At 36.6% G+C, this 112512-nt stretch overlaps 2 protein-coding genes across 2 annotated transcripts; one reads left to right on the forward strand and one right to left on the reverse strand.

Moving 5' to 3' along the window:
- Positions 1–4473: 4473 nt before the first annotated feature.
- On the reverse strand, positions 4474–59026 carry LOC131162343 (putative methyltransferase At1g22800, mitochondrial). The gene is made up of 11 exons (XM_058118709.1): positions 58693–59026; positions 48493–48573; positions 40814–40892; positions 34285–34426; positions 34129–34198; positions 21627–21691; positions 21429–21507; positions 11077–11164; positions 10486–10550; positions 10290–10379; positions 4474–5086 (listed from the first exon to the last, which is right to left on the reverse strand). The coding sequence occupies exons 1-11, from the start codon at positions 58852–58854 to the stop codon at positions 4973–4975; spliced, it is 1035 nt and encodes a 344-aa protein (XP_057974692.1). The 5' UTR covers positions 58855–59026; the 3' UTR covers positions 4474–4972.
- A 36881-nt stretch (positions 59027–95907) lies between these two features.
- Positions 95908–102384, forward strand: LOC131161773 (GDSL esterase/lipase At1g71691). Its single transcript, XM_058117736.1, has 5 exons — positions 95908–96281; positions 98468–98589; positions 99538–99777; positions 100959–101208; positions 101836–102384. Exons 1-5 carry the CDS (start codon positions 95981–95983, stop codon positions 102069–102071), a joined length of 1149 nt encoding a protein of 382 aa, XP_057973719.1. The 5' UTR covers positions 95908–95980; the 3' UTR covers positions 102072–102384.
- Positions 102385–112512: the final 10128 nt, after the last annotated feature.

Raw genomic sequence — 112512 nt, forward strand, 5'->3', positions numbered from 1 at the left:
GGAGGAGAGGTTCACGACTCAATGAGCTACAATCTAAAAGATGGAGATTGGATTTGGAGCTCGAGAGTTGGGATTTTTTCCCATGAACAGTAACCGCGAATTTGGTATATTCTCTCCGATTCTCTTTGAATTTGCCAAGATTGTTGATATCTTGATGAGAGATATTTATATCCTCTAGTTACAATTAGCGAAGACTTTGTGTACCGATTATTTGATTGATAGTGGAAATTTTAACTGGATTAGGTCTCTTGGTTTTTCTTCCTCACATTGGGGAAGTTTTCCACGTAAAAAATTGATTGTGTTCTTGTGGTTTGGTATGATTGATTATTTTTCTTATTATTTACAGCATGTATAAAAGTAGAGATACACTATATTTACTTGCATATAGGGAGAAGAATTATTCTGCTGTGGTTGTTTATTGATATCTCTCCTAGCAAAGTGGTATCAGAGCCCGGTTACAGATTGTCAAGTTGGCAGTTTGAGTTATGGAAGCAAATACTAGTAGAATGATTAATTGCAATGGTTTAAATTATCACATACGGAAAGGAAAAATAGAGGATCTTCTTTATGTGAAAGATAATACCTACCGGTATTTAGTGCTAAAAAACCAGAAAAAAGTCTGATGTGGAATGGACTTTGTTACATTGACAGGTGTGTGTGTGTGTGTGTGTGTGTGTGTGTGTGTGTGTGTGTGTGTGTGTGTGTCAAGCAATGGGTAGATGATAATGTTTTGAACCATATTAGTGGAGAAACAAATGCATGTTCTCTATGGAATAAGCTTGAACAGTTATATGCTAGAAAGACTAGAAATAATAAGTTGTTTCTGATTAAACAAATGATGGCTTTGAGGTACCAAGACGACTCCTTTATCTGATCACCTGAATACATTCCAAGAAATTATTAATCAGTTGGCTGGAATGGGTATTAAGTTTGATGATGAGATACAAGGGTTATGGTTGCTTGGTTCATTACCAGACTCGTGGGAGACGCTCAGAACTTCATTGTCTGACTCCGCTCCAGAAGGTGTAATCACAATGGATATGGCCAAGAGTTGCTTGCTAAATGAAGAGATGAGATAAAAACACAGGGGTCCTCTTCACAGTCAGAGATCTTGGTTACAGAAAAGAGGGGAAGAAGTAAGAGCAGAGGTCCGAAGAACAGAAATAACGACAAAAGCAAGTCCAACAAGTTTGTAAATGTTGAGTGTCATCATTGCGGGAAAAAGAGACACATCAAGAAATATTGCAGGCAATTGAAGAGAGAAAACAAGGATGAGAAAGGGAAGGGAACGAAGAATGGAAATGACAAAGATGGTGATGATAGAGTTGCTACTATTACTCTTGCAGAATTCCTCATTGTTTATGATGATGATGAGATGATAAATGTTGCATATCATGAGACCAGTTGGGTGATTGACAGTGATGCCTCCATTCATGCTTCATCTCAGAAGAATCTCTTTACATCCTATAGATATGGTGACTTTGGAACAGTAAAGATGGGAAATGATGGCTTGGTTAAAGTAATTGGAATTGGGGATGTGTATCTGAAGACAAATAATGGCACAAGTTTAGTTCTTAGAGATGTGAAACATATTCCTGACGTTCGTTTGAATTTGATTTCTGCAGGTAAACTTGATGACGAAGGGTACTGCAACACTTTTAGCGATGACCAGTGGAAGCTAACTAGGGGTGCTATAGTTGTGGCTCGTGGCATGAAGCACTTTACATTATACATTCTGCAAGCAAAGATCTCGAACAACATAGTTAATGTGATGGAGGATAATGGTACAACAGAGTTGTGGCACAAAAGACTGGCTCATATGAGTGAGAAAGGATTAGCTCTATTAGGGAAGAAAAGTCTACTATGTGGACTAAAAAGTGCACTTCTGAAAAGGTGTACTCATTGTTTGTTAGAGAAGCAGAGCAGAGTTTCCTTCAAGAATTCTCCTCATTCGAGAAAGTCAGAGATACTGGATTTAGTATATTCGAATGTGTGTGACCCTATGAAGACGAGAACACTTGGTGGCTCCAAATACTTTGTGACCTCCATAGATGATCATTCAAGGAAGTTGTGGGCATATATCTTGAAGTCAAAAGATGAGTTCAAGAAATTTCAAGCCCTAGTTGAGAGACAAACTGGGAAGAAACTGAGGTGCATCCAGACTAACAACGGTGGAGAGTATTCTGGTCCATTTGATGAGTATTGCAGACAGCAGGGTATTCGGCATCAAAAGACTCCTCTGAAAACTCCTCAATTGAATGGCATTGCAGAAAGGACGAACAGAACACTACTTGAGAAAGTGAGATGTTTGCTTTCACAAGCCCGGTTGCCAAAATCCTTTTGGGGGGAGGCATTGAGCACTGTTGTTCATGTGTTGAATCTTACACCCTGTGTTCCTCTACAGTTTGATGTGCCAGACCGAGTTTGGACAGGTAAGGATGTTTCCTATAATCATCTGTGTGTTTTTGGATGCAAAGCATTTTTGCATATTCCAAAAGATGAAAGGTCCAAACTTGATGAGAAAACGCGACAGTGTATATTCTTTGGCTATGGTCAAGATGAGTTTGGATACAAGCTTTATGATCCAGTTGAAAAGAAAATTATAAGAAACATAGATGTTGTGTTTGTAGAAGATCAAACGATTTAGGATATTGAGAAGGTAGAGAAATCTATGTCTCAACAGGGTGATAGTTTGATTTATGTGGATCCAGTTCTTTTGAAGAATTTTTCATCTCAAGTTGAGAATGATGTTCAGGATGACCACCAGGGTAGAGGTGATATGGATGTTCCCTTAGAGGTTTAGGGAGATGTTGAGACTAATGAGTAGTTGACAGTGTCAGAGATTCCATCCAGGAGGTCAGCTAGAGACGACATCCTTCCACTCAGTATTTAGTAGAACAATCTGTGTTATTGACTGACGGGGGAGAGCCCCAGTGTTTTGCAGAAGCCATGGAAGATGAACACAAAACAGAGTGGGTTGAGGCCATGCAAGATGAGTGTATGATAACTACACCTTTGAATTAGTGATGTTGCCTAAAGGAAAAAGAGCTTTGGAGAACAAGTGGATTTACAAGAAGAAGCCAAATGAGTTCTCTTCACTACCATGGTACAAAGTTAGATTGGTTGTTAAAGGTCTTAGTTAGAGAAAAAGTATTGATTTTGATGAGATCTTCTCTCCAATTGTAAAGACGTCATCGATCCGTACAATACTCGATTTAGCAGCTAGTTAATTGGGTTTAATTGGCTACACAGATGCAGATATGGTTGGAGATGTGGACACTCGTAAGTCTATTTCGAGCTATTTGATAATTTTTGCAGGTAGGGCTATAACTTGGCAATTGAGACTTCAGAAGTGCATTGCTCTTTTTACGACAGAGGTAGAGTTCATTGCAGTAACGGAAGCGACTAAAGAGTTGTTATGGACAAAGAAGTTCTTAAGAGAACTTGGTTTCGAGCAGCAGAGGTATGTGTTGTTTTGTGATAGCCAGAGTGCTATTCATCTTGCTAAGAATTCCAATTTCCATGCTAGATCGAAACACATTGATGATCATAGATGCATTGAACGATAAGTTAGTGGAACTCGAGAAGGTTCACACTAATGATAATGGATCTGATACGTTGACAAAAACACTACTAAGGGAGAAGTTTGAAGTTTGTTGTTCGATCGTCGAGATGGCAATTTACTCCACATTGTCAGAAAGGAGGAAATTTGTTGGATTATTTCCTTCCATGTGGAGGAAAGCCCAAGTGGGCTTTATTAAAGGCCCAAAGTCCAGCCCTTTTAGTGTGAAAACCTAAAGAAAGTTATAAAAAGAGATGGGAAAAGAGAAGGGCTATCACTTTTCAAAAGAAAGAAAGAAAAACGTGATTTTTCTCATGCTACACAGATTTCATCAAGATTCTGATCCCGCTCCGTCTGTGGTCTAGTCGAGCTGAAATTTGGAGTAGAGGTTCATGACTCAAGGAACTACAATCTGAATGGTGGAGATCGAATTTGGAGCTTGGGAGTTGAGATTTTTGCCCGTGGACAGTAACCGCGAATTTGATATATTCTCTCCAATTCTATTTGTATTTGTCAAGATTATTGATATCTTAATGAGAGATATTTATATTCTCTAATTATGATTAGAAAAGACTTTGTGTACCCATCATTTGATTGATAGTAGAGATTTTAACTGCATTAGGTCCCATAATTTTTCTTCCTCACACTAAGAAAATTTTCCACGTAAAAAATTGATTGTGTTCTTGTAACTTGATGTGATTGATTATTTTTCTTATTATTTCCAACACAAATAAAAATAGAGATACATTATATTTACTTGCATATAGGGAGAAGAATTATTTCGTTGTGGTTATTTATTAATATCTCTCCCAATATATGTCTTTAAATTGTACATCAAATATCTAACCGGAAATTTGAAGAACTTCATTGCAAGTCTGCAACGCTCAGTGGAGCTTACAAGTCAAAAAAACTGGGGCTCAAAAATAAATTATTAAATAAAGCTTCTTTTTTCACAACTTCATTCCCTGCAACTGTCACCCTACAAATTTCATTCCCGCCACAAGTTCCTCTCGGTACTTGTATCCATAATCAAATGGAAACGCTGCCGCATCAACTGGAATAAGGATGGTTCCTATTTGCATCATTGGTAGGGTATTCTTTTGGTACAATTGAATACAATACAGAAATAAAAAATCATCTTTTCTACTACTGACACCAAATTAGTTTTATCTATGATAAAAATAAAATACCCAAAGCATATTTCAATTAATTGAACACAAAAAGTCTAGCAGGCTTTTCTCCATGTTCTCCTATCTCCTTCGTGTGGTTGGAGACGCACAATTCATGTCTGCCTTGATATCTCATGACGTGTGAACACGTGCAGGCCCACACACACACACACGTGTGTGAGTGTTAGGGAGAGAGAGAGAGAGAGAGAGAGAGAGAGAGAGAGAGAGAGAGGTAGAGTTATTAGCCACCACTGCCAAATTCTTTCTTCAAGTCCTGGAAGGATACAGTGGCAGATCCTCTCCTTTTGGCCTTTTGCTGAGAAGGGTGTTCTCTCCATCCTGTCATGTAGATGACCTGCGAAAACCGGGGTAGTGTAGAAGATGATGAACACAACTGAAACAATTTTAAGAACAAAGGCTACAGCAATATTCTCTAGATTTCTGGCATACTGACACCATGTCATGTAGAACTACAAAAGCATGAAATTAGTACTCATCAGCAAGACAATTACAAAATGTCATTCATCCATCTACAGAAAAATTCATTGATGCTAGGCAATCATAACAAGTAGAGATTTTGAAACATGGATCACAAGCTGTATACAGTCCCCGAAAATAAAGAGGTAAAAAAAAAAATTTTAATTTCCAATTTTTTTCTGTTACATCCATCCTCTTAAGGACGTAAACAAATCTCAAATGAAAAATATGTAAAATAAAACCACTGTATCGTATCCAATTCAACTAAGATGAAACAAGGAACTCCTAGCTGCTCAAATAAACCCACTTAAGGCCATTTATGTCATATCTATTTTAACAAAGTGAAACAAGGACTCATGGCTGCATTGGAAGTAAATCTAGATCTCATCAACTTCATTTTCAACAAGCGACAATTATGACATGAATGATACATACAAAATGTCAAACCATCAGTGAACATGGTCCAGACCATAGTTACCAGAAAACGCTAACACCCTAGCAACCCAAGTATGGTACAAATGATTCAAAACAAGGTACATTTTCCTTCCGGAAGACTAAATCTAATAATCCAAAGTTTTAATTCAATATTTTTCACATAACATATTTTATTATTATTTAAAGTGGATAACTATTGTATTAAAATTTCATTTTCAGTCATTATTAATCTATTTAACAAAATAAAATGTCTTTTAGAGTGTAAACACTCAAGCATCCTTCCTAAAATATACAAGTGAGCATATTTATCACCAATATATCTATAAAATACTTCTCTAGAGTTCCACGTTCTAGAACATATGCCATTTTATGATCCTATTCCCCTTCCATGAACGAGAAGGTTCCACATTCTAGGTAACATTGGTCCAAACCCTTCATCTGAATGTTCAATATTGCAGTATTACCAGATGTTACTATTTATGTATAACATTATATACACAACAGGAAGAGGAGCCTTGGCACATCAGTAAAGTTGTTGCCATGTGACCCCGAGGCCATAAGTTTGAGGCTTGGAAACAGCCCCCTGCTAAGGCTACAGACCCATCAAGGTTCGCTCTTTCCCCAAATCCTGCATATGAAGGAGCCTTGTGCACCAGGTTACCCTTTTTATTACATATGCAATAGGCGCTCTGTAGGTTATCCTGTAATTAGAAATTTATTTAGCTATATTATATTTTCTCTTCAACATGGTAATACAGGAACAACCCAAAACCTAAAACCTAAAGGCTCTCTCTCCACCCAACCGCCACCGACCAAAACTCTACACCCCATAACCTCATGATTCTCCTACATCCCACGAGTGCATCTGAAGCCTGGACTAGCCAGAATCTTTGCTGGACCTGCCAGAGTTTTCACTAATGTCAGAGTCAACTTGGTTGGACCATCTCCATCCTGCTTTTCAAAAAAGAAACACCCTACTTTGATCTTGAATGCTTTGATTCACTCCCTAAGTCATGCTAACAAGTCAGTTCTCATGTTATCATGTCTAGATTGAGATTCATTATTTTTGCTTGCTCACATTTGGTTTCGGTAAGACCTAGGTTAGTAAGTCTCTGCACTTATGACTATTTGTTGGTAATACTTGGTCTTTTAGTGTCATTGTTGGTCGATTGTTGATATTCTCTCTGTCAAGTCCATGAATCCCAACAGTTACTGCCCTTATATAGCAAAAATTGCAACAGAGGAGTTCAATGATAATAAGTATTTGCGATCCACAGCTGTCAAGATTCATTTGATGTGTCCAGGTAAGTTTGAACATCTAATTCTGTCAGGAACTAGTGCTGACAAAAGTAAGAAGATATAGATGCCATTGAGCCTCAGGTTGCTGGGATATCTATGCACTATTTGATACTTGTAATGAGATATAGGATTATGTCAAACTCCTATACTCTAGTAATCAAACATGCATGTATGATCTTTCAAAGTTTACAAAGGTAACACACATTCATGAGTTGAATGTTGTGCAACCTGTAACTTCTAATGTGTGTGTGTGAGATTTAGAAACAAAGGGAGCAAATAATGTTTCTTAGAGTTTTGGCTAGTCTAATGCCTGTTTATATTGCTTCCCACAAATTTTCATTGATTATTACATCAATTAGACGTTGAGAATCTTTCTCATATGCAAACTAGGAGTTTCCATGCAGCAACTGCAAGATCCGTTGCTCAGGGGGAAGCTAGAACTGGTATTTCATAATAAAAAAAAAAAAAGTCATTATATAGCTTGAAACAATCTCATGCACGGGTTGGGTGATTTAACGAAGTAGTGATTGATTTTGGTTCTCAGCTATTAGAAGGGATTGTTTTGTATTCTATTGCCATACTAATGCTATCACAGGTGATGAATTTGGACCTTTAAAGTACTTAGGAATTTAGGAAGCTAGTTCTCATTCAGAAACTATTCCTATCACAACGAAACTATGTTCCTGATCTTTTCAATGAAATAGGCTGATTAAGATGCAAACCAATGTGGATCCTACCAATAAATTAATGTTGCTAGAGACTTGTTGGAAAGTAGTGTTGTCTTATAGTCACTCGGGGCAATATTTCTTTGGCAGACTCTCCTCAAACTAGTAGCTGGAATGTTGTTATCTAATTTTTGAGATATCTCAAAGGTGCATGTGGTAGAGATGTTCCATACTAGGATCATAGTTACACTCTCATTCAAGATGTGCAGAAGCAGACTGGGCATTTTGTCCTATTTACAGAAGATCTACAATTTGTTGATGTGTGTGTGCTTATTGTTTGCAGGTACTTGGTGTCTTGGAAGATTAAGAAGCAAACTGTAGACTGTAGTTGCAATACAAGTGCAAAATAAAAGTATTGGACATGACTCATACCACCTGTGAATTGATTGGTAAAAGAATATGTTGGAGAAAGTAGGATTTCAACATTCCAAAGCTACGGTGATGTTATGTGATAATCATGGGCCTGTTCACATTTCTTTAGGTCCAGTTTCTTTGAGAGGAATATCCACAGTGAAGTTGATGGTCATTCTCTCAAAGATTTTACAACTCGTCAAGACCGCCACGCAAAACTAGAATATCAATTATATGATTTGTTTACCAAGTCTAACAGAATATCAAGTTTAAATTCATTTGCAGCAGAGCAGGAGTATGTCCTATACATGCCCTAGCGGGAAGTCTTCTAAGGTGTATTACCATCCTCATGTATATGAGATTAAAAACAGTGGGAGGCTGCCCAACTACTTTGTAGGTTCTCCATTTTCTTGTTTTGTTTGGATAGAAGAGGAAGCTTTATTGAACTAGAAAGGAGAAACTGGATACAATGAAGGAGAACAACAAACTCATGAAAATAAAGAAAAATAAAAAACAAAATCAATTTAATAAAGCCCCTCAATTTCAGTGGACATATAGAAAACAGCATCCTTGAAACATTCCAATGTTTTAAAAGGCGAAGGTGAAAGGTGAGGCATTTTAACCCTTAAGAGGCAAGGCATAGGCCTTAAGGCTTTGGGGCATAAGCCTTTTGAGAATTTGTGTTTTAAGATAAAAATATGTTAAATAAATTATATATTTTTAAAAAATAAATAAAATATTAAGAAAATCACAAATATAATGTAAAAAGGAAAAACTAGATATACTTTGCAAACTACTTGATGTCCATTCAAAAATTGCTAATTGAAAACAGGACATAAACCATGACAAGATACCATTACAAAGTTTAAACTATTTTCATGATTTGAGATACAACTCTCAGTTATTTTAGAAAAGTTGAGATACAAGATCTTTAGAAATCAACTCACGTTATGACATTCCCTTTATACAAACAAGTAGTTAAAATTTCCTAACCAATTCTAACTTGAGAATTACACACACAAAATGCATAAACCTCAACTAAAAAGGTGCAAAAGGCGTGCCTTTTGTAAAAATGCATAAGCCTTAGCATGTAATGTGTTAGCCTTTTCGGAATTTGGTATTTTAGATTGAGCCTCAAGGCAAGCCTCAATTGGGCCTTTTAAAACACTGAAACATACAGCATCTTTTCATCATCGCCTTTCACAAAACCAGTAAAAAATATAGATAAGAGCCCCTTCACCAACTTTGGACAGACCCACACAAAAAAAAAATCCAATAAGAGCACTACACAAATCCCAAGCAGAAGAGCAATGCAGAAACAAACGAGACACATCCTGAGAACTATTCCCAAACATGAGACACGTACAGCAGACAAGGCTTTAGAAGGCCTCCTACTGTCTATTATCACTAGCCAAAAAAAAATGAATTTATCTTAGAAGGAACTTCAGTCACCCATATACCCCGATAGAGAGGAAAATAGAATCAACCTTAATAAGGCAAGAAAAAAAAAGATTGCAGGTTCTCCAAGTATCCAAAATTTCTTTTCTTCTGTTTTCAACACATCTTCTAATTGATTCTCTAGCTCCTTATAGCTTAAAATTCAACATATAAAGAAGACAAATATCAGGATAGCAACTTAACAGGGTTATTAAAAAAATAATAATAATAAAAAAGGAGAAAAAGAAGGCAGATTGGAAACGGAACAAAAGCTATGTCCAATCCAACCAAGAGAAAAAGCCCCTACCCAACGTCAGTTGATTATATCAATGCATTGAAACTCAATGAAGAAGACCATGGCAGGGTGCAAAAAAGATCCTCCACAAAGTAGATGAAATGACCATATAAACTCCTTAAGAGTAGATTGAGAAGACCAACAAATAACCATCAAGAGGAAAAAAAACAATAATATGGTCATTTCAATATACTTTGCAGATATTTATGGATCATCCAGCAAAAATGGAAGTAGATTCCAGCCAATCTCCCCAGCTGTGTCAAAAACCAAATTTCAATTCATGAATGGGTGATATTATAAATATTGAGATCCATCCAAGGAAACATCTTAGGGTATACATCATCACATTATCCACTATAGCTTCAGATCTCCAAATGGTATGATCCTAAATTTTTTGGCAGATTATCCAGCATTGTGCAGTATTTTTAATCTTCTTTCATCTCTCGGTAGAAATGAATGAACAGAAATGCATACATAAGATGTTCTTTTAATTCTTTCGACCTTATTTTGTCCCATATTGCAATCATTTTCTGTATCACCTGAAATGTTGCCGGGATGGTGCCATCTTCTGCCGCATACATTGAATCATAAACAGCTGCAGTTGCCAAAGCAGTTTCTCTTTTCAAGATCTGATTACATTGATAAACATACCAAATTTTAGAACCAGCATTAATTTTGAATTTTGTATAATAGGTAAATATTTAGCAATAACACATAATTCATAAAGTTTCTTACATTGTTCCTTTCAAGAAGAGCATTTGTTTCACCCATTGCACGCAGATGCTCTATCAGTTCCATAGCTATATCAAATTTGGGGAGGGCGATGGGACGGGGAAATAATACAGAAATGTAAGTGTGCATATTAACAATGCAGGTCTTAGATATTGATTGAAATCAAGGGTTAAATGTATTTGAGCATTGAGAAAAAATAAGTAAACTAATAAATAAAATCCTAAATATAGCATCAACCAACATCTACAATAAATTCCAAAAGTGGAAAATAACAATAAATAAGATTGCTGATAATCCTTCTGGTGCTTTCAATTAGGAAAATGGAACAAGTGATGTTTACAATCTTTGAACATACTAAGCAACCAAAACCCTGTCTAATTTGGACAAAGATGATCACGTGCAGCTTGGAAGCAGAAATGTCATGGTCTTTAACTTACAAGATTTGGGAAATTAAAATAATTGAGACTTCAATCCACCCATAAATATTAGATATAACCTCAGTAGAAGGGGAGGGGGAATCACAATTTAAAACAGGATATCTAATGCACCATTGGTACAACTGTAAGTCCACAGTTGTAAGGTGGAAATGCTCACCACTTTTATATCTAACAGTGTACTCATCAACATCTACACCTGGAATTGTGAAGCCTGCCCGAATCAAAAGATTCCCTGCATCCCGCACCTGAATAAAAACAAATATATAACTCAATAAAACTCATACATGATTAAATTATCTCAACAGCAAGCAAAAAGAAGCAAATACAGAGTATAAACCTATTGAAAATTGAAATACTAATCACATTGTTCAACAAAGAAAAACATTGAAGACTGTTCATATGCAAAATCAGACACAGCCCCTGCAGCAGCCCCAGTGACATGCTATATATATATATAGTGCAGATGTGTGCAAGGGGAGATAATCAAATGACTAATATAGAAGAGCAATCTTCCCATTACTCTATACCAGTGTTTTAAAAGGGGAACGCATAGTTTTACCCTCCGCGAGGCGAGGCGTAAGCATTTTGGGATTGTATTTTTTTAAATAATTAATAAATAAAAAAAATTATATATAGCATAAAAATGAGAAAAATGTTAGAAAAATGGAGAAAAAAATAAAAATATGATTCTTAAGTATTAAAAATAAGCCATAAGTTTTCAAACAGAGGGCAAAAAGCCAAATTACAAATTTCTCCAGCTGTTAAGGGGCTGTTTGGGAGACGACTTAACTCCAGCCTTAAACCCAACTATTATGAGAAAATGGGAATAATTTTTAATATTCATTTAGTCAACTTTGGTTGATTGTAAAAAAAATATCCCGTCGGACAGAGAGAGAGAGAGAGAGAGCAGAGGCTTCATCGAGGCGTAAGAGAGAGCAGAAGCTTTGTCGCAAGAGAGCAGAGGCTTCGTCGCAAGAGAGCAGAGGCTTCGTCGAGAGAGAGCAGAGGCTTCGTCAAGGCGTAAGAGAGAGCAGAGGCTTCGAGAGAGAGCAGACGCTTCATCGAGCTTCGTCGAGGCTACGAGAGAGAGCAGTGGCTTTGCCGAGCTTCGTCAAGGCTTCAAAGAGAGGGCAGAGGCTTCGCCAGGCTTCACCGACAGAGCAGAGGAGAAGAAGCTTCGTGGGAGAGAGAGGAAAGATAGGGTTTCGGTGTGTTTTGGGTTTGGACTTATAAAATTGTGTTTTAACCCAGGATACCGAAAGGCGCACGCATTTTATATGAGGCGTGAAAAGGTGCTGTTTTTTGGCTGAGGTGGGCGCTTTGTTGGCTGCGGCATACGCATTCGTGGAGTTTCGCCTTTGCACATACGCCTTGGTGCGTTTTTCTCCAAAAACGCCTGAGGCGCGCCCTGAAAACACCTTTCAAAACACTGCTCTATACAACTACTCAAATTCATACCCAAGCTAATACATTTAATTTAAGCCACAGCTACCAAGCCAACAGAATATATCCCATGCACTTAAGAATGAATTAAAAAAAAAGAATGAGAGCTTGTGGAGAGAGCCCTTCATGAGAGGAGAAATTAATAAAACGTCAAAAATCAATGTATAGCCACTTCATGAGCTCACATTTTTTTTTTCTTTCTAATATAAGAAAAGATTTATTAAGAGAAGAGAATGAATACACAAGATGGAGGAGAGGAAGTCCACCAAGAAAAACAAAATGCGAATATTGAATTAAAGATTTTGTACTTCCAAAAACCTCCAAATGATCGGTCAACAAAAATTATTTTTCCCAAAAAAATAAACTAACCCAGCAGTTAAATAACCCATGAAGGGTCAGCATGGGTGTTTTTTCCTATTCCAGCAATTTTATCTGCATGTGAAGTTGCCACAAAATAATGATGGCACCGTCCTGTGATAGCTGCTGCATGTGAAACAAGATCATACTTCGCTCTCCTCTCTCATGTGAACTGCCTTTACACACAATTTTTAATTTATTGAACTCAGAATGCATTATTGCCTTATATTCATAGAAAGGAGTAAAAAGAAAACCTAAATTGATCTATTTACCCAGATTAACTCATTAACAGATCTAGTTATGGGACGAAATTTAATTTTCCATCTGGAAAATAATAATTTTATGGTCAGATTTTTTCATAGAAATCTCACTCTTCCAGTCTTCCAACAGCAACCAGCAGCAAATTCCCCTGGAAGCCCATCTAGATAACTGCTGCCCCACAAAGGTTGCTCTCTTTGCATGGGAGTCGACTCCTAGAGAGTTTCTTACCATTGACAACCTCTAAAAAAGGGGTCTGCCTCTTGTGAATAGGTACTACATATGTTTGGAAAATGCTGGATCAGTGGAGCATATCCACTTTCACTGCTCCTTTCCACCTCATCATAGTAATTGGAAAGCCAAAGTCACCTCTAAGAGAAAGGCTTTTAATTGATTGGTAGTTTTCAATAGAGTTAACACACGATGCAGCTCAGAGGGCCTTTGAAGGCAATATCTCCAGGTGTATGTACATTATGTTTTGATAGCTTAGAATCTGCATCTCATGTTTTATTTCTTTATTTATTTATTGGCATTGCTCACTCGTCAAGTATTTTGAATAAGTTGTTTGGTTAAATAAAGAGAATTGGGTTTGCCCAGGGTCAACATAGGATTTTTTTACTATTACCATAAGTTCTTTGGTGGGTCTTAGAAAAGAAGGGGGTTTGCAATAGATATACTGAATCATTAAAGATATGTATGATAGAGTAGGGACTAGTGTTAGGACTGTAGGAGCAAAATCTAGATATTTTCCAATCACAATAGATATATATCATGGTTCTACTTTGAGTCCTTATCTTTTTACTTTAGTGATTGATGAACTTACTAGGAATATTCAAAATGAGGTCCCTTGGTGTATGTTGTTTGCAGATGATATTGTGTTGATTGATGATTGTACGAGCGGAGTGGAATCTAAGCTAACTTTGGAGAGCCACATTAGAGTCTAATGGGTTTAGAATAAGTAGAAATAAATAAATAAATAAATAAATATATATAAACAGTAATTTGAGTAGTAGTGGAGAGAAGATTAAATTTGATAACCAAAAGATTAATAGCAATAATAGATTTAGATATCTTAGATCAATTATGCAAGTGAAAGAGGAAATTGAAGATGTACTACGTAGAATTAAAACAAGCTGGGTAAAATGGAGGAGTGCATCCGGTGTACTGTGTGATCGTAGAATACCCTTAAAATTAAAATAAAAGTTTTTTAAGATGGCCATAAGGTTGGTTATGCTTTATGGTTTAGAATGTTGGGCAACTAAGAAACAACATGTACAAAAAGTAAAAGTTGCTGAAATGCAAATGTTAAGGTGGATGAGTGGTACAACATTAAAAGATAAGTAAAAAAATGAGTATATATGCAATAATTTAGACATAGCACCAGTCGAATACAAGATAAAGGTGGGGCAGCTTAGATGACTTGAGCATTTGAAACGCAGGCCTAGTAGAGCACCTGTGAGGAGGAGTGAGTTAGTTATTGTTTCTGACAGAAAAAGGTGTAGGGGTAGGCCTAAAATAACTTGGAATGAGGTGTGAGGAAGGATTTAAGAGCCCTTAATCTAATAGAAGAAAACACTCTCGATTGGGTGAATTGACAGAAAAAGATTCATGTAGTCAACCCCATCTAGTGGGACTTAAGGCTTCTTGTTGTTGCTGTCGTCGTTGTTGTTGTAGTATTATTATGGGTTAAGGAAAGGTGAAGAAAATTAGGTTTTGTGGAGTTGTAAGTTTTTGTAGTCTTGTGGGGAATTTGGTTGGAGTGTAGTGCACATTCTACAAGGAAGAAGATCATGTGTTCTTTGCTATGGAAAAGGATTCATTATGACGCTCTGTTTTGGTCTTTTGCAGCAAGCTATTGCTATGGGGTGTGTTTTTCAGGTTTACAGTGGTGTTATTTTAAATATAGTTTCTTATTTTTGTTTTCTTCTTCTCAAAGGAGATAAGAAGGCGGAGATATTTTGGTTTCGTGTAGTGAGTTTTTCTAGTCCAGTGGGAAATTTGGTTGGGGCATAATGCACATACTGTTACAAAGAAGGTCATGAGTTCTTTGCCATAGAAAAGGATTCAGTATTAGGCTTCACTTTGGTATTTTGCAGCTGGATATTTCTAAATAGTGTTTTTCAGAATTACAGTGGTGTTATTTTGATTGTACTTTATTCTTTTTTTTTTGTTTTCCTTTTTCTCATAGGAGGATGTCTATTCTCCTTTTTGTACACTCTTTCTTCCTCAATGAAATGTCCTCTTTTATCAAAAAAAATAAACTGGAAAGATGACATAGGCAGAGAAGTTAATAGGTGATTAAAGTAGAAATCACAAACCCTATGAGTTTAAGCAGAAACTCACATACAACGCTATCAAACACTAACAGCCACAATGATTTTAGTTAAAATTGCAAACCCTGTCAAGAACACTAGCAGCCATGTCAGATTAGGGCTTACGCAGATAACCATTTGACACAGCACCAATATCCAACAACTTATTCTCAATTCAAGTCTAATAAACAAATGCATAGGGGCTTTTTTATAGGCTTATAACACTTTAGGGCTCTTTTATAGTCTTGCAAAGCTTAGAAGATAAGAAAACTAATTTATGAAATTTAAAACAAAAATAATAATTTCCCATAATAATACCCTAATCTTAATTTATAAAAAATATCAAAAATCTTGAAGATATGATCCCAATAAAAATGCCATAGATTAAAAAAAAAATGAAAAAACAATTAAAGGTCTACTTTGAGTTTTTTTTTTTTTTTGGTTATGGATGAAGTCACGAGGCATCTGGTTCCATGGTGTAAGCTATACTGATGATATTATCTTGATTGATGAAAGTAGAGATAGAATAGACTAAGTTGGAATTATGAAGAAAAATTTTAATTTTATGGTCAAGAAATTTCTACTAGCAGATTTATCATGCAAGTTCATGGAGAAATTGACAATGATGTAATACATAGTATTAAGCACACTGGGACAAATGAATAAGTTCTTTAGGCATCCTGCATGATCGTAGAATAGCTTTAAAATTAAAAAGCAAAGCTCTACAAAACAGAAATAAGACCAGCTAGGCTATATGGATCAAAATGTTCAGAAACTAAGAAAGAACATATCCAAAAAAAAATAGTAGAAATGAGATTCCTAAGATGAATCCAATCAAAAACTTCAAAAGATAAAGTAATAAATAAACAAATCTGTGATAGGCTATGGATAGCACCTGTAAACGATAAGATGCGGGAAGGGCAGTTAAGATAGTTTCAGCACTTGCAACGTAGACCAAATAACACTCTAGTTTAGTTGTTGTTAGAAGCAACATGTGGGAGATGCATAGGCCTAAAATAACTTCCAAAATGGTAAGGATTTGACAGCATTCTTACTTCTTGATAAAATTCATACAATAGGACCCACCAAGTGGGACTTAACACTAAAAACTTAAGTGTTTATTGCTATTTCGTTTTTTTTTTTTTTTTTTTTTTTTTTTACAAATAAAGAATTATATTAAAGAAAGAGAGGAGGAACACAATTGAGTAAAACAGGAAAAAAGAAAAAACAAGGACAGCAAGATATCCTCCCTTTACAATGAAAAAGAAGCTAAATAAGAATAAAATACAGAAGTTAGAAACACAGCAATTCAAGACAACAGAGCCATCCAACTCCACTGCGCCTTCCAAAGAAACATGCTGGGTGAATCTGTAAGATTACCACATTATTTATTTTGGGCCAACAATGTATACTGAGCCTTTAACACTCCCTTGTTCGTGCAGCCCAATTGCATGTGGAGAGGGAAACAAACAATAGCTAACACCCATTATAGGGAGTAAGATAATTTTAACAAACAAGAAATGCAGGCAATGAGACTATAACCTAGGACCTCCCAAAAATCATGGCTAACTAAAAGCTTAAGCTATTAGGTTGTGGGCCAACAATGTATATTGATCCTTAACAGAATCAAACACCAAAGAGATGCTGAGAAAACCACTCTGCTCCAAAGCATCTTACAGGAAGTAGCAAAACCTTTAAAAATTCTGGCATTACTTTCCATCCAGATACACCAAATAATAGTCAGAACAATACATTTCCATAGAACTTTCCACTCCTTTCTCTTACCAAAACCTCCAAACACAGTAGTACAAAAATGATCCAAGGAAGCCATGCAAACCCATTTTTTTCAAAATATCCCAAACAAATTACTTTAAAGTCCCCAGTCGGAAGGAACAATGTAGAAACAAGTAAGAGCAGGTTTTCACATTGCTGTTGCAGAGAACACAAATATTGGGAGATCAGGCCTTGCTGGGCCTTCATATCTGAACTGGATCATTAGTATTGATTCTTCCAGGAAGGGAACTCCAGGAAAAGGCCTTGATCTTTGAATGGACTTTAGCTTAAACAATATTCTTGAAAATGAAATAATACCAAGGAAAATCTTACCCCATACCTCCTTAATCTTGCAAAGCCTAACCACATTACCTAATCACCCATCTCTTTGCCCTTAACCCCCCCCCCCCACCCCCACCCCCAACAAAAGATGCAAATTTTTGCAATTCCTTTTGAACTTTCTTCCTTTTTCTCATTGGTTATAGTGGATAAGCCAACCTTCAATTTTTGCCCTAGAGGATTAACTAAATTACACCCCAGTTTATCTAACTACTCCTTCAGGTCTCAGTTGTCCCTCCATCCCAAGTGGCTCTAAAGTTGAGGGTTTTGCTTCAGAACCTAAAATTCTTTGGCAGAAGGCATTCTTTTCAAGAATTTTTCACAGGCAAGGGCAAAATACCTTTAAGAAACTCATTACAAGTACATGGAAATCTATGCTTGAGAGGAGAAGCCAAATGAGATCCAGAATTACCCGAAAGGATACCCATAGCTGCAGTTCTTTCCATCTCAAGGCCACCTGGATGTGTATGATTCCAAGAAAAATCTATGCCCTGAAAATCAGAAGAAGAAACAATAAGGTCACCTACACCCTCTTGTGGATCTATTTGCTCTGATTTCCTCATTCCACTATCAGCTGGACAATCCACTCCACATCCTCCGTAAAGATCAAGAATCCTCCAAACCTATCAAAGGGGATGGTTGCAGGCATTTATCCAACTCACAGATCTCTTTCTATAGGAGTCATCCAATTCTCCAGGTCATGATCAGAAATGTTGTCACCCTGCTTCAGATACATTTCTGCTAGTTTCGCTTCTCTGGAGCTAGAGGGAGCCTGCAGAATCATTTCATTTTGTACCCCTACGTCAATGTTTCAGGAGTTTCTTCAGAGCATATCAAGTTCACTATCTTCAGGCTTCAAACCTCATCATTCTCTATAATTACTCCCTTCCCCTTCTCGGCAGACCTAGAATTAAGGCCTCCATCCTCTCCTGAGTTGGCACTTCTTGAATGAATCTTGTGTCAAGTCTCTTCTGTTGTGTTCAGAATATCTAGTTCTCCATCAGCTGTGTTTGGTGAAATACCCACCAGCTGCCCAATTTCCCCCCTGTGCATGTGGAAAGATCTGCTAGGTTCTTTACTCTCTCAGCAGTGTGTGTTTTGTTTCCTTCAGAACCAGCTTCTGATGGGCTTTTGCAAGAAGTGGGTAACGTGTCCTTGTCATTCAAAGCTGGCCGAGCTGAAGCAGACTTTAACAGCCCATTTCAACCTTTAAGAGACTGAAGGCCCAAGGAAAAAGTGATTGCATCTAGCCTGGATGAAATCCTTTGCTGTTTTCCCATTATCACAATGTGCCCCATCCATAAAAGGCCCAGTGTTTTTCAATTTGAAATTATTCTCAGATCTTCCACAGTTCCCAAAACGAAAAAGTAAATATTTCTTCTTTCCAAGAGAGATTTGATCAGTCGTCAAGCTTCCACTTTTAGGGCACATAGAATCCCAAAGATTTTGGACTTTCACTCAGCCATAAAAAGCAGAATCATTCACCGAAAAGTTCTGACTGATGTTGGATACAAGCCAAGAAGAAGCTTTTGATTTCCACTGACTCTCTCTTACTTCAATCCTTAGGATGGTTGCCGACCCACACTCCCCACATCACATCGTTATGCCATAAGCATCCTTTCTGCTCTCGTCATCTGCAGTAGACAATTCCTTCACTGTCAGAACGAATTTCTACCATCCATAAACCTCAGCACCTTCTGAAAGTTGAATGATTTGGCTTCTACCATCTTCTCTGAATTTTTCCATGCACAGAAAGCGACCATATTTGTTTTCTGAGTTTAACCTGCACAAAATTTCCCACCACCCACAAGAGCAGAGCCCCAGAACCCTTACAAGTCCACAAGGCCCCAATCAAAATGATACCAATCCATCCCACAACCATTGAATTTCTTGAGCATACAAAATAAGCAGACAATCTCTCTCCAAAAAATTCCAAAATCTGAAAAGCCCTATTGTCCTGAATGTCAAAATTGATAACTTTTCATTCAACACAAACAGAGTAGCGATCTCATAAAGTAGCATAGACAAGTTTTAACGTTATGTGTTGCAAAAATGGAGAAGAAAATAGGGGTTTCTTGGAGATTGTTCAATTGATGGAGTTAGGTTTTGAAATATTTGTTGCAAGGTTTTGGTTATGTCGGACTGTTGTGGTCAAAGGAATTCTATTTGTGGGAAAGGGCAGAGGGTACAAAGTCAAGTATGGAATGGATATCTATGGAAGCAATTGTTGTTTTAGATGCGAGTTTTACCAGAATCATAGTTGCAGAGGGGGTGGGTTTGAAGGGGCTCTGGTGAAAAAAATCAGCAAGGGCCATGGCTACTCATGGGGGGTCCTGGAAGCAAACAATCCTGTTGCTATTTCATTTTAAGGGGACCATAGTTTCCAAATAAAAAATTCAAAAGAAAAGGACAGCGATAGGGGCATGAGATTGAAGAAAAAAATGCATAGAAAATTCCCAAAAGCATCTAAAAACCCAAACTCGTTCCATCCCTACCTAGAGGATTAAAAAAAAAAAAACAAGAAGAAGAAGGCATTTCATCAAAATCATATTAGTGGTCTCCTTCTCATTCCGATTCCATGTGAAAGAAAAAGCATGAGGAAAATAGGGGGAAACGCTCAAACCAAAAGAGATCCCTAATCAATGATTCTGTCAAAACCACTCTCCCAACTCTCTCTACATCACATGGCATCTCTCTCTCATTTTTTTTTTGGGGGGGGGGGGGGTTGGGGTGGGATTGGGGGGGAGATGGGGGAGTGGTTAAAATAAGAGATCCAATAAACAAATTTCTAGGGACTTGCGTTGATAACATTTCCTCCATCTCTAACATCCCTCTAATTCTATTAAAGCCCAGATAGCCTGATACCAAAGGAAATCAAATTCAAAAGGGGACTGCCATACCCAACCCTCCCTCTCTGCAAGGCTTGCAAACCACATCCCAACTCACAAGGTCTTTTCTATTATCCCCTACCCAAACACCAAAAAAATCCCAAACTAACCTCTCATTCTTATGAGCCACTTTCACTGGAATCCTAAACATGGACAATGGGGGAGTGAGTGGTTGGAATAAGAGATCTGATAAACAAATTTCTAGGGGCTTGCATTGATAACATTTCCTCCATCTCTAACATCCCTCTAATTCTATTAAAGCCCAGATAGCCTGATACCAAAGGAAATCAAATTCAAAAGGGGATTGCCATACCCAACCCTCCCTCTCTGCTAGGCTTGCAAACCACATCCCAACTCACAAGGTCTTTTCTATTATCCCCTACCCAAACACCAAAAAAATCCCAAACTAACTTCTCATTCTTACGAGCCACTTTCACTGGAATCCTAAACATGGACAAACGATATGAGTGAGGATTTCCTTTTTATGATAATTTATCTAACTCTATAATGTTTATACTTCATACATATTGTTTCCGCAGTCTGCAGTGGAAGTGAAATTATGGATCATACTTAGTATTTAAATTTAAATTTAGTTTTTTTTTAATTATTGGAGAATGTACTAAACTTGATGGGCTTCAAAGTTGAATTTAAATTTAATTTTAGCAACAAGGTTAAAATTTATGATCAAGTAATTAACACTTGTTAGCTACAAGGGTCTTCAGTGCTTGCAATTTCCATTTTCATTCCACCTTATAAAGCAGATAGCCAAAGGTGCAAGGCACACTACTGTAATATAGCTGCACGTAGAACAAGTGCATCAAAAGTTAAAAAACACGTTCAGTTTTAACTTCCAAACCAACAAATTACTGTGAGCAAGTTGAAGCCAATGGAATTTATGAAAATACTTTGAGCAAGTTATTTTAAATTCTACTTCAGTTTGAACTTTAACGATTCTAGAAAACAATCAATTCAAACAAATTATATTATGAACATGAATTTCATGTGCATATGAACTTGATACAAACAAATTTACATGGATCCTGCAAAAAGCCCATCGGTTAAGAATAATATTATGCCTAACATTTCAAGCTAAGACATAATCAAAAAAAGCAAAGGGGTGCTTGCAGAAAAATATATACCTGTGCCAAAGGTGAAACTCGTGGACTAATACCTCCTTCACGCTCCATTTGTGCGACGGTACATGCTAGTCTAAGCTCCCTGGTTACAATTTCAAGACAAAAGCAAAATCTAATTCATAAACCTGAGCTAGCTTTGAACATCTACAAAGGGAGTAGAAGATAAAAAAAAAACAAAACGAATACTGAGAATTAAACAACTTTAATGTTTCTCCACCAAGAATAGCTGCTAAAAATAGGCCATCAGGCTTCAATGCCAGTTTACACTGCCACAATACAAGAAGCACGAACATTTATTTCAGAAATCACTGGGTAGAAAAAGAAAAGAAAAGAAAAAAATGATAGAAGAAAAGAGGGTATACAGGAGGAGGATAAGAAGTCCTCTAAAATGGTAAATGAAAAATTTACACAAGTATAAAAATGCATAAGTATTCAAGCAAATGAACAATATTATGATGGCTTGATCAGCAGTCAAGGTAGATTTTCCAAAGAGAGACCAAATTGCAATAGGGGAAGGAGAAGGGGAGTTCAGACATATCATCTGTGCAGCAGTCAGCAGTATCAAGTTCGGACATTTAGCCTATGCAGGAGTCAGGTACTATACCCAATGGAGTTCATGAATTTCATCTGTTGGGTCTTGAGGAGTTGGGTGCAAATAGAATCCAAACCACTAATCCTACTATTTTAACTGCTGGATCTGGGTCTTTAGTAGAAGCAATCATGGGAGTTTTAAGGTCCTCGGTAACCAGTTTCGAAATTAGGAAGCTTGTACAAAACATAGTCAGTGGAAAAGGGGGATCTCTCTGCCAATTTACAGTGGAGCCCCCCTGTGCTAAGGTGCATCAACCAAAATGTGTTTATCTGTATCACTCAAGCTGGTGCATTTGATCAGCAAACCAACCCTTGAACAATGGAGAATCGAGCTTATGTTTCTGATTTGATGAATTTTTCTACTTCGTCCTCACTGATGTGACCTTGTGGCCCTGTTTGGAAGTTGGAAAACATTGCAGAAAGGGGAAAAAAAAAACATGAAGGAACCACTTTTTTCACGTTTGGTTATCAAGGAAAGAAAGAAGAAAAACAAAATATACAATAAATCAATACATACGATTCAATAATATTTGATTTTTCTTAAATTTTTAGTAATACTAGAACAATTTTCATCTTTTAATAGTATTTGATATAGAGGGAAACTACAATGGAAAATGAATTTCTTTCCTATTTTCTTTCTTCCTTTCCCTTTCCCAAACAAGATCCTTGACCCAAATGGAGCCTTAAGGTCAAGAGAAAGGTTTTAAATTTGATCATTTGGAGAACAGTCCAAACGCATATCAGAATTTGTGGGTATCCGTCTTTTATATTAAACAATGAAGAGGCTCAGTGGGTGTAACACCACTTAACAGTTTTATGGTATGGTGGGCCTTGTGGATTAGATAAGGGGCACAGGGGTTTGCTTTTGAGTAAGGAGAGAGGGTTCCTTCATCTCAAGCTTTTTGAAAAATTTCGATGTAGGTTTGTGAGTTTGGAAAGGAACAGAGAAGTGTGTAGTAACTCAGTGTGTTTCCCAGAAGGGGCCAAGGTGGGTGGATATGGATGCTTTTCTGCCACTTGGAGAAGATTTTTTATGGTTAAGAGATGCAGAAGACTGGAGAGGGTGATCTTATGCTCTGCAACTATGGATTGATAAACCTTCAAAGAATCAAACGAAGGAGATTTCATGAGGTGTCGAAAAGATCTAAAGATTTCTATGCTGATGTTCTTCATAAAGATCCAGTGAAGAAGCTTTCCTACAACAGCAAAATGGTTCAGAATAGCCGGGAGTTTGGTGCTAAGTATCAGGGAAGGGGTCCGTTGGATTCACAATTTGGTGTGGAGAGCAAGGGTTCTGTTGGGATTGTGAATTTTAAAAGGGGAAAAGACACTGGTCTTCCCTGAAGTGTGGTTAAAAGGCACATAACTTCCCAAACTTCCTTAATTTGTTCTTGTAAAACCTATAGGGCTACAGAAAATTAATCTATATTACTCACTCTACATTATACTATCTTCTACTCAACTATTTTGCTCGATGAGAATATTTAATTGTATTTCATAGCTAAATCAACATCATTTAAAATGTAATTACTTTTTAGCCTGCTAAGAAGAGAATGCATAAGATATTATTAGTTTTACTATGTTTAAAATCATTCGTCATTGGCTTTGAGTCAAACTTTTCTTTCCTTTTCTCTTGTCATTTATTTTGATTTTGAGAATATATTTTTATTTTTTATTATGACTTTTAAAAGTTCAAAGATTATAACTGAAGAGGAAAAAAAAAAAGTCAACACTTCCATTGAAATGTAAGAAAGTAACACTTACAATAAAATTATGGATAGACACTCTAGAATTTGGATGTTTTAAGCTAAGTAGAAATAAAATAGAATGCATGAAGTGTGATTTTTAAAAAATATATATCATGACGAGTAGATTTCAATACCTTGGAGGCTTGGATCAACTGCGCAAGCTGAAGGACACAGAAGAATATGTAATACATACGGTTTAAGCAGGTTGGATAAAATGGGAAATGCTTCAAGGGTGTTATAAGATATAATTCTAAAAGATAAAAAAGGAATGAACACTTTCACAGTAACTAATAAGTTATGCTTAAAACAAGTAGATTATAAATATAACAGGAGGGTGGTTAAGATGGTTTCCACTTGCAACTTAGCCCAAATAACACACAACTACTGCACAAGCGACAAAGAGTGAGGAAGCTAGTTATTGCAAGCAGGCTACTAGACAGGGGTGGTCCAACTAGAGGGAATTCAGGCTCAACTTACATATACTAATCATGGGCACGCATTATGCGCGTGCTCCATTGCTTTTGGTTGGCAATGGCAATTTACAGCGAGATGCTCTCTCTCTTAAAATTCATATGGATACCACATATCACCACGTGATGGCCAACAAATGCCCAAAGAAGGTGTTCTGATATTGTTAGCCGCTTAAGGATGAAAACATAGAGATACAAGTGGCAGGAAATGGAAATAGAAATAGAAATAGAAAACGAAATACCAATGACATAATTTTCCAGACATAAATCTGTACCCATTATGTAGCAAGCATCAACTCATAAAGCATAAGATGCAATTTAAAACTAATTTCAAGATAACAGAAGATTTTCCAGATCATCATATACCAAAAGTAGCTAGAGAGAGAGAGAGAGAGAGAGAGAGAGAGAGAGAGAGAGAGAGAGAGAGAGAGAGAAATTGCCGATGGAGAAAAAAGTGGAAGCAGACAGTATAAGAGAAGTGGGTGGCTAAGCAGGAGAAGGGACCTCAATTTGAAACATTTACTCTTGTAACCATTTCTTCTTTTTTTTATTATTTTAATTTTTTCAAAAATTATACATATATTTCTATGTTTCATTTGAATATCTGAGTGAATATTTTGATAGAAAGAAGGGCTTTTTTGGGCATATGAGAGCCAAGATATGCAAGTTGAAAACTGCAATGGGTTCCTTTAATTAAATAGCATAGATAAATATAAGAAAGAATTTTTCATTCAAAAAAAAAAAAATTAGACCAAAATACCAGCTTTGGAGAATAAGAAATCCTCCAACAATCAACTAAAAGCAATTACAATAGTGCTTCTGTCCAATCCCTTCAGAGGTCAAGCAACGAAATCCCCCAAGAATATACCCAAAGAATGAGATCAGAAATAAGTGAGGAAAACAACTCTATCCCATAACAAGTGAGAATTAGTTTTGGCATTGATAATCCTCACATTTCTCTCACCCCAAATAATAGCATGCATAGCATGAGTCCATAAACACATCCCTTTTACTCTTCCCAAAACCCCAAAATAACACCAACAAGAAATTCATCCACATTATGCAATACTACCCATGTTTAACTATAAATAAAGAAAAGGGTAGACCAAAGTCGTCTTGCAACCAACAATGTAGAAAGAGATGTGCCCCGACAACAACAACAAAACCAAGCCTTAGTCCCACTAAGTGAGGTCGGCTATATGAATCTTTTTCCGCCAATTCATGCGATCATGGACCATTTCTTTTGATAGATTCAAGGATATTAAATCCTTACTCACTATCTCCTCCCAAGTTATTTTAGGTCTACCCCTACCCCTTCTACTGCCCCCCATAGTAACTAAGTCACTCTTCCTCACGGGTGCACTATGTGGCCTACGTTACAAGTGTCCATACCATCTGAGTCGCCCTTGACCATGATCTTAAATTTCCACGAAATTGTCGAAATTTCCCTCGAAATTTCCAGTTTTCGTCACCCTCGAAATCGAAATGGCAATCAATTTCCGTCTTGTATAATTTTCGTCGAAATTTCAACGAATCATCTTAAATTTATCAAAATCTCTAAAGTTTGGCAAAACTAGTCAAAATTTGAACTATGCAATGACATTTTCTTAGATTTCAAATAAGAGATTTAGGAGTGAAGTGAAATTTCTCTCTTAATTTATTTTATTTATTTTGACCAAAACAAAAGATTATTGCAAGTGCTTTTGAAATTATAAGAAAAAATAAACTTACAACAACATTTTATTTAACCATTCATGTCTAAATTATCATTATTTATATAATAAATAATATTTAAATGATTAATGAATTTCATTTTTATTAACTAATTCACTAAATATGTTTAATGTACATTATATTACAAATATGTTTGATGCACACATTATATTACAACTTCTTCACCTCATACACAGCATAGATGTATTTACTTGTAATATATTAGTCCTAAAACTTACATTATTATGTCTATTAATAATTTCTAAAGCTTCATAAAATAACTTCATGCTTTACTATTGATTTCCATTATTTTTTCAAATCGAATTTGACATCGAAACCAAAATTCCTGTCAAAATTGAAATTTAAGACCTTGGCCCCAACAATGTAGAAAGATACGCTCATTAGTCTCATTGAGCTCAAGGCACATCATGCAAATATCTAGGCTAATAGCCTTTTAGAGTATCCTAACCTGTAAGTTGTCACTCATATGAATCCTATTAAGACTTAAGGGTCAAAGTCAAAATGAAAGCCCTGATATAAAATGAGACCTTAGCCTTCCAAACGACATCATTCAAAGGGAACGAACAAAGGGTTGAATGCCTCGATAAATCGTGGATAAAAGACTTTCTAGGAAAGGACCCTAAATAATCCAATAGTGAAACCCGAATCACTCGGAACAAAAGAACCACAAAAAATTAATAAGCTCATCAGTCACTAAACCCCTAAAAGTGGAAATCCAAGAAAGATAATCCCTCTTTGAAGAATAAAAATATGTATGAATGGATGATAACCAAGAAAGGCAAGGCACCAAACCTCCAATGAAGCTATTCCAACAAAGATCCTCCCAAAACCAAATCTTATTGCCATTACCCACTTTGAACTGTGTGAGAGGAAAGAATAAATGAGTATTGCACAACCTAGGAAACAAACTTCGAAGGGCTTGCAAAAGTAACATCAACACTTCCTCCAATATCACACCCATTATAATGAACTCCACACTCTTCTTTTCTTTTTTGTTTTTTTATAGCAAAAGAAGAAATTCATTGATGGGTTAAGAATAAGACATCTCCTTAACAAAATCCAGGATAATCCAAATAAAAACAAAGAAGAAAATCAAAACAGCAAAGAGAACAAGAAAAAAAAAAATGAAAACCAGTATGCACTACCAATTAAACAAAAAAAATGCCAATTGTGCGGAATATCCAAAAAGCTCACCCCCTTAAAGTCTCCATGATGCACACACCAAAGAGAAGCAAAACAATAAGGCAACCCTATCATTCAAGAGCCTCCAAAAGTGAAAATGCCAAGAGGGTAAAGGACCACCCGGATCAACAATAAATGAGGAAACAAAATGATTCTATCCGGAGCTCAAATGAAAGAGGCGTAGAAAAGGGGAGGAGAAAACAACATTCCCCAACCAAAGATCTTTCCAATAGTGAATATTATAACCCCTAGCCAACAAGAATCTAATATGGAGAATAAAAAGGACATGAATCTAAGAGATAGCTTTCCATGAACTTCCTAAAGAAAACTAGATCCCAAATTAGTATCCCACCTATTCTCTTCTAGTCCAAACTTCCTTTCAACAACCCTATGCCACAAGGAAAAATCCTCTAGTGGGAACCACTAAAGCCATTTGGCCAAGAGAAACGTGTTTTTAGACATCAAATTTCCAAGACCCAAACCACCCACTCATTTAGACCTACACCACCTCCCACCTCACAAAATGATCCTTAAAGCCTCCAAACCCCAACCACAAGAAATATCTCATTATTCTCTCAATATTACTTGCAACCACCATAGGAAATTTAGAAATAGTCAGAAAATACAACGGAATACAAGAAAGACAAGCCTGAATGAGAGTAATTCTAATCCCAAGAGGAAAATTAAAAAGCACCCTTCCACCCATGTAAATGCTAGGACGCTCTCCATGACTGGATCCCAAAAACTAAAAGAACTAGGATTAGCCCCAAAAGGAACCCCTAAATAGGACAAAGGCCAGTCCATGCAACACGCCCTCTCTAAAGACAATTCCCTAACAAGCTCAACAAGCACATTAATAGTCATTACACCACTCTAGCTCAAATTGATCTTGCCGCAATACCACTCTTCCCCGAATTGATCTAAAGCCCAAAACAATTTCAAAAACTTGGGGAAGACCAAAAATATTCAAAAAATAAGGGATCATAGGCCTTCTCTAAGAAAAAAGATAATATTGTCAACAAACTAAAGGTGCAAAACCAACACCTCCTCACTCCGCACTCCCAACCTTTCACTAATACTCTATCCACAACCCTATCAACCATTCTACTCAAAACATCAACCACTAAGATGAACAAAAACAGGGAAAGAGGATCACCTACTCTAATCCCTCTCATAGCCCTAACCCAAAAACTAGGCTCACGATTCACTAAAACCAAATTATTCATATTAGACATACAACCTCTCATCCATCTACCCATCTTTCTCCAAACCCCTTCCTTATAAAAATCTTATCGAATAAGTTCCAACTCACTCTACCATTGGTTTCTCAAAATCCAGCGAAAAATGAGTGCCCTCTTCTTTCTTCTTTGAATATCCTCAACAACTTCATTAGCAATCAAAATGACGTCCACAATCTGTCTCCCCCACAAACACACTTTGAGTCTTGAAAGTACCAAAAAAAAAAACTCAAAGAAATAAATACTATTAAATATCAAAGCAAAATATTCCTTGATTCTCGCAACTTCGGAAAAGCTAACTCCCTTAAAGCATCCAAAGCCAACGCACCATAAAGAGGCCAAGTATTAAATCTTCTCCAAAACCAGCTGCCAATTAAATTTTTTCCCTTAAAAAGTCAAAGCATTACTCTCCTAACATAATCCCCAAAACATTGCAAAATACCGCATTTCAAAATAATAGCCCTATCCTTCCTTCTTCCAAGACCCTCAAAAGAAATAACCAACTTTCCTTCCACCGATGCTGAGCAAACCCAAGTTTCTCCCGTATTATAATTTATTCCAGCTGTTCCAAGCAAAATCACAGTGTAAGAGCAACTTAGATGTCGTTTCAAAATTTGAATAACAACGCACACAAACATCCTGAGATAGGGGCTTCAAAGGCACCCTGGTCTGCAACAGATTATTAGTATCAATTCTATTAGGCACAATCAACTAAATGAAAGCCATATTCATTTGGGGAAGTTTGGCCCTCCAAATAGATAAATACAGAGGAAAACAATAATCGGAACGGGTTAAAAACTCCAAAAAAATAAATAAGATTAACAAGATTACACCTCTGAATGACCCAAAGCCTGAGACCTAGTATCCTTGGGTGAAGGAAGTTGAAAATTGTTCAATAACAAGAAGGAGGAGGAAAGTTCCATCAACTCTCTATCATTTAGAGATCTTTTAAAATGAAAATTCCAACAATCCAAAGGGCCAACTGAATCATACCACAAAGGAAGAAATCATACTATCCTGTCATGAGCTCAATCGAAAGAGACAAAAAAAACATGTGGATAGAACATCATTCCCTAACCACAAATATTTCCAAAAATGAATCCGAGAACCCCTCCTCACCACAAAATTAATGTGAGGAGTGAATAAGGGATAAATTTGAGAAATAGATCTCCATGGACTCTCTAATGAACATCGCAAACTAACATTGGTATCCTATGCATTCTCACCCATAGATTACTTCTAATCACTTTATGCCAAAGAGAATGATCTTCTAAGGGAAAATGCCATAACCATTTAGCTAGGAGAACAACGTTTTTAGACACCAAATTTCCAAGACCCAACCCTCCCTCCATTTTAGACTTGGAGACCTCTTAGCACCTTACTAAATGATCCTGGAAACCCCCTACTCATGACCATCAGAAATCTCTCATTATTTTCGCAATCTTATTTGTAGTCCCCACTAGAATCATAAAAATAGACAAATAATATAATGGAATACTAGATAAATAGGTCTGAATAAAGGTAATTTCACTGCCAAGATAAAAGAATACCCCCTTCCAACCATCACGCATGTTTGCACTCTTTCCATTACCAGGTTCAAAAACTCCACCCCCCCCCCCCCACCCAAAAGGGACCCCTAAACAAGTTGAAGGTCAACCAAAAAGACAACACCCACCTCAAAAGACTGCACCCTAACTTGCTCCAGAAGCACATTAATATTTTCCAAACCACTTTTCCCCAAATTTATTCTAAGCATCGACACTCCCTCAAAGACATAGAGGATACCAAAATACATCTAAAAGAAGGGCTACGATCATCTAGAAAGAAAATAGTATCATCCTCAAGCCAAAGATTAGAAACCACCACTCCCTCTCTCCCCACTTCCAAACCTTTCACCAACCCCCTATCCACCATTCTACAAAACACAACACATCAGCTACAAGGACAAACAGGAAGAGGGAAAGTGGATTCCCTAGTCTAATGCCTCTCGAAGCCCTAAATCAAGACTTAAGGTTCCCTAGTCACAACAGCTGAGAACTACACATTCGATAAGCACTCCAATAACCACCAGCACCAACGCTCATCAAAACCCTTTCTCACAAAAAAAAAAAAAATCTCCAAACAACTCCAACTGATTCATCACAAGCATTATCAAAACTCCAATTTGAAAATGAAACCCCTTTTTTCCACCTACGAATATCCTCTACTACCTTATTAGCCACCAAAAATAGCATCCACTATTTTTCTACCCTCACAAGAGCACTGGAGCTGCAGATATAGTCTTATCAAGCACTGCACTCAACCTATTAGCTAGAACTTTGGTGATAATCTTATAAAAAGTAAAGAGTCAGACTAGACTAATAGATCTAAAGTCCTCTATCCTATCAGACCTAGATTCCCTAGGCACAAGTGTAATAAACGTGGAGCTAATGCTTTTACTCAGAATCCCGTTCTCAAAATATTCAGCAAAGACTTTAAGCAAGTCATCCTTAATAGTATCCCAATAGTCTTGAAAGAAAGCAATATTAGAACCATATTGACTCGCACACCATACTCAATATGTTAGGTAATACTTTATTGAGGATTCTATAAACACTAGATACTAGATTAATAGGTCTAGAGTTAAATATCTTGATAGACCTAATTTTCTTCACCACCAAAGGTATAAAGGTGGAATTAGTACTATTGCTTAAAATCCCATTCCAAAAAAATTCATTAAAAACCTTCAGCAAATCATCCTTAACCAACACCCAAAAATTTGAAAGAATGCAAGTTAAACCCACCCAAACCCTAGAGCTTTATCCTTCTCCATCCAAAAGACGGTAGCCCTCACTTCCTCTTCCTCAAAAGTTCTTTCCAACCAAGCTATCTTATTACTAGACAAAGGATCCCACTCTAAACCTTCCACCATCGGTCTTCTAACTCCACACTTCTTATAACCTTAGGGTGTGTTTATTTCATAGGCTACGGTTTTGTAGGATTTCACTAGTTGTAATATTGGACTGGATTGAATAGGCTAATTACCCGATTCCATGTCTCATATGACAGTTATGAGGGATGGGATTGGACATCAGCTGAATTTTCAATTTTTCACTTTTATGTTTTTTATGTCTATTAGCTCCCCTATCCTAAGCTAGCTGGTGGGGCAGCCAAAACTAGCCCCATCTGAAGGGGCTTAAAGGCCTCCTCCCGTACAAAACATAGGCTAAGAGAGCTCAACAAAGCCTAGCCCACAAAACAAACACACCCTTATGACCCAAAAGAACAAGTATGGCCTCTCCCCACCCCTCCAATCTCCTACCCACTTTCTTAACAGGGGTAAGATTACACCCTAAAGGAAGGCTTAAATAATACAAAGGCCAAGCCAAATAAATAAAAGTAGCTAAAGCCATTAACCCCACCTCGTCACCCTGATCCATGTTAATACCTACCTATCACAGGCCGAACACTTCACACCTTGTGAAGGGCCATGCAATACTATAGCACTCTTGCTTAAGAAGTCTATAGCATTCTTGCTTAAGAAGTCAGCCAAAGATTAACATGGTTTACCACAAGAATACATTCATAGCAATTGAATGAAAAGTGAAAACAGCAAGCAAATCATGAAAGCAAATGGCAAGAGAGCAGTAAACACTGAAGCAACATAATTCATTAACAACACCACCGTAAGCAACTTGTGTTTAGCAAGGGAGGCAAGCAGGCAAAAAACGTTTAACAAATGCTAGTGAGTTTTACAAAACTAATGAGCACTCATCTTCCTTTAAAAAGCTTTATATGCTATTTTACATTTGGCACTAGGAAAATCAAATTGTCAAAGGAGTCATACTCCCACTTAAACTAAGGCTTACACATACTCAAAGCATAAAGCCTATACAACTATACTACTATTTACATGATGGTAACCCATCCCATGCAAATCTTCCACTAAAATCCAGCTGATTTGTTCATCTCCAAGGCCTTTCCATTTCACTAAAAGCCCGTGCCACTTCTTCCTTGATGATGTGAACTCTTAGTCTACAAGGATGACTTCAACTTCTCTTCTACCAGGTTGCGCTGTCTTCAGTGGTGCTCTAGTTGGCTGAGTTTTGCTTGGATTTTAGTGTCAGCATTGAATGGCTTGAGGTAGCTGATGTGAAACACATAATGCATTTTCATCCAAACCAGAGGATCAACCTTGTAAGAGTCCTTCACGACTTTAGTCAAGATGGGGGATGGTCCTTTATTTTTGCAAAGTAGTCTCCTATCTCGACCCCATAGTGACCTAATCTGTTCATGATGGAGCTTGACAAGCACCAAGCCACCCACGTTGCAACACTCTTCACCCTTTATCTGCCCATTTCTTCATCCACTTGAAAGCTTTCTGCAGGTAAGCTTGGGCGATCTCTACACTATAACTGTCTTTTATAAAGAAGCCTTGGCCAAAGTCACCATATCCCCTAAAACCTTTTGAATGCTCTTTCACAAAACCTTTGTTAAAATATCATAAAGACTAAGACCAATAGTTGCTAATTTGAATGTAAAATTTTTTTTACCATTACATCAAAATAAACAATTTTGTAGGCTTCTACTAGCCTATAAGAAAACTTTTTCATACAGAAAAAATAAAATTAAAATGATGTAAACAAATTTAACAAAGTCAATCTATAAATATATGTATGTGTGTGTGTGTATACCTCAATGGAAACAAATGTTATGAATAATGTTGGATGTTTACAGTGATATATAATAAGGATGTTTATGTTGATATGTTTATTAAATTTTAATTAGTCTTTATTCTTGTTAAATTACTATCTAGTCCAATGGTTATTAAACATTGCAAAACGTTTACATACTCTTTTCTCTAATGATTAGTTGAAAATCATTGCTCTCTAATTATTTTCCCAAATGATTATTATAAAATCATTTTTTATAGAAAAAGAAATTCAATAATGAGTGAAAGAAAGAAGTGCAAGCTGCAGAGAAAAAGATATCCTCCGAATATCAGCTAAAAGTAATTACAAAAGTGCAGCTCTCCATACTATCAAATAAAAAAATAAAAAAAATAAAAAGGATGCAGCTCTCCAATCCCTATGGAACAGACAAAGAATTCCCCCAACAAAATTCCCCGAAGCATGTACAACTCCATCCCATAAATAGAAAATCATTACTCTCTAGTCTCTAACAAATGCCCAAACAAATCATATAATACTCAGGTATCCCATCCATTGCACAAGTCACTACTAGTACATCAAAATTCCCCAGGCTGTCCTACATGAAAGCTTACATGTTCAGACCTTCCAAAGCAAGACATCTTGAGATACAGCCTCCAAAGAAGAACATTATTCATCAATGCTCACTCCTAATATAAACTTGTGTCTTCTGTAAGAGCATATCAATTAATAAGCAAGGCTCCCATGCCACATCAGGGTTGGCCGGTTGGGCGAAGCCTAAGATCACGATTCAAACCTAAAACCTAGCCACAGTTTATTAGTGTAGTATTCTTTACCATTGGGCCGAGGCTCACCTTCTACTACGAACATGTAAAAATGTGTTGGCTTGATGATCCGACAGTTAGCATATATGTAGCAATATTTTCCATTGTTTTAGCTTTATTTTCTTAATCCCTAATGCACTAATTTTGTGTCATGCTGCATGCTAATGAAAACCTATTTTTATTGGGATCCATTAATAGAAAAAAAAAAAAATCTGGGAAACTAATGTCAATAAATTAAAATCATGCCAGCAAGGAAAAGTTACATACCTGTATCATGGCTCCAGGAAGATCATTTGTCCAATGGAGTCCCAAGCAACTGATTACCAAATCTAGAGAGCTTTGCATTTACAAATAGAAGCTATTAAAACATAAAGAACTTAAAGACACTTTCATATTACTCAAAAATATAAATTACATAAATACCTTTCTTTTACAGGCAAAAATTCTTCATCACCAACCACATATGATGTTTCAACGTTTTCATTCATTGTATTTTGCTCAGTGTATTTACACAACTTCACCATGTCATATGAGGTATCCATCATAATGAGCTTTTCAATGCCACCTAATAGTTGAGAATACCCTTTTCATTATGGTACATGACAACTAGACATAGGTTTTTTCATCAGATGGATCAATGAGTACAATAAAATTAGAAGAAAATGCTTCAATACATAGAGGAACAGTTCTCACAAATACCATACACTTGTGAAATAAAAATACAGTGTTTGTTCAGAATCATGTAAATGATCAATTATAACCTGTCAAATTTAAAATTAATAATGCTCCCTCTTCCAATAACAAAAGACATACAAGCATTCATAGAGTATTGGGAAGATGCAAGGCAGTGTGCCTTCTTTTATAAGTCATGAGCTTCAACCATCAGATAAGACACTTTATTTGCAGTGGTAGCTGTACAATGCCCTGAAAAGAGGCTGCCTCGCCTATTACCCCCAAAAAAATCCCACCTCCATCCCAACCCAAATCAAACAAATAAACAAAAAATAATAATAACAATAACATAAAAAAACAAATAAACAAATAAACAAATAAAATAAATAAAAACAAGCACACCTATCTTAACTTCCACAATTGCACATTTGTACTTAAGATTACACTTTATTTACATCAACATGCCACAGCACAATGAATATACCAAAATGCCAACTAGAAGTAACAGAGTTTCAGAACAGTCTACATGGTTTGATGCATGACACAACTCCCATAGAAATATTTTCTTTTCTTTTTTTATAATAAAAGAAGAAGTCATTAATAGAATAAGAATTTACATCTAGGAGAATAAGACATCTCCTCAACAAAGTCTGGAAAATCCAGAAAAACACAAAGGAACATCCTACAGACTAAAGAACAAAAGAGAAAAAAATAAAAAACCATCCTGAACTAGCACTCCGACACATAACTCCAATCACATTGAATATCAGAAAAGCTCAGCCACTTAAAAATCTCGTCCTACAGACCAAAGAGAAGCCAAATAATGTATCTTTTCCCAAACCAACACCTGAACGGACTTCTTTCCTAGAAAAATGCACTCGTTACGCTCCAATCACAATCCCCAAAAAACTGCGGAAAAAAAAAAAAAAATACATTTCCTAAGCACTGCCCTTTCCTTTTTCCTACCAAATCCAGCAAAAGTCACTGCCAAAAAATCCTCCACTGTCTCATAACTCACCCAACATTCGACTCAAATACCAAATAGCTTATCCCAAACACTCCAAGCATTGTCACAATGAATGAACAGATGCGATGATGATTTCGAATTATTAAACCAGAGAACACATATGTCTAGAGGTATAGCCTTCAAAGGTCTTCTAACCAGCAACAATTTATTGGTATTAATTCTATCAAGCACAACCAACCAGATTAAAGCCTCAATTTTAAAGGGGACCTTGGCCTTCCAAATGGAACTATAGAGCGGAAAAGAAAATTTTGACCTACTCAAAAAATCACAAAAAGATTCACACGAATAAACCTCCCAATGATCCAGAGACCTAGACCGCCTATCCTCTAAAGAAAAAAATACAATTATTTAACAAGACTAGCAAAGAGGATAACTCTTCCATCTCCTTATCATTTAACGATCTGCGGAAGTGGAAATCCCAAGGCAAAGGATCACCCAAATCAACAACAAAAGAAGAAATAGACTCATCCTGCCCTGAGCTTAGGTGAAAGAGCATGGAAAAGAGGTGGACAAAACTACATTCCCCAGCCAAGGATCTTTCCAAAACCAGATATTACTACCTCTACTCACCAGGAATTTAATATAAGAAATGAAGAAGGAATAACTCTAAGATATAGCTTTCCACGGACTCTCCAAAGAACATCTAAATCTCAAATTAGTATCCCACCCATTCTCATATAATCCATACTTATTTTAACGACCAAATGCCACAGGTGTTAGATTACCACTTTACCTAAAAGCTTAAGTTGTTAGGTTGCGGCCAACAATGTATATCAAGCTTTAACACTGTCCCACACGTGCAACCCAATAGCATATGGAGAGATAAACACACGATAAATAGCACCTATGATAGGGAACACAATAATTTTTTTAAATACCAAAAAATAAACACGGGCAACAAGACTAGAACCCAGAACCTCCTGGTAACCAGCTCTGATACCATGTTAGACTACCACTTTACCTAAAATCTAACATGGTATCAAAGTCGATGGTCAGTAACTCCAGGTGAGCGACATTATAGAAAAAGTCGATGTGTGAAGCTAATTCACCTGGCGTACTAATAATTGGAGGACCAAGTTTGCAACCGAAACCAATAAGGATCATCTAGGCTTGGAAGACGAATCTAAACAGGGTCAAGAAATGAGATGTAGGATTGATTCGGAGGCACTTGGAATGCAATCCGAGGCACGTAAGGCATGGTGGTAAGGCCCACTTGAGCATCTATTGGAGAATTAGGCTTACTCCCATAAGGGAGACGGATTCCGCTCAAGGGAGAACAATTGGAACTCACAAGTGAAGGGCAGATTGTTGAGAATTCCACTTATGAGTTTGTCCCACATTGAAAAATTTGAGTGGATGATGGATGCTTATATACATGGTTGGGCCCTAGACCCAAAAGGCTTAAACTTTTGGGCAAAGTTGGTGCTTACCTATGTGTATCAAAACTACTCATGGACTCCTCCGGTGCTAACAAGTGGTATCAGAGCTCTGGTTAACAAGAGGTCCTGGGTTCTAGTCTTGTCACCCACTTTTATTCCATGGTATTATTTATCATTTGCTTATCTCTCCATGTGCTGTCGGGCTGCACATGTGCGTGAGTGTTAAAGTTTGATATACATTGTTGGCCCACAACCTAACAGCTTAAGCTTTTAGGTTAAGTGGTAATCTAACAATAGGGAGGAATTCTCTAGAAAAAAACTGCCAAAGCCTTGTAGCCAAAAGGGCTATGTTTTTAGACACCGAATTTCCAATACCGAAACCACCCTCCTATTTAGACCTACCCACCACTCCCCAACTAACCAAATGATCCCTACTACCCCCTACGCCCACTGGAAACTTAAGCAAAAGCTCATTGAAACAACTCAAGTGAAGTATTAACATCAACTTGTTGATCCATTCACTAAAGCTTTAGGGGTGCTTGGGTTAAATTGAATTTTAACAATCTAGGATCATATGATATACATGTACTCAACCTTGAGGAGGAGTTTATTAGTCATTTGTTATTTAGCTTTATTACCTATGTTAGTTACTGCCAAACCCACCTAGTGGGACTTGAGGCTTGGTTTTGTTGTTGTTGTACCTATGTTAGTTACTAAGAGATACTGAGGGTATCATAGTCATTATGTACTTGGCATACATTATAAATAGAGGGAGAGACCTATTGTGGTGATTAGGTGATGTAGGACAAGAAGCAAAACCATGGGTAGACCCTTGTTGGAAACTATCAGAAGAACTGGATAAGGATTACAGGATTTAGTCAGTAGTTTTTTTTTTTTTTATAATAAAATAAGAATTTCATTGATAGATTAAGAATATACAGCCAAGAGAATAAGACATCTACTTAGCAAAGTCTGGAAAAATTCAAATAAAAAGAATAAAAAAAAACATAGAAAACTAAAAAAAGCAAATAAACCAGCGGGAACTAACAATCCACGCCAATCATTACGAATATCAGAAAAGATCAACCGATTAAAATTCTCCTGCCCCACACACCAAAAAGAAGCCAAATAGTGTATATTTTCTCAAACCAGAAAATGCGATGACTTCTTCCCTAAAAAAATATATGAATTATGCTCCATCCACAACCCCCAAAATACCGCAAAGGAAGCACATTTCCAGAGCATTGTCCTTTCCTTTTTCCTGCCAAAACCAACAAAAAGAAACTGCCAAAAAGTCCTCCACTGCCTCTGAACTCACTGAGCATTCCCCTAGAATACCAAACAATCTATTCCACACCCTCCAAGCATAACCACAATGTATGAACAGATGTGATGTAGACTCTGAACAATTAAAACACAGAACATAAATGTCTACAAATAGAGCCTTCAAAGGTCTCCTGACCTGCATTATGTTATTAGAGTATTAATTCTATCAAGGGCAACCAACCAAATAAAATCCTTGATTTTAAAAGGGACTTTGCCATCCAAATGGATCTATAAAGAGGAAAAATCAATTAGATCTAGTCAAAAAATCACAAAAAGATTTGCAAGAATAAACCCCCGAATGATCCAAAGACCAAGACTGACAATCCTCCTCTAAAGAAAATGATAGTCATTCAAAAGGACTAGCAAAGACGATAGCTCAACCATCTCTCTATCGTTCAACGATCTACGAAAATGAAAATATGAAGAAGGCAAAGGATCACCTGGATCAAAAACAAAAGATGAAATGGAACCGTCCTACCCTGAGCTCAAGTGAAAGAGGCATGGAAAAGAGGTGGACAAAACTACATTCCCCAACCAAGGATCTTTCCAAAAGCGGATATTGCTACTCTTTCCCACTATAAATTTAATATGGGGAATGAAGAGAGGGTAACTCTACAAGATAGCTTTACACAGACTCTCCGAAGAACATCTAAATCTCAAATTAGTATCCCACCCATTCTTGTCTCATCCATACTTTTAACAACTTTGCCAGAAGGAAGAATTCTCTAGCGGGAACTGCCAATGCCATTTAGCTAGAATAACTATGTTTCTGGACACTAAGTTTCCAATACTCAAATCAACTACCCACCACCTCCCAACTTACTAAATGATCCCTAAAGCCTCCTACCCCCGACCACAAGAAGTCCCTCATTATCTTCTCAATCTTGCTAGCAACCCCCACCAAAGTCTTAAAAGTAAAATGAAAGTATAAAGGGATACTAGAAAGACAAGCCTGGATGAGTATAATTCTACTACCAAGAGAAAAAAGAGCACCTTTCCACCCATTCAGTCTCTTAGACACCCTTTCCAAAACAATTAATAGTTTATTCTGTGTTTAGCTTTACTATATAGGATTATGTGCATTTGAGGGCTTGTCCATAGTATTTGTGCATTTTAGGTGTGTGTTTGTAACTTCACATGTCTATAGGGGCACATGTATAATTTCTTGCATTATAGGTTTTCTTATAAATACAACGTGAAAGTCATGTGAGAGGTGGCTTTTATGATGAATTTGAATTGAAGTGAATGTGTGACTTCCCCTGTTGTATCTCCTTTTTCTTATTCCCTCCTTTTCCCCTCTCCTCTCATCTCTCCCCCAAATTATGTGTCGGCTGTAATTCTAGGATGATTTCATGCATCATTAGGTCTTCCAATTTATAAAATATCCTTAATGTTAAGACACTTGAAAAGTGACAAACACATGCCCATAGTTGCCTAGGTGACAACCCCCGATAGCATCCCCAATCAATAGGATCCAAAACGCCAAAAGTGGCTACCCATATTTGTTAACCATCATCAAATCAAAAATCATACAAAAAATATTCAAAAATATTATGATTTGATGATGGTTAACAAATATGGGTAACCACTTTTGGTGATTTGGATCCTAACCCCCATTGATTTGAAAGTGGACTATGATAAGCTATAAATTAAACATAAGCTAATCATAGGTGCCTTCAAAAGTGGAGTATGATTTGAAAGGGGAGGAAATAAAGGGATTTCTATTGCTGAAATGCCTCCAGCAGCACATTGATGGAAACCGCAGGGGGGGGGGGGGGAGAGAGAGAGAGAGAGAGAGAATCCACCACTTTTCGTTTACCAGCAGCAGGAAGAAGGAGAGAGAGAGAGAGAATCCACCACTTTTCGTTTACCAGCAGCAGGAAGAAGGAAAGCCAATGGACTTCCGGTTTACATTCACTTATCCTTGGAAGTTGTATATTAGAACAGCTGGTCATTATGAATTTTAACTTTTCTATATTGACTTGTTTATTTAAAGAGTTCAAAAACTTTGTTCGCTTAGTAGCATAATACTACTTTTTTAAAAATAATAAATTTATTTACATTAAAAGAGTCCAAAAACCATAATCACGTATGCAGCAATCCTACCTACAAAAACTTCAATCCTAGAAGGTCTATTAAGCACATAAAAATGTAATCACTTATCCAAGCATTCTTATCCACCAAAGACACCAATCCTTCAAGGCCAATTAAAGCACATAATTACACTAGAAGCCCAACCCTAACTCTACAAGCAGCATCTTCCCTGAAAAACACATAATGAAATATCAAGGCATGAAAAAAACCAAATGGACCCTAAAATTCCTTTGACTAAAAAACAATTTAAAATTATTACCATGACAGAATCATTGTTCTTCCTCGAGCTGCATTCGACATATTTCACATATTTTACACAATAATCAGAAATTAAAACACATTCAATGCATGCAGACAGGTATGCACAAATGTACACAATTACACACTACAAGACCCTGCCCATGAGTAAATTGCATTGCTGAGAGGAAATGAAATATTAAATTAAATAGCTCACCACGCCCAGGTAACAAACGCCTAATCGCTTCCAAAGAACCTCCAAGACATAATGCAGTGGGAAAAGTTTTTTTGCAATCCTACAAAAGGCAAATAAATGGCTAAGATAACTTGATAAAATGGAACAAATCAAAAACAAAGGACCTTCAAATTTTTTGAGCAAACATTCATTTGAAGATCATTTAGCAGAAGTGGAACCTCAGAATCTCTGAGTTTCATCATCCTTCATAACATTCACACATGTTTGATTCCAGGAGACAGGAAATATTCATTTCACATTGACCAGAAAAAGACAAAGGAACAAACTACACGAGCATGAAAGCCTACCATGGTCTTAAATTTCCACAAAATTGTCAAAAATTTTCCGCCAAAATTTCTGGTTTTCTTCACCCTCAAAATTGAAATGGCAGTCAATTTCTGTCTTGCATAATTTCCGTCGAAATCTCAATGAATCATCCAAAATTTTTTGAAATCTCGAAATTTTTGCGGAACTTGTCGAAATTTTAACTATGCAATGAAATTTCCTCGGAAATCAAATGAGAGACTCAAGGGTGAAGTTAAATTTCTCTCTTAATTTATTTTATTTATTTTTCTCGAAACAAAAGATTATTACAAGTTCTTTTGAAATTATATGAAAAAATAAACTTCAAGCAACATTTTATTTAACCATTCATGTCTAAATTATCATTGTTTGTATAACAAATAATATTTAAATAATTTATGAATTTCCTTCCCTTCCCCAGACCCCGCATACGTGGGAGCTTTGTGCACCGGGCTGCCCTTTTTTTTTATTTGTATTAACTGAATATGTTTAATGCACATTATCTTACAAATAAGTTAGATACACATACTATATTACAACTTTCCACCTCATGCACAACATATATGTTTTTAACTTCTAATATATTAGTCCTAAAACTTACATTATTATGTTTGTTAACCATTTCCAAAGTTTCCCAAAGAATTACATGCTTTACTATTGATTTGCATTATTTTTTTAAATTGAAATCGAAATTGACATCAAAATCGGAACTTCCGTCAAAATTTCCGTACATTTGGAGCTTCGAAATTTGAGTCAAAATCGAAATTTAAGACCTTGTGCATACCCATGCATGCACACAAGAAATTAAAGAGATTTTTATTATATAAGCCAAACACAAGATGAAGAAACCAAGACTGAAAATTTTTCATCCTTCAGCAATTTCTTCTTTTACGAAAAAAAAAAATTACAACATAAGCATGAATATTTTTCAAGTACACAAGATCAAATGTATAGATCAAAAAAGGAACAATATATGACCATCTTTCAAATGGCTTCTGTTTGTACTATACTCTTGAAAGTGGGAGCATTTGGTCTGTGGCATCAAACATATTCCCACGTAACGACATTCCCTAGAATCTAATTTTTGGAAATGGGATGCTTGCCTATTGGGAATATTTTTGTCCTGTTCGCATTGCACAATTCTCAGGAATGTACAAAAGATTTCCAAGTCAATGTTTGGTTAAACATGAAAATCCCAACACACATTTTAAGAAGATGGCTATTATAACCTTGACACATGTATAACCAATATATGAAAAATAATTATACTTTCAACCCAAAAAAGTACTAAGAATATGTACTTAATTAAATCCATGCTTTAAATTGTTCATGATCATAAATTTAAAAAAATTCAAGATTTAAATAATCAACTAACCAAAATAATTAAGGGCATTAGGGTGTACGAATATTAACCTTTTTTTATCATAACACAATAACAATAATATTACTTTTATTTTATTAACAATTTACTATTTTAAATACAATAAATAGAGTGTGATAATACTATATTATAGGTCATTGTGGCCAACCCGCCAAAATGGTGACTAGTGAGGGCAGTTTGGTCCAAGAAGTAGGATTTCCATGGAATGGGGATTACCATGAAAATTACCTATGAGGGTGGATATGGGATGCTCAAGTTTTCTGAATCCTTATATTCCCAAGAATGAGAACGTTCCCACCACATCAAATTCACATGCTCAAATAGACAGGGCCATAGGCATCACATTCCCAGGAATCTTGAAAGATGTCACAAACCAAACACTCCCTAAAAGTTTCTCCAAGTGTCTTTCGGTATTAGTAACTGTTTAGTTCTTGAAATTACGTCTTCAAATTGGGGTTCAAATTCCTCTTCATGGTTCTCTCTAGTGAAATCTCCTATTATCTCTTGAGAGAGTGTGCCATGGATTTGTTAGACTGCACAAAGAAAGATGAGCAAATGCTTGATCGAAAGAAAGACCTTCAATCCAAGGTTGGACAAAGGAAGATCCCCTATATGTTTGTTTTCAAACAAAATCAATCACACAACAAGTGAATGATGTTTTTTAAAGATGTTGCCAAATGGTTCTCTGATGGCTTATTGAGCTTCTATTAGTTGGGAAGGAGTTTTAGAAGTGTTCAAATTCATGATGTGTAGTAATGGATATTAGATTTATCCAACAATGGCAGGGAAGTTTTTGGAGTGGAACTAGGTTGGAAAGAGAAAGATTTCTCGGTATTCATCCCAGTGGATTGAAGGGAGATAGGAGACAAGACTTTGTGAATGGGTTTTGTGAGGTGGCAACAAAAGGGCTTAAAGAGGGATTTTCTTAATTAGGGTTGGCGGTTTAAATTTTTTTTTTTAGATTCTTTAAAGATGTTGTCAAATGGTTCTTTGATGGCTTATTGAGTTTCAGTCAATGTGAAGGAGTTCTAGAAGCGTTTGAATTGGTATTGTGCAGTATTTGACATCAGACCTGTCCAACAATTGCAGTGGAAGTTTTTGGAGTGGGATGAGGTTGGAAAGGGAACATATTCTTGATGTTCATCTAGTGGATTAAAGGGTGGAAGGTGACAAGGCTTTGTTAATGGGTTTTGTGAGATGGTGAGGGAAGGGCTCCAAGAGGGATTTTCTTAATTAAGGTTAGCTAGTTTTCCTTTTTCTTTTTTGGGGGCTTTTAAATTTTTTTAGATTCTTCTTTTTTTTTTTTTTCTTCATTCTCCCGTTTTCTTTTGGTTTTTTTCCTTAGAGGATCTCTTGTCCTCTCTTAGGATGAAATTCTCTCTTTTCTCTATCTTAATATGCTTCTTTTTCTATCAAAATAAAATTATATGACCATCTTTCACAAGTACAAACAATCGCTAGCTAGGTAAACCAGAATGCTGTCACTTTTGAATGCTATAAGCTTATAAATTCCAGTTCATTCACAATGATGCAGCACATTGTGAATGTATTCCATGGTGTCAACTATCATGTAGTTGCGAAGATGAAAATTTTCACATTTAATCCTCCACCCTGCCCACACCTAGGCCTTCACCCCCCCCCCCCCCACAAAAAAAAAATAAAATAAAAATGTAAAAGACTAGAACTTACGGCAAAAAAAGACACCGCACATGTAAAGAGAATGAGATCCAAAGTTTGCCAGTTTATGGTAATAGAATGGAAATTATTCAACCTCATGGTACTTGATCGATAACTACTTACCAATCTAAAGACTGCTCAAAACATAGGATGGAAGGAGGTCAACATGCCACTCAAGGAGAAGAAATTACAAAAACAAGAGAATAATATTGTCTTGTTCGGAATAAGGATTTGCTCCAACAAGATAGAAGAAATAGAATATTCGTAGATATCTCTTGACAAATGATTATATAAATAGATTATGGCAATATAATGGCAATATTATCGCAATAGATCATTTGGTTAGTTGGGAGGTTGTATGCATGGTCCTAAATTTCCCCAAAATTGTCAAAATTTCGATCAAAATTTCTGGTTTCAGTCACCCTCAAAATCAAAATGGCAATCAATTTATGTCTTGCATATTTTCCGTTGAAATCTTGACGAATCATCCAAAACCTCAAAATTTTAGCGAAACTTGTCGAAATTTCAACTATGCAATGAAATTTCCTCAGAATTCAAATGAGAGACTTAGGAGTGAAGTGAAATTTCTCTCTTAATTTGTTTTATTTATTTTTTATCAAAATGAAAGATTATTACAAGTGCTTTTAAAATATATGAAAACATAAACTTACAGCAACATTTTATTTAACCATTTATGTATAATAAATAATATTTAAATGATTTATGAGTTTCATTTGTATTAACTGAATGTGTTTAATGCACATTATCTTACAAATATGTTTGATACACATACTATATTACAACATCTCCACCTTATACACAACATAGATGTATTTAACGTCTGATATATTAGTCCTAAAACTTACATTATCATGTTTGTTAACCGTTTCTAAACTTTCACAAAGAATGTCATGCTTGATTTCCGTTATTTTTTCAAATTGAAATCGAAATTGACATCAAAATCGGAATTTCCATCAAAATTTTCGTACTTTTGGAGCTAAGAAAGTTGAGTAGAAATCAAAATTTAAGACCTTGGTTTTATGTAGGTTTGAAAATTAGAGGCGTTTTGGGTCATGGTAAGTTGGTGTCTAAGAACATTGCTTTAATGGATGAATCATAGTGGCTATTTCCCTAAGAGGAGTCTTTTCCTTAGCATAAAGTTATTAAGAGTAAATTTGGCTTGCAGGATAATCGGTGGGATGCTAATTTGGGTTTGAGGTGTTCTTGTTATAGTCCTCAAAAGGGTATTTCACAAGTACATCCTCTTTTACTCCCTATACAAATTTTATTGTGGAAATGGATGTTGTATTCATTTTTGAGGAGACATTTAAGTGGGGGGTTCTTCTCTTTGTTCATCTTTTCCCAGTTTGTTTAGAATGTCCTCCATGCACAATAAATCAATTTCTTCTTCCTTTATTTCTAATGGGATAGGTTTCTATTGGGATTTCAATTTTCATAGGGCTCCTTATTAAGTTTTTTGGATTGTAGGCTCCTTTCCCAAAGGAGAGATTATTGTTCTTGGATTATTGATTCCTCTAAGGAGTATTCTTCTTTTTTTTTTTTTTTTTTTTTGAGCATTTAACCAATAAAAACTTGTCTTTTAACTTTATAGATCCATTTGGAAGGTTCCCCTCTGAGATTAAGGATTTTATATGGGTCGGTCGTTCTTAATTGAGTTGAAACTAGCAATCAGTTGCAGAGTAGAAAGCCTTTTAAGGCTTTATCTCTGGATCTTTGTTCTCTTTGTTTTCAAAATTCAGAATCTTCTTGTCACCTTTTCCTTCATTGCTCCTTTTCTTGGAGGGCGTTGAACAATCTTTTTGGTTTGTTTGGAGAGAATTGTTTGCCCAGAGTTGCTGGAAGGGGAAAGGATGCTTCAGCCTTGTGAAGGAGTGCAACTTTTGCAGTTTTGTGAGGGATTCAGTTGGAACAGATTGCTCATATTTTTACGGGGAAGAGAATTTCTTCAGTTATGCTCTCAGATAGGATTCTGTATTTGGCTTCCTTGTGGCTTTTTGCAACTAGGTATTCAAAGGGTTTTTGTTTTCTGATTTACAGCATGATTAGTTGGCTGTGCTGTATTGATTTATTTTGGTTTCATTTTTCTTTCTTCTTGCATCTTTTAAGAAGAATTTCTTATGCTCCTTGTTGTACTTCTCTTTAAAAAATCTTCTTTTTTGTTTAAAGAAAATGTCTTAGGAACGGAAGGGGAAACAAAAACAGGTAAGATAGGGTGAGGACCAATTCACAAAAAAAATAAAATAAATAAATAAATAAATAAAACACTATGCAACTACAGTGAGCATGAGGTCCCTAAAAAGATGTCACTCAATGAAGACATGCAATAAAACTAATTCACCAGATACATCCAAAGGAACATAACCTCCGGTCTACAGTTACCTGATCCCAACAACCAGTACTAACACACAAGGAAGACAGAAATAACTGATCTTCAAGGCATAGTTGTTAAAGGTGCAAGGTGCACTAAGGACCATAGAGCATATGGAGCCTAAGCACAAAAGTCTAAGAAGTAGAAGAAAAAAGAGACAGGAGGAAAACAAAAGTCTGAGCAGATTCTAAAATAAGAAGAAGAAAGAAAGACAGAAGAAAGAATGAAAGAAAGAAAGAAAAGAAGAAAGAAAGAAAGCAAGTTGACAAGGGTAAAGAGAAGTGAAACCCTAAGCTAAGGGAAAAAAGCAGATAAAGAATAAGAGAAGTCAGTTATTGAGACTGAAAAGAGAGGGAGGGAGGGAGAAAAAGCTCAGCTTTCAGAAGTGAAGCAAAAAAAAAAAATTAAAGAAAAAAAACAGAGTTTCACCTTGGTCATAAAAGATGAAGAAAAAGAGAAGCATTGAGACCAAAAAGAAAGAGTTCAACCACATCATGAAAGAGAGAAGATAAGAGGAAAACAGAGGTGAGGTAGAATAAAGATCATGAGTGAAGCAAAAGACAGAATCCAATTGGTTGAAAAAGAAGAACCATATCATGAGGCAGCAGGGAACAAGAAAAACCAACCAAAATTATATGAGCCACGCAGTATCTTCAGGCATGCATCTCACTGCACCTCTTTAAAATCACCTCACCTCAGGTGACTTGAGGTGCTAGCCTCTGCGCCTCATGCCTAGCAACCATGCTTTTAATAAATCTTCTTTTTTCCTATAAAATTAAAAATAATAATAATCAATTTGGAGGAGCATATAATTTTTATCAACAGTGCAATGACTAGTTGATATATTGGCTTGTATATGATAATGCTCATACAATTCTTGACTTTTTTTTTTGCACTCTTTATTAGGGTTAGGGTGTATTTGGTTCAGTTTTGCCCAATGAAAATTGAACCAACCATTTGGTTTTCAAAAGTAAAGAACTGTTACTGAACCAAAACCGATGGTGTTTTTTTAATACGGTTTAGCAGTTAACCAGTTCAGTTTGGTTTCAAAACTGCATTTCAAAACTTTGGATCATGGGAATGAAATTAAAGCCTCCTAGTCTTGGCAAAATACCAAGGCAAGCCAATTAGAAGGCACACATATCAAAGTTTAAATCTAACACAGCCCAATACATTTTACAATGTTAGGGCCCACAGAAAGGCAGGCCCAAGGAGCAAGTGGGCTGAAGACGAATCAATGGTTAGGGGGCAATGAGCTTTTATAGCTTGATGGGAGGCTGGCATTCTCACATTTTTCCAATGTGGGATAGGATTCTCCCCATTGTAGCCCTGTAGCTCCCAATAACAACCGCATAAGCTGGTATAAAGTAAATAAAGAACAAGTCCCACATCAGAAGAGAATGGTGGAGTTGTGTCCCCCTTCTCCTATATAAATTCCATTTGCATTAAAGTGAAGGAATCGCTTAGCTAGCCCAACCAAATATTTGTATATAATTATGTATAAATTTAAATAGCTTTTTAATTAAAAAAAAAATACTGCATAAATGTTTATATATACCAATGACAAATAATTTTTCAGGAAATTTTTATTTTTGATTTATAAAAATATAATTAGTTTTTTCGATTCATTTTATTCAAAAATGGAAACCAAGACCGAAACCAAAAACTGATTTTATAAGAAATTAAAACTGTAACCAAATCAGAAAAATCGAAAACCTGAACCAAAGCTTAATGTGGTATGGTTTCAGTAGTGTTTTTGGTTTTCGGTAAATTTTGTACACTTCTAATTAGGGCGATTCTTTAGACACTGTTCTGTATATGGTTGGCAACCCCTTGCTGCCCTTTAATGATTTATGAATTTTCCTTTGCCAATAAAAAAATCTGGATATTAAGAGATTTTTTACTACAAACCTCCAAACGATCCAATAGATTCTCAGCAACAGTATCAACAAAACAATCCTTCGAATGCATTAACCATGCAGCTCGGTCACGCTGCCAAGGAAGAGAAACAAAACATTAGAATAGAGAAGAAAGAAAAACTCAAAAAGCAAAAATACTAAACAAGAAAATAGAATGACTGATGAAAAGATAAGTTGAAGGGGCCTAAACACAAGATATATCTCCCCACCCCTAAATATTGAACTTAACATAAATCCTAAGCCTAACACATATACTCATTCCATTAGATTCTGTAGAAGTGTAGATACCCTAATTTACCATTTTACCAACATTATAAATTTTTTTGTCCCAGTTTTGGAGCTATATACATATAATTATTATGGAACTGATGATTATGTCACATTTGCACCCTGTAGGAAGCCAGCCTCACTGCATTTGCACTGGATTGGTCATGGGAATAGACAGCTGGATCCATCTACCAGCCGCAGTCCTGAGTTGTTTTAAGAAGCTTAGATTTAGTGGGCTCAAATCAAAGTTTGTTAAGGAAGGCTGGCCCCTTAAAACCTCAAGTGTCTGCCTCATTTTCCCTCCTGCCTCCAAACCTTTGCCTGCCTGCCATCATCCAATCAGGCCTACATCACCCCTTCTGTCATTGGCTGAACTTCCATCATGCAGCATCCTCTCAATTGATCGTGAGCACACACACTGCAAAAGTTGTATAAACCCCATTCTCTCATCAACATTGGGAAACAAAAGTCCCATATAAAATCAAGGTGTTTGTTGATTTGGAGGCCTGTAACTGAATCAACACCAATATCTGCTACAGAGTAGAGGAGCCTTAATAGAGTTAATACACACCCTCCCCATCCAATAAACCCCCAACTTCCTCTTTCCTATCCAGCACATCCAAATTGCCCAAGAGCTTTTTTCTGTCTCACTTCTCCTTTCCCCTTTTCTTCTTTCTTCCATGACCTGGTTGAACTCTTTTCTTTTTGGTCCCAATGCTTCTCTATTCTTTCTTCTTCTCCTCCATCTCCTTTTACAGCCAGGTCAGACTCCCTCCCTCACCTCTACCCAAGTGCTTCAATTCTCTTTACCCTTCTCATATTCCTTACTTCTTTCTGCCTTCCTTTCTTCTAGAATCCACTCAGACCTCTCTTTTCCACTTCTCTCTTTTTCCTTCTACTTCTTTCTTAGCATTTTTGAATTTGAGTATTGTTACTAACATATTTACATATTGAGAATCCATTATATATAAGGCATTTTGCTCACAACTTTAATAAATGTGTGCTCGAATGAAGCACAAGGTAAGTTGCGCTTAAGCTCCAAGTGCTCTATGGGCCTTAATGGACTATTTTGCGCCTCTAACAACTATGCCTTGAAGATCAAATATCATCTGTGTCTTCATTGTGCGTTAGTCCTGGCTGTCGAGATCAGGTAACTATAGACTGGAGGGTACATGTTTCTTTGGATGCCTATGGAGAAATATTTTCATCCCAGGACTTCATTGAGTTTATTTCTCATATGGAGAAATATTTTCATCCCAGGACTTCATTGAGTTTATTTCTCATCTTTTCAGATGCCTCGTGCTCAATGTATTTGCCTATAATTTCATTTTTTTCTGGATATGTCTTCACCTCTTCTTACCTGTCCTTTTCTCTTTTTCTTTTTTCTACTTTTGTTTCTAAGACATTTTATTCTTGTAAAGTTTAAATTTGACATAATGATTGCAATAATAATATATTTATACAATCATTGTCAGGAGACATCCATGGATATTCTGTTTCTTTTTGCTACCTCCATATTCTCTTGTTTTTGTATTTCTCCTTTCTCAATAGTTCTCCTGTCTAAGAATGGGATGTAGAATAATTTCCATTCTATTGAAAGCATGGCTTCCATAGGACAGTTATATTGTTCAACACTGAGAAATTGTTTTGGATATCATTCTCTTCCCATTTATGGTGTCTTTTTTCTTTAGATTAGCATGCCTTAAGTACCATTCTTCCCTCTTTCTTTGGGTTTTTTTTTGGGGGGGCAGGATATTTTGGTTGGAGAATTAAATGTGAACTTTTTTACCATGGAATACTTTCATAATGTCCCACATCATTGTTAATGAATGGGAATTTATCAGCATATAGCATTCAAAGGTAACAACATTCCCATTAACCTGGACCTTTTTTTAATCTACACAATTGATCTCATGTATCTGAAAATACTTATCATGCTTATGTTCTTACTTTTTTTTGTAAAAGAAAAAATTATGAAAAGATGAAAGATTTACAAAATCTTGTGATGTAAGACAGTAAGCAGGTATTTGGATGGATCATTTTTACACAATATGGAGACCAATTTCAAAGAATAGGTCTTAAACCCAAATATGTCTAGTTAATCAGTAGTTTATTGCATTAGTTTGCTTCTAGTAGGCTTTTGTGTATTTTAGGGTTTTGTTTGTAAATTCATGTATCTTTAGAGGTATATCTGTAATTTACTGTATTTTAGGCTTTCTTATAGTGTGTGAAAGCCATATAAAAGGTGGTTATTGCTGATTTGGAAATTGAAGTGACTGTGTGTTTTCCCCCTTCTTGTGTCTCCTTTCCTTCCTCCTCTTCCTTCTTCCTTTCTTCTGCGTCTTTTTCCCCTCACCTATCCTCTATTTCTACCAAAATTCTCTCATTGATGTAATTCTTTGAAGCTGTTCTGCATCATTTGGTATCAGAGCAGGTTCCATTAAACCACACATTCTACTGCTGAAATTTCCTTCATTTCATATAACCCCTTCAACCCAACTCCATTTCTATCCACTTGTACCATCTATTTTCTCTTTCTCCACAATTCCTATATCTCTATATTCATTGTTGCTGTTACAGTATTGGGCAAATTGGAAGACGTAATAAAAATGTAGGTCTCTCCCTCTATTTAAATATATGCCAAGCACATAACAATGACTATAAAACCCTCTCACACTACTGGTACAGCAATAACAAAGAGCAATAAATGCCAAATGACTAAAGTAAGCAGTATCACTCCCCTCCCCTGCCTCAGCCTGAAGCATACACATCATATGCTCCTAGCTGGTTACAAATGTATTTAACTCGAGCACACCCCAAGGCTTCAGTGAATAAATCTGCAAGTTGGACTGCAGGCCTCACATGAGCCATGTAATGAGCTTCTGCACAAGTCTCCTTTGTACAGAATGACAACCAACTTACAATGCGTTTTGTCCACTCATAGAAGACTAGGTTGGAGGCAATATGAATAGCATCTTGGCTATAAAAAATCAACTAGGCTAAGAATATGGAAAACCAAGTTCTTTCAATTCTTTAACCAAACAAGTTCACATGTGGATTGGGCCATGGCTCAATACTCTAACTCAGAACTAAATGGGGCCACTATATTGCGCTTTTTTTTTATATAGTAAAATACCAATTTCATTAATAGATTAAGAATATACAGCCAGCAGAATAAGACATCTCCTAAACATAGTCTGAAAAATCCAGATAAAAAACACAAAGAAACAGCCTGAAAACTAAAAAACAAGAGAGGAAAAAAAAACAAAAACTAACAATTCAACACATAATGTCAATCACGCTGAATATCAGAAAAGGTTACCCCCCTTAAAATTACCCTGCCTCACACAGCAAAGAGAAGCCAAATAATGTACTTTTTCCCAAAACAGCAGATGTGACGACTTCGTCACTAGAAAAATACGTGCATTACACTCCATCCACAACCCCCAAAAGACTGCAAAGAAAGCACATTTCCAGAGTGCTGCCCTTTCCTTTTTCCTGCCAAAACCAACAAAAGAAACTGCCAAAAAGTCCTCCACAGCCTCTGAACTCACCCAACATTCGCCTCAAATACCAAAATAGCTTATTTCATACCCTCCACCATAGGTTATTTCTTACACTTCTAGGATGGCAACTTACCACCAACAAAACTTAAATAAAGGCCACAACCATTACGTAACGCCGTTACGTAATGGTTTTTTGGGTCACCGATACCGTTACACACCGCGAAATCGGTGGGAAGAAAAATCACGGCCTTAGCAGCCATTACAGACTGCAACCGTTACGTAAAGGCCGCTACGGCCGTTATGTAACCACTACAAGACTGCTACACCAAAAAAAATTATTTTATTTTTTACCTTTTCTTCTCACTTTTTCTCTCTCTTTCATATATCATTCTCAATATACCAAGTGGCAAGAGGGGGAAAAGATTATGATGAGGATGACAATGATACAAAATTTATTATTTCTTTAAATACTCGCAATAGATGCATTAATTAACAATTTCAAAATACTAACTTGTTAGGAAAATATATTTTTTTGATAATATTAGTAATGTGATATTTATGTTCTTTACTTTTCAACTTCAACCTTCTTTCTTTTCTGGCAATTTTATATTTATATTATTCATATGTCTTATGTGTCTAATAGATTAATGGAGTGTATAATGTATTTTGTTTTATTAATTAATTTAGCACACATAAGAAATTTATCAAAGATAAGAACAATGAGAAGTATAAATACGCGCGCATACACACACACACACGCACATAATTTTCTATCAATGGTGGTTTAAAACAAATGCAAACTTGTTGCCCTTACCAAATAACTTAATTACTCGAACTAAAGGATCCAAAATACACTAAAACTCTTTCTAAGAATGACTAAAAGCTTAAAACATGCAAGTACACTAATATGCACAAGGTTGTGCGTGCTTCAAAAAAATTCACAACCGTTACACCCGCTTCCCGTTATGTAACATCCGCTACTCCCGCTTCCCGTTACACCTGTTACCGTTACGTTATGCTACCCGCCACCGCAATTTAAAACCATGATATAAGTACCCAGCTGTGGATCTTTTGTCGAAAGGTGGCACAACCCAATCTGCACCCGTATATCCGTAAATATAAGTGTGACCCAAATCCTGATATAGGATATCTCTCCCAAGTGTACACATATCTCAAGATATGAATGACTACATCCCATGAATCTTCTTGAAGAATCAAGAGACTGAATCACAACACTTGTTGCAAAACATATAACTAGTCGAGTAACTACAAGATAGTTCAATTTTCCAAATTCCAACAAGTCTCCAGTATAGCCCAGGGTCAGCCAACAAATCACCCACACCTGGCACAATTTTCCAACAAGTCTCCAGCATTGTCTATGGCCAGCCAACAAATCATCCACATCTAGCATAAAGTTACTATAAGAATCCATGGGTGTATTAGCAAGTTTGAATCCCAACAACCAAGTCTCATCTTAAAGGTCAAGGACATACTTCCCTTGGGACAAAACAGTCCCAGACAAGATCAGGGTACATCTATACCCAAAAAGTATTTCAATGGTTCTAAATCTTGGTTTGAAAAAAGCGCTAGATAACTAGATCATCATCACCAATAATCACAATATCACCCACATACTCAACAAGCAAAGTGTTGTCAGAGGTAGATAAAACACAAAATGGTCTACCACATACCACTAAACGCCAAACTCAAATACTATACCACAAAATCAACCAAACCATGTTCTATGAGGCTGCTTTAGACAACACAATGATTCTTGTGTCAACACACTGATCTTGAATCCCCCTAGGCAACAAGTTTTCTTCCATATAAACTTCCTCCTATAGATTACCATATCTAAATAATCCAGAGGCTAGTGAAAAACGGTGGCTAAGGAGATGAACTAAGTGAAGTTCGGCAACAGGGAGAATGTGCTTTGAATAATCCAAATCACTAATATATCCAAACCATAAACTTTAGCATATCCCTTAGCAACATGGTGAGCCTTCAAAGCAAAAGAAAGTGACAAAATAAGTGGATTTATTGTCCTTATTCCTTCGATGGTAGTAGTGGACCCATCAACAAGGGTGAAAGAAGGTAAGCTTTATGAATACTGGAGGATGGGGGAAAAAAAATTAGTTATACGATTCATATTGTTAGTTGCGGCTGAATCTATAACCTGAGGACTAATGCAAGAATTATTGGATGACAAGCAAGCTGTAAGGTTACCTTTCTGACCAAGAGATGCAATGGGAGAGAAGCTTGCTAGGATGCTCAATTTCTTCTAAAATAGATGCAATATGCTGCTCCCCACTTGTTGAGCCCAAAGACAATGGAATTTGTGGTGGCTGCATTGCAACACATGGCTGTTTACCTTGAAGATCCCAATAGTTCTCAATCCACCAGCCAATTGGGCCTTTACCACGTCCATCCATCCCCCCACAAGCACTTGAACCACCCCATAAACTTCTGAAATTACTTGGTGGAATACCAGAATCATCTTGTGCAACAAAAGTAGTATTCTTGGAGCTAGAGGTTGAAATGTGAGAAGAAGAGGCTAAGGAATGTGTGTCAGATGAAGCATGAAGGATGTGAGAATAAACATTAACAAAGGGTGGAAAGTCTACACTACCAAGGATATGGGCCTGAACTACCTCAAACTCAAGTTTTAAACCCACTAGGACCTGAAGGACTACAATTTGCTCCTTTGCTTTTTCATCTCAGGGACATAATAGTGCTAAGTTCCTCGTGGATAAGCTTCATCTCTACAAAGTACCATATAGCACTCCTGTCTGCCCTTGTAACTAAAAGTACTCCAAGATAAACAATTTACACATGCAATGTTACTCGAATATAAGAGCTTGAAATAATCCCAAATCTCCTTGCGTACACGGTACATCCAGATGCATGCACATCCATGAAACGGACACATTTGGCACTCACACGAAGCTTCCAACAAAACCAACAACCATTTCTAGTGTGTCGCACATTAAATACTAAAAAAGGTGGGATTTTTTAACAAAATGCATCAATAAAAACTCTATAATACGTTTTACAAAGGGATACGAATGATAAGAATAGTTGAGGCCAAAACCTAGCTGAATGGAGACTCACAAGCCAATGTGTGGAGTTGGTACTGCTAAGCATCGACAAGCACATGCGAGCATGTAAGGCATGCTTCCACAATGAGAATTAGGAATGAGCAGATTGGTAGTGTCAGTCACTATGAGGTTGGTTTTGCAAACACTATAAGGATTCTTAGGGTTTCTTAGGGTTCTGAGCTAGTAGTGGCATCTAGAATTTTTCCAGCAAACTCAATGTTTTCCAGTGACTACTGTTCAGGTCTTCGGTGGTATGGACAACCCTCCTACAATGCAAACATGCAATAGTGCTATGATGTTTATGGTTTGGTTCAGCAGTCACTACAGCACTTACAAGTATAGATTGGACCATGCTCTGATATCATGCTAAAGTATAGAGCAAATTGGAAGACCTAACCACATGATAGGTCTCTCCCTCTATTTATAATATATGCCAAGTACACAATGATGACCATAATAAACCTTACCAATGCTTGATGACACAACAAAAACACATAGTAATAATGCTAAATGAGTAAACTAGTAAATAAAAGTTACATATCAAAAATTACAGTATCACTATTGCACAGTTAGAGGTGTAAGTGAGTCAAGCGTACTCGCGAGCTACTCAAACTCGACTTGTTTCAGCTCTACTCAAGTTTGAGCTACTCGAGTATTTTAACGAGTTGAGTTCAAGCTCAATAATAGTATTCAAGTCAAGTTTTGAGTCTAATCGAGCTTTTTAATTTTAAGATTTTTATATTATATACGTCAAATAATATATAACTCATAAATACATTAAATATTATATGTACATTATATTTATTTATACATGTATTTAATATTAATTTATAATCGAGTCAAACTTGAGTTTTATGAACCTGTAGTCGAGTCAAGTTCGAGTTTAACAATTATAAAATTGATCAAGTTCAAGTCGAGTTTCCAGCTTAACATTTTCGAGTCGAGTCAAGTTCGATTATTTTGTGGTATCGACTCGACTAGACTCAACTCGAATACACCCCTATGCACAGTTCAGAGCCAATAACATCTAGAAGTACAACCACTGCCCTCAAATTTCAAGCACCACTTTCCAAGTGTTGACTTGTAACATCACCGTTACCATTCAAAACAGACTTTTGGAAGGCCCTTGCCCAAATTTTTGTTGCCGGTTGACAAGCCAAGTGGCCCCATGTGTAAAAGAAGCATTCCCCACTTGTCAACCCTTCAGAATTCCTAAATTCCATGCATTATTTCTTCGCACCACCATCACCACTGGACTTACACCCCTCAATCTATCACCAGCCAAAGTTTCATTGGAGGACAATCACCAATGACACACATCCCCACATGATGGTAGCGCACAAAAGGAAAACTATCAAAAACTCTTGCAACTTCCAGACTCATGAATTAGTGGTTCCAGCAATGAGATTTCACTTTTTTCCCCTAATATTTTGATCTGCAGCATGAATTTATGATTTCGGACATGATATTTTGCGAGTTAGTGTGATATTTTTATACTATGAAAATCTACAAGTTGTCACTATCAGTATCAAGAATCAGATTTCATTGCTGCATTCTGCAAGTTTTCTAAGTGACATTATTTAGTTCCTACATGATACTCAAGATTGAAGGTGAATTAAAGAAAGTTCTTGAGAAATCGAGAGTAAGGTTAGTGGTTTTGACTTACTAACCTCCGCCCATTTTACTAAATGGGCCCTACCACCACCCATACCAGACCACAAAAAATCTCTCATAATTCTCTCAAGCTTGCTCACAACTCCTACTAGAATTCTAAAACAAATTAAAAAAAAAAAAAATACAAAGAGATACTAGAGAGACAAGCTTGGATAAGCATTATTGAACTTTCGAATGAGAAAAGAGCACCCTTCCAACCATCTAATCTCTTCAAAATCCTCTCCACTACTGGATTCCAAAAATCTGCCCCTCTATGATTCCCACCCAATGGAAACCCTAAATAAGTTAGGAGTCATTCCAATAAACCACACCCCATGACTGCTGCCCAAACTCCAATCCTCTCATCAGGGACATTTAGGGCTGCTACTCTCTCTCTCTCACACACACACACGGGTGCACACGCACTGACTCAAAAATTTTAATTTTAATATACTGATTCTTAATATCTTTTCTCATTATAATTTAGGCAAATTTTAATATTCTGAACTTAAATTCAAATTCAAATGCATAGGTTCTTAAGATATTTAAACAATGAATTTTAATAAAATACATGCATATCAAATTCATGACCTTTGAATATCACCCAAACAATATATTTGCAAATGCGTGTATTTGAAATTCAAGAATCTGAAATACATGTATTTGGCATTCAATAATTTGAAATACATGACATACACATGTTAAATTCAAATTCATGTTCCCAAACACAATCTGCCAATCCAAGAGGAAATACCAAGTCAAGAACTTCTCCTTGGTTCTGACCAAACATTTAGAAAATACCAAATCAAAAACTTCTCATTGGTTCAATAACCAAACATCATAGTATTTGCAACTGCTAAAAAAAACACAAAAAGATAGCGAAAATTCATGTCTTGCCAGAACAACTAAGGATGACACTATATCCCTAATTATGAAACTTTTCATGCAAACTTATAGTTTTCTCATTGAATAACACATTTATACTATTCCTATATGCCAATCGAATCCAGGTATTTGCGCAAGAACTCCAGGAATTGGACTCGCGCCTCCTTAATTTCTTAATCTGAAACATTGGGCATAGGGAGAAGTCACGCATGTGAACTATTCATGTAAGATAAGAGAATATTTTTTAAATTAATCCAACAGACATGAAATGCACCACTCTCAACTTGAATCCAATTAAACAAGAATGTTTATGCCACCGAAAAAAAAATCTATCCTTTGGCTCTGAATCAACCTCTCTAAACAAGAAAGAGCCTCTTTATTAACAACAACCTTTCTGCCAATTTCTCACTCTCATTCAACCAAAAGTGCCAAATTTAAAACTCTAAAAACTTATTCATACATCCGTTCCCATACTTGCAATCTATAGTGTCCCCTGAAGAAAGAACAAAGTCAATGGGAAACTGCAAATATTGCAACTAGAAATCCCTATTTACAGACCTTGTCACAATGCCTAATTCTAATCCGTTCCAAACGAATATCAATCCAAAATTTCCAATCTCTGTTTTAACATTCTACTGGCTCAGTAACTAAAAACCGAGGCTTTCTACCTTTCTGAAGGTCATGTTTTACCTTTACTAGCTGTCTGAACTATTAGAAATCCATGAGAGAGCAGTGTGAAAATCAAAGCCAACAAACAGAAGAAGAAAGATCGAGGGAACAAACTTGTTTGCGTTTGAGGTGGCGATCGAAGACCATGACCCTCGAGCTCTGAAGCCCATCGCTGTCGTCCGTGCAGAAGCGCTCAGAGAAGATGAATCGAGAGAGTAGAGGTCTTCTTCCGCTTCTACAAAATGATAAACCCCTGCCGAAACTGTTTGCCGCCATTTGCTTTCAGGAGGCCCCGTTGTAACTCCTACGGGGTTTGGGGTTTTCCCGTCCGACCATGACAGGGTTTCAACTTTCGAACATTGTTACGCCTGGACAGTACCGAGAACAGGCGACGGATACAGAGTCCACCACCAGTCAACAAGCAGGAGTTTTTTCCCCAAATGATATTATTTTAATTTACTAGCAATTTTCTAGATTAGTTTAAAATTTTATTTTGGCTTGATTATTTATTGCTAGCAGTAGTTTATTTGAGGTTAGTGTAACTTGGTTAATTTAACGTATTATGTGAAATTTTTTTTTTTTATTACTTCAGGTTTCCAAGGATCACCTGTCATCAAACCTAACCAAGACTAATTCTAAGTCTACACCAGTCGAGCCCACAGCCATCACATAGGAGATTAATCCGAATATGCAACACAAGTGATAGGAATCGAACCTAGGGTTATACCATCAAGATGGCCCTTCCCGACCCTACCCCAAGACACCTCTTGCGCCACAATCCACGGAAAACAGTAAGACGCTTCAACCGCTGGCTCCTCGAGGGCATCAACTAGAATCGGCCCTCCCAAGCATGCCCTTGCCACTTGATCATATGCTCAAAGGCTATTATGTGAAACATTTAGCACAACCCTAGCTAGGTTTTTGTTTGTAAATTTAAGGGTCTTTAATTTTTAAAAAATTTATCTAGAAAATTACACACATGCATTTGGGTTTAGATTCATTTGTTTAGATTTTTTTTTTTTTTTTGTCACTTTATATTGCACTAAAATCTCTTCAATTTATACACATTTACTTGACTTGTGCAAAAATTTAAGATTTGTGTTGAGGTTTGTAAATCTCTTAATTAATTGAAAAATATATTTTTAGGATTGTTTGCAATTGTTAAAATTATTAAATTTGCTAGAAATATTTTAAATTTAAATTAATAATTATTATTTGTTTGCATTTAGGATTAGGTTTATTTTGATTTTTTGCCATAGTTGGTAATTACATGCATTTGCTTTGATTTCTTTGCTGATTAAGAATTCGTCAAATTGTTGGTAAGAGATTTTTTTTATAGTTTAAAATCATTTAAATTGTATTACAAAATAATTTTTCTTTAAAATAAGATAAAATAAAGTCAGAAATTTGGGAATAGAGAAAGTTAGGGATTATTGATAATTTGCATGCATTTAAGTTTAGGATTATTGTTGTGTTTAGGGATTAGAAAGTTACGGTTTAGGGTTTGTTTTATTGTTTGATAATTTACACAGATTTATTTTGGGTTATTTGAAAGTTTAGAACTTAAGTTTTTCTAATTCCTAAAGTTTTAATTATATTATTCAGGATTGTTGATATTGGTCAAAGTCACTAATTTGATTAGGATTTTTTAAATAGTATATGTTTTTTTTTTTTTTTGCTTGTTAAATATTTTAAATTTTCTGAAATTGCTTATAGTTTTTTATGGCTTGTTATTAATTTTTTTTAGGGCTTCATAGTTAGAATTAGGGTTTGTTCCGTACCTTAAATTCTTAAGTTAGCTAGTTGTATGAATTTACATACATTTGTTTTTTGAAAAATTTAAGTTATGTTGAAATTTTAGAAATTGTTAATAGGTTTTAAGGATTGTTATTAAATTTGTTTAGGCGTGAAATAGGGGCTTGTTAGGTGCCCTAAATTATTTAGTATTATTTATAAAATATGGTTGAAAAAATTGCAAAATGACTTTTTATCCTTAAGTATTATTTAGACATTATTTCAAAGGGATTTAGGGTAGGGTAGAATTAAATATGGTTGAAAGTTCCTATAGGATTTCTATTACCATTTTTGTATACATCAATGAAGAAAACATGTGCAAGTCTAATAACATTAATGAGTATAGTACTGAGAGGTTTAAAGACATTTCTATTCAAAATAAGATAAAGTTACACAAATTAGAAAAGAAAATATTTAAATAGTTACATATCAATGCAAAAGGAATATGTAGTGAAAGTGATTTTGAGATATCCACCATTTTGTGGGAGGAAAAAATAAATCAATGTTTATGGAATTAACAAGGGAGGATGATTCAAATCTTTGCATCACATTGGACCCCCAAAGTTCTTTCCCCAATATGTACATAGTTAAAAACTTTGTACATCACATCTTCTGAAACAAAGGTACGCCTGGACCCCCAAAGTTCTTTCCCCAATATGTACATAGTTAAAAACTTTGTACATCACATCTTCTGGAACAAAGGTACGCCAAGAGGTGCTATGGTGAATGGAGAGGCATTATTGGCCCCTCAATCCTATGTTAGATGTGGTCTAGGTAAAATAGAACTAGGGTATGTTGACCTAATGAAAGTAGCGTCTCCTCTAGATTTGAGTCTATGACATAAGCAAGTTGTGCGTCATATGGAGTCATAGAAAATAGAGGAGTACATGCCACATGAGGGGAGAAGAAAGATATATTGTGCAACTTGACTTTCATACTATCTAGTCTATTGTATAGAATGAGAAGGACATGTACCCTACCTAACTATATTGCATATCACAAATGACATTCATAAGAAGAAAAAGGAGGAATTTGTTGAGGAGGGATTGAACAATATTAGTGGCAAATCTAATTATGCAGTGGGATTGCAATTGGACTCGTCACCTTATCATATCAGCACAACTCAAGGAGAGAGATACCTACATGACGTTGCGCTTATGATTTGTAGTGTTGACTTTGGAAACCCAACCCTCCTTGCTACAACTAGTGGACACCCTTCCTTAATAGGTCCTCCAATCCCAACTACATTACTTCAAAATGAAGCCACCTATACACAATCTAAAACATCGATTTAAGATCAAACCTAGCCCCACCTAGACCAAGTGTTGGGTTGTCCCACATCAATTGTGGAAGGGGTTGGTGATCAGTTATTAAATGTGAGGGAAAGTATCACCCCTTGAATTAGATTTTGGGGTTGAGAAGGTCCTACAACATCCAACACTGGTATCAGAGTCTGGTTCACCAACATTCTCGCTAGTGTGTCGTGTCGGGGGAGACCCCGATGGTTGCCTTGTTGGGAGAGACCTCGATGTGTGAGGGGAAGATTGTTGGGTTGTCCCACATCAGTTGTGGAAAGGCTTGTGGTCAATTATTAAGTGTGAGGGAAAGCCTCACCCCTTGAACTAGCTTTTGGGGTTAAGAATGTCCTATACCACTCGACACCAAGATTCTTCTTAAGAGTTCCATCAATAAGAAGGCATGGCGGTTGTGGAGGAAGACCCTATTGGCAAGTGGCAACCGAAGTGGGGAAATGAATTAGGTTTGATAAAAATTAAATGTTTGATATCAAGTTTAAGCAAATAAAACAACACAAACAAATACACAAATATTGAATAAATTAAACTAAAAGAGTAGGGAATAGAAAAATGAAATTTTTTTTATAATATGTGTTTTAGCTAAACTTTTTAAAAATATGTGGTTTAGCTAATCCTGCCTATGTCAACTTTATCAAGGCAAACCACCTTAAGGTTTCACTAACCACTTGCATTAACGAAGATAAGGAAACTAAGGGCTGGCCTGGGCATACTTTGCCCTATGCTAGAAAATTGGAGATCATCAATTCAATTATTCAAGAGGTGGAGTGCTTTTGGTTAGCCATTTTTTCCCATTCCCCTGAATGTACTTAACCAGTTAATCAAACTGTGCAGGTGTTTTTGTGGGGGAGCAGGAAAAAACCATTAGTGGCTTTGAAGGATATCTGTCTACCAAAGTCAGAGGGTGGGCTGGTAGTTTTTGATTTGAATATATGGAACAAAGCTCTATTGACGAAGACTCTATGGAACATACATGCTAAAAGGGATGCTTTATGGTCTAAATGGATCCACCAGAGATACCTTGCAGAATCTGATATTTGGAGGGTTATAGTTAAGAATGATGACTCTCCCTTATTCAAAAAGCTGGTGGAGATCAAAAATCAAATTATTCAGATTTGTGGAGGTGTGAAAGCTACCATTGATATGATGAATTGCTGGGATAATATATCTTGGCAAGGTTATGAATTATGGAGAATTAAAAGCCATAAAGTGCCATGGGTCAAGGAGGTCTAGTATGGTGGAAATCTCCCAAAGCATGCATTTTGTTTATGGCTAGGACTGAAGGGGAAGCTTCCTACATGTGACAAAATCACAGGAGAGGGAATAGATCAGATGTGTATATTCTGTAAGTCAAAGATTGAGATACTTGAGCACCTATTCTTAAGCTGCAAATTCTTGGATGAAGTATGGGGTGGCATAAGAAGATGGATAGGATTAAGGAGACCCATGTCAACGATTAAGGTTGTGGTTAAGTGGCTGCATAAAGAGGCCAAAGAAAATGGAATCCACTCTACAGGTAAAAGAATTGCACTGACTGCTATGGTATACTTCATATGGCATTTCAGGAACCGGAGTAGATTTGAAAACCATGAAATATCCCCTATAGAATTAATTAAGGTAATTCAAAAGTTACCTATGGGGCAGTTTTTGACAAATTTGATATGTATGGAATTGAGTACTACTAGCTTGATGGTGTGTGAGTATAATAGAGATCTTGATGTAAGGAATGTTTGAATTAGTTTGATTGGCCATAATAGGCACTTGGGGATGCCCGGGTTCTGATGTATATGTTGGATGGAGATTAGATGTCTATGTTGAAACTTGTTTTGGCCTGGGAATGCCCAGTGTACTTGTACATAAGTTCTTTGATCAATACATTTACCCATTTGATCAAAAATATATATATAATTCTCAAAGAATATAAAAATGATGAAATAAAATTGTTGGTGTTTCTTTAAAGATGAGCAAGTTTAAGGCACAAAAAAGATATATTAAGAGATAAGAGGAAGTTAAAGCACTTGGAAATTCAATATAGATAACCACTCTCAAGCTTTTCTAGGCTTCAAATATATAATCATTTTCTACCTGTTTGAGTCAATTTGTTGTTCAAATTGGTCGACTTGACTTATAGGCCAATCGGCAGAGCACTGGTTGTTAGAGTACAAAACTGACTATTGAAGTCTTTGAAAAGTAAAATTGATCCACCGCTCACTTGGGTTAGTTAACTGCTTAAGCTTTCTGCATACACAGTCGCTCGAGTATTCTGCTTTAGCCAGTCGGCCACCCCTCCTAGCTAATTGATTGCCCTTGGTAAGGCATCCTGTAACAACCTCAATTTTGCATTTTTTTTTCAATTTAAGCACTATATATTGTGTCATGATCTCTATGTTCTTAAAGATTTAAAAGTTAAACTCAATACAATTTAAAAGAAATGAATACAAATATATAGGAAATAATATCTTCAAAACTTTTCTCAAATTTTTAACTTCAATGGCTTAAACCTTGTAAAAAAAACTTGAACACAAAGTCATTAGCACAATATATTTTTTATTTTTTCAAAAAGTACTAGCTAGCTTGGTTTTTTCTTTTTTAATTTTAGTCTAGCTAGCCTGGATTCAAACACGAAATTGTATGTTTCAATTTTATTTATTTTTAAGGCATTGTATAGTGTGTGTGGTTTCTACCAATTGAAAAATGTGATTTAAAAAATTTTCTATGTGACATAATTTTGGAAAAAAAAAAAAAAAAACTCAAATGTGTACTCTGCCTATATAACACAAATTCTTTGTACACACAACCAGTCTCGAGCCCGAATAAAGGAGTAGGGTTGTGTTAGGTAGTTGAAAGACAACGTAAAACTTTGTCAGATCTTATTATCATGAATTCTTACCAAATTTACCTAGGTCAAGGGAGTAGACCAGGTTAATATAGAAGGGTGAGAGTTAATAAGTTAGCAGAAGAAATTAATACTAGATTAGCAACTTGGACTATAAGGACTCTTATAGGCAAAAGTATAGAAATAATGGAAATAATATTTAGAAGGAAAATTAACTTAGTCTGCCTTCAAGAGATGAAATGGTTAGGAGAGAAAGCTAGAGAATCAGGATTTAAACTTTGGTACACTAGTAAAGAGAAACATAAAAACAGGGTATGAATTATCGTAATCAAAGACCTAAAAGAGTAGTAGATGTTAAAAGAATAGGGGATAAGATCATTAACATCAGGTTAGCTTTAGGCTTTGAGATAGTACTAAACATCATTAGTGTGTATGCTCCCAAATAAGCTAAGTAGAAAATCTTAAAAGAAAATTTTGGGAAGATATGAATAGTATTTTACAAGGGATTTCAGTGTTTGAAAAGACATTCATAAGAGCTGATTTGAATGGTCGCGTTGAACAGGATAATATGGGATATGAGAGGATACATGGAGGCTATGGATATGGAGATAAAAATGAGACTAGTAATAAAATCTTAGATTTTGCATGTATTACGATTTGGTTATATTGAATACTTGTTTTATAAAAAGATAAGAACACTATAAAACTTTCAAGAGTGAGTATAATAAAAGTCAAATAGATGTATTCTTAATTAAAAACAGGGATCGTCTACCTTGTAAGGATCGTAAAGTTATCCAAAGTGAAAGTTTAGCTACACAACATAGAGTCTTAGTATTAGATATGCATGCTAAAAAAAAGGGAAGAAGAGTAATATAAATCAACACCATGAAGACTAGATGGTGGAACTTGAAGGGAGATAATAAAATAAAATTCAACGATAAAATGATCAAAGGTAGATGCAAATATTGTTTCAAATAAAATAGCTAATTCTATCTTAAGAATAGCAAAGAGGTTTTATGTCAATCCAAAGGAAAATACTGAACTAGTAAAGAAAGTTGGTAGTAGGATTAGGAAGTCCAAAAAGTCGTTGAAACAAAAAGAAATTAGTATAAAATATGGTAAAATTGTAGAAATATAGAAAATCTTGAAAAATATAAAGAAGCAAGAAAAAAAATGTTAAAAAGACTATTAGTGAAGTTAAACATAGAGCTTATGATACTTTATATTTTAAACTAGATACAAAAGAAGGAGAAAAAGACACTTATAAACTTACTAAAATTAGAGGAAGAAAATGTAAAGATTTAGATGATGTGAAATATAGAGACCCAGAAAAATGATAAATGAAAATGATAAATAAAAGAAGGGGAAAGAAATTTAAAGGGGCATCAGTAGGGGTTCGTCGACGAACTCATAGTTTTCATTGACGAACGTCCTTCTTGGTATCGTTGACGAGTACACGTGTCTTGTCGACGAGAAGATATCGAGAGTAGGAAATTCAAGCCATGAAGGGTTCATCGACAAACTCATTATCTTTGTCGATGAACATCCTTTTGCGTTTCGTTGACGAGTACACGTGTCTCATCAACGAAGCCATGTAGCTAGCAGCCTATATGTTTAAAATGGATTTCAGCGAGAAAAATCTCTTCCCCTCTATTTTCTCTCTCTAGATTTCGGTTCTCCACATTCTTTCTTCATTTTCGGCCCGATTCTCGCTCGAATCGACGATCAAAAGTTACCACGATGATATAGGGACAATTCTCTACAAGTTGACCAGAGCAGATTATTGATTTGGAGTTCTTGGGCACCACTCCAAAATCAGGGTAAGTGAGTTATTTTAGATTTTAAATGATTATTTGGGATATGTGAACCCAGAAAATGTGTTAGATGATAAATATATTGGGGTTGAGTTGATTGAACAGGGGATAATGTAATTTTAGGTTTTGGGGTTTTGAACGCTACAGGTGTGGTTTAGGGTTTTTCAATAGGCTTCTCAGGAAACAATTGATGGGGTAGATCAAGTTAGGTATTTTCAGTAAATTAATCATTGAATATATAGTATTTGATTTAGAAATTTATATATGATCTAGTATAGTTTTTAGGAATACTGAAGTTGAACTAAGGAAACGTTGAAAACATATTTAATATCATTTTTGTCAACAAAATATGTTTTTCTCGAGCCAAATAATTTATTATAGAATAGTACTCACTTATTTGTGGCATGAGTATAAATTTTACTGTAAATAATGATATGTCAAAATATGTATGGTTTCACAAAACAAACATCATTTGATGGTAGTTTTGAGGAAAAACTATAAACAATACAGAAATTATATTTTCAGTATATTATGATATTCAGTCTAGCGCAGATGTTGTGATATTTTAGCGCAGATGCCGTGATTATTCAACTGGCCTAGATGCCGTGAATAGATTTACATATATAACAATTTATTTAGAAATTATGATATGACAGATTTTATGCAAAAATATGAAGTGAGATATGTTTCAGTTATATATTATATGAAATGTACTATATAATATCAAAATCCCTGATGGACTAAGTACGTTATGAGCACGATACTGTAACTAGCTAATCAGATAAGACAGTGTAACCCTTGTGTGCCGACCCGAGAAGTGTTGCGGAGAGTAAGATGGGTGGACCAGGCTAGTAATAGCCGACAGTGCAACCACACTATTCAGAAAGTGTTGGGTCGGAGGCCGATTAGCTCAGAAGTGTTAAGGAGAGTAGGATACCCACTGTGTGCCGACCCGAGAAGTGTTGCGAGGAGTAGGATGGGCAGCCAGGTTGGGTGGGCAAATGCGTAGTTATGTCATGTTTGACTTAACCTGGTAGGCCAACCAGAGTTAAGTCCAGCCTACAAGCCGCACAACCCGAATCATGCGGGGTTAATTCATGATATATAGTTATCCATCTAGGGGAAAATCTCAGTGATATAAAGATTTAATAGATGATTTACATGTTACGGAAATTTACTATGATATAGTATGCTTATGTTTAAAAGTACAAATTTTCTTAAGTTATCAGTTACAACTTAATATATATTACAATTATATTACTTGTAGTATATGTTTATAACACGATAATACTCATGTTGCCACACACTGATATTAGTCTATCTCCCTTACTAAGTGGTGTCTCACCCCAATAATACAAACATTTCAGGAAATCCATGCAATCTAGCGGAGCGAGCTCCAAGATAGAAGAGGTTGTTAGTGCTACCTTGGCTGAAGGGTAAGTAGTAGGTTTGAGATCATGATGGATTTTTGGGGTATGATTGTAATGACCCGAAAATCTATACTGTTTTTTTTTTTTCAATTAAACGTTATTATATACTGAAACTTAATTTACTCTAATATCCTTGGATTATCTACTATAACATCTTAGGCCCCAAATAAGCACTGAGGAAACCCTGTTCATTTTGCACACCTACGCAGCGGAAAACATAAAATTGTACATCCATATTTACAATACCATAATTCAATAATTTCCCAAAATATACATACACAAAAACCCAGAAAAACTACCCAAAAACACATCTCTCTAAAAACACTTACCCCATGACCAGGGCAATGCAACAAACCCTCTATCGGTAAGTCTGATTTGCTCGTCTAGCTGGATTACCTGAAAAATGTTAAATTATTGGGATGAGACAACGCTCAGTAAGAGGAAATATGCTATTATTAGTGTGTAGCGAATGAGTTCTATAAATACTATACTGATAAATATTTGAAACTATAAAAGCTTGTATTACGATATATAATACAACTTGCATCTATTACAGTTTAACATACAACTATAATATCTGAGTTTTCTACTTTTCATACTTCTAGTATCATAATGTATCTGCTGATATTCTATAAATTTGTATACATATACATAACTGTGATATTTATCCTAAAAAATTGTACGTCATGATTTAACCCCTCATGACAACATTATGCGGTCCATAGGCAGGACTTAAGTCTGGTTGGCCCACCAGGATAAGTCAACTGTAACTCTACTAATCCTTAGTTCGGCCATATGCAATCCCTCCAAGGCACGGTACTAGTATCTACATCGTCAAACCGATCATCTTAACCCAATCTTCTGAGGAGCCTACAATCTCTCTAGGCATGATTGATGGAATCCTCCACACACTATCTGAGATGTGTGGTTGCACTCTGATCTGTAATAGTAACGGTACCATGCTCTGCTGATATCTGAACTAATTCATCAGGGTCTGATATTGTATAATCCTATTTTCTATATATACATCTTACTATTTCATCATGATTCCAAAATAACCATAACACCGTAAATTGTTTTGAAAATACTGTAATATCTTAACTGTAATAGCTGTAATAACTTATATGTAATATCTGAACTGTATAAGCTATAATATCATAGTATTATGGCTTTAAAATTCTGGGAATCATGGTAATCTGTAAATGCTATAAAATATCTATCTGTATATACAGTTATACACTGTAATTCATAATTCTGTAAAATCTGATAAAATATATTTCTGCATAAATACTGCAAATCATAATAATCTGAAAACTGTAGGATTTCTGTACTGATATGATAACGTCTCATGCTACACAACTAAATAAATAAATATTCCATATTCTGAAAATTGTATCTTCTAATATACAAATAATTTGCATACTGAATAATAATCTAGAAAAACATATAATTTATTGATAAACATTCCAAAATTCCTAGCATAGCATATTTCAATTACCTATCTGACTGGGAGGCTTGCCTCTAATTCAACCCTCACGCCCTCGACGTACCAACCTTAAAATCCTGTAATTACATATATTCAAACTCCTCAGTAAAACACTGAATTTCCCAAAAAATCATCATACTCACATTCCTATATCTGCCTTTTCGTAATTTCCTAAACTATAATTTATCAGGGTTCCTGAAAAAATAACCGATGTGGTCCTCAACCCATGCCTGCAGGGTCCCCAAAACACCCTTACCTTGAAATCATAACACCCTAATTTTACTCCACAAAATCATGGACGAGTCTCTTGATATCTCTTCGTCGACAAACACTGAGACTCGTCCATGAATCCTATAGGGAGTTCTTCGACGAAACCAGGGCATTCGTCGATGAACCCTATTTTAACCCTTTTAATTTTTCCTTCTCTCTATTATTATTTATTATAATTTCTGGGTCTTCACATTCTCCCCTCCTTATAAATTTCGTCCTCGAAATTTACTATCTGTCTTATATACCATCCTTTAAGAAAAATTGGTTACTTATTTTATTACTTACCATCACTTATGGTAGAAGAATACTGCGTTTACATTCGGGGTTCTAGGAGATTACAAATATATACATGAAAGAAAACTCTCCCAAAACCAAAAACACTATTTATTTTATAATCTAACATACAATTCATACCTTAACTATTCAACACTGAAATAAATAATACTGATTTTCTCTAAATTATCTCCCCTGACTACTATTGACTCCCATCAAATAACTGTGGGTACCTCTATTGAATCTCCTCCTCTAGCTCCCACGAAGCCTCCTCTACTGTGTGATTTCTCCACAAAACTTTTACTAACGGAATTATCTTAGTGCGCAATACCTGTTCTTTCCTATTTAGGATCTGCACTGGTGTCTCTTCATATGTTAGTGGATCTTTAAGCTCTATCTCTGCATAATTGATCATATAGGAAGGGTTTGGGACATATTTCCTTAACATGGAACCATGAAATACATCATGTATTCTAGACAATGCTGGTGGTAAAGCTAGCCTGTAGGCTACTGGACCCACTCTCTTTAATATCTCGAATGGGCCAATGAACCTAAGGCTCAACTTACCCTTCTTCCTAAATCTCACAGCTCCCTTCAATGGTGCTATTTTCCAAAATACCTGATCTTCAACATCAAACTCCAATTCCTGACGACGTGTATTAGTGTAACTTTTCTGCCAACTCTAAGCTGCACTGATTCTATCTTTAATTAGTCAGACTTTATCATACACCTACTACACCAACTCTGGTCCTAGAACTCACCTCTCACCCATTTCATCCCAGTATAAAGGTGAACGACACCTACCATACAACGCCTCGTAAGTTGCCATGCCGATGTTGGCCTGATAGCTGTTATTATAAGCAAACTCAACCAGCAGCATATACTAGGTCCAACTACCACCAAAATCCAGCACGCATGCTCGCAGCATATCCTCAAGTATCTGGACCGTTCTCCCTGTCTACCCATCAGTCTGAGGATGATATGTCCTGCTGAATGATAACTAAGACCCTATAGCCTCCTACAAGCTCCTCCAAAACCGTGATGTAAAATATGGGTCACGGTCTGAAACGATTGATATTAGTGCTCCATGGGGTCAAATTATCTCCTGAATGTAGATCTCTACTAGTTTATACATAGGGTAGCTAACTTTAATAGATAGAAAGTGGGCTTTTTTTTTTTATCAATCAATTAACAATCACTCAGATAGCATTCTGACCATGTAGTGCCGGCGATAACCCAGTGACAAAATCCATGGATATGTGATCCAACTTCCACTCAAGGATGTGGAGTGGCTACAACTGTCTTGCCTGCCTCTAGTGTCCAGCCTTTATCTGTTGGCACGTCAAACACTACTGCACGAATTCAGCTATCTCCCTCTTCATTCCGCTCCACCATAAAGTCTCTCGAAGATTCCAATACATTTTAGTGCTACCAGGATGAACCATGTACAGGGATTTGTGAGCCTCCTCCAATATAGTCCTCCTAATCTCAGCATTTGCAGGAACACATAATCTGGCACGAAACCTCAGGGCTCCATCCTCTAAAATATTGAACTCCTCTTCCTGTCCATCTTGCACTTTATCTATCAACTCTGCCAACTCCACGTCATTCTTTCGTGCAACTTTAATTTTCTCCTACAAGGTAGGTTGTACCACCAAATTTGCAATGAATTCCTGGTGATCACCCTCTATTAGCTCCACGCCTAACCTCTCCAATTCCATCTGGATAGGGCGCTAAATTTCCACTGCTAACACCGCTGCTCCTATTTTTTTCTTGCTTAGTGCATCAATCACCACGTTTTCTTTCCTTGGATGGTAGATGATAGCACAATCATAATCCTTGATGAGCTCCAACCATCTTCTCTGCCACATATTCAAATCTTTCTGGGTGAAGAAATACTTGAAGCTTTTATGATCAGTGAAGATCTCACATTTCCCACCATAAAGATAATGCCTCCAGATTTTCAGAGCATACACCACTGCAGCTAACTCTAGATCGTGCATAGGATAGTTCTTTTCATACTCTTTAAGATGTCTAGATGCATAGGCAATGACTCTCCTGTGCTGCATCAGCACGCATCCGAGTCCTTTCTGGGACGCATCATTGTATATCACAAAACCATCTTCCCCTGATGGGATAAACAATACCGGTGTAGTGACCAGTCACCGCTTCCACTCTTGGAAGCTCTACTCACACTTATCGGTCCAATCAAATTTCATGTTCTTTCTCATGAGTCATGTCAGTGGACCCGATAATTTAAAGAAGCCATCCACAAAATGCTGGTAATACCTTGCTAGACCTAGGAAGCTTCTGACCTTCTAAACATTCAGTGGTCTCCCCCAACTCACTACTGCCTCTATTTTACTCGGATCAATTGATATATCATCCCCGGAGATCACATGCCCGAGGAAAGTAATTTGCCTCAACCAGAATTCACATGTCTTGAATTTAGCATACAGTTTTTTTTCCCTCAACACCTGCAAAAACAATCTCAAATGACCCTCATGCTCCTCAAGACTCTTTGAGTAGACCAGTATATCATTAATGAACACCACAACAAACTGGTCTAAGTACTAATGGAACACCCGATTCATTAAATCCATGAACACCATTGGTGCATCTGTCGATCCAAACGGCATTACCAGGAACTCGTAGTGCCCATACTTAGTTCGGAATGCTGTCTTTGATACATCCTCTGCCTTGACTTTTACATGGTAATAGCCTGACTGAAGGTCAATTTTGGAGTAGACCTGGGTCCTCTGGAGTTGGTAAAATAAATCATCAATTCTGGGAAAAGGATATTTATTCTTGACTGTCAGTTTATTTATTTCTTTATAATCTATACACATCCTTATGATATCATCTTTCTTTTTCATAAATAGAATTGGGGCTCCCCAAGGTGACACACTAGGCCTGATAAACCCTCTATCCATAAACTCTTGCAACTGATCTTTCAATTCCTTCAGTTTGGCTTATGCCATTTATACGGCGCTTTAGATATTAGTGTCGACCCTGGTAATAGATCCACGGTGAATTTGATCTCTCGATCTAGTGGTAGACCAGGTAATTCCTCTGGAAAAATATCTGGAAATTCTCTAACCACTAGAATATCAGCCTGTTTCAATCTTCCTTTGGCAGCTCTTTTATGTAAGCTACATATCCCTGGCATCCACCCTAAATCAGTCTCGTCGCCTGAATTGCCGACACTAGCTGTGGCGAGGTACGCATACGTGAACCCACAAATCTGTATTTTTGCTCACCTAGGGGAGGGTCTAAAAATCACTTCTTTCTAATAGAAATCTAGGCTGGCGTGATTGGCTATCAGCCAATCCATACCTAATAGTACATCAAACCCCCTGCATATTTAATATCACAAGATTAGCTGGTAGTACTTTCCCCTGAATGTTCACTAGAAAGTTCCTAAGTACCTTCCTACACCTCACAATAGATCCCGTCGGCGTGGCTACAGACAACTCAACATCAAACAACTGTGCCTCTACCCCAATTACTTTAACATACCCCGCCAATACAAAGGAATGGGTGACACCCATGTCAAATAAAACAATAACGTTATATGGTAAAATAGTAAGGATACCTATCACGACATCTGCAGCAGTCTCAGCATCTCCCAACGTCAATGCATAAACCCTCGCCAGTGTTGTGTTCCTCTGCTACCCCCCACGAGGCACCTGATAACCACCCTATAGTGGTCTATGAGCTGGTGCATGGATCGGTGGTCCCTGACATGATCGTGCCATACGGCCAAATCTCCCGCACCGATAACAGACATTCTCTTCGTACCGATATTCATCTGGGTGCCTTTGGCCACATCTAGGAAGGATAGGAATAATCTACCCACCTTGAATACTGCTGTTCCCCATCATCTGTCTTTGGCCTCCTCCATATCGGTCTCCTTTCCATGGGTCCCGGTTGGGACTTGCCAAGAAACCCGGTGGCGTGGGTCTCTTCCTCCGGCTCGGTACTCCTACATCTATATGCTCACTCTTCTCTGCTACTGTAGCTCTATAAACCATCTTAGAGAAATCCTGCATCTTTAGTACTGCTACCTGCTTGTATATATCTTGTCACAATCCCTGCTCGAACATTCTGGTTTTCTTAACTTCATCTGGTACTATATATAGAGCGAATCGTGACTGTAAAGACCCGATGAATTATAGTAATTAAATAATAAAAATAAAAAGAGAAAAAGAAAATTTCAAAAGGGACTCAGCAGGGTCTCGTCGATGAATGCAAAGAGCTTGTTGACGAGAAGCCTTCTTAGGATCGTCGACGTAGACTCGTGTCTCATCGACGAGAACTTACCGAGAGGGCAGATTTCAGGGTCTGAAACTCGTCAACGAGAGTTAGGTGTTTGTTGACGAACCCCCTTTTTGGACTTGTCAACGAGATGACGTGGCTCATCGACGAGACCACGTGAACAAGCATTCTATATAAGGCCAAAAATCACATTTTCTGCAAGGATTGCATGCATGCTCCCTCTCTCTCTCTCTCTCTCTCTCTCTCTCTCTCTCTCTCTCTCTCTCTCTCAAATTAGTTCCCCTATCATTCTCTCTACAATTTCAGCTTCATTTTTCGCCGGTTCAATGATCGGAAGCCGCTACGCTACTCCTGGGAAGATTCTCTTTAAGCCTGCTGGAGTAGATTGTTGGTTAACACAACTTGGGTATCATCCCAAAATCAGGGTAAGTTGATTATTTGGGTATTTTCAGTATTACCAAGCTTATCTGAGTTTAGATTCTGTGTCGTATGGGAATATACTGGTGTTCTGTGGAGTAAAACTAGGGTATTATGTTTTCAGGGTTAGGGTGTTTTTGGGACCCTGCAGGTATGGGTTGAGGACCCCAGCGGATTTCTTTCCAGGAGACCAAGTAAATTATAGTTTAGAAATTCTAGATATGGAGTTAGGAAAAATATAAATATGATAATATTTATGATAAATTCAATTGTGTGATTGGGGATTATATGGGTTTTATTTCACGGTGTTGAAAATTATAAATGCCACATGTGTAAGATTGTTAAATAGTATTTAGAGCTAGATAGTCACGTAAGGGGAATGCATGTTATGCCAGCTTTATTAGACATTTTACCAGTATAATATAGTATATGATTAGAGTATGAAAATTATACAGCTTTACGAAATATATTTATATGGAATTTTATTTAGTTGTGTGGCATAAGAATTATTGAAATATTATTCATTATTCAAATAGAGTACAAAATTATGCTTATATATAGTTTCTACAGAAACATGTTATACAGTTTTACCGAAACATGATTATATAGCCTACAGAGTTATGAAACATAATTTATTCAATTTTATATACAAAACTATGGCTATACAGAATTATCTAGAAATACAGTTTATATGACATACAGTATTTTAAAGAATCATACTTATACAATAAGTTACAAAATTATGATTACGTAGTATATTTTAGAACATGATTGTACCGTATTTTACAGAGTTGATTATACAATGTCTTTATTACCATGATTATACTGAAATATACAGAATCATGATTATACAAAATTTTATAGAACCATGATATACAGAAATACAAATTATATAGAGTATAGAGTCATGACATACAGAATACAGAATTATAGAATATACAAATATACAATTATTACAACGTTATAGAATCATGGTTATTACAGAAATACAGAATCATGGTAAAACAACTAGACTTATATAGAAATATTATTATACAGTATCAGACCCCGATGGAATACAACAGTTTACAGAGCACGGTACTGTTGCGATACAGTATAAGCAGTGCAACCATACGTCTCAAATAGAGTATGGTACAATCGATTGTGCCCTCTGGTAGAGCTGTGAGCTCTCTGGCATCCAGACCAGGTGGAGTGGGTCTTTCGTGCTATAGGCATCTAGATATGCATACAGTTAGGCTAGCACTAGGGGGGCAACTAGTGTTTAGCCCTGTCTACAGGTTGCACAACCCAGTCGTGAGGGGCTAAGTCATGACATATAACCATCTAGAGGGGAAGTTTACAAATTTATGTTTATGTATAGTACACACAGAAAGCAAAGATTACTTATTATAGATAGAAGTACTTTTGAATAAATAACTCAGAAATTTTCATATACTAAATGACATAAGCATTTGTAATTATACAGATGTTTTACTTAATGTATAAAGTATGCAGTATTAATTAAATGATATGTTGCCAACTAACTCATATGTCACACATTGGTAATAACATGTTTCTCCTTACTAAGAGGTGTCTTACCCCAACATTATTAAACATTTCAGGTAATCTAAAGAGGTGAGTAGTGTCGGCTCATAGGTAGAGGTGGTATAGAGTCGGCGTAGTTTTTGGGGTGAGTTTTGGGCTGGTCTGTGGAGCCCACAATATTTTGAGATTTTTGGGAAGTGTTATGTATATGTGTGTAATTGTACAGTTAGGTTTATAGTAATCTGGTATTGTATTTTGGAATATGTGTGATATGTATGTACTTCTGCTGCTTAGGTGTTATATGAAATACATAGGATACCATGGTCCCACTTTGTGTCATGATGATGTCAGCTATGCTCATGCAAGATATTAGAGATTATATATTAATATAGAAAAAAAAAGAGGACAGAAATTTCAGGTCGTTACAATTTGGTATTAGAGCCTAGGTTGCTAGGTTCTGTAGACTATAGAGTGCAACGAAAACAATACCAGAGTATAGGAATAGATTAGGAATTTAGTGAATCAATGTTGGAGAATGAAGATAAGTATTTAGGGTTTTGTTTAGTGATCGGGAAGCAGAATTTCCGTTGTGGTTTCTGTGTCTTTCCTAGGGTGACGATTTCAGGAAAGTCATAGTAAACTATGGTTGGGTTGTGCTTCTCAATTACTGGACTGAATCTTAAATTGAGGGTAAGGATGATAGATTAATTGATGTTATGAGATTTCAAAATTTGATGAATATACTGGTTATGTTATACGGACAAGGTCCTTAGACTATGTTTTGTCTTACTGTAGGATTGACCCTGGGGGTAGCAATGCCCACGTTAGTAGAGATGTTGGTACATGACCCTCTAGTGCAGGTGGTGGTGATTCAAACATAGTACTGTGTAGCGTGGCTCAGTACGTTATGACTGAGATTGCACGTAGCTCTAGAGATCAGGGAGGACCATCGATAGATCGAGGCTATACTATTGAAAAGTTCACGAAGATGAATCCTCCGGCATTCTCAGGAGGAGCCAATCCTGCAGTGGCTGAGAACTGGATGCAGGAGATTAAGAAAATACTGATGGTCCTCCATTGCACCGACGAGTAGAGGGTTCTTTATGTTGCCTCTAAACTAACAGGTGAGGCCGAGAGGTGGTGGATGGCTACGAGATTACTGGAGGAACAGAGACACGTACTAGTAGCTATGACCTGATGCCGATTTAAAGAAATCTTCTTTGATCGTTATTTTCCCGCCATCGTCAGGGAGGCAAAGGTAGCAGAATTTTTAGGATTGACTTAAGGAAATCTTACAATCCAGCAGTACGCAACAAAGTATATTGTGCTGTCATGCTTCGCCCCTTATATTGTCCTAGATGAGATGAAAAAGGTTAGGATGTTTGAAAGGGGTTTGAGATTGGATATTTATAAATAAGTGGTGGTTTTAAAGTTGCAAGACTTCTCTAAGCTAGTTGACAGGGCCACTATGGCGGAGGAGAGCGAGCAGAAAGATGCAGGAGCACCGGGCCAGAGGGATGTGGGGACCTTGAGTTAGAGAAAGAGGCCTGCATCTTCGAGATTTCAAACGAGTTCTAGATGAGGCCATTGGATGGGAAATAGATTTGGCAGAGTTCAGAGACAAAAGGGAGGAGATCACGGGTATCGGGGTGAGCAGACATACCCTATTTGCCCTATTTGTGGTCGGAGGCATACATGAGCATGCCAATTGGGGAGTAATGTTTGCTACAGTCGTGGAAAACTTGGACACATAGCACGGGAGTGACAGTGGTCACTAAACAGAGCACCAACCCCTAGATAGATTCAGAGACATAATCAGGCACCCAGGGGTGGTGGCTAGCAGAGGAATGTAGCCCTAGCGAGGGTTAATGTTTCGACGCCAAGAGACGACGAGACTGCCGTAGACATCGTGATAGGTACTTTTACCACTTTATCATATAAAGTTGTTATTTTGTTTGACACAGGTGTCACCCATTCATTTGTATCATCGGGTTATACTAAATTATCTAGGATTGAGACACAATTATTAGATGTAGAGTTGTTTGTTGCCACGCTGACTGGATCTGCAGTGAGATGTAGAAAGATACTTAAGAATTTTCCAGTGACTATTTAGGGGAATGAACTACCAGCTGATCTCATAGTACTAGATCTATAGGGGTTTGAGGTGATATTGGGTATGGACTGATTGACAGCTAATCATGCCAGCATTGATTGTCATCAGAAAGAAGTGATCTTCAAACCCCCACGTGAGCAGGAATTTAGATTCATGGGATCACATGTGCGCACCCCACCACAGTTAGTGTTGGCTTTACAAGTGAGGAGGCTACTTCAGGGCGGTTGTCAGGGATTCGTAACTTATTTAAAGGAGAGGCCAGAGGGAGAATTAAAGCTTACTGATATTTCAATGGTTATAGAATTTCCAGATGTTTTTTTGGAGGAGTTACCTAGCTTACCACATGATCGAGAGATAGAATTTGCAATTGATCTACCTCCAGGGATGGCACCAATATCTAAAGTGCCTTACAGAATGGCTCCAGGAGAATTAAAAGAGTTAAAAGATCAGTTGTTGGAGCTGTTAGAAAAAGGTATTATCAAGCCTAGCGTGTCGCCTTGGGGAGCACTGATTTTATTCGTGAAGAAGAAAAATGCGACCATGAGGATGTGCATTGATTACAAAGAAATAAACAAAGTGACGATCAAGAATAAATTTCCTCTTCCTAGAATCGATGATTTATTTGATTAGTTCTAGTAGACTCAAGTCTACTCCAAGATTGATCTCCGGTCAGGTTATCACCAAGCGAGAGTTAAAGCAGAGGATGTTCTGAAAACGGCTTTCAGGACCCATTATACGTATTACGAGTTTCTTGTTATGTCATTTGGTCTGACGAATGTGTAGAGACCCGAAGAAATGTAATAATTAAATAACAAAGAAAAGAGAGAAACGGGAAAAAAATTATAAAAGGGAATCTCAAGGTCTCGTTGACGAACACAGGGCGTTCGTTGCCGAGCATCCTTATTGGGTTCGTCGACGGGGACGTTCGTCTCATCGACGAGAAGTTACCAAGAGGCCTGTTCTAGGGTCTGAAACTCGTTGACGAGGAGGCGGTGTTTATCGATGAGCTCCCTTCATTGACTCGTCGACGAGGCAACTTGTCTCGTCGACGAGTCCACGTGGATAAGCTTGAAAATTATTTTTCTGCGGGAATTCAAGATTTCACTTTATTTTCTCTCTCTAGAAAATGCATCCTCTGACTTCTCTCTAGAAATCCGTCTTCATCTTTCCCCGTTCAATGATCAGAAGCCACCACGATGATCTTGGGGAGATTCTCTACAACATAGCCAAAACGAAATGTTGATTTGAGAAGTTTAGGAACCATCCCAAAACCAGGGTAAGTGGATTATTTAAGTATTTTCAATATTACCTAATTCATTTGAGGTCAGATTCTGTATTATATGTGAATATACTGGAGTTTTTTGAAGTAAAATTAAGGTATTATATTTTCGGGAATATGGTTTTTTGGGACCCTATAGGCAAGGGTTAAGGACCCCAGTGGGTGGTATTTTAGGAACCTAGGTAAAATGATATATGGATTATAGTTTAGGAATTGTGCATATGTGGATTTGGGGAAGTATGTATGCGATAATTTTTAGGTGAATTCAGTTGTTTGATTGAGGAATTATTAGGTATATCTCAGGATGTTGAAATTATAAATGCCACATGTGTGAGACTATAAATAGCAACTAGTGTTCAGATAGTCACGTAAGAGAAATATGCTATGTTAGGAATTTTAGTATGATTATCAGTAGAAATTACATGTTTTACTAGATTATTATTATTCGGATTATAAAATATTTGTATAGTAGAAAATACAGATTTTAGAACATGTGAATTTTATTTATTTAAATTGTGTGGCATGAGCTTATATCAAATTAGCACGGTATTTATGCAACTACAAATACCATGTTTTACAGTATATTAGTAGAAAATATCATGGGATATATATATATTATAGAATGATGAATTTTCAGTACTTATACAGATAGAAATTATATAGTATATTTAGAAACATGATTCACACTATACTTACAAAAATACATATTTTCAGCAATTTCAAAACACCATGATTTCAAAAACCATAACACCTAGATTATCAGATACATAGACAAATGCACAGATATATAGTCATTAAATATTCAATCAGTACTCAAATTTTCAGATTAGTTTTGTAATGTTATGGTTATTTCAAAATCATGGAAAACAGTAATATAGAAATATCAGTTACATATATAGTATCGGACCCTGATGGACCAGATTCAGTCAGTAGAACACAGTACCGTAGCTCTATTTAGTTCAGAGTGCAACCCCATAACTCGGATATTATGTGGATATCAGTAGTCGATCGTGCCTATGTTGTGGACAGGCTCCCTGTTAGTTAGGGTTGAGGAGGCTGATCTGACTTTTGGAGTTCAGTTAACTTATCTTGGTCGGCCAGCCAGGACAGGTCCCGCCCTCGAGCCGCACAACCTTATCATGAGGGGTTAAATCATGACTTTTAGTTATCCATTCAGGGAAGTTTTCTCATTTATTATTATTATTATTATTATTATTATTATTATTATTATTATTATTATTATTATTATTATTATTATTATTATATATACCCAAATTTACAGAAACCATAGATGTATCTATGAATATTAGAAGTATTATGTTTAGAAAATTCAGAAAAACATTTTATGTTAAGCAGCATAGGTATGAGCTATATCGAAATGTTTATACGTGTTTCGCAGACTCAATTATTTATGGTATTTCCAAATTAGTTTTATAAATATGAAACTCACCCGCCACACACTAGTAATAGCATATTTCATCTTACTGAGTGTTGTCACATCCCAGTGATTTAACATTTTTCAGGTGAACTAGTTAGGTGAGCAGATCAGGCTCGCAGATAGAGGGGGTTACAGTACTGCCCTATTTGTAGGGTGAGTATTTTGGGAAGTCATATTTGAGTAGTCCCTAGGTTCAATTGAGGATATTTTAGATATGGTTGTGTATGTATATTTTGGAAAATATTATGACACTCTGGTATTGTATATATATGGTTATGGTTGTATGTATTCTGCTTCTCGTTGCTTAGGTAGTTTATTATGTTCTAATTCGACGGTCCCTATCTGGTCTGTGATGATGATTTGATTTATATTAGAAGGTATCAGAATAATAAAATTTTATAGTTTTAAAAATGGCATATAAAATCAGGTCGTTACAAAATGCACCAACAACGTTTATGGACCTGATGAATCGAATGTTCCATCAATATCTGGACTAGTTCATTGTGGTTTTTATAGATGATATAATGGTCTATTCAAAGACTTTTAAGGAGCTTGAACATTATCTGAGGCTGGTGTTGCAGGTATTGAGGGAAAGAAAGTTGTACGCAAAATTCAAGAAATGTGAATTCTGGTTGAGGCATGTCATTTTTCTAGGGCATGTGATATCTGGGAATGGTATAGCAGTTGACCCAAGTAATATAGAAACGGTGGTAGATTGGGCGAGGCCGAGAAATGTTCAAGAAATCAGGAGTTTTCTAGGGTTGGCAGAGTATTACCGGTGCTTTGCAGATGGGTTTTCCAGACTGTGAGGTCCCTTGACACGGCTCATAAGAAAAATGCGAGGTTTGAATGGTGTGATGAATGTGAGCAGAACTTTCAGGAGCTGAAACAGTGGCTGGTTACTGCTCCGGTGTTACCTATTCCATTAGGAGAGGATGAATTTGTCATTTACAGTGATGCGTCTTAGAGGGGGCTCGGGTGCGTGTTGATGCAGCATATGAGAGTTATATCTTATGCATCTAGGTAACTTAAAAAATATGAGAAGAACTATCCTATGCATGATTTAGAGCTAGCTGTAGTGGTGTATGCCCTCAAGATTCGGAGTCACTATCTTTATGGAAGAAAATGTGAAATCTTGATAGACCACAAAAGTTTGAAATATTTCTTCACTCAGAAAGAACTGAATATGAAGCAAAGAAGATGGTTGGAACTCATTAAAGATTATGACTACACTATCAGTTACCACCCAGGGAAAGCAAATGTGATAGCTGATGCACTGAGCCGAAAGTCAGTGGGAGTAGTATTGTCAGCAGTGGAGATTCAGCACCATCTCTAGATGGATTTGGAGAGGTTGGGTGTGGAGCTGATAGAGGGTGATTACCAGGCATTCATTGCCAACCTGGTGGTATAACCTACTTTTCAAGAAAGAATTAAAACCGCCCAGAGGAGTGATCCAGAAATAGCAGAACTAATGGAAATAGTACAAGATAGACAGGGGGGAAAACTCAGTATTTCAGATGACGAAGCTTTGAGTTTTCGTGCTGAACTATGCGCATTCCTGCAGACCACGAGATTAAGAGGACAATCTTAGTAGAGGCTCATAGACCCCTTTACACTGTGCATCCGAGTAGCACGAAAATGTATCAGGATCTACGAGAATCTTTCTAGTGGAGTGACATGAAGAGGGAGATTGCTAAATTCGTGAAACAGTGTTTGATGTGCTAGCAGATAAAGGCTGAGCACCAAAGACCGGCAGGGCAGATGCATCCACTCTACATCCCTGAGTGGAAATGAGATCATGTTTCCATGGACTTCGTGACAGGGCTACCGCCAGCGAGTCAAGGACAAAACGCTATATGGGTGGTTGTAGATCAGCTGACGAAGACTGCTCGCTTTATCTTTATCAAAGTCAACTATTCTATGGACAGACTGGTAGAGTTATAAATTCAAGAGATAGTGCGCTCTCACGGTATGCTAGTATCTATAGTCTCAGATCGAGACCCCCTTTTACTTCATGATTTTGGAGGAGCTTTTAAGAGACTATGTGGTCACAGTTAGCATTTAGCACCGCTTTTCACCCCCAGCCAAATGGGTAGATAGAGAGGAAGATCCAAATACTTCAGGATATGTTGCGATCATGCGTGCTAGATTTCAGGGGTAGTTGGATCCAGTATTTACCGCTGGTCGAGTTTGTGTACAATAACAACTATTAGGCCAACATTGGGATGACACCATATAAGGCTTTATATGGTAGGAGGTGCCATTCTCCATTGTATTGGGATGAAGTGGGAGAAAGAAGAGTATTGGGACCAGAGTTGGTGTTGTAGGCGTACGATAAAGTTTGACTTATTAAAGACAGAATCAGTGTAGCTTAGAGTCGGCAGAAAAGTTACGTGGATAATTGCCAGCGGGAGTTAGAGTTTAACATAGGAGATCGGGTATTTTTTAAGGTAGCTCCACTAAGAGGAGTATGAGATTTGGGAAGAAGTGTAAGTTGAGCCCTAGGTACATTGGCCCATTTGAGATACTTGAGAGAGTGGGGTCAGTTGCCTAAAGGCTAGCTCTACCACCAGCTCTATCTAGAATTCACGACATATTTCATGTTTCCATGTTGAAGAAATACGTTCCAGACCCTTCCCATATGATAAGTTATGCGAAGATAGAGCTCAGAGATTCATTGTCATATGAGGAAGCAGCAGTGCAGATCCTAGATAGGAAGGAATAAGAATTGCGTACCAAGAAAATTCAGTTAGTACAAGTCATGTGGAGGAATGATGCCATGGAGAAAGCTTCATGGGAGTTTAAGGAGGAAATCGGACAAAAATACCCACACCTATTTAGTGGGATACAGTAAGAGTCAGTATTGTTCAGATAACAACAGTTTATTTTATTCAGTATAGAGTGATGAATGTATAGTTGTATTTTAGGTTATAGGGTAGTTGGTTTTTTGGTTATGGGAGAATTTTTTTTTCTTTTATGGGTATAATTGTAATCTCCTAGAACAACTTATACAACAATGGTATTCCTCTACCATAAATGAAGGTAATCAATAAAGTTCGTTTTCTTCAATGGATGGTGTTCAATACAGATAGCAAATTTCAAGGATAAAATTTTATAAGGAGGAGAGAATGTAGAGACCTAGAGAATTATCGTAATTAAATAATAAAAGAAAAGAGAGAAAAGGAAAATTTTAAGAGGGACTCAACAGCATCTTGTCGATAAACGCAAAGAGCTCATCGACGAGAAGCCTTCTTGGGATCGTCAACATGGACTCGTGTCTCATCAATGAGAACTTACTGAGAGGGCAGACTTTAGGACTTAAAACTCATCGACGAGAGTTAGGTGTTCGTCGACAAACCTTCTTCTTAGACTCGTCAACGAGATGACATGGCTCGTCGATGAGGCCACATGGACAAGCATTCTATATAAGGCCAAAAATCACATTTTTTGTGAGGATTGCATATAGGCTCCCTCCCTCTCTCTCTCTCTCTCTCTCTCTCTCTCTCTCTCTCTCTAAAATTCATTCCCCTTTCTTTCTCTCTATGATTTCGGCTTCGTTCTTAGCCAGTTCGATGATCTGAAGAGGTACCCGTTCAGATTATGGATCGTAAAGTTCAGAAGCTATGTACCAAGGATATACCATTAGTGAAGGTATTTTGGCGACGTTGAGGAAGCTTCCTGAGAACTAGAAGCAGAGATATGCTGGAAGTATCCACAGTTGTTTTGAGTATGTGTGCATTACCCTACTTTGTACTGGAATATGTGGTTAGTCATTGGGAGTGTGTATTACTGTGAACTCTTGAGATGGTTTATGTATGTAATCACGGTATTCCTCCGCCATAAGTGAGGGTATGTATATATTGTGATGGAGTTGCGTTGTAGTAGTCACCAATTTTCTTTCTAGAGTCGAGTGTGTGTTGGATTGTATGAATGAGTTCGTAAATGAGAGATTGCAAATTTCAACGACGAAATTTTTGTAAGGAGGGGAGGTTGTAAGAACCCGAACTGTGATATATGGATTAAATTGATGAAGATAAGGGTAAAATGGTAATTGAGCAGGCTTCTTCGATGAAGTTAGGGTTCGTCGACACCTCAGGTTGCTCGGTAATGAAATGCAAGAGCTCGTCGACGTGGACAAGCAAAGAGGTTTCGGGAATCTAGAAATCTCAGGCTCTTTGACAAGGTCACTATCTCATCGACGAATTATCTTCAGTGCCTCGTCAACGAAGACGCCATCTCGTTGATGAGGGCGACCGAGTCAAAAGGCTATAAATATCCATTTTCATTGCTTAACAATTAAGAAATCTCAAATCCTCTCTCTCTCTTTCTAGGAACTCGAAATACTCTCTCTCTCTCTCTCTAGATTTTTTTGCCATACTTTGCAGGACTCATCGATCCGACGTTACCATGAGGATCAGGGAAGGATTCTCTACAAGATTTACTGATCAAATCTTCGTTTCAGGCATTTTTGGGTTTTGGCTTAAAATCGAAGTAAGACTCGATTTTCAATTCTGTTCTGATAGTTTTGTAGAGAATAGAATTGTGAGTATGTTTTGTACTGTGATTTATAGGTTTTTGGAACTCGGTTTGCTATTTAGGGGCCGTAGAGCTCAGGTTTGGATTTTCGGGGAAAGGTAAGGGAATTCTATTTATATCGGTTATTTTTGAAATCAGACTTGGTAGAACTGTGGTTCACGGTCTTGTGTACGTTTTGGTTACTCATTTGGGGGAATCTAACGGGTAAAATTTTGGGATTTTCATGTTACAATTTTAGGAAAAAAAAGGGTATTAGGTTGTATCCCTGGTTTTGTTGGAAAATCGTAAATATATTGTGTTATAGGGATGACCGTGCCTTGACTTATTTAAATTGTATATGTTTAGAAAATCGTGATTTTAGATTACCAAATGAGTGTGGTTTGTTTGGTTATATGAGCATGTATGGTTGTGTTTTGATGAAATGCAATAGGAACGGAGTTTCGAATTGTTCTAAGTATTGAAAGAGTGTCTGACTCTATATCCGAGGGCGTAAAATATTGCTTGCCATGTGTGGCAAGAGTGTTCGGCTCTATATTCGAGGGCGTGAGCCTTACAGGCTGATCACCAAAGGATGTGGATCCACCAGTTGTATCGGTATGATGCCATGGGAGCTTGGGGCTACGCCATGTGTCGGGGACGCCGTGTAATGCGGTCCGATTTTGGGTCAAAGGGTGTGATGACCCGGGTTGCTTGATTATGTGTGTGTGCGTGTGTGCACTGTACTGGAACTGTTTTGTGAAAATACTAGAATTGCATTTAACTGTGTATGTTTTGTGTCATGATAACACTCATATGCCACACACCGATTTAACCTCGATCTGCCTTACTGAGAGGTGTCTCACGCCTGTTGTATGTACATATTTTTCATGTCCTTTGAGTAACCGGAACTAGCGTCCTTGTGTTGGGAGCATAGTGGTCGGTGTATTGTGAGAGGTACTTGGGTAAGCACTAGGACTGTACTGGGTTGTGTTTTGTGGTTTTGGCTGACACCTAGGTTTGTGTTGTATTTTATGGAGCTTAAAATCCTTTTGTATAGACTCTAGTATGGTACAAAATATGTATAGAAAGACCATTTTCTGCTGTGTATATTCTGTCTGTATGTGAATGTGTATAGGGTGTCTGGGAACCCCACGGGGTCAAACCCTCATTCATTGTGATGTATTGTGGTTTTGTATGATACAGGGACATGTTAGGTTATTAATTCACCCCTAGGTCCCATTACCGGGTTTGGGGCGTGACAAATAGTATCTAGAGTTAGATAGTCTGGTAAGGGGAATGCATGTTATGCCACCAGCTTTATTAGACATTTTACCAGTATAACATAGTATCTGATTAGACTATGAAAATTATATAGCTTTACGGAACATATTTATATGGGATTTTATTTAGTTGTGTGGCATGAGAATTACTGAAATATTATTCATTACTCAAATAGAGTGCAGAATTATGCTTATATATAGTTTCTACAGAAACATGTTATATAGTTTTATAGAAACATAATTATATAGCCTACAGAGTTATGAACCATAATTTATACAGTTTTATATACACAACTACGACTATATTGTATTATACAGAAATACAGTTTATATGACATACATTATTTTACAGAATCATGCTTATATAGTAAGTTACAAAATTATGATTACGTAGTATATTTTAGAACATGATTGTACAATGTTTTACAGAATTGATTAACAGTGTCTTTGCAACAATCTGAAGAATAATGGTATTTAAATAATAAGAATAAAGGGAAATGGAAATAGGAACAGAAGGAGGCCGTCGACGACGTTGCATTTTGGATGGGATAATCCTAAAGAATTTCCCAGGCTTCGTCGACGAACACAGGGGTTTCGTCGACAAGGGTGCTTCAGGATCTCGCCGACGAAGTTCTATCTCGTCGACGAGAAGATACCAAGAGAGGATTTTTGGAAGCTTGAAATTCATCGATGAGGGTTCAGGTTCATCAACGAACTTTTTATAGGACTCGTCGACGAGGTGACGTGGCTCGTCGACGAATCCCCTAGTATAAATAGCCTAAAACTTTGTCTAAATGCACAAAATTTAGAAATTCTCACATTCTCTCTCTCCTCTATGCCCCTCCTACCTTCTCTCTACGATCTCAGGCCGGATTCTCGCTGGTTCGACGATCTGAAGCCACCACAACGCTCCTAGGAAAGTTCTTTGCAAGTTTGTTGGAGCGGATCGTCGGTGGGGTTGAGTTGGAAACCATCCCAAATCTAGGGTAAGGCTTTCTACTCAGTATTTTGTTATTTGATAGTTGTAGAAAGTGTAATACGTGTAGAAATACTGAACTTTATTTCTGGGGAATGTTGTTTTCAAGGTGTTGAGTAGGGAACTCTACAGGTGCAGGAGTATTTCTTTTAGGGGCTTTTTCAGGACATAGGTAAGGGGATAAACTAAGCTAGTATTTTTAAAAAAAGTATGTATAATGTTATAGCATTTGATTTCAAGGAAATAAATATATTTATATATGATTTATATTTGAGAAATACTGTTGAAAATGATGGTATGTTAGATATATGAAAAACCTGTTTAGTGTGGCATGAGTAGAAATTGTTATAAAATAATGTTTTCTGGGAGTGTGTTAATGATATGGATTTTTGTAATGAAAATTGGTGTACGGGCTGAGATTTTATATTTGTTTGCCTGCATACGGGTCGAGTTATGTATATGATTTACTGGCGTACGGGCCGAACTATGGATGTGATTTGTCGGCGTACGAGCTGTGCTATGGATATAATTTTTCGACGTACAAGCCGAGCTATGGAAATGATTTGCCAGCATACAGGCTGTGCTATGGATATGATTTGCTGGTGTACAAGCCGCGCTATGGTAAAATGTGAAATATCGGCGTACGAGCAGATGATTTTCATGATATACGTATATACGCAAAATGATATGATTGATTTGATAATTAATGAAATGAAATATCCATGTATCACATTTTCAATATATGTTATATGATATCAGAACCTGGTTGGCTTGATTTAGGCTAGCACTTGCACAGTACCGTTGCTATGTGTCCATGGTCATCATGATCATGATATTTGTGTTAACGCTGCTGTATGGAGTGGTGTGAGATTGGATGGTCGATGTAGTTTTTAAGAAATATGTGAGCGCCCCTGGTGTACGGACCAGGTCTGGCAGACCCATCAGACTTACGGACTGTACTATTGACTTAGCAGTGGTCGGCCAACCATTGTCAGGTCCTGCCTTCGGGCCACACAACCCAGTCATGTGGGGGTAATACATGACAATAGCCAGCTAACCTACCATGATTGTTTTTTTTTTTTTTTTATGTTATACGAGATGAATTATATTTATGAAAATCATGTATATTCTGCAATGATTTGAAAATATATGTTTCCCAGATATGACATGACAATTTATTAAATATGTTTCTATATAATATATGCATAACACGAAATACTCATGTTGCCACACACTAGTATTAGTTTATTTCCCTTACCGAGAGGTGTCTCACCTCGAATTTTATAAATATTTCAGGAGCCCCTGATAGGAGAGCAGGTAAAGGCCCATTGATCTAGTACTGTTGATCTGCCCTTCTAGAAGGGTAAGTGTTTTGATAGGGACGGATGTATTTCTTTTGGGATGGCCCTAAGATATCTTTTGGGTTGTATACTGTGTGTATATAAATACAGTGGTTGTCGTAACTCTAGTATTGTGATGGATGATTTTGTATTTATGATATTATGATTACATGTTTCCTGCTACTTAGGCTTCCGTTATGTGTTCTGATGTATCCCTGGTACCCACGGGTTCAGGTGGATTATGATCTACTGAATTTTGTGATTTTGGGTTTTATAAAAAAAATGAGGAAATTAAGCAGGAAGTCATAGTCTTTTTTACCATGGTTATACAGAAATATACAGAACCATGATTATATAGAATTTTATAGAACCATGATATAGAGAAATACATATTATACAGAGTATAGAGCCATGACATATATAATACAGAATTACATAATTACAGAATATACAGATATACAATTATTACAGCGTCATGGCTATACAGTTGATACATAATCATGGTTATTACAGAAATATAGAATCATGGTAAAACAGCTAGACTTATATAGAAATATTATTATACAGTATCAGACCCTAATGGAATACAACAGTGTATAGAGCACTGTACTGTTGTGATACAGTATAGACAATGCAACCATTTGTCTCAAATAGAGTATAGTACAGCTGATTGTGCCCTCAAGTAGAGTTGTGAGCTCCCTGGCATCCGGACCAGGTGGATTGAGCCTTTCGTGCTATAGACATCTAGATATGCATACAATTAGGCTAGCACCGAAGGGCCAACCAGTGTTTAGCCCCGCCTACGAGCCACACAACCCAGTCGTGAGGGGGCAAGTCATGACATATAGCCATCCAGGAGGAAGTTTATAGATTTATGTTTATGTATAGTACATACAGAAAGCAAAGATTACTTATTATAGATAGAAGTACTTTTGAATAGATAACTCAGAAATTTTCATATACTAAATGACATAAACATTTGTTATTATACATATGTTTTACTTGATGTATAAAGTATGCAGTATCAATGATATGTTGCCAACTAACTCATATGCCACACACTGGTAATAACATGTTTCTCCTTATTGAGAGGTGTCTCACCCCAACATTATTAAACATTTCAGGTAATCCAGAGAGGCGAGTAGGACCGGCTCAGAGGTAGAGGTGGTATAGAGTCGGTGTAGTTTTTGGGGTGCGTTTTGGGTTGGTCTGTGGAGCCGAAAATATTTTGGGATTTTTGGGAAGTATTATGTATATGTGTGTACGTGTACAACTAGGTTTATAGTACTCTGGTATTGTATTTTGGAATATGTTGGATATGTATGCACTTCTGCTGCTTAGGCGTTATATGAAATGCATAGGATACCACTGTCCCACTTCGGGCCGTGATGACATCGACTATGCTCACGCAAGGTATCAAAGATTATATATTAATATAGAAAAAAATAGGATGGAAATTTCAGGTCGTTACAGTGACAGCTCAATGAATTTCGCCGCATACTGCTGAACTGTCAATGATCCCTAAGTCAAACTCAGAAATTCCTGTACTTTAGCCTCTCTGATCATGGTAGGATAGCTTCCCTATGCTCTAGTACTAAAATCAGGGCGCTCACCTTCCTCAGTAAGCCGTCGGGTTATGTATCCAGGTAAAGTCTACGAGGTTAGGGAAGTTACTTGTATGACCGGGCAGACTTCTTTATTCTCGGGAATTATCAGTAAAATACTTATGTATGCATGTATGTGATTGTGTAGTAGAGAAGACGATAATGATGTGATTATAGATGCCATTTTCTCAATTGCTATTGATAGTGAAACATGACTATATGTATACTTTGTAAAAATATATATTAAACACTTCAGCCGCACTATGTTGTAACTTATTTCTTTCTTACTGAGAGATGTCTCACCCTGATGATTTATTAATCATTTCAAGTCATTTAGGTGATCGAGCGTAGAAAGCTCTAGGGCAGGGTTAGATTTTGTGAGTAGTTAAAAGAATGGATATGTGTATAGTGCCGTGTTTAATAATTTTATCCTAGTTATGTAATATGGAGAATATGGTTGTACCTTTTTATGGGTTTGTTTATATATGTTTGTAGAACTCTGGTATTTTATTTGAGATTGTTTAATTAGTTCTGCTACGTGAATGGTATCAGAGACGCGTGGATGGTCTCATAACCCTTCGGGCCCCACATGACGGGTTTGGGGTGTTGCATAAGTGGTTTAACATTAAAATTAAGTTAAGTAAGAAATGAACATATACTTAATATTTTAACTATAACACTAGATGAAAACAATATAAAGAAGGGGCAGCTTAGATGGTTTGGACATTTGAAACAAGGGTTTAGTAGAGCACCTGTGAGGAGGAGTGAGTTAGTTTGTAATAACTCGAGGAATTTTTAAGGATCTCGTCGACGAACATAGGGGTTTTGTTGACGAAGATTCTTGAGTGTCTCGTCGACGAGGCGTGTCAACGAAGGCACGCCTCGTCGATGAAAAGATACCGAGAGGGGGTTTTGGATGTTTAAAATTATTCGACGAGGAGAGAAGGTTCGTCGACGAACTTTCTTCAGGACTCGTCGACGAGGTGACGTGTCTCGTCGATGAAGCCGACTCTATAAATAGTGAAAACTTGGATTTTTGACAGATTTTCAGCGCAAATCACCCTCACTCTCTCTCTCTCTCTCTCTCTCTCTCTCTCTCTCTCTCTCTCTCTCTCTCTCCTCTCTCTCTCTTTCTCTTTCTCTAAAACACACCCCTCCCCTTCTCTTTTCGATCCCGGCTCTGTTTCTCGCCGGATCAAAGATCTGAGGCTACAACGACGCTCCTGGTGAAATTTTTTGCAAGTATGCTGGAGCTGATTGTTGGTGGAATTGGTTTGGAATTCATCCCAATTTCAGGGTAAGGCTGTTATTCAGGATTTGCTTTCCCTGTAGTTATAAGAAATGTTGTATGCAGGAAAATACTGATATTTTGTTCTAGAAAATATTGTTTTCAAGGTGTTGAGTGGGGAACTTTGCTGGTGTAGGGCCATAGTATTGTAGGGACTTTTCAGAAATTAGGTAAGGGAAATATGTTATGCAAGTTAGGAGGTTTGATTATATCAACAGAAATCTTACATATATGCATGTATACCAGTTATTATGTAGTTTTTAGAGAATATGCTTTTTTAAAGTATGTGTGGCCTGAGTAGATATTATTTGATGTAGAATTTTATACAGTTTTCCCAGTATATGAACTTATACAGAACATACAAATATAGCCAAATATTCACAGATATTATATAGATAGATATGTGTACATATACAATTTTTATTTAGATAGTTTCACAGACAGATATATATGTATGTATGTATACAGATGTCTATTCAGATTAGTATATATAGTATTTACAAAATGCCATGTGTTCCTAAATGCCATAACACTCAGAGTATACAGACAGATTACACAGATAGAGTGTACAGATAGATTATACAGTTATAACATCAAGATGCTACAGATGTTCAAATATTACATACAGTATTTATAGTACATAATAATAGTGTTATGGTTATTTTGGAAACATGATGAAAATAGTAAAAAGAGTATATATAGTATCGGATCCATGTGAGATTACAGACAGATACAGTTTACAGGGCATGATACCGTTGCTAAATATAGAATAGAGTGCAACCACATATCTCAGATAGTGTGTGGGTACCGTCAAACTGTGTTTGGAGAGGATGCAACTCCCCATTTTGCTGGGTTGAGGGAGCCGGTTTGATAAGGTAGCAGCCAGTCCCGAGCCTAGGAGTGGATGCAGTTTGGCAGGACTGAGGTAGTATAGAGTATAGTGACTTACCTGGAGGGCCGACCAAAGTTAAGTCCCACCTACGGGCCGCACAACCCTATCATGAGGGGTCAAATCATGACATACAGAGTCTCAGGGAAAGAGCACAGTTATGTATATGTATATGTATATGTATACAATTTTACAATATTTTTTGTATATAGTATGATACAAGCAGTATGAATGATAAAAAGTTCAGATGATACAAATAATTTAAGCTACTATGCTTGCGATAAATGTGTTTTACTGATTTGCCATATCATACAGTTTTAAATTTTATTTTATAGCTATACAACTCGGTCACCACACACTAGTAATAGCATATTTCCACTTACTGAGCGTCGTCTCACCCCGTTACCTTAACATTTTTCAGGTGAGCCAGTTGGGCGAGCGGATCAAACTCGTAGATAGAGAGTTTACTTGATTGTCCTAGTTATAGGGTAAGTTTTGTGTAGAGTTTTGTATTTTTGAGATAGTTGATACTGGATAGAGAGATGTGTTATGTAGTTATGGTATGAAAATACTAAATTCTGATATTGTATATATATATATATACATGTGTGTGTGTGTGTGTGTATGTATGGTTATGCGATTTATGTTTTCCGCTGCATAGGGGTGCCCATTACATACAGATATCAGATTAATTTAAAAAAAAATAATGATAAAGAAGAAGATTTGGGTCGTTACATAGTTAATATTTTTGGTATGAAAAGGATAGAGGTAAACATAAAATAACTTAAAATGAGGTAGTGAAAAAGAATTTAATAGCCCTTAATCTGATAGAAGAAAATGCTCTCAATCGAATGATTTGGCGAAGAAAGGTTTATACAGTCGACCCCACCTATTGGGACTTAAGGTTTGTTGTCGTTGTTGTATAAAACTTTTTTCACTTCAATGCTAAATTCCTAATTGATAGTATTTCACCAAAATTTTGATTTTCTAATATCCATATGCTACAATTTTATTTATTGAATGCTTAATATATATATATATATATATATATATATATATAATAAGGATAATGTCAAATTATTGCAGTCCATACTTAACTAACTTTGTTATTAAATTTTATATTTTCTTAGAGTTCGTGTTATTTTTGAAATATTTAATTAATATTAAATCTCATAGGTTAAAAAATCACGAGTTGTCAAAATACTTGCTTGAATTTCATAGTTGACTCATAAGTAGGCCTGGAAAAACGGGTTATAACCCGTTGGGTCACCCGGACCCGTCCATTTAAAACGGGTCCGGGTTTGAGAAAGTTAACCCATTTAATAATTGGGCGGGTCACGGGTCAACCCGTTTATAAACGGGTTAAGTGGGTTTGGGCGGGTCACCCGGCTGGTGGCCCGTTAATTCGCTACTTCAGCCTCCCTTCACTTCATCTTCAAGCCTTCACGGCTCACTGTTCACAATCACACACAGTCACACTTAAAAAAAAAACCCTAAGGCTAAGTAAAGTTCCCGACTCCCTGTAGGCTCAATTTTCTGATCAAGCAAGAGGTGGGAATATTTATCTACTTCGAACTTTTCTTCTTCTTCCTCTTCTTCTTCATCTTCGTGCTCATCGATCGCCTTTCCCAAACTCGATAATAGCTCGAAATCGACTATTTTCGAATCCCAGTTGATTTCATCAATGTAGATGTCTGGGTCCGGCACGGAAATTTGGCAGGGGCAGGGGAGACCATTGATTTGTGCCCAATATTTGGCTTTTGCATTTCGGAATGCCTCCTCTGCACCGGAGTCTTTCCAATTTGCAATTTTTTCAAAGTGGGGTATAAGTTTCTTGGATTCCAAAACCTTTTTCCAGGGAATTAAACCCACCTGCAAGCAGAAATTTTTTTCCCATTGAGACACGCAGCGCTGCCAGTGCCACTTACCTGAGACAAAGAACAGAGTATTTGTAACACAAATAACTGAAATAAGAAGCAGAGTTTTAATGCAGAATCAGTGCAGAGTATTTTTTCTTTTTTTCTTGGGAGAATGAAAAAGAAAGAAACCCAGAAGAAAAAAATCGAAAGAAGGTTCTGTTCCTGGAAGAAGTACACACGACGATTATGATTAAATGACAGTCTTGGACTTACAGTAATGAGTTCTTCTGTCTGGCATTCGTGGGCAAGGATTTTTCTTTGGAGCTTCTTGATCATGACTCTTGTTGTAAAGTTTCTGAAGTTTCCCATGATGTTTTTTCTCGGAAAGTTGATCCTAGAAATCAAGAACAGAGAGAGAATGAGTTTAGGAAAGTTTGGAAAGAAGAATTAGGATAGAAATCTTTTTATGTGGAAAGTTGATTGGGGCGCAAGTCATCCAAGACCCCCCTTCTCAAACAACTTCATGGAGACTATGTACTGATTTTTGAAATTGAGTCTGCATCCAGCTGCTCCACTCGAACCACTCACACCTTGTGTTTTTTTTTTTAATTTTACATTTTTAAAAAAATGCGTTCATTAAAGGGATGTATTATTTTTTACATTTTATATTCTTTTTATTCAGAAATTAATAAGTATAATTCAGTTTTTTTTTTTAAATGTCATTTTATACGAAATTTTAAAATAAAAAATATATATATTTTTAAACGGGTGACTCGTTACCCGCCCGTTTAATAACGGACGGGTTAGGATTGGCATGTGTGTGATCCGTTTAACATCGACCCGTTTATGACCCAATCCATTTATGACCCGGTCCGTTAGTGACCCGCCCAAACCCGGCCCGCCCGCCCGTTTTGCCAGGCCTACTCATAAGGAAGTTTTAAGTATGCAATAATCAAATAATTTATGGCTTGATTTAAATTATATTTATTATTTTCATAAATCCTCGTGGGGTAAAAAGAGTATAGAATATATCTCAACTGCAAATAAATTATATTTAATTACATAACTTAAATTTCACAATCAATTTTTTTATTTATTTATACACATACACACACATATGCATCAAAACAATTGCTTTTTAACTTAAAAAATGTGTGCATTTTCAAGGGAGGCATATGCATGCATTCATTTTCGCGTTCCCCCCGAGCATATATAGTAAATGCAATGGAGAGGACGGATGGAAGCATTACAAACCTTCCAACCACCGCCTCACCACAGTTATTAATAGACTTGCTTGCAGTCACAGTGTCCAATTTACTGCTTCATCTGTCAACTCTCTCTTCCTAGCGAGCGCCCGCCCTCCCCCTCTCTCTCTCTCAAAGCCAAATGGGTAGTTTGAGGTTCTCTGCCGTGTATGCCTTGACGTTAATGGCAGTGGTGATGATGAGTAGCAGCGGTGCAGTCTCAGGCCAAGGCGATCCGTCCATAGGCAGTGCTTCTGGGGGCGCGGCCGGAGGAGCAGAGATGGTGCCGGCAATGTTCGTATTCGGAGACTCTCTGATAGACAACGGGAACAACAACGACCTTCCCTCTTTCGCCAAGGCCAACTACTTCCCCTATGGTATCGACTTTAACGGCGGCCCCACCGGTCGCTTCTCCAACGGCTACACCATTGTTGATGAAATCGGTAACTTCTCCCTTTGTCTCCTCTTCTCCTATTTCTTTCATCCTTCCTTCCTTCTTCTTCTTCTTTGGTTGATGAAATCGGTAACTTCTTTCTTCTTCTCTTCTCCTATTCATTTATTCTTCTTCTTCCTTTTATCTAGCTTAATTATTCTTTTGCTTCATTGCACTCCTCTGTATATCTAGAATAGATAAGCCGTAGCATGGGTTAATGTTCATGTGACGATGCAGCTTTGACCATTTGCCACTCTCAAAGGTGAGATTTTTCTTTTGTTTTCTGTTTTGGTAGCCTCCGGATCGATAGAGTGATGCGCAATCTGCGATACTCCACCTTATCCCTCATAACCCATTCCATGCTTTAAAAAATTTGAATCCAACACGTACCCACATGGAATTGTCCCAACAAACAAAAAATAATAATAAGCTGTACAAGAGCCCTCAACGGTGGCTGTCAAGATAAATTATACAAGAAACTTATTTTCTTTATTCACGCATTCTTAGTAAAGTTACAAGTAAAAAATAAAATAAAAACTTTACAACTTGACAACATGGAGATGTAGGTCACTTTTATAATTACTCGTTATTAGGTAATAAGACTCATAATTAAAATATGAGAAAATATTTAAGTGCAGAAGGGTCTAAAGAATGGTTCGTTATCCTAATGAATTAGTCAAATATTTAAAAATTTTCAGATATCATCATTTCAAAAAATAAAAAATAAAAATAAAAATGAAAATAAAAAAAAAAATAAAAAAAAAATAACCAGTTGCACAAACACTCCCACACTAAAAAATTAATTAAACTCTCCTATCCTCTCCCTTTAACCTATGTGTTGATGAGCCATTCAAATCATTATTAGGTTTCAACCTAGCTACAAAATTTCTTTTAAGGGGATTTAGTTTATGATATGATATTAAAATTTCTTTAGCTAAAATTTAAAGAATTGGACTTTAAATTTTGTTACTTTTTATTTTTCATTTTAATTTAAAAGTTTTAGTACAAGATATTATAGAATTGTGTTTTGTCTCCTTTTCAAGTTTAATATTAGAGCAAACTTAAGGCTTTAAAGTGTAAATTAGGTCTTTGACACTAGAATGCAAACATAATTTTATACTTAGTCATTATTAATTCCTTGATTAGATGTTCCCAACTGCATATGTCGTTGTACACATGCTTTGAATGGTGCGGAATATCTTATGTATTTCAAGATTTTTTTTATAAAAATATTATATTTTAAGAAAATAATCTTGCCTTTGTCGTTATCAATTATCATGCATCATAGAATTAACTTGGGCAAAGCACTAAAATAATAATCAAGGTAGAAAGGCAAAACAACGTATAACATAAATTAAATTAAGTTTTGACGTGTTCATTTTCTAAAAGAACAAAAAAAAAGAGGTACAAATTTACGTTGGTTCTTAATAATTTCTATAGTTAAAATTAATTGTTGTATATATAATAAAATTATTATAATGCTATTTAAAATATCGCCAAATATAAGTAACAAATCAATTTTCACAAGTTCCAAATTCCAACGCAAAAAAATGATCCTTTTTCCATGGTTGGGGTTTTGGAGAAAACCCATAAAGCTTCCATTGTTTTGACTTAGATGTCACGATTCATTATATATATTATTTTAGGTTAAATTTTTTTTTTTAAAAAAGGTTTTGCTGTAGGTGTAATTTAAAACATAAAAAGTTCTATATCATCTTTACCTCTTTAAAAAAAAAATGTATGTGTTCAGTTCATTTAAGAGAGAGAGAGAGAGAGAACTTACACCTCACACTAAAGCCTATCCATCTAAAGAGCCTCCCATGCCTTGACATGTACTACACCATGCATGCAGGGAAATCTATTCCCCTTTGACCCCACGCCTTTGGTTTCATCCAATTCATCTAAGTGCATTCAATTGCGGATAGGCTAGCTGCAGGCTAGCTATACGTATATAGCAATCTTCTAGTTTTTATATATATATATATATATATATATATATATATATATTCATGTATGGTTTTAAGCTTAGTCAATTAATTTGTCTCAAGAAATTAATAACAGTAAAAAAAAAAAAAGAACTTTTCACAGAAAAATGTATATACTACATTGATCTGTGTAGTTTTTACTGGCCGGTGTCATCAATTTTCTAACAACTTTCCAATATTATTAACACTGATCTGTGTGTGTGAGTTGCAGCGGAACTTCTAGGACTGCCTTTAATCCCCGCCCACTCTGAAGCCTCCGGAGAGCAAGTGCTTCATGGAGTCAACTACGCCTCCGCCGCTGCTGGCATCCTCGATGCCACCGGCAGAAACTTTGTAAGCAATTGATCACTTCTTCATGCCCCGCTCGCATGTCTTGTTTATAGCATTATTTTTATTATCTATTTTCTTAACAGTTTTAATTTCATTAATAAAACTAACAAGATATAATAATATTTGGATAAAACTAGTAGCGTATCCATAACTAGTTTAATTAAAGACAAAAGATTTTCAATCCAATTCTCCCATTAATTAATTTGTTAACTAGGAAATTTTGAAAAGTCAAAATTTCAATGTTTAGTCAGAGGATATGTAGTAATTCTTGGTAGCGAGTGGATGAGATAATGACTTGCAATAACTCATTTATATTAAATATAAAAGGAGAAGAATGATAGCGAAAAAGTTCGATAAAAGGAGGATATAAAGTTGTAGGCTAATGTAACAATTAATGTTGAAGACTTTTTTTAGGGTTTATCTCTTGTAGTGCTTGAGCCTGACAAGAATCTCGAATCTGTAAAATATACAAATTTTATTAAGTTATTTTAAATAGTAAATGTCAAGAGAATAACAAACATAGATGTTATAAACATAAAGTTAGATATCTCGAGAAGTGGTGTTTGAGTTGCGTTTCAAGCTTTTTGATCACTCATAAAGTAGATTTCAAGTACAATATACTCTTCATCGAGATCTATCTTTACGAGGGATTAGAATATAGTTGGACATACGACTTTTCATGCATGCTTGAAACATATCTAACTAAAAAAGTATAATTAAGAAAATAAAATAGATATAGAATTTAGCCATTCAAATGTAAGGACGGTTTATGATTTTGGTAATCTACATTGTTGAATTTTTCTTGGAGAGTTTATCTCATGTGATAGGTATTAGTTAGAGATGAAAATGTGAGTGCGACGAGTGCAGTGAATATTGCTTGATGCATCGTGACCGCGTGGTAATTAATGATAAACATGGGTAAATGTGTGGACGTATGTGGGTTATTGTCAGGTGGGGCGGATCCCATTCAACCAGCAGATAAGGAACTTCGAGAGCACGCTGGACGAGATAACGGACAGCCTGGGGGCGGACGACGTTGCGAACGCGATCGGGCGGTGCATATTCTTCGTGGGGATGGGGAGCAACGACTATCTCAACAATTACCTAATGCCCAACTACGCCACCCGCTCTCAGTACAATCCCCAGCAGTTCGCAGACTTGCTCATCCAGCAGTACTACGGCCAAGTCACTGTAAGTTCCCTCTTTCACTTTAATGCCTTCCGTCACTCAACAGTGTTTACTGCCACTAATTATATATTAATAGTGTGCCATCCCACCTTCTCCCACTGCGCTGTATTTAATTCCTCTCCCCTCCATCGGCCACTGCGCGTCCATTTGTTTGCGTGCCTGATGCGTCTGTGTCTATTTAAGGCGTGCTCTGCTTCCTTTGGCCTTTCCTTCCTGGCCTATAAAGCAAAGCATCTGCGGCTGCATGCATTTATAAACTTCTGCATGCTTTACCAAAAAGAGTAAAGATATTTTTAGTTAGTTGTGAAAATTTTATTTTATTTTATTTTTAAATAATTATAAATGGAAAATAACTATTCCTTTTTAGCTTTTATGTCTTCGGAGTATTGCAAGAGCACCAGTTGATGCTACTAGTTCATCCATGTTACCCATTAATAATAAGGAAAACTAATCCCCAGGGTGTGGTTCAGGTGATAGTACGGGTTACGAGAGTGCCTTTCACGAGGTTAGGTGTTCAAACCCTCTCGGATTCGTTTCCGTCTCTGAACTCCTCAATTTACTCTCCCTTTGGAGTTGTGCGGTCAACTTCAAGGGGCATAGGATTAGTCACGTAGTCCGTAAACGAACACGTGGATACCCGGTGCGTATTCCAAAAAAAAAAAAAAAAAGGAAAACTACACAAATTCTCTCCAATAATAATTTTATGTTTGACTCAAAAATAAGTTGGTGCCTACTAGTTTTACAATAATTATTAGTTTTTATTGACAAAATGTGTTAGGAAGACCAAATATTCTCATGACCAATTAATTAATTAATTGGGTTAGGATAGTAATCAATTGAATTAATATTTATACATATTTCAAGGCTTGCTTCCTCTTCTTGAGTAACATACAATTTAAATCAATGCTCTGTGTGCGATCACAGATGCCACGTTCCTATGAGAGCTCATTAGTAACAGTTTGTGAAAAATGAAGTATAACAGTAAAAAATTTAGCAATAGAATGATGAATGATTAATTAAAAGGTTGTTCGTGGTTTGATGATTAAAAGATTTCCTTGAGATCTGAAAATCTACTCTCAAAACACATTTTTAAAGTCTTTCAATGATTTCAAACTGGTTTGATTGCCAAAAAAATTGAATATTGGTGCATTTATTTATAATATATGGATGGATGTTGTGCGCAGAGCCTTTACAATCTGGGGGCACGGAGGTTTGTGCTGGCGGGCCTGGGGCAAATGGGGTGCATCCCCAGCATATTGGCTCAGAACCAAAACGGGCGGTGCTCGGCGGAGGTGAACCAGCTGGTTGCACCCTTCAACGCCAACATCAAGACCATGGTCACGGACCTCAACGCCAAGCTCCCCGCCGCCAAGTTCATCTACGTTGATATTTACCATATGTTCGTAGATCTCCTCGCCAATTCTCAAGCCTATGGTATTTTTTTCATATCTATGCTTAATTAATTACCTACTACCTAGTATACCCATGTCTTTATTTGTAAAGTTAAAAATATCTATTCATTTGAAAACTAATATATGTATGTATGTATGTATAAATATATATAACCCTATTCAATTTAAAAAATATATAAAAATATTATATATTTTATTTTCAAGTTAATTTTTGAATATTTGTTTAAAAAGTGAAAATCAAATTTAGGGGTTTTGCATGTTTAAAAAACCGTTTTAAGTACTCAAAGTCACATGCATATAAAATATAAAGGATAGTTCAAATGGTAAGAGTGACTTGTAATTTTGTTGATTTTAAGGTCACGAGTTCGATTCCTCTTTAAGTCATTACGTCGATGAATTACCAGCGATGTATTAATGGACGAACGACTTTCACCTCCTTAATTTGGGATAATGGCTGAAATCCTGAGTTATCAAGTGCATATATATATATATATATATATATATATATATATATATGCATAGGCATCCATTTTTTAAAATTAGGTGGCGTTTGATATATATATATATATATATATATAGGCATTCATTTTTTAAAATTAGGTGGCGTTTGCTTAGTTCATTATAATTAATTAATTAAAATTTAAAACAGGTATAACGGAGACAAACCGAGGGTGCTGCGGCGTGGGAAGGAACGGAGGACAGATCACGTGTCTTCCATTCCAAACGCCATGCGCCAACCGCAGACAATACGTATTCTGGGACGCATTCCACCCCACCGAAACCGTCAACATCATTTTGGGAAGGAACGCATTCACCGGCAACCAAAACTATGCCTATCCCATCAACATACAGCAGCTTGCTAACCTTGATCTTCAGCCCAATTAACGGCTAGACCAAATGCATGCTACCTACTACCCATCCATGCTGAATCTTTATTTTGATTAATCACGTGGTACTTTCTTTGTTTCTTTGCCCTATCCCATGGATAAGTCCTTATAATTAATGCTATATTTTAGAATATAATGTGAGAGTTGAGGACTGCTACTTTGATCTTATTTTATTTTGGGCGGGCATTATAATTTTGTTCAGCTTTACTTCACTAGTTTTGATTGTAGTTTGGATATTTGGCTTATATGGATTGATGTAAAAAATCAATACGTCATTCTAGTAACAGTTCAACAAGCTTTTTCGATCTAAATTGTAAGAGAATGACCTAAGAAAGATAACTAGTTAGAGAAAAGCATTATTGACCTTTTAATGCATGTTAGGTTAATATAAGATGGCGTCGTAAAATACATAAGAGTAATAGAAGTCTTTTGTTCATACCAACATATAGGAGAATTGTGACCCTATTTTGTCTAGGGTTAATTTAACTATAATTGAGACTAATTAGGGGTAATTAGAAGAGCAATTTAAGAGTCCATAGAAGTTTAGTAGCAGATAATTATAATCTAATTCTTTCTTTCTACATTATAGTGGGAAATATTACATTTAGGGTAATTTGGGATCTTAATTTTATAATTGAATGCCCATGTAATCATAAAAAGTGGCTTATCCTCATTTTAATTTGATATTTTATGAGAATAGGGTAAAAAGAGCGTCTGAACACCCCCTTTTCCTCCACTCTTAAAAAAGGAAAAGAGAGAGGAAAAGAGAGAGAGGGCAAGCCAAAGGAGAGAGAAGAGGGGATTGATGTATATATCCAGCACAAGAGGAGGCAAAATGGGAATACGTTAAGCACAAGGGAAGGGCTGCAAGCCCAAGCTAAGCTAGGGAGAGAAAAGGAGGAGACTCTATTGAAATCAAGAGGCCGATGATGAAAATGTGAGATTTCTCAACAATTTAAAGTATTAAGATATGAGGTAAGTCTTTTAATCTTGATCCCTTATTAAAACCCTACATTTGGTACGTTTAAACTTTGATTGATGGTTGAAGATGATGATCTGATATGCGCAAGAAGGTACGCTAGGTTGTTTAAAGGTAGGATTTTTTATTTTATTTCATCAAAAGTTTGAATTTTCTTAAGCTAAAGTTTTATTTTTCCATATTAGGAGGTTTTGATTAAGCAAAATAAGTAATTTTTTGGTGTTCTAGAGAGAGAAAATCATAGGAGAGAGAGCTTGCCACAGCTTTGTTGGTCGAAAAAAGGGAGGAAGAGATGATAGTTTGGAATAATATATTTTTATGTGCATGAGGTGTCCCAAGGGTAGAAAATAAAAGTGGGGGGGGGGGGGGGGGAGGAGTCCCTAGGATAAAACACTTGAAAAACTACGTCTAAACAGCCCCAAAAATCCTAAAATTCGGTCATCGCCATGGTCATCGGTGATGACTAGTCAAACTTAAAACAGACGTATTTTTAAAAGTTTTTTAGTTGGAAAAGATTCTTGAGATAAAAAAGAGTTGAAAAAAAAAAAAAAATGGTTCTCAATTTGAAGTTTAAATGAAGAGGATATGCCCCTTTGAAAATTTATTGTTTCGGCACCATCGCCAACGAGTTGTCAAAGATGATGCTGGAATAGTACTCCGATTGGTGATCCCACCCACACGCATCACATGTGCCATGCTTCCCCTGAATCGTGCGGATTGGCTGGCTGACTGATGACTGGTTCACCCATTTTTTGAATTTTTGTTTGTTTATTTATTTAAGTAAACTATTTTAATTTTTTAAAAAATTCATAAAAGTAGTTTTTTGATGTTAGAAAATTATGAAAAAATAGGAGACAACCTAAAAAAAATTCTAAATTATTTAAAAATGCATTCATGATTTATTTATTTTATTTACTAGTTATTTTTATTTTTTTTATTTTATTTGAGCTATTTCTAATTTTAAAATATATTTCCTTGTAGAATTTTCTTCAAGTTTCTATCTGGAAAATTCAGTAAGACCTTTTTCAACTTTTAGATATTTTTGGATTAATTTCTAGTCCTATTAGGTATTTTATATTAAATATTACTGTATTTTATTATGTTTTTAATTTTAATAAATTAATAAAAATTTATAGAAATAGAAAAATTTCCTAAAAAAATATAGAAAATTACAAAGGGGTTTTTATGATGTGTTTAAGGTTTTAGAAGTGTCTTGAATCCCTTTGCATACTAATTTGGGTGTAAGTGTCAGAGAATGTATAAAAATCAAACTTCTTCGACTCTTGGTACATCATTTTTTGTGCATTTATTGATCGACAAATGTTTGGATGATTGAATAGTGCCAAATTTCAGTGTTGGACACTATTATGATGTTTGTTTTAGCTAATGATTGTTTAAATAGCCTATGATGATTTAATGACATGTGATTCTCCTTTATTATGATTAGACCATGGCTTGTTAAGAAATCATAATTGAATCTCTATTTGAATGATGAATGGTTTGAATGAATGATAATATAAAATTCCCAAATACTAATTAATCAATCTGATGATGGATCCCCAAAGAACATGTTGTTCTTTGTGCGGTTCTTAAGGCAAAGGAAGCCTTATAACACTGATGGTTTGCTCGACGGTTATAAGGTGGAACAATATAAGATGACATGTTAAATAAATTCATTAAACACTCCATAGGCGTGTAAAATTTAATAGTAATGCCTAAAATTGATCTAATTAGTCAAATAGAACAACATGTTTTGACTAATTATTTAATGGACCTCAATAATAAATCTATTAATTAGGGCCTAATGAAGATAATTGGGTGGTGATTTAGTCAATTAAATGTGATTAGTATCCTATGGTTCATGATCCATATGCATGGACACATGTCAAGATATAAAGAGGGTTTCATCCTACCTAAATTTAAGCTTATAAAAAGTTTCACTTTGGCTTCTCTATAGGGGAATCCCTAAGGAAAAAAAGGAAGAAGAAGCAAACAAAAAATCAAGGATCAAGCATTGAACTTTTATTCTTCGGAAACCTCAGTAATTGAAGAATACTCAAATTCCAATTATTATCGGTCAATTGATTCTTCTTCCAAGTATCCATTGTTCATGATCAAACTTGTGCTCACAGAAATTGGTTACAAGATTTATTGTTTGATAAATCATCAACTTCATCATTTAGGAGATCCGTCATTGCTTTATTGAGAATACACTCTTTTGAGCCCTCAAACTGGCAAATATCATCAAACATATCAAAGATTAAACAAATTCATGTTCTGTAGGTCACCAAATTGATCTTTTCGAAAGATTGACCATTGTGCCCTTAAATCGGCAATTTTTTTTAAAGATTGAAAAATCAATAAACTCATATTTTGTAGATCGCTAAATTGATCATATGCAAGATCCAACATTAACTTTTTTGGGAACGACCTCAAGCTCTCGAATTGGCAAATCTCGTCAAATAGATCAATGATTAAACAAATTCACCTTTCATAGAATCGTCAAATTAATTGATCTTTCAAAATCAATCATTCGCTTCATCAAATCAATAGATCTTATCAAATTAATCCAAGATCAAGCCATCCAATATTTGTAAATCAACAAATTGATCCTATGGCAGATCAACCATTGTCTTTTGAAAAAACGCTCCTCGAGACCTTGAATCAGCAGATCCACTTTCAAGGAGATTGAATTAGAGGACATTTTACTTCATGATAAAATAAACAGAAATTGTACTAATTCTTTCGTTCAATATATAAAATTAACATTTATTCTAATTTTATTGTCTTCATTTTCAAGGCACAAATTTTGATGTTAAAATTTTCAGCATGTCTAGTGAGACAACGCTGCCTCTCCTTTTTTTTTTTTTTTGTCTCAATTTTGCATCATCAGATCTAATGGCCCTTGTAGACACCCATTGTCCCGCTATGACATAGCAACATTTTTTATTTGTTTAAGTCTTGGAAAATTTTGAGTTTTCAAAATTATTTTTCATTTGGAACAAATTGTTTTAATTAGTTATTAATTGTGTTGTTTTAGGTGCCTTCAGCTGTGCAAAGTGGCCTGAATGTCAATGCAAAATGAAAACCACAAATTGAATTAGAACAAGTAATGCAAGCAACCAACAATGAATATACGGAAACAAATCAATCGCTCATAAAGAGAATAAAGGGAAGCAATAAAATCAAAGACACAAGAATTTACGTGGTTCGGTAATGTGCCTACGTCCATGGGAGCAAGTGACTGATTTTCGCTATAAAAAATTGTCAAAACTTACATCAAAGGTTACAAATATAGTTTATATATCAACCCTATTAATTGTAACGCCCTGACCCGCCACGTGGGGCCCGGGATGCTACTTTAGTGACGTCTATATACCTGATACCATATTCATTATATAAATACAGCGGAAGTAAATAAAACATTCTCCAAAATCCATTACCAGAGTTCTAAACTGCTAATAAAAATAATAGTCTCCCGATACCCATATTACTTTCCAACCAAATGAAAGAAAACTAACTCAATCTGTATGATCATATTACATATCTAGGAAACTTCACACATAACTTAAATACAATAGAGTTCTTACAGACACTCACAAACAACTAAAACGGTTATCATGCCGCCCCATAATTTGCTATACTCGACCTCGAGATAGTCCTGAAAAGATAATTTGTATATTGGGGTGAGACACTTCTTAGTAAGGCAGATTAAATGTGTGACCAACATGAGTTTTAGAGTATACGGATAACATCTCATTCTCTATTTAACCGAAAATAACATTTATACATTATACTCACCCTACACAATTGAAAATACCCTTTTTCATTTCCACAGTATAAACCATTTCAGTAAATAATAACACCATCTCGATAAATTAACATATATGTGTAAAAGATACTCCCTGGGACTAAACACCATTTACTTCCCCCATGGTACGAGTTGTGCAGCCCGAAGGCTAGACTTAGCCCTGGGGGATCAACTTAGACAAAGACAAAGTATTCATCTGCTAATACACCTGCAGGCATTTGCAACCTAGTTGCAGGTCCGATTGCCTTACCACTTCCTAATTCGGACCCCAGGGAAGGTACCACCTCTACGTAGGCTAATCGGCTGAAACCAACCCTACACCTCTTAAATCCAGTGTGGGCGCACATGGCGAAATAATAATTCACTAGCAACGGTACCGTGCTCACAATACAACTGGTCCTTAGGGTTCTCATACCATATCATGCAATTTAAATAGTAAAATTGTAGTATAAATTCCATTATGTATAAAATCTGTCATTTCACGAAACCCGGGCCCCGACCGTCAAATAAACCTTGCTCTCAGCCGTCATATACAACTGGACCCTTGGCGGTTAAATAAAACCTGGTTCATAGCCATTAAATACAACCCAGTATTTCACAAAGGCAATTCCACTATTTTCACAAACAATTCAGTATTTCACAACCATACCAAAATTCAGTTATACCATAACTTATACCGATTATTCACCAGCCACACAATTTCAATATTTGAATATAGCCAAACCCAGGTTTCCACCGTTCGTTTTATCCAAAATATCATATCATATATCCTAAATTTATAAGGTCCACTTTGAACGAGCGGTTTTCGAAATAACCATTGAAATCATAAATACGTTTTATCCAAAATACAATATCATAAATCCTAAATTTATAATGTAACGACTCGAATTTTAAATGAAATTTAAATAATAAAGAAAGGAAAATTTGAAAAAGGGAAAAGAAGAGAAGCTACCAAGCTTCGTCGACGAACACAGGGTTTTGTCGATGAAGGCTTTAAAGATTTCGTCGACGAACACAGGACTTCGTCGACGAGAAAATACCGAGAAGGGTTTTGAGGCAGCCTAAATTTCGTCGACGAATACAGGGTCTCGTCGATGAAATTTATGAAGAAATCGTCGACGAAGATCGGGCTCGTCGACGAATTCTGCTGTCTATATAAATAAGAAAAATTCGATTTTATTTCATATAAGCTTCTCTCTCTCTCTCTCTCTCTCTCTCTCTCTCTCTCTCTCTCTCTCTCCTCTCTCTCCTCTCTCACTCTTTCTCTTCGATTTTGGGTCAGTTTTATGCCGGATCGAAGAGCTGAGGCTACCACAACGTTCCTGGCGAAGTTCCCTACAAGTTTGCAGGAGCGGATCATTGGGAAAACAAAGTTAGAAATCATCCTTGGGTTGAGGTAAGACTTTTTAAGTCAAATTAGATTTTGAGGTAATTATAGAAATTAATGTACGCATGAAAATACGGATGTTTAATACTGGGAATTTTGAGTTTTAGGGTATTGAATAGGAAATCCTACGGGGGTCAGGCTAGGAATTTGAGGGGCTTTCTTAGTAGCCAGGTAAGTGAATAAACTAAAGCAGATATTTTCCATGCAAGCTATTATAATTTATGAGTACATTTATTTTCAGAAAAACATATGTTATATTTTTTTATTATATATGAAACGTATGTTTGGAAATTACTGCTATTATGATTAAAAAGTATATGTATGTACGAGATGCTAGAAATGACGATTTTAGAACATGAAGCATGACTTTAACGGCATTTGTGTGGCATGAACATTACTTTTATGTGAAGTGAATCATGATGTGAACGATTTTACGAGCGAATCATATTTTCAGATATTATGAAACGATGAGTATATGGTGATAGCTTTGATGATTATTTGATGAACGATGTATTTTTAGAATGTAACTACCTGACACGATTGCGGCGCGAGGCCGTATTTATTATATTGTCGGCACGAGGCCGTATTTATATTTTGGCACGAGGCCACATTTATATTATCAACGCGAGGCCATATTTATTATGTTAACGGCGCAAGGCCGTATTTACTATGATTTTGGCACGAGGCCATATGTATGATTTTGGCGCGAGACCGTATCTATGTTTTCGGCACGAGGCCGTGACAATGTTATGTATGATCATGTAGTATATGTTATTACAACCAGGATGTTAGCTTAGTTCATACCAAGAGCTCGGTACCGTAGCTATGGGTAGATTTTGGCACGAGGCCGTATTAGTGCTAACCATCCCACGAGAGGATGGGAGATGGATAGTCGATGTGGCTTTCAGTAGAGTGTGGACGTCCACCTGGAAGTTCGGACCAGGGTGCGGTGGGCCCATCATACTTACAGACATAGTTGATTCAGCAGTGGTCGACCAGCCATTGTCGAGTCCCGCCTTTGGGCTGCACAACCCGTCATGGGGGGTAATACATGACATTAGCTAGCTATTCATCCTGGGTTGATTTTTTTTTTCAGTATTATAGTTCTAGCAGATGTTTTATGTACGTTATGAGTTATTAACAGATATGAAAAACGTATGATTATTTAGTATGATATGATGAACGTTTTTCCGATTTATGAGATGTACTGTAAATGTAAAATGCATTAAATGTTCATGTTGCCACACAGCTGTATTTAGTTTATTTTCCGTTACTGAGAAGTGTCTCGCCCCCAACATTAATATATTTTTCAATAAACCTAGAGAGACCGGCGGGTCAGGGCCGCCGTTGAGTGATTGGTGCTTTCCTACTAGAAGGGTAAGCCCTGAGTTAGGACTAGGAGATTTTTGTTGCATAGTCCTAGTGTTATTTTGACTTTTTGGGGATTGTACATATGAACAGTATATTGATGTTAATAGAAAGCTCTGGTATTATGTTTTATGGATGGATGTATGAATTTTTATGTTTACTGCTACTAGGTTTTCCGCTGTGTATGACAGGTGTCCCCGTTACCTACGGGTTGGGGTTGACCATTTATTTATTATGTTGTATTTTTATTGAGGGACGTTATATTTGGTATCAGAGGCTAGGATACTAGGTTCTGTAGACTTTAGAGTGCAGCAGTAATAATACCAGAGTATAGGATAAGAGGATTTGAGGTCTAGTTTTGTAGTCTAAATGCAGGACTTCCGTGGTGGTTTGTATGATTTTCCTGGGGTGACAATTTCAGGAAATTCATTGTAAACTATCGTCGGGTTGGGTATCTAGGTTGCAAGATTAAACCTTGAATTGAGATTAAGAGAGATGAGTTAATTAGGAGGATATATTATATGAGTTGAGTGATACACGTAGAGAAAGAGGTTTTGAGTTAAGTTACCTGTTTTTCAGGATGGACATCGGTGGAAATAGTGCCTACGCTAGTGGGAGTGAGGGTACTGGACCCTCAGGCGCTGCAAGTAGCGATTCAGATGCAATGTTACGCAGCGTAGCACAGCAGGTTATGGAAGAAATTGCCAGAAGTTCGAGGGAACAGGGTGGTCCATCGGCAGGCCACGGTAGTTCTATAGAGAAGTTCATCAAGATGAGCCCTCAGGCTTATTCAAGAGGGATAGATCCTGCAGTTAGGAGAACTGGGTGCAGGAGATGGAGAAGATATTTGCTGACTGCAGTGTTCAAAGGAGCAGAAGGTGCTGTTTGCCACTTACAGACTGACTGGAGAGGCAGAGAGATGGTGGTCAACAGTGAGATTGTTAGAGCAGCAGAGGACCATACCCGTGGAGATGACGTGGGAACGGTTCAAGGAGATTTTCTTTGATAGATATTTTCTAGCCTCTTCCAAAGAGGCTAAGATTGCAGAGTTCCTGAATCTGAAACAAGGACAGCTGTCGGTACAGCAGTACGCGGCGAGGTTCATTGAGTTATCCCGCTTCGCCCCGTACATTATTCTAGATGAGGTGAAGAAGGTACGACAGTTTGAAAGAGGCCTGAGGAGAGAAATATACAAGCAGGTATCGATACTGAAGTTATAGGACTTCGCTGAGCTAGTGGATAGAGCCACTATAGTAGAGATTGGTGACCGGTTGGAGGCGGAGGAGCAGAGACAAAAGAAGAGATCCATACCTTCTGGTTCCTAGCAGGGGGGTGGACGTGGTACATGGAAGAGAGGTGGCTATTATAGAGGCCAGAGGCAGGAGATCGGGAATCGCGGTGTCCAGGGTGCACAGCCATCTCCAGCTTGCCCATCTTGTGGGAAGAGACTCCTGGGGGAGTGTCGTGCCGGGTAAGGTGTCTGCTACAGGTGTGGGGAGCCAGGACATATGATGAGGGAGTGTCTGACACAGACTGGTACGGCTCCTGCACTTAAACTTGCACGAGGAGGTCACTAGGCACCACGAGGAGGCCAGCAGAGGAATACAACCCTAGCCAGAGTTTTCGCTTTGACGCCAGGTGACGCTGAGGTGGCCGGCGACGTGGTGACAGGTATTGTTAGTATGTTTTCATTTAAAGTTATTGCACTTTTTGATTTTGGTGCCACACAATCTTTTTTGTCCTTAGAGTGTGTAAAATTATGTGGGGCAGAAACGCAACCATTAGATGTTGAGTTGTTAGTGGCTACACCGACCGGGTCAGCAGTGAGATGTAGTAGAGTACTCTGTGGTTGCCCAATTAATGTTCAGGGGAAGATTTTATCTGATGATTTGGTGGTGTTAGATATGCACGGGTTTGACGTTATTTTCGGCATAGATTGGCTAGCGGCTAATTCTGCTATTATAGACTATTGTGCTAGAGAAGTAATATTCAGACCTCCAGGGAAACCAGAATTTAGATTTGCAGGGTCAAATCCTTACCTCAGATGGTCTCCGAAGTTCAGGCGAGGAGATTGCTCCAGAATGGTTGTCTGGGATTCGTAGCTTTTGTAAAGGAAATGTCAGAAAATGAATTAAAGCTTATTAATACGCCTGTGGTGAAAGAATTTACAGACGTGTTTCCAGAAGAGTTACCAGGTTTGCCGCCTGATTGTGAAGTAGATTTTTCTATTGACCTACTTCCAGGTACAGCGCCGATTTCTAAAGCATCGTACCAAATGGCGCCGGTAGAGTTGGTAGAATGAAAGACCAGTTGCAGGATTTGCTTGATAAGGCTTCATACGACCTAGTGTATCTCTATGGGGAGCTCCAGTGTTGTTTGTGAAGAAGAAAGACGGGACTATGAGGATGTGTATAGACTGCAGAGAGATTAATAAAGTGACTATCAAGAACAAATATCCTCTACCCCGTATCGACGATTTATTTGACCAGCTCCAGGGTACACGGGTGTATTCGAAGATCGATCTTAGATCTGGTTACCATTAAGTGAAGGTGAGAGCAGAAGATGTATCGAAGACAGCCTTGAGGACCAGGTATAGACATTACGAGTTTCTTGTTATGCCATTTGGTCTGATGAATGCTACTGCAGTATTTATAGATTTGATGAATAGAGTCTTCCACCAATACCTAGACCAGTTCGTAGTTGTTTTTATTGATGATGTACTGGTCTATTCGAGGAGCTATGAGGAGTATGAGATGCATTTGCGGCAGGTTTTACAGATGCTTATGGAGAAGAAGTTATATGCCAAGTTCAGCAAATGTGACTTTTGGCTTGAGAAAGTTGTATTTTTGGGGCATGTCATTTTAGGAGACGGAATTTTTGTAGATCCTAATAAG

Source organism: Malania oleifera, chromosome 8 (assembly GCF_029873635.1).
Source record: "Malania oleifera isolate guangnan ecotype guangnan chromosome 8, ASM2987363v1, whole genome shotgun sequence".
Lineage (NCBI taxonomy): Eukaryota > Viridiplantae > Streptophyta > Magnoliopsida > Santalales > Ximeniaceae > Malania > Malania oleifera.

Coding starts and splice junctions, on each gene's coding strand:
- LOC131162343 (XM_058118709.1), bottom strand. CDS start 58,854: ATGGCGGCAAACAGTTTCGGCAGGGGTTTATCATTTTGTAGAAGCGGA. Junction 21,508..21,626: donor CTTGGTGGAGAAACATTAAA/GTTGTTTAATTC, acceptor AATTGTAACCAG/GGAGCTTAGACTAGCATGTA. Junction 10,380..10,485: donor CTCTTCTTGAAAGGAACAAT/GTAAGAAACTTT, acceptor CAATGTAATCAG/ATCTTGAAAAGAGAAACTGC.
- LOC131161773 (XM_058117736.1), top strand. CDS start 95,981: ATGGGTAGTTTGAGGTTCTCTGCCGTGTATGCCTTGACGTTAATGGCA. Junction 96,282..98,467: donor CACCATTGTTGATGAAATCG/GTAACTTCTCCC, acceptor TGTGAGTTGCAG/CGGAACTTCTAGGACTGCCT. Junction 98,590..99,537: donor ATGCCACCGGCAGAAACTTT/GTAAGCAATTGA, acceptor GGTTATTGTCAG/GTGGGGCGGATCCCATTCAA.